At 28.2% G+C, this 121,896-nt stretch overlaps 4 protein-coding genes across 7 annotated transcripts; all 4 read right to left on the bottom strand.

The window, feature by feature from the left end:
- Window positions 1–2,017: 2,017 nt before the first annotated feature.
- Window positions 2,018–10,460, bottom strand: LOC136076926 (ATP-dependent DNA helicase PIF1-like). 2 transcript variants are annotated; one of them, XR_010636690.1, is made up of 4 exons: window positions 10,162–10,460; window positions 9,850–9,951; window positions 2,227–2,324; window positions 2,018–2,135 (listed from the first exon to the last, which is right to left on the bottom strand). XR_010636690.1 is itself a non-coding variant. In XM_065790836.1 (2 exons), exon 1 carries the CDS (start codon window positions 4,229–4,231, stop codon window positions 3,290–3,292), a length of 942 nt encoding a protein of 313 aa, XP_065646908.1. In that variant the 5' UTR covers window positions 4,232–7,801; the 3' UTR covers window positions 2,018–2,135; window positions 2,227–3,289. The 2 variants fall into 2 exon arrangements, 1 of the variants encoding a protein (XP_065646908.1); XM_065790836.1 differs by lacking the exons at window positions 9,850–9,951; window positions 10,162–10,460 and having other exon boundaries at window positions 2,227–7,801.
- A 13,153-nt stretch (window positions 10,461–23,613) lies between these two features.
- Window positions 23,614–38,190, bottom strand: LOC100207514 (transmembrane protein 237A). 3 transcript variants are annotated; one of them, XM_065790839.1, is made up of 12 exons: window positions 38,021–38,190; window positions 31,224–31,409; window positions 30,317–30,365; window positions 27,621–27,673; window positions 27,184–27,324; window positions 26,881–26,993; window positions 25,302–25,356; window positions 25,075–25,156; window positions 24,922–25,001; window positions 24,433–24,517; window positions 24,064–24,179; window positions 23,614–23,938 (listed from the first exon to the last, which is right to left on the bottom strand). In XM_065790839.1, exons 1-12 carry the CDS (start codon window positions 38,034–38,036, stop codon window positions 23,886–23,888), a joined length of 1,029 nt encoding a protein of 342 aa, XP_065646911.1. In that variant the 5' UTR covers window positions 38,037–38,190; the 3' UTR covers window positions 23,614–23,885. The 3 variants fall into 3 exon arrangements, with proteins under 3 accessions (XP_065646911.1, XP_065646909.1, XP_065646910.1); XM_065790837.1 differs by having other exon boundaries at window positions 25,075–25,222; window positions 38,021–38,184; XM_065790838.1 differs by having other exon boundaries at window positions 25,075–25,222; window positions 31,224–31,403; window positions 38,021–38,176.
- An 8,219-nt stretch (window positions 38,191–46,409) lies between these two features.
- LOC100213150 (cyclic AMP-dependent transcription factor ATF-6 beta) lies at window positions 46,410–91,201 on the bottom strand. The gene is made up of 14 exons (XM_065790835.1): window positions 91,052–91,201; window positions 85,707–85,771; window positions 85,059–85,437; window positions 83,564–83,637; window positions 69,023–69,100; window positions 65,920–66,027; window positions 65,739–65,836; window positions 65,162–65,530; window positions 65,006–65,093; window positions 64,792–64,895; window positions 64,655–64,708; window positions 64,362–64,428; window positions 58,630–58,726; window positions 46,410–46,873 (listed from the first exon to the last, which is right to left on the bottom strand). Exons 1-14 carry the CDS (start codon window positions 91,137–91,139, stop codon window positions 46,749–46,751), a joined length of 1,794 nt encoding a protein of 597 aa, XP_065646907.1. The 5' UTR covers window positions 91,140–91,201; the 3' UTR covers window positions 46,410–46,748.
- Window positions 91,202–106,289: 15,088 nt separating this feature from the next.
- LOC101236446 (zinc finger protein ZIC 1-like) lies at window positions 106,290–109,055 on the bottom strand. Its single transcript, NM_001309777.1, is given in 4 exon segments — window positions 106,290–106,907; window positions 107,057–107,403; window positions 107,518–108,188; window positions 108,872–109,055. Coding segments are annotated over 3 exon segments (1,419 nt in total). The 5' UTR covers window positions 108,180–108,188; window positions 108,872–109,055; the 3' UTR covers window positions 106,290–106,497.
- Between the last annotated feature and the right edge of the window lie 12,841 nt (window positions 109,056–121,896).

The following is a 121,896-nucleotide window of genomic DNA, read 5'->3' as shown; positions in this document are numbered from 1 at the left end:
GCGCTTTATAGTTTCCCTTTTTCCATAAAAATTTTTTCTTCCTTATGGTTTATTGTGATATTATTAAGTTAGACCTATTTTCATATCCAAATCTAAATTTCAAAATATGATGACCATGATCGATGCCACCTAACGGTGAAAAATGCTCCAGAATATAAACTCTGCTGCTATTATCAGTTAAAATGAGGTCTAAAATGTTAGTATCTATACCAAACTTTACTTGAAAACTAGGATTGATAACATTTTGGTGCAGGTAACAGTCATTTAACGACTCAATAAACATACTTGATGTTGTATCGCTCTCATTTATAATTTCACTCAAGTTTTCGTCATTCCACTTGATGTTTGCATAGCTAAAATCACCACAGATTAAAATACCAGAGCATTTGTTATTTTGTTTGAGTATATATGCCTGCTTTAATGATTGTATCATGTCGACACACTTATTATTATTACTAAGACCTGCCCGGTAAATACAACCACATAAAATTTTCTCTTTGCCAAATTCAATCTAACACCATACTTGCTAAATATTTTCATTTATAAGAGATTTAATATTCTCTTGTATATAATGTATTTATTTATTTCATAAGATTTAATATTCTCTTGTATATAAATATATACTCCACCACCATGACTAAATTGACGATCCTTTTTAAACAGATTATAACCCGGAGTATTAGTAGTAGACATTACTGACCACCAAGTCTCGTAGACAAATATAACTTGAGCCTTAGATCTGGATATATCATCAATGAATTCATCAAATTTATTATTTAAAGAAGTTGCATTTGTATACCAACCTGTTAAATAATTAATTTTTTTTGTTTTTAAATCTTTTTTAAGATTTTTAATACATTTCGTTTACCAGCAGTGTAAACGAAATGTATTAAAAATCTTAAAAAAGATTTAAAAACAAAAAAAATTAATTATTTAACAGGTTGGTATAAAAATGCAACTTTTTAAAATAATAATTAGCACTTGAATCCAAATGCTTTCCTCTTCCAGTGACTGTATCAGGGTCACTTAATTGGTTATATAAATATTGACAAGGAATATGCATAGAATCTCTATAATTATTTGTGTCAGTGTTACTCTGTGAAGACTTGAACAATAATTGCAATTTGTTTATTAACACCACTTGTTTATCAGGTTAATCAGGATTTACATAAACTAGCAGAAAGCAACCCGTAATACGGGTTACGGTCGGTCTATTACTTAATTTACAGTGGCTGTTTTCCACAATTTAAAGTTGCGAAACTTTAACTAATACTATGTAAGAAAAATGCCTTCAAATTAAAAAATTAAGCCATCTGCAAAATTAAAATAAATTAATTTACCAATTATTTAACGTTATTTGAGTAATTTAAAACTGACATAGGTCATATCAGTGTATGGCAGAACCATTTTCCTAGACATTACAAAGCTCAACACAGTACGTTTTTAGTTACTGACACAAAATAATAACACTTCATCATGCTTTAAATTGACGAAAAAGTAAAGCTAAATTCTTATTATATTTTTCATATCATGAACTTTAATTAATAAGATTAATATAAAGTATACTTTGACACTAATAAAAGACAGTATATTGACAGTATATTTGAAGTATATTTTCTCATATATTTTGAAACAAATAAAGGACCTCCCTTCCTCGTTTTTGCCTTAATGGTGGCCAGGAGAATAAAGTTATTTTTATTAAGAGTAATCAAGTTTTTGATGAAGACTTTCTACCAAAATAATAAAATGTAAAACAATGATTTACATTTTTAAGAATATTTTCTTTTTAATATATATAAGAATTTTTTCTTTCCTCAAAAGTGTTGCAAATGCAAACTAAGCTAATTAATTAGTTCAACCCGTTATCAAATTTAAGTAACTTCGTATTTGACAAATGCGCGAAACTACAATAATCTCCATGTATTTAAAGGTTTTTAGTTTGTTTTTAGTTGCGACCCCTCTTTAAAAACATCTCTTAAGTTACGTACAACAAATTATTAGGCATAAAAAAGAGAAATTTAAAAAAAAATTGAACTAATTGCATATATTTATATCATTTTAACTGACAAAAAATTTACAATAAAAGGAAATCAGGGTATTTTTTTAAAAATCGTATAAATGCGTCAATCGTAAACCTTAAAGAAAAAAAAAATGGAATTATGATACCGTAATTACAAAAAAATAAATAAAAATAAAAAACCACATAAAAACTCAAAATCGATTTACCTATTTATAGTAACCTATGTTGACATGGCAGTTAATATAAACATTTATCGAAAATGTAACTATAAAATCTGTTTCCAAGTACAAAAGGATTAACAATACTAAAAAAAAAATCAAATTAAGATATAAATTGCATTTTTAGCAAAATGTTGTCTTGGCTTTTAGTAAATAAATAAAAGCAGTAAGTTCCAATAATGAAACTACCAATTATTCATTTTTAACAATAGACACCAACGTGAAGGTAAGCCAAGCAGTCTATCAACACAAAACATCACAACAATAAAACATAACAATAGAATATTTACACCACACCCTTGATCCTAAAATGCAGCGAAAATAACAAACCAAATTAAAATATGAAAGACAAAATTAGAAAACCAATTTTAAGTTAACTATATTTATCTTTTTACTAAACATATAAATACATAAAAGTATATTTGCTTTTATATTCAATATTAGTTATTCAATTACTTCAAATTTAGGACATTAAAACGCCCTAGATTTAAAGATCAAGGTTGCATACTCTCTCATACACATTACGCTAAATATTAACAGATATTGTGTTTCCAGAATAATTAAAAAAAGGCTAGACAACACAACCTAGCTCTAAAGCAGTAACACCGCCTGGCACTAAATACTGCCAAGTCACACCTCTGTTATAAGTACACCGCTTGGATGGCAAGGTTATCAATCTTGCTCAACATAATGCCAAGTCACACCACTTTGAAAACATGGAAACAACATAATTTTAACATATATACAACTATAAACAAATATGGTTTTATATAACAAATATAAACACATTTTATAACAATATTAAATGACAGATATATTTATCAAAAACTATGAAAAAAAAAATTAAAATAATAAATAAAGTTATACATACAAAATGTGCTCACAACCTACAAACAGTAAATTTTCGAAATGAAAATCTATAGTGAATGAAAATGAAAAAGACTATAAATTAAGAACATTAGAAAATATAACATCATTTGTGTAACACTTTCCACCTACCATACCTTGAATGAGATGTTTATCAATTTTAAAAAACAAACTATTAAATGCTCTAGTTCTTGAACATGCAACATATAGTTGACCGTGGGGGAAATGCGGTTTTTAGATATACCCCAACTCTATCAAATGTTTGACCTTGACTTTTATTAATTGTCATTGAATAAGCCAATCTGACAGGAAACTGACGATGCTTCAGAACAAAAGGTAAACTAGAATCTGATGGAGCCAACTGAATTCGAGGAACAAAAACCCGTTTACCACCAGAAACACCTGTCAAAACCTCTGCATCAATATAATTATTTTGAAGAGCAGTAACTTTCATTCGAGTACCATTGCATAGCCCAGCTTTGAGATCTAAATTCCTAAGTAGCATAATTACACAACCAATTTTTAATTTTAAACAATGAGGTGGCATACCTGAAGGAGTTAAGCTGTTCAAAAACTCAACAGGAAAGTTATTTCTTTCATTAAGGTCATCAGTATCAATTTGATCAGCACTTAAATAAATTTTGACCTCACTCGGCAGACATTCAAGCACTTCTTCATTGATTGATAATGAATAAACATTAGTTGGTGTTAAAATCACGCGCTTAGAATAATCATTTTGATCAGCATCTTCAAAAATCTTTTCAACAATCGATTCATTTTCTCTAATAATGCACTGATTTGGTATTTTAATGCATCCTTTAAAAGGATCCTCCTCTTTGACAGGCATTGTTCCACTACCAAGTTTTAATAGCCATTGGGAAAATTCTCTTTCCCCATCATGTACTCTCATATTTTCAGTTAATGTAAATTTCTGCACCCATCGCCGCTGTAAGGAACATTTTATACTCGATTCTACAATTTCAGCTGGTTGTCCTCTTTTTACAACAGGCAGTATTTGCCTGAAGTCACCACCAAAAAAAATGACTTTTCCTCCAAACGGAAAGTTGTTGTTGCAAACATCTTTTAACAACCTATCAATTGCATTTAAGGCATGTTTAGGTATCATGGATGTTTCATCAAGCAAAAACAAACTAACTTGTTTTAAAAAATGTCATGTATAGAGTTAGGGGTTACATTACATGTGGTGTTATCCAATATTGGGACAGGAATTTTGAATAAACAATGCAATGTAGATCCATTTGTAAAAAGAGTTGCTGCTATGCCAGTCCATGCAGCTGTAGCAGATTTAAAACCCCTACTTATGGTTTCAGCAACCAAATAGTTATACGTAAACGTTTTTCCACTACCAGCTGGTCCATCCATAAAAAACAATCTGGAATGTTGATTTTCTACACTTGGTTGCTCGTTCAATGCAGCAAGGACAGCATTACTTACATTTAACTGATTGACATTAAGAAGCTGTCTCATTCTATTAGCTTCGTCAATTGATTTCTGAACATTATCATTTAATTTTTCTAGATTAAAATCTATGAATTCATCAAAAACAGGCAAATTATAATCAGATAGCGTTTTACCACGTTGATTAATAATCTTTTCAATTTGACGAAGAGTAGCATGTTCAGCTAATATAAATGAAATTTGGCGATGAATGAAATCCTCCATCATAAAAGCTTTGTATATATTCCAAAGATGCAAAGAGTTGTTGGCTTCACAAAAGGTTAAAATAACTGAAAACAGCTGTCTAATTTGCTTAGGCTTTGGCTTTAAAACTGCCTCAGAAAGAGTATTCTGCCATTCAGTGTCATCTTGCAACAAACCTTTTAAAACACATTAAAACACATGCTTCAAAAGGTTTCAAGAACTATTCCATTAACAGTATGCAAATCTTCCCAAGATGTTGCTCCTTTTGCCTGCAAAAGTAACAATCTAAGAAAAAATAATTCTCCTGTTGGACTAACTTTATGCATTCTTACTATCACCTTATTTCCACCTCTTTGTCTAACCTACCATTTACAATGTTTATCATCAAATACAAAGTGATATGGAATGTCTACATTTGAATAGCGATGCGCTCCTTCATTTTCAGAATTTAATTTAAACCATGCCGTAAGGTGTAGATCGCGTTGGGCAGCACGATCTAAAGCCACTTGTTCTTCTCCTTCTCTAAAATACACAATCTGATTCTCAGGAAGATGAACCTTAAGACGGATAATAGTGTGTGACATATGACTTATAGGATACTCAAATATTCGCCACAGTGCCTCAGGTGCACTAACATAACGACAATCTAAAAAAGTATTTACTTTATTGTGATTAACCTGTTCATTTATCAAAACATTCACACAATCATGCCCTTTGTATATGTATTTGTACAAATATTTAACAGCCTTTACAGATATGCAAGCTTCAACATTAATGTGGGCTTGATATTTCTTAGATAACCAAGGATTGTAAGGTACCACCCAACGGTTATCTACATTGTTGCCTTTAATATTGATAACCAACCCATCATCACGACGTCTATATTGTGGATAACCATTGTGAACAGCTACTGTGTTGGCATTAAACTCTTTAGGATAATTTTTGCTGCACACTCCATCTTTTATGCAAGGAGAATTAGGATTCAGTATCCCACATGGGCCGTGAATCATGCAAGTTTAATTAATAGTATCATAAAGTTCACGATTAACAACCGGATCTGGAATTTCAAGCTTATCATCATTGGCTAAATGAAGTAAAATGTGGGCATGCGGCAAACCACACTTTTGAAACTCAATAACCTGAACATGCGTTACAACTTTGCCTAATACACCATTTTTGAATATATCATTGAGGAGGTTATTTAACTTGAGTTTAAATACTCGAGTGACCAAATCAGGTCTATCATTTGCAGTCTGACCTGGATATAAATTTTCTGTTATTTCACGTCATTTTGGGTTGCAAGTAAAAGTAATAAAAAGATCTGGTTTACCATACTTTTTAATAATTGCCATAGCATCTTCAAAATTTTCTTTTAAAGCTCTAGGACTTCCTACATAAGATGATGGCAAAATAACTACTCGCCCTGGTCTAACATTACGTTCGTTCGCAATGTTGTTAACATATTCAGGTAAGGCATCATACTGCTCGCTTCTCAATTTATTTTGATTATTTCTGATAAAAGCAAGACGATGGCCTTCAATTTTTACATATGCATCTACAGCATATTGCTGAAATAGTTTCTTGCCATAAAATAATGAAAAGAAAAATTGCCGAACGGAAAGTCTATAATTGTAGAACTGAGATAGTGTAACATGATTTCTAACCAGTGTGGCACGCTCAGGGCTATGCACTAACTGATTATGCCAACCAGCATCACCTCTTGGGAAAAAGAGAGGATAAATCATAGGATCTAAGTTGGCTGACATACTTGATACAATTTTTAAAGGATGACCTCTTGGGTAAATAACAACTTCCCTGCAAGTTGGGAGAGCACCATCTTCACCAACAAATACAACTGCAACTTCATCGTGTGAAGGTAGATTATAGCAACGCCTATCACCCCCTTCAAGTAAAAACATTTTTACAACAGAAGCTTGGCGACCTTCTATAGCCGCTTGACGAATTTCTTCATCTTATACTTCAGCCATATTTTTAAATGCAAGAGCAAATGGACTTAGTTCAGTAATTATAGTTTGCAATTGAAACATTAAACTATGTAAACAAAGATAATTGCCACGTTGTTGCATTCTAAAATATACTGTTGCAAGTGGATCATATATATATAGTTGAGAATATATTGGTAGAATATCTTGATCTGGCCTAAGATTACCTACACGATGATAAATCTGGCCATATACTTCAAAACATGGAGGCCCATGATTTATTGGTTTAACTACAGTTGCTTTAAAAGAAGCGAAAGAAAGAAAGGCATTATAATTTCAAATATGTTTTAAAAAATTAACATTAGCATTACGATCTACATAACTCCCTACAAATAAATCCTGTAAAACTTGTGTAAATGGTGAAAGTGGAGGTAAAGCTACCTTACCATTATGGCAACATAGAAAATGTGTTTCATCTGGAAATTTCTTAGCACCACAGTGCTGACAAATTTGATTCATTTCTCCTAAATAATTATAATCTGGAATAGCATTGCTTCTTGCTATAGAATACATTCGTCCTTGTCCAACAGATCATCTTACATTTTGGCGATGATTAACCTCGCCTCAATAGCCTATTTCTTTCATTTTGTAAATGATTAATTTCATCTCGCCTAAGTCTATTTCTTTCATTTCGTCTACGATTATTTTCAACTTGCCTTATAGCACTTACATCGTCTTGTAAATACATAACTTCATCTAGCCTATCATCCATTTCAATGTCATAATTATCATTAAACATATTTATCAAAGCAACACTAACTATTTCTTTGTTTTACTACTCTAAAGTTAACAATAAAATAAAAAAAATTAATAAGTAACTAAAAAAATCTTATTCGAAAAATTATAAAATAAAGAAACCAAATAAATGCAAAATAAAATTAATTTGCCATCATCAAAAGTAATACACCTGTATTACTTAAGTTTATTTATTTAAAGTTAAGAAAAACCTGCAACCATATTAGCAAAGACTTATATAAAAAAGTTAAAATTTATTTTGTTTCTAATTAAAAAAATTAGAAAATAAACAAATATCCTTTTTTACTAGAAACAGTTAAGTGTTTCTAATAATATATATATATATATATATATATATATATATATATATATATATATATATATATATATATATATATATATACATACATACATATATATACATACATATATCCTTGGAGTCGCGGACAGTGTCATAGTTCATGTGTTGGGAGAAAACATTGAACAAAATGTTTACCCCCCCCCCCCCCAACACACAAAATATGACGCTGCTGCAACTCCAAGGATATATATATATATATATATATATATATATATATATATATATATATATATATATATATATATATATATATATATATATATATTGAACTATTTATTAGTGAAAACATATGAAATCCAAAATCTTTTTTATAACATATATAGTACATTTTATAAATAAACCACTACAATTTCCTTGGTACAACAACTCGATCATGATTAATAACAACTCTGTAAACATGAATTTTCAAATAATCTATATCTTAATAAATTATAAACAATTAAACTTAAATAAAAATGTATGAAAATGATTAATGGTATATTAAATATGGAAAAACAAACATATAATAACTATAAGAATTATAGTAACTTATATTTTCAATATTAACATCTATAACACATTTAAAAGTACAATTTAAAAAAAGATTACAATAAACTAATTACTTAATAAAATTTTAAAAAGATTTTCTATTACCTATCAATTTAAGCTACTAAACATTATCTACCTAATGTCAACTTAAACATTTTCGTAACCAAGTGTTTTCTTAAAGGTCATGACTTCTTTAAGAAAACAATTCGTTAAGAAAAGTCTGGAAACTACTTAAAAACTAAGAAATAGTGTATTTTACAGAATACAGAATTGTAACTAACATCGAACAATAGGTATAACTATGCGCACTAATAATAATATTCACTGTGCTATTTCAGATAAAAGTCACTAATTTATGCTTCTGCTTGAAGAAATTATATTAATGTATTTATATTAAGAAACAAAAGCAGCGAGTTCTAGTAATGCAACTACCTATTAATCATTTTTAACAACAGACACAAACATAAAGATAAGTCAAAGGTAACAACATTACACAAAAAATAATTAAAGATGTTATGTATTTTCAGAATAGTTATATTGAAGGCTAGACTACACTTAGACCTAAAGCAGTAACACCACTTGACTGGTAAGGTTGACGAATCTTGCTCTAGATCTATATCTCAAATATATTGTGTGTTATAGTTATACTAACTATAAAACACAATATTTTTTTAAATGTTATATAACATATAAAAACACCTCATTTAACAATCATGTACACATTAGATAAAATCAGGGATGCAGAGTACCAAAAAGGACTCCGGATTTAAAAAAAATATAAATAAGTTTATGGACTACTAATAGGAAAAAAATACTAATAGGAAAAATAGGAAATACTACTAATAGGAAATACTACTAATAGGAAATACTACTAATAGGAAATAAAATAGGAAATACTACTAACAGGAAAAAAGACTTTTAGGTTAGAGGAACAATCGTTTTTTTAGCCCAGAATTCTTAGGTATTATGGCGGCAAGGACTCCTGGCTTATAAACAATAAGTTTCAAGTCATTAAATCTCATGAAATTATTATAGCAGATAATAAGTCAATAAACATGTTTAGAGCTTCTGGACACTACAGACTTGGAAAAAGTAGATACAAAAAGCTGGAGTCCTTTTGGGACTTTGCATCCCTATATAAAATACATTTCATACTATTATAAAAACACATTTATATAAACACATTTATAAAACAACTATATATATATCACTACATACACGTATTTATCAAACTACATATATCATCTCATACACATATTTATCAAAAACTTTTTAACTTTGAGCATAAGATAAACATATAAGCAAACCTTTAACAGCTATAAAACAACATTTATTAGCATTAATTCTTTTTAATGTAACAAAGAATGCAGACTACAATTTACAACATTGTAATGAAAAAGATGAAACCATTAAAGAACAAAATTATAAATTTCAAATAAATACATATTCAGATACCTTAAATCAAATCAAATCAAATCAAAATGAAGCATAACACAACATTCTTTTGACAAATTCCAGAAGAATTTTTTTTTATTTTTCTATTCCTTATTATTTTTCCTAAGAATATAAAATATACATATAGATATAGAGCAATATAAAATAGATTGAAATGAACGCAAACTTATGTATATAAACTTACATGAACACAAACAACAATCTTATTCTATTTAACTTTTCATATTAAACACATAAATAAAATTTTATACTCATTATTCTTTCTACAAAAAATAATCTTAATCTATAAATAAGAAAATGAATTGAACTTACTAAAAAAGCCATCAGCTCCTCTTAATTGCTCCAGAAAATAAAACAATACTTGCTTAAAATGTTCTAAAAAGACTAACGACAAAACTGTAGGTACGTGTGTAAAAATTTCAAACTATTTATTTATTCAAGTTTTATATATGGTTCGAAAGAGCTTTGAATTTGTAATAAAATGGTGAAAAATTTATGAAAAAAGAATCATGACAAAAAAAGTTATGCTCTTTTAAGTAACATTATTTTTTATGATGCATTGCTTAAGAAAAATGCAACTTACGTATAAAACTCGCGTTCGGCTAACGGCAGCTTTGTAATAGAATCATTGTTAATTTGCGCTTGATTTTGCATAGTAAAATGTGCAAAACGATTAAAAAACGTAATTGAAAAAGTTTCGAACTAAGTAACAAAATATTTTTAATGATTAAAACGTAGTAGTAAAATTTATAACAAAATTTTATAAAATATGCATAAAAAAATATCGCGTTTTTTTGCAATATATATATATATATATATATATATATATATATATATATATATATATATATATATATATATATATATATATATATATATATATATATATATATATATATATATATATATATATATGTAAATTATGTTAGTATTCAAATTTTTCTTGCAAACATAGCATACATTTTTTGGAAATAATTACTCATTTAAATCAAGAAAATTTATTAAATAAAAAATCTGAATTAATTTCTAAATGTAGGCACGAAAATAAATACCTCTTAAAAAATTATAAAAACAAATGACCAAATTAAACTATCCCCATTCCAAAGAAAATTATTTCATAATTACTTTCTGTAACTTCCCGTTAACAAAAAAATATAGTAATTAAAAATATTTTATAATAATTTATAACTTCCTGTAAAATATTTTTTTTTATAAATTGAATTTTTTTTTGAGATTTAGTAACGGTTAGTTATTTCGTGCGGCCGTGGCGCAGTGGTTAGAGCGCTTGCTTTATAAGCAAGAGATCCAGGTTTCCAAACGACCTCTGGACACATTTTCGCGTCACGGTAAGGAAGGAGGCGTGAACTTCCTGGTTAAATGCACTTCCGCGGTGCTCTGTGACAAGACCGTTAGGACTTCTTGGGGCACCTAAAAAAAAAAAAACTCTTCCTGATGATCCAGCAATGGTGAAACGTCAAGTAGAAGATAAAAGTTAGATAAGTGTTTTTTACTAATTAATTATATATATATATATATATATATATATATATATATATATATATATATATATATATATATATATATATATATATATATATATATATTTATGGTTAAGGTTATATATATTTATGCATATATATATATATATATATATATATATATATATATATATATATATATATATATATATATATATATATATATATATATATATATATATATATATATATATATATATATTTATGGTTAAGGGTATATATATTTATGCATATATATATTATATATATATATGCATATATAACATCGGAAATGGCGTGATATTTCAGTGGGGGCCGGAGTACAAAAAAATAATCATAAAACACCATATAGTTCAACTAAAAACCTACAAAAAAATATCCATCTAAACAATGGGGGAGGGGGGACACGTCCACCACGGCTCTCCTTCATTTTCTCTTCAGTAGTCCTTATATCTATCAAACTATATATAAATTCCAAGAAACCGCAAAAAATAAAAATAATTTTTTTAAAAACATACTTCTTTAACAAAAAATTTAGACTATAATAATTATTTTCTTTTTTGCTTAATAATGTTTTTAACAGAATTGTGGCTTTGAAGAAAGCCTAGTTTTTGAAGCAAACAAAACTGTGACATCCATAGCCAGAAAGAGTCGATTCTTTAGTACGCAAAGGAAACCACATCCGATGATATCTAAAATAAAGTAAACCCCTAAATTAATATCGCCATACCTATTTATGATGCCTTATGTCGCGGATAATAAATAAGGATGCCTTATGGCGCGGATAATAAATAAATATATAACTGTTATTATTGCATTAATAAACATAATCAATCTCTAAAAAAATATGAACCGGTTTAATCTTGATATGAAAAAGATCAACATCCATCGAAGCAATCGTGTGGTTTTCATCATGTTGCGTAACCTTGCAATGATAGATAAGATAAAATATCAGATATATAAAATTAAAAAAAAAATTAAGGCGAACAATTAACTAATGTATAATAAATTAACATGTAACTGTTATTACTGAATTAATAAATATAATCTTGAGGTCTTTAAGATAAACATCTACAGTAGCAAGCTGCCATCATAGTTAAAACCTTGCAATAAAAGATAACTGAAATTATATTAGATATTTAGCACAATAACTGAAAAACCCATTATAAATTAGAGAAGATAAGAATGATTTCCTAACTTAAAAAAAAATTCAAAATCACTTAACTCCTGATACACAACACATTTCCCATTACCAAACAAAAAAATCGATAGAAGTAGACCCTTCAATACTTTTTAACCTGAAATATAATAGATTTGATTATAAGTTATAATGAAAAGAAAGTTATATTGTGTTAGCGTAACTATCTGGTAATGGCATATGCCATTTGCCTAGAATGTACTGATTTATTGTAACTAAACACTTACATCTCTCAATCCATGCAAGCAAAAGTCTGTCTTTCTGGGTAGAAACAATGTATAGCCATCATTATGATTGACATTAATTGTCATGAGCCAGGCAATTTGCTTATGTCAAATAGTAAATGAGCTTTGGTTTTCCATAGCTCGTTGCAACCAGGTCAACCCTGGTTGTTGGATATCGGTAACTAACCGACTACCTAAAATTACATTTCTATATACATATATGTATATACATATATGTATACATAAAAAGAAATTAAATAATAATAAATCTTTTCATTATCTTAAAAAAAGGGGAGGGTAGAGAATATGATATACATTAGGCACTGTAAAATTTATTATAAAAAACAAAGATTAACCTACTATCTGTAAATAATATCTGTTAATGCAAGTTTATCAGACATACTATTATTTAAAATAACATATACCTTATTACACATTTCTATTATGTTATCACCATATCACCACTTATTATGTCTGCAAAAAGTTGATATTTGCTCACATCATACTCAACACCATCATCATCTTTATTCTCTTTTGGTTTCCAATAAAAAACTATATATACATCACTTTTTTTCTTTTTAATGCCAACAATTCTGTCGTAATATACATCCTGGGTGTTAGTGGCATTATCGAACCACATGTGGCAAATACTTCTTCCAATAGAAGCTCCAATAAGAATTTCTTCAATATCTGAGGCCTCATTATTTTCTAGGTCAGGAAACATTTCTTTTACCTGATCAGGCATGCAATTTTTTAATATTTTTTCTACATTTCTGCGTTCTTTGTTTTCTTTTTTCTGAATTTTATCTGCTATTCGTTTTATCAATTCTAACTTCAGGTCATTATGACATTGCATATTTGTAAACCGCTTTTTTCTGGCATTAGAGATAGCCCATAATATCAACTTGTTTTGAATATCATTTGGCTTTTTGCATAGCAGTGCAGTTGTTTTATTTTTGCAAGCACAAAGTTTTGAAAAAAGAAAACAAAGAGTGGCATTTGGAGCTTTGTGCTTTGCAGCGCTAAACATACCCATAAGTTCTTCTGAATCAATGTTGTGAAGCCTAGCTGACTTAGTCTGGTCTTTAAGGAGATCATTAGAACTCATTTCAAATTGCCGCTTGTACTGTCTGTCAGTGACGCTAATAACTGCATTAAGGCAGTCAGCTAATGCTTTACTCATTTCATCAGTTACTGAGCAAAAGCTGATTATTGAATCAAAAACTACATCTTCAATATCATTACCAAAGAAATCAGTTTTTCGTTTAAGTAGAGATAAAGGATTCTTACTGCTCTCAATAAGAGTGTTCCGAACATCTTTTACTACCTGAATGCCAGATATGTAGTCAAGTCCCGTACCTGGTGCAATATAAAATTTTGTCATCCAAGGACCAGAAAGTAGCTTTCCAATTAAAGCTAAAACACACAACTCACGGATACCTAAGGTGAAAAAGTTAATTAGTAACTAAGAATAATCTTTGTTTATAATAGTCTTTACTCCCCGTTAATCTTGCAAGTGTCTATTTGTAATTTGTATTTGTAACTATATTTGTAGTTAATTCTATAGCCTATAATATTGTGTAGCACTTTATCAAATGAACTGAACAGGTATAAAAAAGAAAAAAGATACCTGTTTCAGATGTAAAGTCTTGAAATAAAATATTTCGCAGACCTCCGCATAACGCCAAGCCAGAACACAGAAATATCTTCAATATGGCATAATGATGGATCAAAATACCACACGTGTGAAAAAGCATATGTAGTCTGTTGCCTCTATAGCGTGGTAGCAATCCTCTGGGCAACTCGTGTTGGTCCAAAAAGGTTACAAAACCTTTTGGATCACCTATGAATATCATAAAAAAGCTTATTTTGGCAATTGCAAGAAGAATGTGAAATAAAAACATGCACTAGTTATAATATCTTATTTTAACTCGAAATTTTATTCAGAAAACTAAATATATTTAAGTAAAAGAATGGTTTAGATTAGTTAGAGTACCTTTTGCATCCTTGTAGCGAAGTTTGTTCAGCTGTATAACAATGTTTGCTGCAATACAGTCTCTTCCAAAAATTTTCCCTTTTGAAGTCACTAATGCTTTAAGTGAAGACTTACAAGAGCTGGTCATTGTTTCTAAGGGGTGAAGGTGACAGTTTAGTTCATTTAATGATTTCTGCCAAACAAGGTTTAACTTTGCGATTGTTGCATGGTTTGTTGCAACTCTGTCACTCATTGTATTTGTTATGTTCCCAATAATAGTGCTTCTTACGTCAGTATATTTGAGCTGATAGAAATCACTATATAACTTAGCGAGATTTTCAATAGACTTTGTAATATGACTCTGATAGTCATAAGCTGTACCGCCAGGAAGTTGATCAATAGCTACAACCATACATACTGATTCTGTTGTCAAGTGCACAGCATTTACATGAACACCCTCCTGGGTTGTTGCATCAAAGCCAAGTGTCAGATCCTTTGTTGTAAATGCTATCTCAGCAGCCTGTAAGTCTGAAAGCACACCAAGCTCACGCATCATTTGTTCTACAGTTGTACGATGTGGAATTTGACTAAATCGATAGCCAGGATGTCCCCAATTTTACGGAGCAGAGATGGCACACTTTGTGTAGGAACTTGGCACACAAGCATGTCATATATAAGTCTCCTAATATCTGCTGAGTAGCATTTTTTCATTTTTGGTGTTTTGTGTTACTTGCTGAATTTCCTCCAACTCTTCTTGTAAATTCAGAATGTCATTTTGCAGTACAAGAATTGCAGAATTTTTTTCAGCAAGTTGATGGCTTAACATTGCTTTTTGATAAGAAAATTATCTTTGCGTGGATGTCAACTGTTGTTTCAAACAAAAAATATGATTTTGAAGTTTTTTCAACAGTAAATTTAAAAACTTTTCTTTTAATTTTTTTCTAAGTTGAGAAATTAACTTTTCCTTACGAGTAATAACTTGATTTAGATATTTAAATCTGTATGCTCTAGCCTTTGTCTTATCTTTTAAACCTTTAATATCCTCTTTATGCTTTCTCTTCTTAATTGCCATTTCGTTTGCCAAAATGGTTAATTTCTTTCTCATAACCTATTTTCTGGGACTCAACTGGTCAGCTCTCAAACTGGATAGTGGTTCATGAGAAGAGGTTTTTAAAGTAGGACGAGATAAAGGAGATAAGTGATCACTATTTGATACAGATGAAACACTGATTTGTTGAGAAGAAAATGAAGAACATGTAGGAAAGTCAATTGAGGTTGCATTCGATTGCGATGTTTGTGCCACAGCAGATGTTGTTATTTGGTATGCAAAGAGCATGTTGCAGATGTCAACAAATGGTTTCGAATTTCGTGAAAAATGGTTTACAAAGACTTTCGATGTTCTAACTAGTTGCTGAATCTGACTTATACAAATTTTGATGTTAAAATACTTACCGATTAGTTCTACAGTTACTTTATATGAATCGTTGTTAGTTGCAAATATATTCAGTACATGTCCATTTCTACAGCCATATTTTAAATGAGCTGGTATTTAAAAATTACAAGCTAAATAAGTTTTAGCTTTACCATAAAAAAGATTTGTTTTCTTGTTAGGTCCCATGATGCACTAAATTAAATTCAACAATCATAATATTACTATTTTATTGGGTTGGCTATTAATCATAATTAAATGATTTAAAAAATCGCCATTAATCTATCAAAAATTTTTTAAATATACGTATAATTTTTACATATCATATATAGCTTAAGGTGGCTATATGGTAAATTATGGGTATGGAAAAAGCTGAGAAAATGCTGTTTTATGTTTTTAATGAATTTTATGCAGAATCGTCGTAAAATAGTATTATACAATTTTAATTTTAGCATTTTAAATTTTATTTGGCAGGATTTTGCCTTTGCACTAATTTTGGTGGGTGAAAAGAGTTAGCTATCAAAAAAAAAATTAATATATAACCACCTTAATTATACTTGTTAGTTTTTGTGTACATCATTTAACAATTTTAAAAAGAGAAAACCCAAATATCCTTAGTAGTAAAAGTAGTTAAAAATAAAGTTTGTATAACAGTTCTAATAAAATATATCATTATAATGAATAAAAAAATCAAAAATACTGAATTCTCCACTGTCAAAAACCGCCCCTCCCCCTAACACCATGTAACGGAAGTGGAAATACATACCTCCACTGCGCGGAACAATAGGGCATGTGGTCATGAATATTTTTTGATGAAATTTGGCAGGCACATAGAAAATAGATGTATACAGTTGCCTTAAAAATTTTAAATATGTACCAACATGCCTTCAATATTAATGCACCTTCGGAACAGAAACAAAATTTTAAAAACGAATGAAAACCACTGGTAACTGTAAAAAAAACTACAGAATTTATAACAAAAAGCAAGAGTAACAATAGCAGAAACAGTTTCATAAAGTGTAACAGTAACAGTAACACTAAAAGAGGTGGAAATGGTACCTACACTGGGTCGAAAAATACGGTATTTGGTCATGAATATTTTTTAATGAAATTTGGCAGGCACATAGAAAATAGATTTATACAGTTGACTGGAAAATTTCAAATATGTACCAACATGCCTTCGATATCAATGCAGTGCCAGAACAGGAACGAAATTTTAAATAGCAATAAAAAAACTGAAAAATTTATTACACGTAAAAAAAAACCATAATTTATTCAAGATAAAACATTCTACTTTTTAATAAAGTCTAAGCTGATATAAAATTCTAAAAAAAAAGACAAATAAATACATCTTTACCACACCGACTTCGAGCACGCTGTGAAAAAAAAGGTCACAAATTTTTACTTTGAAATCGGTGCCGTAAAAAGCCAGATACGCACGTACCTAAAAACTAAAACAGTTTACTAAAACAGAAATTTTAGTTATAAACTTCTTCTAAAAATGAAAACAGGCTATAAAATTAGAAAAATAAAAACAACCAACAACAAACAAACGATTATTTAAATTTTCTATTTTAAACAATGAACAACATTAATTCTTTTCGAAAATAATAATATATCAGCTCTAATTTGCTTGCTTGCTTGCTTGCGAAAGACCGCATGGAATATATAACCGCGCATTCAAAAGTCTAGATACTACTTAAAAACTAAGAAATGGTGTATTTTACAGAATAAAGAACCGTCATTAACAACACGAACATTAGACGTAACTATGCGCACTACTCATTACCGTATTAATATATAGATTGAATTGTATAGTGTGAAGGAAGTGAATTTATAACAGTGTATCAATAACAGCTTGTTATGATTATTTTATTGAATTTATTGCATTTATTTTTCACATTTTACTGCTTTATTCTTAGATGGGAAATAAAAAAAAATAGCAAAAGAATAAAAATAAATTTTTTTCATGGAAATCAACATAAAATGTCTGATCAACAAAACATTTCACCTGAAAGTGCTTCTTATTCAAATATGTTTAGTAGTACTAATAGTACAAGTGCTAAAAAGTTGAACAAAGCAGTTAATTGTATTGGCATTTCAGCTAAAAACAAACAGACATGTAATGACCTTAATTTTTTTATATTTATACATTTTGGCATTATGAAAGATTTATTTGAGGAGTTCTGACGCTGTTCTGAGTGTAGCTCACCTGTTAAGCTTACACATAATAAAAATGAACACAAAGGGTTTTCACTTAAATTATGTATAAAATGTAGTGTTTGTTCAGCATGCAGATTTCCTTATACTTCTCCTCAATATATACCTTTACAAAAAAGTAAAACTGTAAAAAAAGCACATGAAATTAACTATCGCACAGTTATGGCTTTTCACGAGATAAGCAAAGGTCATGCTGGAATTGAAACATTTACAACAATGATGAATATGCCATTTTCTATTGCATTTACTACTTATAAAAAAAAATTAATAAGACTCTTTATTGTGCATATCAAAAATCTGCTGAAAAAAGTACCCAAAAAGCTGCTCATGAAGTGCGTCAAATGATTAACATCAATGCGTGTAGCAATGATATTGTTGACTGTCATATTTCTATTGATGGAACATGGCAAAAAAGGGGTTATTCATCCCTGAATGGCGTGGCATCTGCAATTTCAAAGGATAATAAAAAGGTCTTAGACTATTACACTATGTCAAAATTTTGTAAATCTTGTGAGATTTGGTCAAAAAAAAAAGGATCAGCTGGTTATGAACTATGGAAAACAAGACATAAGTGTGCAATTAATCATCACGAATCATCTGGTGCTATGGAGTCCGCTGGTGCTATTTCAATTTTTTGTTCTTCATTAAGTAAGTTTAACTAAGGTACAGTCATTACATAGGAGATGGGGACACTAAAGCATACAGCAAAGTAAGGGAATCAAGACCTTATGGAGAAACGTTGATACCAGAAAAACTAGAGTGTCATGTTCAAAAGAGACTTGGAACAAAACTTCGGAATTTACGTGCAATATAAAAAAAAAAGAAGTTGAATGACAGTAAAACTCTCTCAGGTAAAGGAAGACTAACTGATGCAAGTATTAACTTAATGCAGAATTACTTTGGTATGGCTATTCGTCAGAATGATAAACTCTACCCTATGAAAAAAGCTGTACTTGCAGTTTTATGACACTGCTGTGAAGGTGATGCAGCTACGCGTCATCAATTTTGTCCCAGAACCAATACTAGCTGGTGCAAATGGCAAAAGGATAAGATTACAGGACAATGCACTTATAAAAACAAGTTAAACTTACTAGTTGCTATAAAAGACCTATTACACCCAGTATTTATGGAACTTAGTTCGGACAATCTTTTGTCAAAATGTTTACACAGCTATACCCAAAATCCTAATGAGTCTTTTAATCAAATAATCTAGGAAAAATGCGCCAAAACATATTTTGTTTCAAAAAATGTTTTAGAGTTAGCTGTTTTCTCTGCAGTTATATCTTTTAATGGAGGTTACGTTTCCCATAAAGAAACATTTAAGCAACTTGGATTTCATTGTGGAAAATATTTCCTTCTCGGTGCAATTAAAAAAGACAAAAATCGCGTCATTCATATGGAAAGGAAGGAAAAAGAAGTGACAAAATCAAGAAGGAAAAAATTGAGAGGTATAAAAAAAGGATTTAGCAAGGATGACTCCTATGTGTCTGGAAATTTTTAAAGATATATATTGTTAAAGTTGTTTTATTCTGTTTTCTTGCGTTTTCTCTATTAACAGATTTTTAAACTTTGAACAAGAATATCTTTTGAACTACTCGGAGATTATGGCTAAAATTTTCACAGATTGTTCATCAGGTTACTGTGAAGGGATTTGACCAAAAAGAGACTTTTATAGTTAGCTGTTGTCGAGATATTAACATTAGCAGCACAAATTTTACATAAAAATTAAAAATTATTTTTTAAAGTGCAGCCATTTTGATTCTGTAAAAGTTCTGATGGTGATTCTGGTCAAATCCCTCAATCAACATGTTGTTAACCTTTTTGCAAAATTTTAGCTTCACACACTAACTATTTCATAAGAAATTCTTGTTTAAAAATGTAGTTAAAATTGTATATTTTTTGCTGACTCAGCATGTTTTCGAGTGTACTAATACTTTTTATTATATTTACTCAAAATAATTTTTTAATGCACATAGTTTAAAAAAAAAATTGCATCAAAATTAAATAAATTGACTGTTTTAATTTTTATGGGCTAGTACCACCTTTAAAAAAATTATGTTCCGGGATATAAGAGTGATATCCCGGGAAATCCCGCTGCCACTTTTATCCCCGGGATTCCCGGAAAATGGGATCCCGTTTGAGAAACCCTAACATTCACTTTACCAAAATCATTCATGTAAGTTAACTGTTTCCAAAAAAAGGTCTGGGTGCTAAGCCTTTTCGGGGCTATTTTTTAGGTCATAAACCGGTTTTCTTACAAAAGCCTGAATAATTTGTTAAACTATTTAATTTTAACAAGGTGAGTGTAATCATCTGATAATAAAAAGCTGTGTAAAATTTCATAATCATTATTAGTTCACAGGCTGTTTATCGCAGCACGTAGTCCATATTTAGGGTCTATGAACCTAAAATCTAGACCCCCCCCCCTCCTCAAAAATTTTTTATTTCTTTACTGTACTTTAAATATGAAATGCTATATTTTTTATATAAATCATAAAAAATGAATGCATTTTTTAAATTTTGATTTTATTAGTATAGGACCATCTTTAAAAAATTTTCTCAATGGCTTTAAAAATCTCAGCTTTTTAAGGTGAGTGTATGTGTAATGCAATCATAAAATTTATAACAAAATAGAGCAAAAAATGACTTATCATCTCCCATAACAATATGTACCATATATATAACCACTCTGTACCCAAACCATGATCAACCCTAAACTTAAGTCCCCAGAAAACCCTTTGGAGGATGATAGCCTAACAAAGCCAAAGACCACGAAGAGAATAGAAAAGCTGTTTCTTTTTTGTGCTTTCAGAAGGGAAATCGTGAGCTAAAAACTTCAGAAGGGAAATCGAGAGTTAACAACTATTTTGATTGAGAAAGCACAAAAAGTTCTCAAAGTTGAGCTGGACTTTTCTGTTAACAGGATTCCTTCAGGTATTTGTGAAAGATGTCGTGTTGCCATCAGAAGAAAAGATGAGGGTGATAATCCTACTCTTCCCAACCTTTATGATTTTAAGAGCATTTCAGTTCGACCAGCTACCAGAGAATTTCCTTAGGATTGCTTGATCTGTCAAATTGCTAGAATCAGGCTGAACATTTCTCATCCACTGTCAGCAAGTAAACCTAAGAACGAAGGAAGCATTGAAAAAAGAGGTTCAGACTGTTTTTCTGTGAGGGAGGGCTACTCCACAATTGTACAAAAGGAGCAATGCGACAAAATTTGATTGCAGTTGCCTCAAAAGATGCAGTGACTGCAGAGATGGTTGCAACTATGGTCATCTCAAACAAACCTCCTTCTCCTCATGGCATTGTCCGTCTCAGTCAAGCAAAGGAAGGCAATAGTTTTCCAGTTGTTCCTGGTATAATACAGTTTCAAACTATCATAAGCATTAATCCCCTGTGTCTAATAGCATAGTCTTTCAGAGGGCTATCCAGGGCAAGAGAACTCTTTCCTCAGGAGAAAAAGCCAACAGCTATAGATATGCTCAAGGTTCAAAATGAAACTGGACTTTCAATCGTGGTATGAAAAAATTTGCATCATCACTAAATCAAGCCACTCCTCATAAGATTGTTGAAAAAAAACTTCGTGACAAGTTTGAGTCACTTGGAAAGACTCTTGCAGAATAGTTCACTTTAAACCACATTCAAGACTCATCAAAGAAAGATTAAACCAGAGTTGTTGTTCACTGCAAAGATGTGTCTGATATATTCAACCATGTTTCAAAAGTCAAATATTCCTGGAAAACCATTGATCAAAGTGGGATTGATGGTGGGTGTGGCTTTTTTAAAATTATCCTTGGGAGTTATTGAAGCAAACAGACAGGATTCTTCTCCACCCTTAAAGCGTGTTGCAAAAGACACAGGTGTGAAGCGCCAGTTATTAATTGCTGTTTCTGAAAACCTACCAGAGAAATATACAAACTTGAAAAGGGTTTTGAATTTGCTCCAGTTGCAGAAAATTTCTTTTGTTTCATGTGACGTGAAAGTAGCGAATCTCATAACTGGACTTCAGTCTCATGCCAGTGCTTACCCTTGTACATGGTGTGATGTAGATTCAAAAAATCTTCACATCTGCGGGAAACCCAGAACATTGGGTTCCGTTCAAGCTGACTTTGATGCATTTCAAAGGAGTGGGTCAACTTTGAGAAGAGCAAAAGAGTTCAACAATGTTGTTCACAAACCAATTATTTGCTTGGACAATCAAACACTCTTATTGGACTTAATCCCTCCAATGGAGCTACATTTTCTTCTTGGAGTAGTAAATCGTTTCTACAAAAACTTGTGTCAAACATAGCCTGATGCTCTTCATATTCGGGAACAGCCTTTTTATGGGGGCCAATTTGCTTGATATGATTGTCAAAAGCTATTGAAGCATACGGATGTTCTACAAAATCTGGCTGAACAAAGCTATTCATTCAATTCATGCCTTTTGTTATAACTTTCAGATGTTTAGAAAAGGTTGTGAATTTTTGCTTTGGAAATAATTATTCTCCCAACTTTGCAGACAAGATCAAGGAATTTCAGAGTTCCTTCTTAAAGTTGCCAAACACCTCCATCACTCTAATGGTGCATGCAGTCTTTTTTCATGTGAAGCATTTTATTGACCCCCACAAGTCAAGCATTGGAGTATTTTTTGAACAGGTCATAGAATCTTTGCATCACAACTTCAATGTACATTGGCAACGATACAAACGTGATCCCAGTCATCCAGAATATGAAAAGAAGCTTTTGAATTGTGTTGTAGACCTCAACAGCAAGCATTCATTTTAGTTGAAAGAGTTTTTTTCAAACCAAAATTAAGAACACTGTAATCTCAAAGAATTATTTCCTAATGTAATATTTTCATTCAGAAATGTTGTTTTATATACATAAAAATGTTTCTTTTGTTGACACAACTATGAAACGAATTTTAAAAAAGAATTTAAAATGCAAAATTCCCTGTCATTTCACTATTTTTTAGGCCTATTACCTTCAAAATTTAAAATCAAAATATCTTTCTCGGACGTAATAATTTGATTTCCAAATTTATATCTAAATGTTCTACTATATATGGGCAATCATCCCTCAAAAGGGTTTTCTAGTGACATGAGTTTAGGGTTGATCATGGTTTGGGTACACAGTGTACTATAAATACCGTAACAACATCCAAACCAGATAAATATGCTCCTTAAAAGTTTTGAGGTCCAAGCGAAGACAAAAAATCAGCTCAATAAAATAATCTTCTAGTCCAAAACTACAATTTTTTGATTGTTCAATCAAATAATTTTAACAATGCAGGACCATCTCAAAACAAATTAGTATTTTTACGGAAACCTTGAAAATTTTCCAAATAAATAACAATTTAACAATTAATCACAGCATAAAAAATTACCGTATTTACATAAATTAAACTATTTACAATAACAATAGATAAAATATATACACTTATACTATATCAAAAAATATTACTTTATTATTTTAAAAAAGTTTATTTTTAAATGGAATTCTGGTAAGCAGATTCTTCATTGATTGCTTTTGTTAAAGTTTCTAAAAATATAAAACAAAAATATAAGTTCATTGTAATAACAACCCTGAAATAACTCACGATTTCCATTAAAATAATTTTATGACAATTAAAGAATACTCTCCAAAACATAATAAAATATAGCCACCTTTAGTTTCATCGTCGACAAGATTTACGCACACAACAATCCAACCTAAAACTGAACCAATAACTCTGAGCAAATTTATCACTTTCCATGTTTCCAAACGGTTTCCAATATCTGACCTAAATGTACATACATTTTAGTTACGAGTAATATGAAATTATATTAGAAATGAAAGATAAAAATGAGCAAATAAATTAAGTTTAGCAAATTTTGAAAAGTTGTATCAACGAAAACATCATATTTAAAGGAGTTTGAATCATATTGAAGGTTTGAGTGAAAAAGCATTAGAAAAATGATCCAAACGAAGGCACTTTTTCATTTCCCTCTATCCCATCCGCCTCCCTTGCATTGAGAACAATCATAGATCATTACCAAAGTGTTGGAATATCAGAATATAAATCAATTCGATCATCAAGCTGAGCGAGGCTAACGGAGAATGCCATCGAAAAAAAGTAAACTAAAAAAAGTTAAATACTACTTTTAAATATTTTTTTTAAAACAATCGATAAATAATATTCAGGGCCATGTATTGCCTTAGTTGCCTCATTTAAATCTTATTTAAAGTAATGAATGTTTTAGATTTAACTGTACTTATTTTTAACAGAATCATTATATAAATCATCTTAGTATAAAATTTTATTAATATATATATATATATATATATATATATATATATATATATATATATTATTAAAATATATATATATATAAGCTATATACTAACATGTGATATATAGAGATTATAGTGGCCATAACAAAGCCATGCTACATTTATATATAATATGCTTAAAACAGACATTATTTAATTACGGACAGTCATTCTCTGTAAATTAGACTTTTTAAAGCAAAAAAAAGAAATACCAACTAAAGCAACAGCTCTTGAAGGTTTCGATAGTAAACCCAGAAAAAATTGGTGCCAACCATTGCTTATATTAACATATCTAAACATTATAGTTTTATTTAAAATAAACTTACAATTAATTAAAAAAATAAAAATTGATTATTCACAAATACCTGTCAAGCACAGAAACTGCACATACAGCAAACAAAAAATAAAAAACTGACTGAAAAGGCGAGGCAAGATTATGGTAGTAATCTAAAATGAATTTTTCATCAATTTTTGATAACGTATAGATAAATACACATTGCGAAGAAGCAATACCTATAAAATAAAAAACAAATATGGAAAAAAAAAATTATTTCTAACAAAAATCAAAAACAAAATAATAACATCAGAGTACCTGCTAACAATCCATGACATATAAGAGCAAAGCTTGTAAATGCTTGATGAAATTTCTACAAGCAAAAAAAAAATGTTATCATAAATAAAAAAATGAAAAAAAATACATTTTTTGGACAGTCAGGTATGTATCCACCGGTTTTTTTCCTGGTCGCCCTGCGGGCGACTGAAATAGTTTTTACTTCTTATTTAAGTTGTCCGCTATGATAATCAGTTGTTCGGTATAATAGCTTTTTTTTGGTATTTTTTCTCGGGTGATAATAGCTTTTTTTTGGTATTTTTTCTCGGGTGAAAATACTTAAGACAACGGGTGAAAATACTGATAAAAAAAAAATTTAATCGTATGACTATTAAATTACATCTAATTAGAAAGGGTTTAATTGAAAATAAATTAATTAATAAAAAAAGTGAAACGTTATAACCTGTTTAAAAATATTAACTAATTTTAAGTTACAAAAAAATATTGGTAAAGAGATAACTATAAATACAACTTTAAAAGATCGTCATTGTTGTTGTAGTCAATATCTGTTTCGTATCGTTTCTTTTTGTCAATAATCTTAACAAAGGTTATGAGACAAAAAAAGTAAACGCCAAAACCGCTAAGAAACGTTTTAGAAAAAGAAAAATACTCTATTATTCTCTCTCAATCTTTAATCAAATTTAATTTAGTTGAATGTTTAAAACATTGTTTTTTGTTTTTAACATTTTTCATTTACTTCTTTTTTTTTAGAAAAAAATAATTTTCTATTAATTGATTCTAATAATGATTTTTCACGTGCATCTTACTGTTTTTTATTTTGTTAATTTTGTTTGACAAATTAAAATTTATTTTAAATGAAAAACAAGAGATTCAGTGATATTAATGAATCAACTGCCCATTTGTGTGATTCAAAACGTGAATATAATGTTTAAAAAATGATACATTAGCATTTAGAATTGAAAGAAAATGTAATTTTAAAACTCATTTTAAATTGAGAAGAAAAGTGCTTCAAAATGCAGCATCAATGTTTAAAAAACAGTATAGTCGTATTTCGAAATATTAAATCGCGTGTCGGCTTCTGTATATCAATTATATGAAAATTATATAATGCACCGTAGTGTTCTCATTATTAAACGAAATGTAAACTACTTTAAAGGCTTTTTAAAGTTTTCTTTTAAATAATCGCAAGGAATAAAATCTTCATAGATCAAAATATGGTTTTATTAATAGGCACACTTTTGTAAGTAAAAAACTGTCTGGTCGTCCTGCCGGGCTACTGACAGACATTCTTTTTAAATTTCAGTCGTCCTTGGTTATCGGGTAGCACGAGACGACTAAAACGAGTCGTCTCGTGCTACCGGACAACCATGAGGGTATGCCGCTGTCAATTATTTAAAAAAAAAAAAAATTGAAAAGTAAAATCAAGAAAAAACTAAAAAGTAAAATCAAGAAAAAACTAAAAAGTAAAATTAAGAAAATATTAAAAAAAAGATAATGTAAAAAAAGATATATAAAATACCCAATGAAATACCCAAAAAAGAAAAAAGAGAACCTATTAAACTATCATAAAAAAAAGGATTAGAACTATTAAGCTTCTGACCAATACAAACTGTAAAGGCGTAGATTTTCTACTATCTTCAAAAACGTCCTCTGCAAAATTAAGTTGATGAAGTTTTGAAACACGTTTGTACTCTTTTGCAAAACCTTGGCCATCTAAAACAAAGAAAAAATGAAATTTTATTCAACATGTCACAAACTTCAGAACTATGCTCACATAATATATAACACATACTCGCACAAACACACATCGCACTCACATAACATACAACACATACTCGCACAAGCACATTTCACACTCACATACACTATATTCCACATAAAAACAAAGCAAAATTTAAACTACCTTTTTTTTCTATGTAAAAAATATCTCTGCGTTGACTTGGTTGCGATGGAGGAATAATAACATTTGATAAAATCTTTACACTTGGATCCATATCTCTTGCTTTTATAATATCATCATTGTCAATATGAAAAATGTCAGGTACTAATAATACAATAAGAAAAGAAGAATGTATAACATTTAAAAAATGTGAAAGAAGAATGTATAACATTAAAAAAATGTGTAAGATATTAAGCACAAATTTTAAATAGAATTAAAAAGAATGCATAACATTTAAAAAATCTGTAAAATATTAAGATATAAAAAATTAAATTAAATTAAATCAAAAAAATTATTAAAATAAGATATTATGAAGAGCGCAATAACAATAAAATAACTTTACCTTTTCCAACAAAATAAACAAACAGCAAATAAAATAAACATATCTTATAAAAAATTACATTCTGCATCCTCATTGTAACTATCTTCCAAATCAGGAGAAAGACTGATTGGTCTTAAAAAAAAAGGAATGCAATAAAAAAAAAAATTATAATAAATTCTTTTTGTTAGAGACAAAATATACTACATATTTTTATCTTCTAATTGAGAACAAAAAAGTTGTAACTGAGAATATACAAGAAATAACAACTATAAAATGCTATTAAGAATTAGTAGTAATAGTTAAAAAAAGATAGCTTGTAGATAATAAATAAAAAATAAAAAATGAAACTTTTAAAAAGGCAGTAAAATAGCTTTATTTACGACTGCAACAGCCAAAGACAAGGTTAACAGTTTAAAAAAAAGGGCAGAGATAAAGAGTTGAATAACTTTTTCTTTTTATATTCACTTGTAAAAATAATAAAACTGAAAGGCAATATGCCATTAGTTTATAACCCAAAAGTCTGTAATAAGCCAATACCCAATCATATATAACTAATTTAGACATTTTATTTTATTTCAGTCTGCAATAAAATCAAATGTCTAAATTAGATGTTAACATCTACTTTACTTTTTTACATTCAATGCCAGAAAGATTCTGAATGATACTGGAAATCATCTGAAGGATTTAGATAGTAGACAATACTTATTGCTGCTGATTATGAAAGAATAAAAATCTGTCTTAATTGTTGTGTTTATGACTCTACTGCATGTTTAACCAAAATTATTCAGGTCTAAATTTATGACTTTGCTGTATGATGTTTAATCCAAATCATTCAGGTTTAAATTTATGTTAACTAAGATTTTAAGATGATACAGAAAGAAAAAAACTTTGTTTCTAAAATAACGGGAAAAAAAATTATATATATACAGCCCTCGGAATTAGAAAAAATGAGGACCTCAAACTGTGTGAGGTCATCATCAGGTCCACGAAAAAAATTTGACACAAATAGGTTACCATAAAACATAGAAAAAACACTTTAACCCTTCAACTACTGAAAGCGGGCGAAAGTAAAAAATTATTTATACCATTAAAATTTTCTGGTTATATCTTCCGTAAAATTAGTATAATTTTTCACCCAAATTCTTATTTATAATTTTATTATTTTAATAACTATTATTATTAATTTTAATGCAAAAAAATCATTTTAAAAACCATTTAAAAATCAGTTCAGTTTACGTAGTTAAAAAATACACTGTTTTTAAATCTTCTTTTTTTAGGAAAATAGCATGACTGTTTTAATTTTATGTCAAAAAAGGTTTCAGTCGCTGTAATAGAATAAAATAATATAAAACATTTAGTATTTAGTATCAAAATTATATCATAAAGTTTGAACTTAATCAACAAAATAATAATAACTTAAAATATTTTATTTCATAAACTTTTACAGTTTTTAGTTTAAGATACAGCAACATCATGTTGAAACTTTAAGAATTTAGTGTTGGGAAGTTTTTCTTGTATAAGATGTTACTATTTAACAAGGCAATATGCAGCAAATAAAATGTTAATTTTTTATACCATTTCATACTTTTATTAGCAATTGAATAAGGTTTTAACATTTGATCATGTTTATCAACTGAACCCATATTATAGTTGTACTCTACAATACATCTTGGTTTTGTGTTTACTGAGAGAGAAGGTCTTCCTCTACATTTTTTTGCTGGAGATACAGTTTCATCATGTTGACTACTAAGCATATAAATATCTTTTTTATCTTTGTACTTTAAACATAGAAGTGAGCCAAAGCGAAATGCAGCAGTTTCATTAGTCAGAACATTTGCATTTTTTACAACTAGTGAAACTCAATTTGATTGAATTGTTCCAAATGCTGTTGTTTCATAGTGGTGCAGAAAGTGGAAAAGCCTACATGAGGAATACCAATTATCCATCCGAATAGTATACCATAGTATACCATATATATTAGAACACCAATTATCCATCCAAATAGTAACCTTTATTCAGAAGTGACAACATCATATACAACAATTACAACAATTATACAACAATTGTTTTAGTATTATTAAAATGAACATTCTTCTGGTAGTTGGACTTTTTTTTCCGGTATAAATTCTGAAGGGATATATCCAGAATCTTCACGTAGACAAAATAGTTTTATTAAAAAACTGGCTCTTTTAAGAGGAAGATATTGTTTAAAGAGTAGTGTACTTTTCCATAGTAACAATGACTCATCTACTGCAATAGATGAGTCATTGTTACTATGGAAAAGTAACAATGCAGTAACATTGCAGTAAAGTAATTTATCACCTCTTGCAAAGAGTAAACTTTTTTATTGAACACCATTTTTGAAATCAAAATAAAATAAAGCTGTTACAGTTCTGTAATATAAATCTGTATTATATATATACAGCTAAGTGGTATAAAAATAATATGAACATAATTAGTCAGACTTTAATAAATAAATTTATGTAAAAGTATGTGAAAACATATGAACATTAGTCAGGCCTTCATTAATATAAATAGCCCCCTACCACATAACTTTAAGAAATATTTCTAAACTAATCAATCTCCTGTTTTTCTTATGGTTTGCATTGGTAATAGGTCTGCATTTTAAATAGCCATGTAACAATGTTGAATAACAAAAATAATAATAACAATAGTAATAACATTAAATAGTAATAATAACGCCAAATAAAATATAAATATTAAACTATATTAATGTTAACATAAACTTATAAAATTAGTAAGTCTATAATAAACCTTGATTTTTTCTTTTTGGAAACACTTTGTCCTTTTTTGCCATTTATATCTACAACAAAGAAATTTTAAAACAAAAAATGTAACAATTTTTCCCACATAAGGGCAAATAAGTAAAGTTATTAATTTCAAGTTTATCAAAGATCAAAGTTAATTAAACAAACATCAAAGTTAATTAAACAGATTTCAAGATGATATAAACAGAATGAAAGTTAAAAATTTTAATATTGATTTAAAATACAACTTCAAATACTTGGAGTTGTATTTTAAATCATCATATAATAATTTAGTTTTAAGCAACTTATAAATATTTGGTGACAAATGTAATTAAAATCAATTATATTTTATTATCTAAATCAAGATATTTTTTACTTTATTAAAATTATTATATTAAATAAGTAAAAAAAAAATAAGTTGGGATAAAGAAACCAAAGATTATGTTAAGAATAAGATTGTTTTAAGAAATAAATTATAAGGAAATATAAACTTTTTCAAATATCATATTTAGATTTCATCAGTAATTTTTGCTACATTATTTTAAATGATATTCAACGCAGTTTAAAATTTAATTTAATTACAATGTGGTACTTTTAATTATGCTCATTTAATTTAAATTTTAAAGATGTAAACATGAGAATAGGTATGATAAGTTACATTAAGTATATTCTTTATGCAATAAAATCTTATAACAAGGGCTAAAGTAGTATACATTTTACATTTAAAATTAATTTTGATTTATTTTATAAGTAAATGTGTATATTACTTTTTAGTTTCAGTAAATATTGATTATTTATTAATCCCTAAAAATAATTAAATTCTTAATAAGTGCTTGACAAAAAAAACTTTATTTATTCATTAAATCTTTCTGAAAAAAATTTTCATAAATAAAAATAAATGTTAGTTTGCTTACTTGACTGTACTTTTTTTCTATGCTTTGTAATCTCCACTTCGTTAATACCCTGAGAGTCTAAGTTCATAGATAAGCGTTTTCTTGTTGAACGAACACCATTTCTAATACTTATTGCTTGTTTATGATCGTTGTTTATTGTAGAGTCATTGGAGTTTCTAGGCTTTTTTCTTCTCTTTTCATCTAAACCTTATAGTTAAATTTTTTATTTATTTAAATATATAATATTAAAAATACTATAAACTGGAGTGGTGTGGCTTTGGTTCATTTTGCACCTTAATGTCTAGTGCATGAAAACCACAAAAGTTATTTCTTGAAAAGTGCATAGGAATGACAGTTAAAACTATTTGTCTCACAATTGAAAATAAATCAATTAAAGCATTCTTTTAGAGGTTTTAAATTGTGGGCTAACTTTGGCCCAACCCATTCAAAAGTGATTAAAAGATGAATTGAATTGATAAAAACAGCAATGTTAAGGTGCAAAAAACATAAAGTTTCAAAAATAACATTTTAAAAAAGGTTTTGTGACAAACCTTACATAAAAAGTATAAAAAATGTAGGTACAAAGTCAACAAGTTATGATTTCGTCTAAATACTACTTTTCAATATGCCTAAAGTCATATATATATATATTTTTTTGTTTTTTTGTTAATTCACCTCCCCAAGGCCCGAAGGCCACTAAAGACGAGGAGGCTACTTAATTATAACCCTCTCTCAACTCTATAACTCCGAAACACGAACCTTGACGAACAAGGCCGCTGCGCAGAGAAACAAGTTGAGCGCGGTACTACCAGGGACGTGGTGGGGATCGAACTTGGAACCTCTCGCTTATGAAGCGAGCGCTCTACCACTACCGCATATAATTCCACAGGAAAGCCATGGAATTATTTATATCTACAGAAAAAATTTTTTTTATAGATATAAGTTATGGCTAGCCATCATGCTTTTTGAGATATGCCCATTTAATCTTATCTTTAATACTGATCCGGATATTTTGTATTTTGAAGCTGGTTATCTTTGAGCTAATAAACCATTTTTAAAACTTTTAATGTGTTATGATGTAACTGTTCTTAAATAGAGGTAATAGGCTTTCTTCTTACATGGTTTGTTTATAATTTCTAGGAATATTTAAACTAAGAACTGAAATAGTTTTACAATTATACTGATTTAATAGCATATTACAAACATTTATACAAATTTAGTATTGTACTACTACATTGGTCGGCCATCACATTAGGACTACACATTTTTTTTACAATTTATTTCAAATAGATGGCTCAAACCCACATATTATAAAATAACAATGATATTATTTTTTGTTACATGCCAAATTATTTTTACTCTTTGTAATATTTGATAAAAAATTTATCAATTGGCAATTCTGGCTGTTAGCAACCTGTCATAATCAAATAGGTGCATATTGGACAATTTAAGGTTAGTTGTTAGTTTGATTGATGTTTTAATGTGATTTGTTTTAATTTAAAGCATTTGTGCTTTATTTAATTAATTTTTAATTTTAACTTAATAATAATCATTAAGTCATTATCTTTAAATAAAGGATTTTATGTTTTTTTTTCTGTTTAAAGACACCAAAGTCTAGTCATTTTTTTAAGTTCTTTATTTAAATTTTCAGCTATGGGAAAACAATGTGATACGAAACCAACATAAATTAGCCAAATCAGATGTCTTTTACAAAAAACAAAATATTTTTAGTGAAAAATTGCACAAATTGTAAAGGTTTATCATTAAACCGTAATGCAAGTGAAAAAAAAATTGATACAGAGGAAGTGTTTGGTCCAAGGAGACCACCTTCTAAACGCAAAACAACACCAAGAGCTGACTTTATAATCCAAAATATCTGCCTTAAAAACAGAAAAAAGCCACAAAACGTATTGACTAAGCCTATCCATGAAGTTGGTATTGTTGTGTCAGACCAGACCATTCGCAGAAGGCTGAAAGAAGAGGGATTGATGCCCAACCAAGAAACCAAAACTAACTTCACTCATGGAAAAAAAAAGACTGGAGTGGGTTTGAAACTATTGTCACTGGTCTTTTGAGGATTGGGAAAAAATATTTTTATCCACATTCATATTCATAAACTATTTTAAAATATTTTATAAATAATATAACTCAAAATAAGCATAATTTTAGATTTGTTTCTCAGACTATGTTAACCTTTCAAGTAATGATAGACAAAACAGCTTTTGTTCGTCGCAGAACAAATGAAAAGTTTCATCCTAACTGCATTGTGGAAACAGTCAAGCATCCAGCTTCAGCAATGATCTGGTCTGTCATTTGTGGGCTTAGAGCAGGGCGTCTCTACAAAGTGGTTGGGACAATGAGGCAGGACCAGTATAAAGAAGTTATGGAGAATTAGTTACTTCACCAAATAGCAGACTTGTCTAAAAATGTCAAAAAAAATCAAAAAATGTCAAAAATCTTACATTAATGCAAGATGGTGCAACTTGCCACATACCATAAATGTTATGGCACATTTAAAACAGAAAAAAGTTGATGTATTGCCATGGCCAGACAACTCACCTGATTTTAACCCCATAGAAAACATTAAGGAAATAGTAAAGCGAGAGGTTGGAAAAAAAAACTCTTACTAACAAGCAAGATGTTATGGAAGAGATTATAAGGACCTGGCACAATAAACCAGATTTGACAGAAACTATAAAAAATCAATTACAAGCATGCCACAACATATCGAAGCAGTTATTGCAAATAAAGGCAGTTTTAGAAAAAATTATTACTTTATATATATTTTATATAATTCATCGTATTAACCAATAAATATTCAAAATGTTTAATTTTATTTGTTTATTTTTTACAAGTATAACTTTATAAATAAAAGAACAGGCTTTAAATTGCACCATTATTTTTCTTTTTGCCTAAAAATTCATTTTTACACGATATTTACAAAAACATACAGCTGGTCCTAATGTGATGGCCGACCACTGTATTAAAAAACCCTAATTTTTATCATTACAACGCATAAACTATTCTAATACTTATAAATAATCACTAAAATTATTTCATAGTTTTTTTACTACATATAGTGTTTTTAGCCTGGGCCAAAGTCACCCTAAGTAGTGGGCCAAAGGCACCCCATTTTTTTTGAGCCCCGTTACAAAAAAGTTATAAACTATAAGCTTCAAAAACAAGATATCATCAAACACTGACAATTTAAAATTAATTTAGTGCTAATTTCAGTGAAATACTTTTACTAAGTACTGCTCGGGATGTTAAAGTTTGCACGACTAAAATAATACAGATTTTAGGTTCTCATACCAAAGTGCTGTTTATAAGAATTTCATAAAGAGTTATAAATTATAAATAAATTAGACAAAATCACAAATAAATTTCCCACCATTTGCCATAAAAAATATACCGGCATACCTTAGGGTACTAAATATAAACCATTTTGAAACAAAAAAATTAGGGTGGGGTCAAAGTCACCCTATTTTATGGTACAGCAATTTAAAGCATCATAGTTGCTTGTAAATATTCTTTAATGGGCAACATTATCACACTTTTTAACACAACACTTAAAGTCACACTAACATAATAAATTAGTAATGGAACATTTCTTAACATTTAGGAAAAAACTCACATAAAACTAGAAATGTTATTAATCTAAAATCAATGTTAATTTTTATTAGGCTAACTTTATTAATTAAAATATTTAACAACAGAAAAATTTTTTGTAGATTTAATTAATATGAAGTTTATGATTGATATGATTGTACTTTATATGTAATTACATTACTGTAATTTTAATTGTATATAAAGAACAATAATATAGTAATATTCTTTTTATTATATGATTGTACTTTATATGTAATTACATTACTGTAATTTTAATTGTATATAAAAAACAATAATATAGTAATAATCTTTTTATTATATGATTGTACTTTAGATGTAATTATATAACTGTACTTTAGATGTAATTATATAACTGTACTTTAGATACAACTATATAACTGTACTTTAGATGTAACTATATAACTGTACTTTAGATGTAATTATATAATTGTACTTCAGATGCAATTATATAAGTGTACTTTAGATGTAATTATATAACTGTACTTTAGATGTAATTATATAATTGTACTTCAGATGTAATTATATAACTGTAATTCAGATGTAATTATATAACTGTACTTTAGACATTATTATGAAAACTAAAAAAAATGTTAATAAATATTGCAAAGATGTTATAATAAAATTAATGTTTACTACTAATAAAATATGCCAGTTACATTGGAGAAACTTCCAGACATTAAATAACTAGAATTAATGAGCATCTTAAGACTGATAAAAAAATCCCATATATATAAATACTTAATTACATCCCTTAATTGTAAAAACTTGTCTAGATACCGCTTCAACTAACATTTATACTCCACATAAAATGGGAAAATCCCTCACTTAACAAACAAACTTTCCATTAAACATTAACCTATCTGTTTAATTAAAATGAAAGTTTATTTTATATTGATTGTTTATACTGATTGGTTATTTACTGAGTCATTTTGTAATTATTTTGTTGGGTTATTATAATTTTTGTTCATCAATATTTCTCTGTAAAGTCTTCTAAATTTTAATATTGATTCCAGAGTTTTTTTTATTGTAAAACAACTCTTTTGAAAATGTAATGCGAAACTATGAAATATGTCAAGATTAATAAATATTGTGTTTTTTTAAAGATGTAATTATATAATTGTACTTTATATGTAATTATATAATTGTACTTTATATGTATTATTGTAATACTAAGTTAATCAATAAAATGTAAAAAAGAAATCAATTTTATTTAGCTAAATAATAGGTGCATTATTATTAATTTTTACATAAATTTTTTTAATAGTTTAATTGTTGTTTCAATACATCTAGATTGTTAGTATTACTATAATTTAATATAATATTTCAAAGAAGCTAGGCTATACAGAACTTGCAATGTTTGAATTTACAAGATTGATTCTAATTTAATTGTTTTTTATATACCTTATACATTAAATAACTTTATTTATTCATAAAATAACATATAGTTAACATTTAAGTCAATAAAGACATTCTCATTTTAAATTCTTTTTGAATTTAACTGTGGAAATTATCTCCTCTACACTTCCTATACAAGCTAAAAAAAATTTTCAGATTTATTGTAAAAGGACCTTTTATATTGTTTTTTTATTAAATTTTTTTTGGTAAACCCAAACACACTGCTAACTAATTTACTTGATTTACAAAGTTAAATGATCTTTTAATCGACCAAATAAATTTATTATATACATTATTAGCAATTTATTATTAGATTATCATTGAATAGAGAGAAATTTAAATTACAAACAACAAAGATACCAAGAGCTTTTTCAAATGGAGCTTTATCTAGAAAATTTTGACCGTTAGAGCTAAGAATGACTTTACTTTTCAAATTTTAAAACTCAATTTTTAGTCTAAAACCCAGTTTATTAAAACTTCAACATCACACTCAATATTATGTCAGGACCAACAAGAAGTAGTTTAGAACATTCTATCATCATTTAAGAAAATTATAAACATAAATTAGAAGCAAACAACAATAAAGGCTATGAATGGAAACCTGTGAAACTCTAATAGAGACATTTTTACAATCAAAATTAAGTTTTTTAATCTTATATTGTTATTAAAAACTATTACTAGAATTGCAAAGTTTCTCAGTAGTTGATTTTTATGCAAAAAAATATCCATGCATTAAAAAATAACAATAACAACAACAAAAATACATCCTAACAAATATGAAGAAGGAAAAAAAAAAGATTCTTGACTCAATACTTAAGTTATTTTAACTGAAATTTCAGTATACATTACAATGATATACTACATTTCACAAGAACCAAACCACTTTACAAAAAATCAAAAACTGAACTATTGTAAAAAAAAAAACAGCTTTTTATCTGCATAAAAATAGGCCGAAAATTATTCAATCCAAAACAAAACTTTGAATGTTTATGTGTTAATAATGCTGTATATGATCTTAAGCAGGGATGTGGAATCCTAAAAGGACTCCGGCTTTATATCTCTATTTTCAGGTCTGTAGTGTCCAGCTATTGAGTGGCCAGATTAAAACTCATAATTCAGGCAATGCTATATATGATTTTTAATGCTATCCATTTTTTACAATATATAGAAGTTGCAATACAGAACATTTAATCAGCCTGATTGGGAGTTTTAAATCTTATATATAAAATAAAATCACAGAAAATTCTTGAAGATTCCAGAACTTTCAGAAAACTTATAGAAAAATTGCTAACTATTCTTTAGCCAACCCATGATTATAAATGAACAATTTATATAAAAATAAAATAAAATAGGAACAATATTCTTAGTGTGTTTATTAAATCTTTTGGAAGAAATAAAGTACACTACACATGATAGTTCACTTTGCATAATTTTTTCATTTAATACAAAATTATGCTAAGTGAGTTTACTCTCTATTTTAAACTGTTGCTTCAGTTAATTCTTATTTTGAATTCATGTCAGAATATTTTAATACATTTGTTAACCTAGAAAATGCAAAGAAAAATGTTACTTAAGACAGGTACTAAAACGTTACTAAGTAACATTTTAACAACAAAACTCCTTGATTGATTATAGTATAGTATCTAAAAATTTATCAAAAATGTTGGCTTAGAATCAATTCATTTCTAGAATTTCAATCAATACAATATTTTCGTAATCTGCAATAATTATTTTAGCTTAAAAATAGCTTAAAACTTTAATTTAATTAATTTAAACGTAATAAAACTATCTACCTTTCTTTGATTCCATCAACAATCGAACTTTTCATATACAACTTATAAATACAATACGTGTTTTTAAAAAGATTTTTGTTTTCACTATGTAAATCTTCTGCTATTTATTACTATTTTTAACATACAAATTATTAGTTAGAGCTTAAGAACCCTCGGCATTTTTTGATTTCATCCAAATTATTACATAAATAAATTAACGCTGAAAAATTAGAAGCACTAATAAACATCTAATAAACGAAACACTAATAAACACTAATAAACATATAAATAAATAAAAGAAACACTAATAAACAGTTTTAATTTTCTTTTCAGTTAAAACCTTCTCTATGATTTTTTCTAATCGAGGATAGTTTTTCATTTATTTTACAATTGTCATGCGATTATTTAAGAACCCGGTAATAAAAAATGAAAACAAAAATAATGTAACAATAAATGTATACATAATGTTTGTATTTTTCACAAATTTAGTTGTTTATTACTGGTAAGCAGAAGCAGTGACAGATCCAGGGGAGGGTTATGCATCCCCCGCCCCCACTAAAATCTGAAAGTCCTAAAATATCTTAGAAAAATTGAGGACATAAAATACAAAAATATTTCAACATCCAATCCCTCCGCCCGTCTTTCCTCTTCCTCCCCATCCTCCCCCACCCCCCTGTACTACCTCAAAAAAAAAAAAGATTTCTTAATCCGTCACTGGGCAGAAGTTAGTATGACTTAAAACAAGGTTTTGAGTTTTAAAAAAAACGCAGACCAGATATCATTCTGTTTTTGTGAAATGTGTAAGAGTGCTGCAACATTGAGTGATTTATACGGGTCTTTTAAGTTAATTTTTAAGTTAAGCCAATATTTATGAATTCAAAGCATCATTATGTTAAATTTGAGACGGTGAAAGGTCTAAGATTATGTAAAGAAACTGACAAATGTTATTTTTTTTTTAGTTTGTAGGGTTTTCTATACCCTAAATTTAAATGACTCCAATCGAGGAAACGTGACACCATTCTGACTCTCACCGGCTCATATATCCTAGCGGATATATGAGCCATTGAGAATCACATATAGAGAATATATCCTATTTTATTTTATTTTTTTGTTATTTTTAATACATTTTAAATAAGCAATTCGTTACAACTTTAAAAATAAAAATATATAACACTAAAAATATATAACACTAAAAATATATATATATATATATATATATATATATATATATATATATATATATATATATATATATATATATATATATATATATATATATATATATAATGATCGTTGTTAAAAAATAAAAGACCGCGGGGACTCGTAGAAGCCCATACGGTCTTGTCGTCAAATACCGCTAAGAAATGATCGTGTTAAAATTTATAAGATATTTATTAGATAAAAAGTAAGTTAACGAAGTAAGAAACTTAAAATATACCGTTTTAAATACAAGATGCGTTATATCTATTATACATGTAGATTACAGTTGTTAATGATACCAATCAATTTTATAAATTCATGGTAAAATAGAGGGTAAAAAGGAAGATCTGATGTTAAAAATATCAGAAGCATATAGTTAAATCTTCAATTGTAAAAATGAGTTCTTTAAATTTTTGTTTAAATGAAAAGTAGTTACTTTGATAAATAAAATCCTCAGTAAAACTTTTTAAAACTGTTATATTCCATAAGAATGGTTTGCAATAATCAATAAAAAATTTAAAAAGATTTGTTTGAAATTGGCTGCTTAATAAAACTCTCATGTAAGAGGTATTTATATTTATTTTTTGATGAATACAAATTATGAATAGGAATCAGGGATGAATTGGTTTTACACATAAACATAAAACAAAGAATATTAAAAATATTAAGCTCATATATATTAAAAACTTTCATTTCAAATAGTATAGGCTTGGGATGAGTATAACGGTCTTTAAAGTATATGAGACGTGCTACATGCTTCTGCTGACAATAAAGAGGTTTAAGTTTACTTTTTTTTGCACTACCCCAAGCAATGTTTGCATAGTTTATGTGACAATGAATAAATGAGTGATATAATTGTACTAAAGTACGTTTATTTAAAACATTTCTTGCTTTGTACAATATTCCTATACTTTTTGAAATTTTACTTGATAAGTTTTTAATGTGACTTTTCCATGTAAGATTTTCATCTATACAAACACCTAGAAAGTTGGTTACTGTTACTTGTTTAATTTGTATATTGTCAATAACAAGATGGGGCATGTTAATTGGCAGTTTATGTTTTTTGATGAAAGGATGGAAAAGAATTCAGTTTTATCAATGTTAAGAGATAATTTGTTAGTCTTAAACCAGTCAGATATTTTGATTAACTCGATGTTCACATAATGAAATAGAGTAGGAATGCTTTTGTAAGACATAAATAAATTAGTTTCATCAGCAAACATAGTTGTTATTAAGTTCGAGGCTTTGTATAGATCAATAATATAAATAAGAAAAAGAAGAGGTCCTTATATGGACCTTGAGGAACTTCACGTGTAATATTTAACAAATTTGATGATAATGTTTCATCGGTGTAAACTAATCGTTTATAATTAGTTAAATAACTTTTCAACCATCTTAAAATATTTTAATTTTTTAGCAAGAATTTTATGTTCTCAATGTGAATTTAGAATAAATAGTCCCAATGTGAATTTAGAATTGTTAAATGAGTCTGATATACTTCATGTAAGCTGAATAATAGCATGCTCTGTTGAATTATTTTTTTGGATCTATTTTGCATGTTATATAATAATTTGTTTGCTAAAAGGTGGTTGTATATTCTGTGGTATAAAATTCTTTTTAATATTTTAAAAAAAATTAGGAGGATTGAAATTGAACGATAGTGTTTTACATTAGTTTTTTTTTTAAATCATCAGGAAAAACTCCCTGATTAATAGAGCATTTTAAAATTTGGAAAAGTATGTCTTTTAAAACGTCAAATCAGCTTATAATAATTAGGGCTTCCGGTTGGAACTTTTTTTTAAAAGTTTGAACCTGAAAATGTTCGAACTATTACCGAAAAAAGTTCCAACTCTTTCGAACTTTATTTTAGGTATGTTAAAACACACAAAAGTAATACAAAGTATGCTTAAAAGTATTTATTTATCATCATCAATTAGGACAAAAGTAAATAACATCAATGAGTACTCTTCATAGTTTGCTTTAAAAAAGTTAGTGCATCTAAAGTTTTGCCATTCAAAGAACTTCTTATTTTAGTAGCAAAAAGTTCAAGACTAGAAAATGCTCTCTCAGCTTCTATGGATGGAGAAGGAATTGTTTGAAGAGCTTTGATAAGTACTTGAAGAGCTTTGATAAGTAAATCTTAATACTCGGGTCTAGCTTTGCTCGCTTCAAAAGCAGCCATTTTCTTTTGAACAAGTTTTCTTCCAATTTCCTGATAGTCAAGTTTTATTTCAGTGTCTGGTTGTTCAATGAAAAGTTTGGGTTGTTGAGCTAAATTCGGTTCATTTTTAATACTTTTTATGTTATCAGTTATACTATAAGTATTTACTTTCTTGTCATCATCAGAGCTATCGTCAGATGGCTGAAATAATTGCCGGATGAAATTAGTAGCAAGATTAGTTATCGCCTTTTTTTTTAATCTTGTTGTCAAGTTGGTCATCTTTATTTAAAACATTCGGATTTGACTTCATGAGATGAACTAAATGACTGTTTCTTCTTTCAATTATTCTGTATTCAAATATCAACACGTTGATTTATGGGTGTATTAGCTTCATGAAGTTTTTTATTGTATATTCAATCATAATTTTAAAATGCAAAAGATCAACAACTCCTTTTGAAAGAGTATTAATGGACAATTTTAGTGGTTTTAAAACAATACAAAGTTCATTAATGACATCAAGCTCATTTTTAGTTTAGAGGAAAACCTATATTCATACCAATCAGAGCTATTTTTACTTCTGTTTGCACTCCAAAAAACGATCAAGCATATCAATAGTGCTGCTCTATTTTGTCCTTGAATCACAAATCAAAGTATTTTCTTTTCCAAACATTTCAATTATATATGCATGGGCGCCGGCAGGATTTTTTACAAGGGGGGCAAAATAAAATTTAACAGTGATATTTCAAAAACTACATAAATGCATCAATTAATCAAGTCATTTTATTAGACCAGTGACAACAGAAAATTAAAGAAAATGTCAAAATAAAAACACAAGAATTAAATCATTGTTATCCAGTAAATAGAAATTGTAGCCGTCTGCGTTCACTGCCAAACTAATTTACAATTTGTTGCATAAATTCAGATTTTCTAGAGCGTATTTTTTCACGATGAACGCTCAGCATGCAAAGCCTAGGCAAATGCTCATTGGACATGGTTGATTGTAGCCAAGTCTTCACGCGCCGCAATGTACTAAATGATCTTTCTACAGTACATGTTGTTGTTGGCAGTGTTATTAAAATGAGCAACACTTCACGAACTGCATTGTAGAACACAGTCCTTGGTAGTAAATCTGTGAATTCGTTTATTGTGTTTTGAAAAAATTGAATGGCCTAAAAGCCACACCAAGTTACACTACCGAGTTTAAAGTTATCATTTTATATACTTCATTAACAGTTAATATTTTCTCGATGAATTTTTCACGAGTTAAAGTTCTCATCTTTGCAGGATGAAGTAAACAAAGGTTAAATTGAGAAATATTATCTTCTGAGAACCGCGTTTCAAGCGAATTGATTAATGAATCGAGATAAGGGATGTACATAGCCTAGCGAAAGTATTCCTCGACATTTGTATCCATTGCTTTACAATTGTTTCGGTATGACTGCCTTGAACATTGCTTTGGTGGTGTTAGTTAAATGTTCAACTTTCCAGACAACTGGATCACTCTCTTGTAGATATCTGCACTGAAATGCGATCTGCCTTGTTACGGTGTAGATTTATAGCCAAGAGCAATTCGTGAATGTGCTTCTGTACTTGTAGAAGGTCTAGTTGAATGGCTTGAAGTGCTTGAGTACAGGGTTCCAAGAGAGTTGAGTCAAATGAAATGATAATTAGTCCAAATAAAAAAGTTGTTGAGCTGGATGCTAACAACAACTGATGTGCTGATTGACGTGTGTTTCCATTTGCTTCGTTAGATAACACATCCAACTGGGTAAATATTTGGTCAACATTATCACAAAACACTCGTATGCTCTTATACTTTGTATTCCATCGATTCTTGCAGAGAAGAGGAACGGTGTGTATCATTGACCTTCTTTTAGGACTTCTCACGGAAAAACGCAATAATTGACTTGATAGTACCAATTGTATTGCGAATTTGCGGAAGTGCACTCAGATCATTTACAACGAAGTTCAGTCTATGTGATGAGCAATGAACAAAAGCCGCTTTTGGATATTTCATTCTGATTCTTGATTGGACGCCGTTATCCTTTCCTGCCATGGTTGAGCAACCATCGTATTCCTGACGATCTAACAGACGATCGTATCCCTAACAAACGATCTAAATTGAGACCTAATAATAAACACTTGCTTAATATGGCGTCGGAAATTGAAACTGCAGACATGTCGTTCAGTGGAACAAATCCAAGGAATTCTTCCCGAATCATTTGCTTTTTTTTGGGTCAACAAAGTGTATTCCAATGGGTAATTGTTCTGTCCCTGAAATATCGGCTGTTTCATCAGCTAATACTGAGAATCCAATGGAGTTATTTGCAGCTGACACAATATCATTTACCAGAACCTGTTCAGATATTTTGATCAATTCTTTTTCGGTTTGATGTGATGTATATTTAGCATTCTTTGCAGCAGTATCGAGGTGATTTTTTATAATCTTATCACCAGCCTCAATTCGAAAGAAATTCCTTCCCTCGCAGAGCCATATCATTTGTTCCACACAACAAAATTGTTGAAAGGATAGAAAAGAGCTTCTGTCTGTTTGCTTCAACAATGCGTTTTATAGAATCATCAAGCTGACATTTCTTCTCACTGCCATGAAGTTTTCAGCCTCTTATTGAGAACACATATGGGGGCGACTGAATAAGTGCGAACTTCATAACTGCGAATCTGCATAAGTGCGACTGGCATAAGTGCGAACTGGCATAAGTGCGAACTGGCACAAGCGCGAACTGGCATAAGTGCGAATCACTTGCAAAAACTGGCATAAGTGCGAACTAGCACAAGCGCAAACTGGCATAAGTGCGCCAAAAGAACTTGCAAACATTGGCATAAGTGCGAACTGGCATAAGTGCGAACTGGCATAAGTGCGAATCACTTGCAAAAACTGGCATAAGTGCGAACTAGCACAAGCGCGAACTGGCATAAGTGCGCCAAAAGAATTTGCAAACATTGGCATAAGTGTGAAAAATTTGGTTGCAAAGACAGAAATTGTTCACGATTAAAAAATGCAAGTCGAAAAAATGGTGAGAAGTATAGGATGCGTCACAAGTTTCTGCGTGGAGCGAAAAAGAGTAAGGGAAGTGAAAATAAAAATAATGAGGGTTTGTCATATGGAGCAGGAAGTTTTTAATGTTTATATCAAATTAGTTTTATCATACTTGTTTTGTAATACTTGCAGTTTATATGAACATGGCATTTAACAGGGAAAAGTAAATTTTTTTTACCATTTTAGCTTTTTATTCATTCGCAAGTAGAAAAGGGTTATTAAATAAGACTTTTGATAAATAAAGTACATCTATTGTTTGAATATAGTCTACAGTGCAATACTTAATAGATAAAAAGGCTCCAGATAAATATAATTATTATGTTAACAATAGAGTTAACATTTTTTTTTTTAAACCTTTTTTTCTAAGATTTCTACATTTTCCTAACTTTGCCTGACTGTGGCAAAGATATTTCAAAAACGGTTTGATTAAAACTTCTCATATTTTGACAGGTTGTTTATTATGTACAAGGTTGTGCAATAAACTTCAAAATTATAAGAATATATGTGTTAAAAATAAAATATAACGATTTTTCGGTCATTATGGGGGATAAAAATATGATTTTTTTTGTATCCTTCAAACAAATAAAGCACGACCCCAAGGAATAAGTAAGCTGTTAAGTTTTTGAGGTTCATTGCATACCTCTAACATCAAGCTAGTTAAATGCCAAATTTTATTCTATGTGACCTTCTGTATTTTGAAATATTTTTGCCACAAAATGGTCAATTTTTAAGTTTTTGCCCCCTAAAAATTGGCCCACAGGGCAACCCTTTCTTTTTTTCTTTTTTAATCTTAGTTTTATTATGAATTTACTTAATAAATAGAAAAAATTATTTAAATATCAAAATTAAAGATTTTTTTATTTATGGGGTTGTGCCCCCTTAATTATAGTGCACTTTAGAGAGATAAATACTTGAAAAAATAGCTTCCATTTATCAAAAGATATTTTTTTAGAAGATGTTTTCTTATTGAAAATGCAAGAAGAAAGAAAATATGACAAAATTTTTTAAATTTTTCTATTGTAAAATGGACGCCCCCAAACTTCACAAGTTTTACACTTATGAAGTTTGGGGGCGTTTTTATAATGCCACTTTCATACTGACATTATGAAAGAGTTCAATCAACTTTTTACGACTGGATTCTTTTCTTGGCTAACCAGTTTGCAGATCAGATTTTAGACAAATTGAAAATAGTTGAATAGTCATTTTATAATAAGAATTTGGCTTTTAGTTTATCAGAAAATATTCTCAAATGAAGATGTCATTTAAAAAAACCATGGTAAAAAACATTAATAGTAAGTTTGTTCATAAGATAAGCAGCTACATTTTTAGTAATGTCGGCATACCCACATAAATAACAATGTATTAATTTAGTGTTTTGTTAAACTCATGCAAATGAGTTATTGTGGGTTTTTACTCCCAGAATTTTAATATACGATTTAACTGGCAGTGCTATACTAAATGGAAACTAGAATAACAATATATTTTCCACAATATTTGTTTTACCACCAAATTAAAAAAGAAAATAATAACTTTGTTTACCAAGTTATTGGCGGTAAAAGAAAGGTAAGCTAATATATCTTTCCTTTCGTTACTGAGTTTATAACATATGACAACCATTCAGACATCATTATCTATTTAAGGCATTTTTCAAGACACCACAACTTTATTTTTAAAATTTTAAAACTCTAAAAATTGGTAAAAGCTTGCTTTTAAAAGACTATGTTAATTTACGAAGTTTATATCACTTATTTTGGCTAAGGGTTGCTGGTACACCGCTTTGAATTTGCAATGTAGTAATGCACTTATTAATAAGTCATTTAATGATAGACATCTGATTACCTATTAAGGTAGCAATTTATACACATCTGATTACCTATGAAGGTAGCTGAAATTATCGAATAATCAATTTTCGTGTCAATATCGAATAGAAAAACACCTAAAAATAATTTACCAAATAGATTCAGTTAAGTGAAAGAAAAAAAGAAAACAGATAAAAAACAACATTTGTCATTTATTGAATAAATAATTAAAAATATATACACGTTAAATTTAAAGAAACTATTTCAACGATATTGAATAGTATATAAATAAAATTATTGGAATTACGTAATTGCAAACTTCTATCATACATTGTTGTTTTGTTTACCATTCATTGATGTTTTTGAACCATACATTGTCGCTTTTTTTGTTGAGAAAATTTATACTTTAGTAAATCATTTAAAAAAATATTATTTGAAAATCCAAGAATTTGTAAAAAATTCTTGCCAGAAGACTAATTTGTTTTACAAAGTCCATTAAAAATATGGATAAATCGGTGAGTAATAAGGATATCAAGAATTAAGCTTAGGTATAAGATCCTTCGGTAACAAATCTTGACCGACATCTATAAGTTTGGTATCAATAACATGACAATCGATTTGCAGCATTTTTACAACTGTGTTGTTTTTATTTGAAGCTAAAAATAAAGCATAACTTATAGGTAATCTAAATGAATTTTAAACTTCATGTGATTTATAACAGTAACAACAAAAGCAAGAAGTATATAACAATAATAAGGTTATTAACAATAATAAGGTTATTAACAATAATAAGATATACCGATATACCAAGAAAGAAAAATTAAAAAAAATTATTAAGAACAAAACATAAATTAAAATATATTAAAAGCAAACAAGCAACCATTAACACCACTAGAGCTCTTGACGACAGTGATTCGGGAAGGGAAAAAATATATTATCAGATTTAACAGGTGAAAAATTACTACTATAATATATATTTATTTAATACATATATAACAATAATATATTTAATACTAGCGTATTAATTATATTATTATATAATTAGGGGGTCAGAAAATGCAAACTTATTATTAAAAATAAAATTTGTGAGAACATAATGACACGTAAAGTACACTAACACGCGTACGCACGCGCATACGCGTGTTAGTGTCATTTACGCGCCCAACCAATGCTTTAAGTAAGATTCCTCGATCCAAAAAACTACATAATTTAATACCTCGTATTATATAAATAAATTTTACTATTTCGTTAAGAAATATTTTGTATATTCAATTACCCTTGAATAACTCTTGTATAACCACATAATAAAAAGTTTTTCAATTACATTATTATATTAAAAATTATATAACTATTCTAGAACTCTACTTGCAAAAAAAGATTCGATTTCCGTCAAGTTTAAATATTTAAGAGATTAGTAAAATCTAATTGAAGATTTTTCAGATTACTAGATTTGTTGACAGCGATTGTCAACAAAATCTAGTTCAATCTATAAATGTTATATGAAATGACCTACAACACGTAGAGATTTTTGACGTCAAAGTTTTTTTACAAATAAGTTATTATTAAACAAAGCTTACATATCAATCAAATTTTTTCAAATACATGAGACAATTACATAAAATACATTTATATTTCCCAAAAGTTAGTGTTTTATGAGTAATACAGTGGTTTTCATAAATTTAGACGCACTTATTTTTTTTACATATATGTAAGAAAATACTTAAAAAAAAAATAAAAAGTGCTACCGCTATGTTTGATATATAATTTTATAGAGGAAGTGAAACTCTATTATAGAGTATTTTAGTTTTTTTTACAGGATGTTTATTACTCATTCTATACCAATTAACACAAAAAAGTTAATTGATAAGCTTGATTTTATTTTATTCATAAATTTAGACGCACAATTAAAAAAGTCTTATATCTTGTTAATTGATAGTTATTTAGTAGTTTTTTCCCCATATTTCTCATTAATAGGCCTAAAATAATTGATTTTGTCAAAAAATGGTGGTGCCTGCGAGAAAATGAGGCCAGGTAGACCCTTGTCAACCACCAGGAAGAACGATAGTGCCCTTTTTAGAGCTGTCGGAGCTAATCCAAGAATTAGTTACAAAGAATTGACCACAGAATTCAATACAACGCAAAATATATCTATTTGTCAAAGCACAGTTCGCTGAAAACTTATCAAATACAAGATTGGAGTCTACTCTCCTTTGAAGAAACCGCTCCTGCATCCATTTGATAAACAAAGGAGACTAAAATGGTGTCATGAAAGATGGTATTGGACAATAGAACAATAGAAAAACATTATGTGGAGTGATGAGAGTAACTTTGAGTTTATCAACCGCAAATCAAACATATCAGTCAAAAGAATGGCTCATGAAAAGTATTATGCCAGGTACATTAGACCGACTGTACAAAGTGGAGGAAGCTCAATAGGAATCTGGTCATGCTTCAATTAAAAAGGTGTTGGTATGTGCCAAACATGCACCAGAAGAATCAACTCCAGAATATACATAGAAGTACTGGAAAACAACCTAATTCCATCAATTGACCTTATGCTCAATGATAAACCATGGAAACTTCAACAAGATGGCGCTACTGCATATACTGCATACTATACAAAGGAGTGTTTCAACGATAATAATATCAAGACAATACCGTGGCCTCCATACTCACCTGATTTGAACCCGATTGAAAACATTTGGGCTTGGATTGACCGTGAATTGGCAAAGGTTCAAATTTCCACACTTGGCTAGCTGAAGGATGTCCTTAAGGAGACCTGGTATAGGGTCCCAGAAGTGATGTGCAAAAATCTTGTTGAGTCTATGCCTAGAAGAGTTCTTAGTTGTATTAAAGCAAAAGGCGGATACACAAAATATTGATTGGTTCATAAATTACGCCTCCTAATGTATCTTGCGCCTAAATTTATGAATAGCTTTTTGTCTTATTTTTTTAATACCATGTAGTTGTACCTAATTATTACTTAGTGTTTGTATTTTTTTTTGTAAATATATTTTAAAACTTTGTATTCTGTATGTATTTATCTAATAAATAGAAAAAAAACTAAACCGAAATCTTTTTTCATTACTGTTTTATCGTTAAAAAACTAAAAAAATTTATTTTCAAATATGAGTGCGTCTAAATTTATGAAAACCACTGTTAAATGCTTACTAAAAACAGTTGGCAAAGCAAATATATCGGATTATTTTGTAAACTATTGACTATTTCAAAAAATGACGCTAAAAATTATAACCCGAATAGAATTTCAAAAATTGGCAGCAACTTCGATCTTTAAAAATGCATTAAATGGCCATCTATTTGTACATCCTTGCTCAAATCAAACCAAACCATTTTATATATATATATATATATTTTTTTTTTGTTATTTCACCTCCCCAAGGCCCAGAAGGCCACAACAGATGAGGAGGCTACTTAATTGTGGTTATAACCCTCTCTCAACTCTATAACTCCGAAACACGAACCTTGACGAACAAGGCCGCTGCGTGGAGAAACAAGTTGAGCGCGGTACTACCAGGGACATGGTGGGGATCGAACTCGGAACCTCTCGCTTATGAAGCGAGCGCTCTACCACTACACCACTACCGCATGAGATATAAGATAAAAACTTTGTATTCAAAAACAGAAATGAAGTATTATCTTATCGAACTTTTTTATGACTATAACAAAAAAAGAAAAAAGCTATGATTACCAAACACTTTACTTTGTCATTGAAAAAGACAAGTTTTGTATAAAACTGCTGTTCTACACAAAAGAGTTATATTGTCCAAGAGCCACATAGCATTGATACTTTTATAGTATAAGAGTTGTAGTTTTTTTATAGTATAAGAGCTGTAGTTTCATAGCAAATACTGAGTAATCTTTCAGAGTTTAACTCATAACAGGACCATACGATCTTAGGACTGTCTCAATTTAATAATTACATCTACCACTATTACTGTTATATCAGATAATATCTTAGCATTTTCATATGCCCTTCTGTCAGTGTTTCCATCATTAGTGTTGCAGAAACCCTGTTTAGGCATATCAACCAAAAGGATTAGTTCCTCTTTAAACTAAGTTTAGATCTGATCAAGCTGGACTATTAAGTTCACTGGGGTTAGCTCCACAAATATTATATGATTGGGAGGATAGAGTGTTACCAAAAGCATTTACTAATTTACAATCAAACATATTAAATTTAATTTGAACTTAAAAGTGATGGTTGCATCAGGTTTATCTGTGTATCAGGTTCTGATATATATATCAAGATCTATATATCAATATATCAGGATAAAATCTTTGTTTTATTTTTTAAGAGGGCATCCATTAATTTTTTTTTTGTGTGTGTCAATTCACCTCCTCAAGGCCCAGAAGGCCACTACAGACGAGGGGGCTAGAGTAATTCCATGTCAATTGAGCCAGGCCATGTCACCATACATCTCAGATTTTGCTGAATTTTATACAGTTGAGAGTACTTAGTAAAACAAGAAATTCTTGAAAATTTTAGCCTCTAGCTCCAAGAGGATCCTGAAGTATGATCATTTTACTTTCAACTGATCTTGGCCAGGCCCCTCTTGTCCTCTCAGAACTGAGACCTTTGTTTAAAGGTTCCAAGTCACATAGCTTAAAAAATATTTGATATTTTGATTTAAAAATTTGTACCTGACTATTTTCAAGGTTGAAGAATTCAATGAAATAATCAAAAATATAAAAAAATATTTTTAAGTACCTGTAATTATCAATTTAAATCAATTTAGGCAATTTTTTATATACCTGATTTTGATGCTCAAGAAACCCACGTGGCCTTGATGATATTAAAAAAAAATATTTTACACATTATTCTAAATTTTATGATCTTTCAGAAAACATAAGAATTTTGATCTGCAAGTATATGGATTTCCATATATGGATAAGGGGGCACAGGCCCCACTTTTTTGTAGCGGAATCTTGCAATACATTTTCCACTACCTTTCAGACTAACTAGAGCTATGAAAATTTCTGTATTTTTTTAGTGTCAATAAACGAGAGAAAGAATTAAAAAAGAGCCCAAGAAACTAGGGGAGGGGGCTGGGGGCATGTGCCCCACTTTTTTGAGCAGAATCTTGAGATGAATTTTTCACTATCTTCCAGACAAGCTGCAGCTCTGAAACTTTCAGCATTTGTGTAGTCCTGATGAACATGCGTTAAAATTATTTCAGGTCAGATGACCAAATAGTCCATAGGGCTGGGGCACCTAGGACCATGCCCCACTTTTTTTCTCTAAAAAAAAATTTTTTTTTCTTTAAAACTTATTTAAGATAACTTTAAAACTATTGTCTTCAAATTTTTTTTTAGATTTTCATTTTTAACAACGTTAAACATTTCATATGTTTAACAATGTTATCAATGTTTCCCAAAAATTTGGGAAACATTGATAAACATTGCTTCCCAAATTTTTGTGATTTATATTTGTTCCATTTGGTTTTGATCATTCTATGTTCAATAATCTTTTAAAAATGTTTTAAGAAGCTTAATGTTTATAAGAATTTTGATTTGCATGTATAAGATTAAAAACAGTCTAAAGTAATGATTTTAACAGTATTTTATTTTGTATAATTTAAAATTTGAATTAAAAAAAATATATATATTTTGCTAATTCTAAAATGGTAACAGCAAGTTGTTAACAGAAACAAAAAACATCCTGTCATTACACTAGTATAGAAGAAATTTGTTACCTATTAAAGTCATCATTAACATTTTTAACATTAACAAATTGAGTATAATTAAACTTTATGAAATAGAAACTTTTTTTTTGTCAAAGTAAGATAAAAGAAATCAATCACTGTTTAGTTTTGTATTACCATGGTGATTGCTTAAGTTGCTTTCATTAAATTAATTACTATTGGTTTCTCATTTTTAAATTAATCTCAAATTGTTTTTAGTGTTACAGTAAGAATGGATTCATGTGATTTTGGAAAAAAGGTAAATGATACTTGTCATAAACTAAGTTATTGTAGAAAGATTGATTTAAAGAAATTTGATTGCTATAGAGAAGATGCCAGAGAAAACAGTAGGTAGAAAACAACACATGCAAAAGCGCTTTATTTTATGTAATCTTAAAGAACTTTATGTTTCTTTTAAAACTAAATATCCTCAAGAAGTTATTGGATTTTCTAAGTTTTGCAGTTTAAGGCCAAAATGGTGTATAACTGTTGGAGCATCAGGCACTCATTCTGTTTGTGTATGTACCCTCCACCAAAATGCAATACTCTTGACCAATGCTATACAAATAAAATGTACTTACAAAGATCTTATGACAAAAGTTGTTTGTGATGTTACAAGTAATGAGTGTATGGTTCATCGATGTCCGAACTGTCCAGGTATAGTTTCTTTAAAGAAGTTTCTGGATGCACAACTAATTGACAATGACGAGGAGGTGTCATTCAATCAGTGGCAGAAAACAGACAGAACAACATTGATCTATCAGACAACAACAATGGAAGAATACAAATTGATGTTATCAAAGGCAATAAACAAGTTAACAGCTCATTCCTACATTGCAAAATGTCAAGCAAGATATCTAAAGCAACAAAAGGAAAATTTAGCAAAAGACTGCTGTATTGTCTTAGGTGACTTTGCAGAAAACTTTACTTTTGTGATTCAAGATGAAATCCAAAGTTACCATTGGTGCAAAAGTCAATGCACATTGCATCCCGTTGCCCTCTATTTATTAAACGAAAATGACCAACTTGAAGAAAAATCGTTTTGCTTCATGTCAAAAGATAATGAGCATGACACTGGTTTTGTGTATGAAGTTCAAACACAAATAGTTAACTATTTAAAAGAATATCATCCTAAAATTTCAAAGATTCTTTATTTTTCTGATGGTTGTGCTGCACAGTATAAAAATCAAAAACCTTTACAATATATGTCTCCATAAAAATGATTTTGACATTGATGCAGAGTGGACATTTTTTGCTACAAGCCATGGTAAGTCACTATGTGATGGTATTGGTGGCACTGTAAAACGATTAACTACAAATGCAAGTCTACAAAGGCCCATAAATGACCAGATATTGAATTGTAACAAAATGTTTGACTACTGTACTAACAATATTAAATGGATTATTTTTTTTTAAGATTGAAAAAGAAAGACTGACAGAATTGCGCACCACTTTGAAAACACATTTTGAGCTAAGTAAAACAATTCCTGGAACTAGGAGCTATCATCAATTTAAACCAGAATCTATAGATACTATTAGCTTTAAACGAACAAGTGAAGATGTTCATATAACAGGCATTTTTTTTCTTTCTGGAATTCAAAGTTCTTAAAATGATCAGCAAAATAACATTGATGCCTTGAAATTGGGTGAATTCATTATGTGTAAATATGATGCGTTTGATTGTATTGGTATGATCAATGAAATTGATAATATAGAGCAAGATGTTATGGTAACGCTCATGCACCCGCACGGTCCTTTTAATAAACTTTTCTGGCCATCTAGAGTAGATGAGTGTTGGGTGAAAACTACCAACATAACTTGTATAATTGATGCACCTGTAACAACAAATGGACATTTTTATACTTTGACCGTCGATGCATCTAAGCTAATCTTAACATTATCTTGACTTTCTTTTTTTTGTATTTTATTTTGTAAATAATGAAGTAAAACAGAACAAGTATAAAGCAATAACAATTTTTGAATACAATATTTTCAAAGTTATCTTAAATTTAAGACACATTTATGTGTTTTAAAAAAAAAAAATTTTTTTGAGAAAAAAAGTGGGGATGGTCCCAGGTGCCCCAGCCCCATGGACCATCTGGTCGTCTGACCTGAAACAATTTTAACACATGTTCATCAGGGCTACACAAATGCTGAAAGTTTCAGAGCTGCAGCTTATCTGAAAGATAGTGAAAAATCCATCTCAAGATTCTGCTCAAAAAAGTGGGGCACATGCCCCCAGCCCCCTCCCCTAGTTTCTTGGGCTCTTTTTTAATTCTTTCTCTCGTTTATTGACACTAAAAAAATACAGAAATTTTCATAGCTCTAGTTAGTCTGAAAGGTAGTGGAAAATGTATTGCAAGATTCCGCTACAAAAAAGTGGGGCCTGTGCCCCCTTATCCATATATGGAAATCCATATACTTGCAGATCAAAATTCTTATGTTTTCTGAAAGATCATAAAATTTAGAATAATGTGTAAAATATTTTTTTTTAATATCATCAAGGCCACGTGGGTTTCTTGAGCATCAAAATCAGGTATATAAAAAATTGCCTAAATTGATTTAAATTGATAATTACAGGTACTTAAAAATATTTTTTTATATTTTTGATTATTTCATTGAATTCTTCAACCTTGAAAATAGTCAGGTACAAATTTTTAAATCAAAATATCAAATATTTTTTAAGCTATGTGACTTGGAACCTTTAAACAAAGGTCTCAGTTCTGAGAGGACAAGAGGGGCCTGGCCAAGATCAGTTGAAAGTAAAATGATCATACTTCAGGATCCTCTTGGAGCTAGAAGCTAAAATTTTCAAGAATTTCTTGTTTTACTAAGTACTCTCAACTGTATAAAAATCAGCAAAATCTGAGACGTATGGTGACATTTTTGAAATTTTCTGGCTCAATTGACATGGAATTACCCGCTACTTAATTGTAGTTATAACCCTCTCTCAACTCTATAACTCCAAATCACGAAACTTGACGAACAAGGCCGCTGCCTAGAGAAACAAGTTAAGCGCGGTACTACCAGGGACGTGGTGGGGATCGAATACATACACAGTAAAATAACTAATTTAGGACCTCCTTCCCTCTTGTACGCACATGTATGCTTACAATGACCCTCCCCCTACACTTTTTTTTTTGTTGAATACAACATTTATAATTCGACATTTCTCAGTTACATAACATTATATTGATTTTTTAAACTCGTGAAATTCAATTCTTTTGTAAAAAAATAAATAAAGTTTAAGAACAGATAGAACATAAACTTCCTTGGAATGATTTAAAATGAAAATATGTATCAGAAATTTCATATTAAATATATTGAAGATCTCACAAAATATTTCCATGTTATATAAAACAAAACTTTTTCTTAATAAAACATCTGTAAAAAAATGTTATTTTTTGTAACTTTTAAAATCCAGTCAAAAATACTTATTCATATTTCATAATTTATAATAAAACATAATGAAATTTTGGTGGATAACTTTCCTGGTTATCTCTCTTTTATTTTATTTTGTTTCTTAAATTATTCAATTGAAATATTGTTAGTAAAGTTTTTTTTCTTTCTAAAATTTTGTATGTATTTACTGTTTTGTATGTGTTGTTTTGTGTCTTTGATTGTATGTCTATTTTGTGTATTCACTATTTATTAAATATGTTAATTTTTAAATAAAAACACCAATATATTTACCATTTCTAAAATTTTATAATAACATGTAGCTGACCCAGAGAAACGGCATAGTGGGCATGAAAGCCCATGATTCAGAATCACAAAAATCTAAACTAAAATATTTATCAAAATTTAACTATTTTATCTTGAAAAACACATTTTACTTTTTATTCTACAGCAGCAACAAGGTAAATCTTACATGTTACTAAGGCTTCTCATTTTTGTAAATCATAAAACCATGGTGAGCTTCTCATTTTTGTTGCATTTTTACAGCATTCAAACAACAAAAATTTTCTTAAGTGTAATAAATATTCTGCAACAGGTTTCCTTTAGAGAAAATTTCAATTTTATTCTTATTTTGAGCCTCTGCCATAACTGTTTAAAATGCTTCACTTGAAAGAGCAATTCCGCTTACTCAAGGTAAAGGTGGACCAACTTTTCAAATCACTTTAGATAAAAAAAGTGCTGAAAATTTTCTAAGTATTGTTTAATTTCAGGTTTACCATTATTAATCATATAATTAAAAACATAATTTTTAATGGTTGCAAAATTATTCAAACATGAATTAAGAAATATTTCCTCATACTTTTCTTTCTCAGGGCCCTCCAGTGCAAAACAAAAAAGGATCTCATACAAATTTAAACTAATACTAGATTTTTTAACTTTGAGAATGAGAAAGCTAGCCTCAAGTTTGAACCAAGTATCAGCTATTAAAATTACTGAACCAAACATTAATTCCAACTTTCATGCAATTGGAAAGTCTCTAGCTAATTTCTTCATTCAAACTGAGCAAGGATCGCAGAATAGTTACAAAATAGTGGTTTATTAAAAAAATTTTAATAAACCACTATTTTGACCTGATTAATGAAGTTATTTTATCAAGAAAAATATTTAGCACTAGCACTATCCTTTGATCAAAGTCAGAATTAATGGTGGAGGAGGGTTTCTGAAATTTTTATTAAGAGCTATTGAGGAAAAGCAATGTCAAGATGACAGCAGTTATCCTCCACTAAAGAAAAACTTGACAGTGAATACATCCAGAGACAGTGGTTGCAATCGCCAGCTAATTATTGCCAGAGCAAACGATTTGCTTGAAAGCTATTCAAATATCTAAAAATATCTTTTTTTGATCATTCCAAATCTCAATGATTTTGTCATCTCTTGTGACATGAAGTGAGCCAACATTTTATGTGAACTCATCATTACATCCCTGCATCAAGTAACCTTGCTAAATCAGGAAGACTTCATTCATTTGGGTCTCTTAAAGCATCCTATTAAGCTTTTGAAGCTGTTAAAAGTGAATTGAAGACAACAAAAGAATATGGAAATGTTGTTCATTGCCCTATACTTGAGCACCTGGTTTTGGAACTGACAATTTTTCAGGAAAAAACATGTTCAAAGATTTGTTTTTGGTCTAAAAGCGTCACAGCAAAACAGTTTGCTGTATTTTTCCATGCCAGAGACTTCATTCAAAGGAAAAAAGCATCATTGGGAGTCTACAGTGAACTAACAACAAAGGCTGTTCATCACCACTATTACCAAAAATGGTAAAGATACAAGAGACCCACAACACATCCAGAATATTGAAAACAACTGCAAATGTGTGTGGTCAACTTCAATAGCAAGCACATGTAATATCAGTTGCTCAACAGAAGACTAAAAATTTTTTCTCTCTCTAGAATTTGATATTATTTATTGTTAATATCTTGCTTTGTAGAATTTCTTTGTTTTAGAATAAAAAGTAAAATGTGATTTATTTTCCGAGAAAAAATAGTTAGATTTTAAAACTTACATTTTTGCGATCCTGACATCATGGGTTTTCATGCCTACCATGTTGCTTCTCTGTTTAAGCAACTGATTTTTGTTTTTTTCTGCTTTCATATATACAATAGGAAATATAAGTATATACTTATCAATAGGAAAATTTCATATATATCAATAGGAAATATAAGTATATACTTATCAATAGGAAAATTTTAAAATTACCATGAAACCTAGTGAAATTTCTTAGTTTTTCAACTGAACTCATAATAAAACAAATTTTAAAAAATTAATCCAGGGCACTTTTTTTAAGATCTTAGAAATGACTAAGATCTAAAATCTAAATGCAGTTTCAAAAATATTCTTCATATCAATTATTTTGTACATAACTATAACGCACATAGTTATCTTAAACGCTAAAGTAAATTTTGAGTTTTTAACCATATCATTTTTTCATATCACACATTTTGTGTGAATTTCGCGATTGAAAAAATTTCAGAAAAAAGATGTAAAAGTTGACAAACCTTTGAAAAAACAACAAAAAAGCGATTAATTCCTCTGGTGGTATTAGCTGCATTATAATTCATTTTATTAGTTTCTAGATATTGTCCTTTTTTTTTGGTAGTTTTTTGCCAGTTTTTTTTGGACTTTTTGATACACTGTGCCAATTATAAAGATGTGAAAGATTACTTTATATAACAATTCTTGGAATTTCAATATATATGTATTTACATAAAACCTGTACTGTAAAGATCATTTATTAAACTTACATTGATTTACCAATATTTATGACCTTTGAAATTTCCTTTAGCAAATCTCACTATAAGTTTATATTGCCGCCACCTCCTTGCTTATAAGTTTATATTGCTGTCACCTCATTGCTCATAAATTTATATTGCTATCACCTTGCTTATTTTATAACTGCTAACATTTTTTTTTTTGCTTTAATCAAAAGCCTCTTGACCATCTTAAATAAAACAAGATTCAATCTCAATAAATACAAATAATAAATACAGTTCCATTTTCATTTTCCTGCTACCAATTTGTAATCAGTAATTAAAAGATTTTTGTACATCACATTAGATGCAATGAAGATTCATTACTATGACAACAGGACTCTATACATGGACACGTTATTTATTACCACTAAGTTAAACCCATAATTATTTTTTTTTAAATACTATTTTTGTTGGCTTATTAAAATGTAATTTTTTGACATTTAACATAAAATGTGCTTGTAAACAATTTTATTTAATCAATTGAAAAGTAACACTTACCACTTATATTACTGTAAGCCATGTAAGCTGGTAACATAAATGTTACTTTTGGCCTTTGTATAGAACTATAATTGGTTGCAGGCAACATCATGTAGTCCTAAAAAATATAAACGAAGGATGATTTAATATACCTAAAAATACTATAAAAAACCTAGTCCTTAACATAAAAGTCTAATAAAAAGTTTATTTAGAACTTTTGCAATATATAAAAAGGAATTAAATTAAAAAAAAAAAAGATTTAAATAATCTTTTCATAGTAGATAAAAAATTGTTTTAGTTAAACTGCTTTTTTTCTTAAATAAAAAAATCAACATTTTCATTTTCATTGAATTAGGATTTTCCCACTTGAGGGATGGATTTTTCTGAAAAAACACAGTTTCTTTTAAGAATAAATTGCAGGTTCCAATTTTTATTTAAAATAAATAAATTTTAATTATGTTGTTAATGCTTTCACTTGTTATCACTTGTATAATAACGGAATAAAACTAATAAAAATGTAGTATACCAAACATATTGTGACCGATCGTTACAGAAGTATTATTAACATTACATTAGAGTATGTAAAAAGGAACTATAATTGTAACTTTATAAGTTATGTCACCAATTACGTCACTTATTACCATCACAACTTCAGATCAGATCATTTATTTACTAAATATTAGGATAAATAGCAGAAAACCATCTTTATTATTCAATTATTCTATAATACTATATTTTGACATTATAGCATAAAAGTGCCTCAATTTTTCTAAATATATCTGTGAAAAAGTAAAAAAAGTTCCAGAGAGAGAACATGATTTTCTCAAAGATGTTCGAGTAAAAAGTCCCTTACCATTGACACAGTGTTGTACTATTACAGGCACTGAAGGTCAAGCAATATCAATAAGCGCCTTTCAGAATTCAAGTTTTCATTCTCCATCTCCACATTCTGATGACTCTCTTATTTAAAATCTCATGATTATTGACTATTTAGACACAGAAAACGAAAACGAAACAGATAAGATGAAACTGAACAAATGAACAGATTACCATTACTATCATTATCACAAGCTTACGATAGAGTAGGTGTTTCAAGCATAGAGTGCTGCATTTATAGCGTGTGCAGTGCTTAAAGATATGAACATAATTTCAAAAGAAGACCTATTGATTCAAAGAAAATGAAAGAAAAACAGACTCAAAATGCAACATTTAGATAAAGAAAAATATTTAAATGTTAAAAGATTTGTATTTCGATGGAAGAACAGATACAACATTGATACTAACAAAGAGAAAATTATACGAAAAGCTACCAAAAAAGAACTTTTAGTTTTAGTACAGGAACTAGGGTCGAAATATCTGGGGCATGTAGTGACAGCATCAGGACACGGATACAGCAATCAAACAAGTATAAGCACATTTGTAACTCAAAACAACATTGATACATCCAAAATAGTTATCATGGGTTGTGATGAAACAGTTATCAAAACCAGGTTTCTAAATAGTGTTATGACTTTATTCGAATTAGAACTAAAAAGACATGTCCACTGGTTTATCTGTCAAATACATGCAAATTAACTGCTTTGATGCATCTAATTCAAAAACTCAATAGACCTACGTCAGTACCTAACAGATGGTCTAGATCAATCAGAAGATAAATTAGATTTTGTGATACCTTCCCAATAGTTAATTACATTCCTGTCAGAGTCACATTGCCAGGAATAGACAAAAAACCTCTTAGTTCTGACCAAAAATGTTTACTTGATATATGCATGGCAATATCTACAGGTTATTGCCTGTCTGGTTTGGCTAACAAAAATCCTAGAAACCATGTCAGGTGGGTGACCACTGCAAACAGAATATTGTGGTATTATGTGGGATGCAGCAAACCAACACAGACTGAAAGAAATCATGGAATTCGTTATTAAAGTTTATTGCCAAATGATGTTCTACATAGACATTTATGGCTAACCATTAATTTATCTAGGTATGGCAGTAGAGACATAAAAACTATCATCAATCCAGTGATACAAAGGAATGCTTTTTTGTGCATCAATACATATACATAAACATGGTTCTTGCTATGATATCAGATACTCTCCCACATGTGAGAAAATTGGAGTTACAACAAATAATGAAAGCAAGGTTTATGAAAGCAAAGTTCGAAAGATCTCCAAACCAGAAATTAATTTTAAAGCAAAAGATTACATTGACCTAAATGATTAAGAAAAATATGAACTCAATGAATCTCCAATTACTGCTCACATCTCAGAAATCTAATAGAGATGTTGACAAAATGTTTACGTTCCAGTTGTGCAGCATTTTGTATGCCATACTCAAGCAGTAGAGAGATGCATCAAACTAGTAACAGATGAAGTTTGCAGTTTGGTTAGTAGAGATGGCTTAATTTGTGCAAGACTTGCATCATGAAAAATAATACCTGTATTAAATACAAAAAGATGGTTTTAGACAGAGAAAAATGAATTAGATTATTTAACATTGTTATAGCTGAAGTCTAAACATAGAGAAACTTTTCCTCTCAATGAAAACTCTCAAAACAGTGTTTTTTCCTAAAAACCCAGGCTTCCATGAGCAACTGAAGACACTAAAATATATTTTTAAAAACTGTAAACATTTCAAACTGAGTCATTGTGTAAACATTTAAACTCTATTAAAAATCTAGTATATACGTAGAATTTGTTATTAATAATATTTTTTTTTTTAAAAAAAACTCGGCACAATTACTATTTATGTTATCATGCAACTTTTCTGCTTTATTATATTTTGATAATAGGGTCAAACTATTATATTTCAACCAATTTTAAGAAAACTTTGTGGGGCACCATCTCTTATTTTCCTAATTTTTACATATTGTTATGTGCATCATGTAGATAGGTTAAATTTGAAATTTCAGACTTCCAAGTACAACAGTTCAGAAATTATAGCCTTACAAACATGACACAGTGGCCCCCCTCAATTTACACATGGTCAAAACAGACTACTTTAGAGCTGTATAACTTTTTTCTCACTTTCAACAAGTGTCTCATTTTTTCTAGAACTATTTTCTGGATAGTTCTCTCTTTAAAAAAGTGTTTTTTAATAACTTGTGTTAAATTAGAAAAAAATTATGACCTCCTCAACTATGGAAAAAATCCTTAAATTGCTAAAATATGCCAAAATGAAACTAACTGTAGCATTACTCTATTCATCCACAAGTCTTTACAGATAAGTTTTCTGATTAGCTACTACTATCTGCAATAAATCGGCACCTTGTTGCAGTTTAGAACTCAAATATATCTAAAAGCAAAATGTCCACTTGCCTAAAAAGTCCAATTTTCAGCCATTTTGAGATGCTTGTAAATTTTTCTAACACTTTGTTTTGATCTAAGATTAACAGCATGTAAGAACATTAGACTTAACTATCTGAAAATGCAAACATTAAAAACTTGTCAAATCCACACCAAAAACGCCGGCATTTTTAAATTACACTATTTTTCAATCATCAAAGGTTGTATATGTTACTAGAAACCAGTGCCCCTCTAATCTGCCAACTGGCCTATGTAAAGGGTGCAACTAATTATAAGTCATTTTTTAATAAAAGGAAAGATATGGTTGGTTGTCCTCTCCTTGATCTGGTCTTTATAGTAGATAAGGGCACAAATAAAGGTCTCTAAATTAATTTAGATATTTAGGTACTTAATATCTAAATATCTGAATTAATTTCAAAATGAAACCATTATTTCTTTAAATTCTATTTTATTAGAGGTAATTGGTGGTGTTATGTGGTCTGGACCCCTTCCCCTAAGGTAAGGGGGAGGGGTTTTAACGTGGAACCAATCAAAGGGGGAAGTAGGGCAACCAACTTACAAAGATATAAGCATTCATTTTCTAGCATGAAACATACATAATTCATTTTCTAATGAATATAAAGTTAAGGCCATTAGATCTTTATTGCATTTTTTTATGCTTTTACCATGAGATTCAAATTTTGATAGTAACTATCAAAAATATGTGTGAGATTTTCCAGCAAATATACAATGTAATGGTCTTAAAAGGGAATTAACAAAAGTCAATTAAAGTACTTAAAGTTAGTTGAATTTGATTGGTGCCACCCCAAAACCCCTCCCCCTTACCTTATTGAGAAGGGGGGGGGGGTCCAGACCACATAACACCACCAATTACCTCTAATAAAATAGAATTTAAAGAAATAATGGTTTCATTTTGAAATTAATTCAGATATTTAGAGTGGACATTTTGCTTTTAGATATATTTGAGTTCTAAACTGCAACAAGGTGCCGATTTATTGCAGATAGTAGTAGCTAATCAGAAAACTTATCTGTAAAGACTTGTGGATGAATAGAGTAATGCTACAGTTAGTTTCATTTTGGCATATTTTAGCAATTTAAGGATTTTTTCCATAGTTGAGGAGGTCATAATTTTTTTCTAATTTAACACAAGTTATTAAAAAACACTTTTTTAAAGAGAGAACTATCCAGAAAATAGTTCTAGAAAAAATGAGACACTTGTTGAAAGTGAGAAAAAAGTTATACAGCTCTAAAGTAGTCTGTTTTGACCATGTGTAAATTGAGGGGGGCCACTGTGTCATGTTTGTAAGGCTATAATTTCTGAACTGTTGTACTTGGAAGTCTGAAATTTCAAATTTAACCTATCTACATGATGCACATAACAATATGTAAAAATTAGGAAAATAAGAGATGGTGCCCCACAAAGTTTTCTTAAAATTGGTTGAAATATAATGACTTGACCCAATAGCAACAAAAAAAAAAATGGATACATCTTGATACTATGCATTTCTAAAAAACATCTAAGTAATTCTACAATGTGAGCATTTTTTCAATAACTTTTAAATACGGTAATTATTATTCTAAATCAAAAATTACAGAATTGTACATTTCTTTATCATGTCTAAAAAAAAATAATTACTTTGTTTATCATTATGCAAAAGCTAAGAAGTTAAAAGTATCATTATCATAATTGTTAATTGTATAAAGCATATTATGATAATAATTAAGAGAGAGGTGCACAGAGAAGATCTCCGAAGGTATCTTGGAGTTTTCCTATTGGTGTCAACAAAAAAACGTCATTAATTTGACATTTTGATGCTCCATTTGTTTTATTAATACTTGGCAAGTTTAAAAACAAAACTATATGAAAGTGATAAAAAAACAACTGTATATGCAAATAATTTGTGTATTTGTATTAACAAAAACATTATTTCTACAAAATTTTTTAATAATGACTACTCAAATACAAAGTTTTAAATACTATTCACTGTTTCTATTATTTTGTTGATGCCTCCGTTTGAATCATGTCCATATATTGTATATTGCCTATATCAGTGTCATTTGGCTAGCTTTAGCTAGAAAAACTCATAATTTTTCATTCACATGTATAAAAAATTATTTACAAGTGATAAACTGCCTGGCCATGGAAAAATGAAAATATTGTTGACCATTCACATTCAAATTTCCATTCATAATGAATAATATTAAACAAAGGTTTCCTCTTGTTTTAACACAAAGCATCTTCTTTAATAATAAATTGCATCATTTTTCTTGATTAATGTATCATAGAAAATTTAGTTTAGTTTATAAACTGTTCTTAATTGAATTTGATAATATCATCATTTAAGCCAATGAGTATATAAAATATCAAGCTGTTTCATAAGTTGATTTTCCCAACTTATTCTCTGTGCACCCCTGGATATAGATAATTATACAGAAAATATTTTTTACCTTCAAAGTAAAAAGATAAAAAGTATCAGCTTTTCTAATGATAGTTTTCTGTATAGCATTTACGAGTCTGTTAAAAAAAAATTTTAATACTATAAAAAGTCAATAACAGATATAATATAGATACAAAAAAAGAATATATAAATATAATAAATAATAAAAGAATATACAAATATAATAAAAAACATAACTCAGTATATACTATACTAAAAATCTATGTAACTGCTAATAAATTTTGAAACTATGGAGCATACAACACACTACATAACATGTAACACCACATTCTATAAACTTACTCTTGGGAGGAGTTATTCATAACATATTCATCTCTTCTCTTTTTTTCTTTTTCTCTATAAGATAAATTACATGTGACAATGACAAACAATGCAATAACTTTTAAAAATTTACCAATTACTCTAATAAAGTTAAAAACCTCAGCAGCTTTAAATATGAAGATTGTGTCAATGGGGAGGTCTGATTGCAACTCATTCCTGTATTATTTATCAAGTTTTTACCTCTGGCTGCTACATTTGTAGACTAAAAATCAAACTTAAAAATTAAAAAATCAAAAATTTTAGTTAAAATACATACATATTACATATAATTCAATTTTGCACAATTTTTTTTTAAAGTAGAAACAATCATACATAACATGGATAACGTCTTGCATTCTTTATTTTATTTGATTTTTTGATTGTGGAACTGTGAACTAACTGTTCTAAAGACTCTGTAATTCTAAAACATACATTTTATTAAAAAGAGTGAGAACTTGCAGTTTTAATTACCATAAATGAAATTCTCACCTGTTTACATCTGTTTCATTAAAATGCTCGCCACAGTCAGCTTCAGTTTCATGTAAAGTTACTGACGGGTTTTTTTTTACAGTCTGATTTTTTTTTAGTAGCTTATTTGTAATTTCTTTTTTATTTACCATAGAAAACGAAAGTTGCGTTTTGAATTCCTCATCAACATTTTTTGCATTGTGAAATATATTTTCATTAAGCTGGATAATCTTTGAATTTCTAGCTTTCTCTTTTTCATCATAACTTTCAAGAGGGGGAAAGAAATTTAATGTGTTTGAGTTGTCAAATTGTAGTAATGTCCTACTTCGATGCATTGGTAACAATGATTGAACTGGCTGTCCAGGTAATACTTGGTTCACATTAAATAACCTAAACAATAAATAGTTATATTAAACAATTAATAATGACAAGAACTTTATGTTTAACAGATTATAGATAGCAGACTAAGAATATCAAACCAACTAAGAATACTGATATATTTACTGTTTACAAAATATTAAAAATACAAAACAATGCAAACTTTTGAATACTTTATAAACTTAAAAATAAATTTTATTTTTACAAGACATCTGCTTACCCAAGTGGATTAAAATAATAAAAAAGTAAAAGAGAGAGCATTGCAGACGATCGCTTTACTCCACTTTTCAACATTCCTCTATTACGAAGCAATTCATTCTAAACAATAAAATAAACAAATTAAAAAACAAATCATTTATCATATTTGACTCAAAAAAATTCTTCACATTTAAAATGTATACTTCATTTTCTAGTTCTTGAACCCTTTGTTTTAGAATACAGTTTTCTTCTTTTAATTGTTGGTTTACTTCAGTAATAGCAGAAACACGCGATTCAAGAGTTTTTATATGCTGAAAAATTTGTTTGAAATATATAATTATTTAATTCAACTGTGAAAGTTAAAATACACTTATAACAATGATCATTTTTTTATGAGCTTTTTATAAAATAAAAAAAAAATACAGTAAAGTACAAATTTGTAAATACACACAATTAAATAATTAAAATTTAATTAAAATAATCAAAACCAATTGTGTGCAAAAATAATAATAATAATAATAAAAAACTATTAGGTTATTTGAAAATTTTGTCTAACCCATATGAAAATATAATAAAATGAAACTTTTATTATAATCATAAAGTGTCCAGAAAAACAGCACTCAACATGTTGCTCTGAGCACTGCATGTCACTCAACATGTTGTGCAATGGCCTTGTTTAACAATCTTTGTTTTCTGGAGTTTAAAGTTTCAAATAAAATAAAAAAATTAACGAATAAAAAGTATAATAACAAAATATGTAGCCTCCTTGACTAGTAGTACACCCACCTCCTTTTCTGCAACTTATAGGAAATGAATTTAATCAAAAATAATAAAGTTAATAATGAAAAAATATTCTAAAATTTTCAAAAGTTGTTACAATGTTATAAAATTGATGCAATGATTAACTTGATACAATGCAGTGGGCCATGCAGTGGACAAAAGTAAAAAAAAATACATTCTCAAAAATTACATTATTATATACCATTTTATAGCTTAAACATTCAGCTTTTATAAAATGTATATATTTTTGTATAATTATCATGCTGTATGCTTTTAAGGATGCATGCTAGTTATACAAAAATATTAGACAATACTAGATTTTATTAAATTATGCAAAATATTTGAAAATTCAATAAAAAAAAATTTTTTTTATTAATTTTAAAATATATTGCATAATTTAATAAAATCCAGTATTGTCTTTCAAATGAGCTATTGTAATACTATTTTGCACTTAAGTTATGTCAAAAAAAAAAAGATTTCAGATGATGGCATATTTTTGAAGTACTTTTTACAGTTAAAATTGCACTTATATAATCAAATACTTTTACGGTCCAAGGTGGTCCAGTAATTTGACACTTGAAATAGATTGTTCAATATGCATGTTATCAATATAAATTTGGTTTATAACCCGTGGATGTCCGCCTGATCGATAATAATAATTTTTACAAGTTAACTGTTGTACCCGATTTTATGTGGCGAAAACATATGTATTTTATTTTAAATGGTTATGTAATAATTGGGTTTCAGCAAGTCTAGATACAAACTTATTTTAGTATTAATACATCTTAAAATATTTATTGATTTTGTCTAATTCATGTTTATATATATTTAAAACATGAAAAATATTGATATTTATTCATATATAATACAAGAAAACTTGAAGTTAGCTAATCCTTATATTTTGAATGCAGTTGTAAATGGCACAAACTTTACTGCAAAAATAACTTATCTAATTTCATAAAGCATCTTTGACAAAGATATACATGCAAATACTCTAAAACTCATTTTGAAGAGAATAACAAACAAAGGCTACAAAATGAACCAATATCAGTTCAATTTATAATTGATAATAAGCATATTCTTCTAACTGCCTCCATTGATAAAGATAACTCTGCTCTAATTCAACTGTAGTGTTTGGCAGACCCCAAGTGAATTATGATACTTCAAGTAATGAAACAAAAGAAAAAAGATTGGTGCCATTAGTTGCATCTTTTTCATCTTCTGAACTATTGTTTGCATGGGATTGTAGTTTGCGCCAAGATGGTAAAGAAAAAGAAGCTAAAGCTGTTTTACAATTACCAGTATACATGAGTTTTGGTATGAAAAATAATTTTAAACAAAATATTTTATATTATATACACAAAACGGTTTAAGCTTAAGGTTCTTTTTTATATGGACTATGTAGTAGTTTCATGAAATATAAAAAACCGCTCTAGAACTGCATAAAAATACCTAAAATTAGTAATTGGATATGCAATTAATTTTTTTAAATACATAAAATAATTTTCAATCAAAATGTCACATTAATTTTGGTCTTGTTTATAACTTTGATGTTTTAAGAAATTTAAAGTAGTATCTATATAAAATGAACTGATGCCAGGTATTTCAGGTATCACAATCAACCAGATAAAAAATCTTTAGTTCCACTACATTTGTAGTATAATACTGTATGTGGTAATTATGGGAATAATCTGATGAAGTTATTACTTTAGTCCAGTTTATCTTTATTATGGTTAATAAAATATGTGGATGCTAAGCAATTTAGGAATCCATAGCAACCCAAAATTAAAACTAATGTCACCATTGAAACCGCAATCCCCAAATTAGTAAACAGTGCAATAATAGTTCTTTTATCTTTTTTATATGAAGAGTTACTAGTTTTGTCCAGTAAAAGCGAATTCTGGCCCACTGTGCAATGAAGAACAATGGACTCAATATTTTTAAATTAACCACATTAATATATATATTTTTAAACTTTAATTTTTTTTAAACTATATTTTGTTTGAAAAATATTTAAAAATTATAATTTACAAAAATAATGAACTTTGTAAATAAAATAACATATTATTCCCAAAACCCTGAAAAAACTTACATAACCTAGTATTATGTATGCAACTAAAATCTAAATTTCTATTGAACTGTAACTAATTTAAATTGTAAAAACAATTAACTTCTGGCGAAAAATTTAATCAAAAAATCATTTATTTACAAAGCAAGCTGTGAAATAAAAACAACCTTTTCTTTTAATTTGAAATTGTATTATAATTCTAAATATAAAACAACTAAGTAAACTCTGTAACTTGAAACCCCTATGTAGCCCTTATTAAAATTCTGTTGCTCCCTTTTTAACAAAAAATAATTCAAAATTCAAAATTCAGAAAAAAAAGTATTAAACAAAAATAAAAAATTAAAACTTAAAATAATAAAAATTAAAACATTTAATAAACCATTAAAAACAAATTAAAAAATCAAGTTACATAAACAAATAAAAATGAAAATTAAAAGTGCATCCAATAAACAATTTACCTCTTTTTTTCGCTGACGTGATAAACATGCAGATTCTCGATTTTTTATCATTCTCATCTGTCTTTTAAAATCTTTAAACTAAAATTTTTATAATAACTGTTGTCAAAACAAAAATAAAAAAATAAAACAGAGGAAACTATGTGTTGTGTTCATTAAAATTATCAATCAAAAAACATATTGAGATCTATGTTTGGGTCAAATGGTCCTATGGTTTGTTTTAATAAAATAAATCATTACAATGCAAAATTAAAAAAAACAACAAGATTTTTTGCTTTGAACTACTTTGTTAACAGACAGCATAGCAAGACTTATTTTAGTTAAGACTTTGGTATTGACAAAATTTTATTATTTTAGTTTAAAAGCTAACCTGATTCTCAAATTGGTAACTATGTCAGCCAAGAACCAAGAGGCCGTATGTGCATTTTTTGTGTTACCTAGAAAATCGAGTTATAGATTTTAGTATGTAAAAACTTTCGGCCAGAAAGCCCTACTGATTATTTAAATATTTCCTAAAGTTCCATTATTTTTGAGACTAAATTTATTGTTCCACTGGTTGAAAAATATTTATTGATATTTATTGAAATAGAAAAAACGCAAAATGTAGACATGCAACACCTTGGCTCTAAGCTGATGACTAGTCAAATTCAATAAGTTTCAAATTTTATAATGAAAACTCAATAATAACTATAATCATTAGGGTGGGTTGAAAACAAAAAAAGTGTGAACTTCATCACAATACTCTGTACTTTTTTGCCATTCCATGTATGAAACCAAAAGCAGCTGTAAAAAATAAAAATGCTTTACAGGAAGTGCCCAATTTTTGGGCCCAAAAGTTCGCATGCAATTAACACGAGGCTACTAAAAATTTGCACAAAAAAGAATTGCTTATAATTGTCATTCAAAATATATTACTGTTTCACAACTGATCAAATAAGTAAGGAAAGTAATAACAGATCATCTTATAACTGAAAGTGTCCCATGATCAACAGTGTAGCAAATTTTAGTCCTAAGCGAGCAAAGAAGGTTTCAAAGTATTCTGGACTGAAATCTCGTAACTTAAGTTGAATTCTCTTTTTCAGGTGATTAAGATTTTTTGCTTTGAAATCATTGGAATAGACTCTCTGTTTTAGGTGAGCCCAAAATGTCTCAATGGGCCTTAATTGCGGTACATCTGGTGGATTATCATCCTTAGAAATATATTAAACTTCTTATAAGTTTCAATTGTTAGCTTTGCATAATGACAGCTTGCACCATCAGGCCAAAATATATATTTTAGATTTTTGTGATGCAAATTGATAAAGGGAACAAGTTTCTTTTCAATGCATTCTTGGAAATATATTTTTGCATCAATGGCATTATTCTTAATTGCAAAGAAAGGCTTTGATTTACCAAATCTACTGATTGCAATCCATACTAAAACTTTCGCTTGAAACTTTGATTTAAACTTATATTAAATATTAGTTTCAGTTTTTTCTTTATCTTGACAATAAAAGCCATTATTTCCTGGTGTGTTTTGGCTGCTCAATGTAAAATAGGACTCATCATCCATGATAATTTCAAACTCATTTGACGGTTGGAAAAAAGTTTTAAAAGTTTTAACAGTCGTTGATTTTGTTTAATTATTTGAATTACAGAGCTTTCTGGTGCTTTCTTTCTTTTGAAATATTCAAGTCCATGCATGTTAAAAATTTTATAAACATAACTACTATGAATTCCATATATAATGCAAGTTTTATCTGGGAGATTCCAACTTTATTTTCAGCCTTGTTAATGAGTGAAGTAATTTTTCTTTTGTTTTGTATGGTTTTCTGCTGCTCCTGACTTTCTTTTAAGGTCAATATTGTTGTCAACTTTTTAAATAATATTATAAATTGTTCACCTTGCAACTTTCATTTGCATAAAATGATGCACTGTAAATGCTTCCTCTTTGTCTATGTTATCTAAATAGAAGTTTCCAATAAGCTTTCATTTGTCATTTTCTTTAATTCCATCCATTTTGTTTAAATATTTTAACTGCTAAAATCAATATCAGATTATGAAATAAAAATGTCTAGTGAATATACTATACTTAAACATTCAAATTTTGTGCAAACTTTTAGTAGCCTTGTGTTACTGTTTTGCATAAACAATAATATTACTGCGCTGAATTGTCTTAACTTTGTCTAAATTAACTAATTTTATGCTAGCTTTTAGTAGTTTGCAAAAAGAAATGTTGTTAAATGACCTGTTGTTGTTTTGTTTTAGTTACTGAAAGAATTGATCTGATTATTTGAAATTATGGCTACAAGACAGCTGACAAGACATGCAATATTTAGTGAAGCTGTGATCGGCCACAAAATGTTCAACCAACTAACATTTAAGCTATAAGGAGATTTTTACAACTAAAAAAAATGATTGTAATAAAGACAAATACAAAATTGTTGCTTAAAATGTTGTGGGACAAGGCTTCAATTCCATTTTGCGTGTTGATGCTTTAATTACTACCAGAGCAGAATTGTGTTGATCAAAATCTAGTTGTAAACGATTTCCAGAAGAGCTTGGATCCCTAGTTTGATATTGTGTCATGTAAATGCTTGATGTTATAAAATGAATCTATTAACCAAGTGACTGTTTTCTGCAAGTGTCCTAGAAAATCCAAGTTTCACCGATGGAAGAATTATACTTATTGTATCAAAGAAATTCTTGTTGTAAATTTATTGATGATGTTAATATAGTAATAACGACCCGATTGCAGAATCGCCTAAAAAGGAAGCCTGGTAATAAAGAACAACTTTCAACAAACAGATCAGATGAAGCTGAGTTGAACTTTTAAAAGGTGGATGATACTAATACGGATTCAAGTGAAGAGGATAATGATAGTGAAGTGTATCTCAGCGACTGTGTTACTACTACCAAGCAGGGCAATCAGAACGTCCCTTCCAAATCTAGACAAGGAAGCAGATAGATATGTTATATCAGATCAAGTTACAGCATCCCTGGCAACTGCAGTCCTTATTGATGTTGGCATGATTACTAAGGATGATCAGAGTTTGATGGTTGGCAAGTGCAAGGTATGAGGAAAACAACTGAAAGCATCACAGGCATTTAATTTGATGGCAGAAAAAATAAAACTTTAACTAAAGTTATCAAAGACAATCTCACTCATATCACACCAACATCAAAAAAAGTATCAACATCAGCAGCATTATCTCAGCCATTTCAGAACAAGGTGCTGATCATACTGTGCCATGGAATGTAACAGCACATATGTGAACACAGGTTCCAAAGGTGGAATAATCTGTCAAGCTGAGCCAGCTCTTGGATGTGCTATGAACTGGTTCATTTGTTTGTTGCACACAAATAAGTTGTCCTTGTGTCACCTATTTACACATTTATGTTACATCTGTTGACACCAGTTTTAGTGGCCCCATTGGAAAGGCACTGCAGACCTGTGATTGCCAATTGTATATTGCCACTTAGAACCCTACGGACAAACTTTGTGTGATTACACACTTCATAGTAAGCAACTATATTGCAAACTGATTTGCCATTTAGGGGTCCCTCCTGTGTACGGGTGATGCAAAGCATGTTTACCTGGCAACTCAGCTTTTAAAGGATCTTTTAAGTGATACTGTCGCTATTGTGAAGCCATACATAAGTCAAGGTGCATACTTTGCTTATTGTAAAAATCTATTGCTTGCAATGTTAGCGGACTCAGATAAAGGCAAACACTCCAGGGCAATTGACATAATCCTTCAGTGTAGAAAAAAAGAAGATGGAACTAGTTAATAGCAGGAACTGAGAATTTGCCAATTCTCAGTTCCTGCTATTAACTATGATGCAAATGACTGGGTGGAACTTATTAATTGGGTTAATGCATCTGAGCCACTAGTAACTTTGAGCCTATCAAATGAAGAAATTTACCAGTTCAAAGAAATGCTATTTCCTGTAAAATATCTTAATTACACACATATTGAACACTGAATGAAACAGTTTCAACGCTAGAGACAGTTTCATAAGAGTTCAAATTCACTCTCACAGTCTAATGCCACATTTTGACTCGAAAAAAAATTATGCTGAAAACTTTGTAATAAGTATAGTATACTAATTTACTGATACTCATTTAATTGTGTAACAAGTATGTTCTGTTTAATTAAGGTGAAATACAAATAATACTGCAACTTATAATTCATTCAATTTTAATTTTCATTCATTTACAGGTAAATGCAACAAAATATTTAGTATTAGACCAAACTTTTTTCAAAAATTTTCAACCCACCCTAATAATAATCATGAAATGCTTAGAAAAAAATAAACCATTTTAATTACTTATTACTAATTAATTGAATACTAGTTTTTTTATCTTTTATTCAGCAATACTTTTAGAATGACTTTTTAACTGAAGTTGGAAAACTAATTTCCTGTAAAAATATTATTTTAAACAATATGTTACTTTTGAGACAATTGTCTTTTTTCATTCTTAACTTTTAGTCGCAAATGAAACCAAAGAAAGATTTAAAAGAGAAAATAACTTGGTTATTTTTGGTTTAGAGGAATCAGCATTAAGTGATAAAGTCAAAGCAATTGAAGAAGATAAACAAAATACTGAAACAGTCATGCAAAAGTTGAAGGTCAATGTCAAAATCAAAAATGTTATTAAAGTCAAAAAATGGTTACAAAACTCCATATATTGTTGTTTTAACTGATAAATTGGAACGTAATTCTGTTTTAAAAAATGCCAAGGAATTGAAGAAAGATAAAACCTTTAAAAATGTATTTTTAAATCCTGATTTGACTGAATCTAAACAAACGAAATCTAAAAAAACGAAATAATGACAACATTGACACAGCAAATTATTACTTTGGAATTAGAAATGACAAGGTAGTAAGAATAAAAAAATAGCAACTAAATGCCAATAAACAACATACGATGTTTTAACTATGAAACTAACAATAAATTAAATCAGTTTAGTGGTGGACTTCACAATCTTAATAAGTTGCTGAGCGATAAGAGACTGCTAGATATTGAATTAGTAAACTTTCACGAGCGTAAGAAATGTGATTTAAGTATAAACAAAGAGCACGATAATCATAAAATGCAAAGAACTAATGATTTGGTACACAAATGCAAGGCCTCTAAATAATAAGATCAATGAGTTAAGGTTACAATGTGAAATATATAAACCGGATGTTATTTAAACTTGGTTTAAAGCAGAATCAGATGTAAACATAATTAGTTATAATATTTTCAGAAGCAATAGAAAGACTCATGGAGGAGGTGTTTGTATTTATGTCAAAAAATGTATTAATCAGTTTGAAACAAATAGTTTACAATTAAACGATAATTTTATTAAACAAATATGGACTATGTTTTAAAAATAAAAAAATGCTAATAGGATGCATTTATAGACCACCAGATATATCTCATGAGTACAATAATAGTTTTGCTACCTGTTAATGCTGCTAAAACGAGTATTTATCAGAAAGAATACAGCGATCTTATTATTACAGGCGACATCAACTATAATACAATAGATTGGTCTGATAATAATTATCTTGAAGATCGTTTTCTATTTCAAAGTGTTTGTGAGCAAACATTCCAAATAGCAAACTACAAATTAACTAATATTACAGGCCTTATTATTTCAAACGAAAAAAAAAATTGTTTTTATAACACACTCAGCTTCTTTAGGGAGATAAAAGTAAATTATAAATGAAATGTATGATTTATTTTTGTATCATTACAATTATGCAACTAATCTGTTTATCCCAAGAATTAATTATCAAAATAGAAGAAACAGAAACAAATGGATTACTCCTGAATTGAAACATAAAACAAGAACTAAAAACAATATATGGCTTGCTAATAAACATAATGGCTGGAATGACGAACCATCAAAAACTCAGTATAATAAGTTGAAAATTAGAATAAAAAATGATATCAAGAACAATATAAAACAATTAGAAAGTACTATAGCTAGCAAGTTTAAATCAAATCCTAAATTGCTTTATAAATATCAGTGAAGAACCCAGAGTGCATTTGGGGATACTGCTTTTTTTCCGGCAATGTCAGGGAGATGGGGTTGATGTTTTAGAGTCTCCCTTTCTCCTCCTCCTTCCCTAGTTAAAACTGGTGCGGCAAAAATGATTTTTAATCATCATTTTAATCATTTGTGTTTATCTGCTGCATGTTTAAGGCATTTTTTAAATACATGAATTTACCGGTGGACGATGCTACTTTTGTTACGATAAGAAAACTATTTTACTTAAGACTTTAATAAAGGCTTTTGTAGCAAATACCATGCTATTAGTAAATAATTTTTTAGTTAAAATTATTTAAAGTATTTTAAACATTAACTATATTTTAGTTAATTTAACTTTAGCAGGTGTTAATGTTTTAAATAATTAGTAATTAAATGTATAAAAACTTTAAACAATTTTTAATTAATATTTACATTACATAATATATTTACATATATTAAATTGCGTAATATTTTAAAAATTAACATAATAGTTTTACATCTTGTATTCGAATAAAAAACATGCAATTAATAAACGTATTTTAATTTTAAAATTTTGATCTAAATATTTGCAAATCTGTTCATTTAACTTTTACTCAAGGTTAAGAGTTTTTAAAGTGATTTCGGGGCGCCTTTTAAATTAAAGATAATTAAAGAAGATATAATTATGGTTAACATAATTTTAAAAATGTTATTTTTTTGGTTAAAAAAACATTTATTTTAAAAAATATGTTATATTTTTTAATCATTAAAGTATAATTTAAAAAATTACGTTTAATAAGTTACATTTACTATGGGTTACATTAAACAGATCTTAATAAAACTTTTATCAAGTTATTGTAACCACTATTTTTATTATTCTAAAAGTCAAAAAGAATATGGAAAAGAAACAAAACTTTCTGAAAAAGTTTACATTTGGTTTTTATGTTTTCCTCAAGTAAACTAAAATACAACCTAAAGATCAAAAGTTCATCCATTCAAGTATTAAATTTGCGCGATAACTATTAGGACTAAAATTTTAACTTTTGTTCATTTATTATCATAAGCAGTTTACTCTTAATTGCCAAAAAACAAATGCTAACTTTACTCTGAATGGATTTTTTTTAAATCATTGTATCTTTCAAAAAAAGCAAATTTTTATACATTCCATTGTTATAAAATATCGCAATAAGTTTTTAAAATTGAGTTTCATAACAACATTAATTTTTTTTTTAAACTAACGTTCAGTTAGTAACAGGTTAGGTAATTATGTAAGAACAGTTACATCATTACATAATTACCTAAAAAAGCAATTTCCTTTTAATTCATTTTATTGTCATGAAAAAAATTGAGGTAGCTAAAATAAACTGAAAATTATTTATATACTACTGCATATAAAACTGAATTTTTTTTTAATTTTTTATAAAAAGCAAAAAAAAAAAAAATTAAAAAAATTGGGCGTTTTTTTTTGGCGCCTATACCACTCTAGCGGTACTAAAACAGGTCTGGGTTCGTCCCTGAATATATCAATGAAAAGAAATCAGTAAAAATTCAAATTTGAGCTCTGGAAATTGAAAATGGGGAAATCATAAATGATCAATTCGCTATAGCTACTGAACTAAATAAATATTTTCAATCTGTGTATGTTAATGATAATGGTGCAAGCATTATTGAGTTTTGTAATGTGCCTTCAAATTTATTATTAAACACAGTTTTAATAACACAAAATGATGTTAAAACTAGACTTAAAGCACTTGATAAGTCAAAATTGGTTGGTTTTGATTTTGTTCATCCTAATGTTTTAAAAGAATGCAGCTTGTCAATATCATACCCATTATATTTAGTGTTCAAAAAATCGATGGAAACAGGTACCCTACCAGATATATGGAAGAAGGCAAATGTAATGCCACTTTTTAAAAAGGAAGCAAATTAAAAGCATCTAACTACTGACCAATATTGTTAACTTCAATACCATATAAAATGTTGGAAAGAACAATAGCTGATTTTATCATGCAACACCTCATAAACAATAAATTACTTTCAAAAAAACAACATGGTTTAATGAAAAGCAATAGCTGTACAACAAACCTATTAGAATACCTAGATATTTTAACAAATGCATTCCATAATGGAACACCGGTAGATGTATTGTACACAGACTATAAAAAAGCTTTTGATAGTGTTTCACATAAAAAGTTATTGTCTAAGTTATTGACTTTCGGTATTTCTGGTAAACTTTTTAAGTGGATTCTTAGCTAATAGAAAACAACAAGTGGTTTTAGGTGAAAGTGTGACAAATTGGGTTGATGTACTTAGTGGTGTACCACAAAGGTTTGTTCTAGGTCCTCTCCTTTTTCTGGTATTTATAAATGATTTACTGGAAAACTTTATTAATAAATATTGTTTATATGCTGATGATGATAAGATAATCGTGCCTATTTCTTCTTAAAATGATTCACAATTGTTTCAAAATGATATAAATAAACTTAACGAATGGTCTACAAAATGGAAATTAGGATTAAATTTTGAAAAATGTAATATTATGCACTTTGGCTCAAATAATAAAGAATATTCGTATTTTATGAACAACAATAAATTAATGGAAATTGAAAAGTCAAAACTAGAAAAAGACATTGGTGTTTTTATATCAAGTGATTTGAAATGGGCCAAACAAGTAATATGCAACTAGGAAAACAAATAGTATGCTCTCACTACTAAATAATACATTCAAGTACAAGGATAAAGATATAATAAAAACATTGTATTGTATGTTAGATAAAATTTAGAGTTTTCGATTCAAGCATGGTGTATGTATTATACAAAAGATATTAATGAACTAGAAAAAGTTCAATGAGGAGCAACCAAAATGATACCAAAACTAAGACATCTTGAGTACAAAAAAAGGTTGGAAATTTCGGGTTTGACTACTTTGGAGAATAGAAGGCTCAAAATTTTCTCTGCGCAGCGGCCTTGTTCGTCAAGGTTCGTGTTTCAATGTTATAGAGTTGAGAGAGGGTTGTACTACAAATAAGTAGCCTCCTCGTCTGTAGTGGCCTTTTCGGTCTTGAGGAGGTGAACTAACAAAAAAAAAAAAAAAAAAAAGAGGCGACTTGGTCCAGCAATTCAAAATATTTAAAGGTATTGAAATAATTGATATTAAACAAAATCAAACAATGAACTCTATTTGCTCTACAGGTCCTGCATCTAACATTAAAGGAGCAAAACATCGAATGAAAACTGAATTGGTCAGAAATTGTTTGGAAAGGCAATATTTTTTCAGCAATAGGTTTATCGATGAATGGAATAGTGTACCAGTAGACAGGGCCGGCCTTACGAATTGGGGGGTCCAATTTAATGAATGCTTGCGGGGCCCACCTGATTTTTTTTTTTACAATAACTACTATTAATAAAATTATTGAAACACATTTATTATACAAAAAAACATAACTCCACAAACGAATCAATAAACAATAATAAAAATATTACAATGAATTTAAACAAAACAGTTCTTGTTATTGTCATAATAAACAAATAATCTGTAAGTCAAAGTGGATCTTTCTTGTTTTTTTGCTTGCAAAATCTTTTAGAATTTTTTCATAATTAATTTCTCTACTTAAAGGAGATTCAATTGATATTAGTGCCAAATTGTTTAGTCGTTCTTGGTTAATTACTGACCTAAGGTAGGTTTTAATTAATTTTAGTTTTGAAAAACTTCTTTCACCGGAAGCGACTGTAACTGGAATTGTCATCAGTATTTTTAGGGCTATGAACAAGTTTGGAAATGCAGTCGACCTATCATTACAAGCCAAATATTTAAAGGGTTCTTTGGGTTTTTGTTGTTGAACGGGCAGTATTGGCTTAATTGCCTCCATTTCTTCGGAAAGCATGAACCCTTCTATATCTTTTGTAATGTCTGTCAAAGCAATTTCTAGGTCGGCTGAATGTTTTCTGAGATCTTCTTTAGACATATTTTGAAAATTATATAGAAATCCAAAAAGTTTATGGTGTTCTTTCAGCTGCATAAACCGTGGTTGAAGAGATTGCAATGCTTTGTCTACAACTTGATTGAAAAAATTTACCCAGAATTCTGTCTTGGGGTCTAAAATTGGTTCGTCAGAAGATTCATAAAGAAACATTTTCTTTTTCTTGTAACAGCGCTTCTGTTGAAATATGGGTTCAACTTCTAACTCATTTGCAAGCTCTTTGGCATCAATCAATGCTGCTACAAAGCCTGTCGGTATGTCTTCAACCAATCAAACAATTTTTCAAAAGATGTCAGCTCCGCGGCAATGTCTATGGTATTGCTTTGAAGTTCCTTGCTAGTAAAATTTACTTGAAACAATAAAGAGTGCCAAAAACATAGTGCAACCAGAAACCTATAATTTGTCATTTGGCTTACTAATGATTCAGCCTCACTTTTCCCTTGAGCATCATTTGTGCTTTTTGCTAGTTCTTCTAAAGCATCACACACTTCTGCGGCTTGAAATCGTACAGCTTCAACACTTTCCATTCTACATTCCCATCTTGTTTCTGATAATGGTTTAACAGACAGGCATTTCACATGCTTTTAAAAAACAGTCCATCTTTTTGTAGATAAAGCAAAAAGGGTGTAAATACGCTGCAGGGCTCCAAAAAATGTCATGGCATCTGAACACGTTTTAGCCATATCTCCTAGAACAAGATTATAATTATGGCACACACAAGGAGTATAGAAAGCTCGTGAATTTCTTTCCAAAAGTCGTGCTTGCACTCCAGAATTGTGCCCTTTCATATTAGCTCCATTGCCATACCCTTGTCCTCTGATGTTTTCAACATCTAGTCCTAGCATTTTAATTTCTTTCACAAGAGTGTTAAATAAATTTTCACCAGTGCTGCTCTCAACTATAATAAACTTTATAAAATGTTCATAAATTCCTGCTGGGACATCTGAGTGTGTGCCATCAGCGACATATCTTAGCACCATTGACATCTGTTCCTGATGGCTGATATCAGGAGTGCAGTCAAGAATCACTGCAAAATACTTTGCCGACTTAATTCTAGCAATAATTTCCTGTAGAACAGCTTGGCCTATAGTATCAATAATTTCATCTTGTATGGTCTTGCCTAAATAATGATCATGAATGTCTTTGTTAATAATTTTCTGTATATGATCTTGCATAACTGGATCAAATTTTCCTAGCAATTCAATGACGCCTAGAAAATTGCCATTATGTGGATTTCCAATTTGTTCTTCAGACCCACGAAATGCCAAGTTCCTTTCTGCCAAAAACTGTACAGAAGCAACAAGTCGCTCAAAGACTTGATTCCAGCGTTTTGTTTCCTGTCTTATTAATTTTTCATTTAATGTATCAACAGTTAATCCAGTAGATAACCTTTGCTGCAGTTCATTGCAATTAAGTGTACATTGCAAATGTTTTTTTGATTTTTCATGATCCTCTAATCTTGTATGAATATTTGACCAGCTGTCAAATCCAGAAGTAGCAAGTGCAGAATCAGAATTTGTGTCAAAAAGTTTGCAATAGTAACAGTAAACTTTATCAAATGATTCAGAATATATTAGTCATGGTCGTTCTATAACTTCCCCATTTTTTAATTTTCTTTTACAATGAAATTTCGAAAAATGTAACCCTTTTTCATTTTGGGGAAAATTTTCTACAGTGATCTAAGGGGGTCCTTTGTTCACTAAATAATTTCTGACATTTTGATTAATTTTATTTGGCCATGTAGCAGGGTCATCTTTTATCTTTAAAATATCACATAGTGCTGGGTTTGAATTTTCTTCTCTTGATTCTGAAATATCCTCATTATCCTTGTGTGTGTTAACAGATATATTTATACATAATTCAGATGTATTTTGTTGAGCATTACATCCAGAAAGAAAACTACTACTAGCTTCTGATGTAATTTCTTTAGAAATATTTGTTTCAATGTCGTCTGACTCGACTTGTTTGTCTGATTTTTCAGTTTCAAACAGATCTACTGATTTACTCAAATATTTATTTAACGCACCTTTTTCTTTTTCTGCTTCAGTTTTCTTTACCTTAGCTAAGGTTCTCTTCATGTTACCACTTAGATATTTTCTACTGATGTCCCTTTGTCTTTTACTCATATTTTGGCTTGTGTTCTTCAAAACTAAAAACTTATCTCTTTTTTTACTACTAAATTGCACAATAAAATAAAATAGTTTAATTAAACTAAATTAAATAAAAAATCCCCCTTACAAAATTAAAAGTAAAATTAACAAAACTAATATAAACATTTTCCCTTCAATTAGCTAAAACAATATAGAGATAAAATATAATAAAACATATTGATAAAGAGATAATAAATAAATAAATCCATTAGAATTATAGTAAGATTAAAACATAAAAATAGCTTTTTTTATTTGAAGCATGAAAACAAACTTAAAAGTTCTTTTGTTTTTAGTTAATATAATGTTTACTGAAGCATTGAACTATATAGACTATGCGATTCTAGATACTATAATATAGTATCTAGTCTAGATAAATAAATCTTAAGTATCTAAACAACTCAACAAATTAAAACATAAATAAAAATAAATCTTAAGTATCTTAACAACTCAACAAATTAAAACATAAATAAAAATGTAAGCAATTGATTACTACAAATATCTTAATATAAATAAACAAACATTTAATATTAAGATTATTTATTAGACTTGAAAAAAAGTACTCTTAAAATTATCCAATAAAATTTATATTGTCTTAAATATAAAATATTTACTGAAAAGCGAGAAAAGTTTGCGTTAAACAAAAGTAAATAAAACTAATAGTAAACAAAATGAAAAATAATTATAGCATAAACAAACAAAAAATATATTACAAACATTTCAAAAGTAAATACAGCTTAATCTTTAACAATATAAAAGCTGCCACCATGTTCATTGCTTGCCTCGTAAATTTTCGGAAATAAGTACTTCTGGAACTTTCAAAAGTAGATTGGAAACTAATATATTTTATACCGTATACCGCAATAACTAAGATAAACTAAAAATAACAATAGACGTTACCATGCGCATTAAACGTTCAACGTTAACTGTACGAATTATATTAAGATTGATAGAAATTTATAAAAAAAAATTACTGCCATTTATAATGATATGCTATAAATTGCGGGGGCCCTACCAAGCGCGGGGCCCTATTTGAAGCAATCGGTCAAATCGGCCTAAGACCGGCCCTGCCAGTAGAAGTCATTCAACCTACTACAGTTAAAAGCAATAACCAAGAGAAAAACCAAGAAAGCTCTCAATTTTAAAGTCTGAAATACAGGTTTAGCATGGTATCATCCTTCAAAACTTTCTTGAGAAGAAAAAAACATGGGAGAGATTATAAAAAAAAAAAAAAGTTTATCACCAAATACAATAAGTTTTATACCAATTTCCTAAAACTGAACCTTTTTTTTTAGTTGACTTTTTTGTTAAATTGTATAAATTGATTATAATTTTGATTAAGTTTTAAATTTTTTACTGCAGTTTGAATATGGTTATTTATTCAATAAACCCAGAAGATCCACAACTTAAATATAGTGAAATTTTTAATAAAACACTGTAGACCCAAATCCACCAAAATGGCAACTGAAAATTAATTTATTAAATTTTCATTAAGTTAGTACATAATAAAATAAAATTATTGTAAATTATTGTATGTATTAAAATTACAATATTGAAAACTTAAAATACATACAGTGAGCATACAGTATGTATTTTAAAATACATACAGTGAGCAGGGTTTTTAACCCAATAAGAACAACTAGTTAAAAAATATTTTTTTCAACCAAAGTATTTCTACAGGTTTGCGTTTAAAAACAACCGATTGTTTTTGATTATTTTAACAGTTGCATATGTTTATTACTGTTACAACAGCTTAAGGTTTAATTTGTATCCATTTTAAAAAAAAACCAATACTTTCCAAAATAAGGGTAATCCTTTTTTGCTTGCAGGTATATAGAGCAATGACAAGCATGCCGTTGACTTTACTGCTCTATTGTATGATTCGTTTATGATTATTAAAATATTTATAATTTATTATTTCAGCACAGATTTAGCATACACTGGCAACAAACATACAAGTTAAGTTAAAACCTTGGCTCACTTTGTCTTTCCAAGCAGTAATGCAAGTACAATGGAGTTCATAAACAATAATATATACTACTGAAACACTAATATAAAAAAGTTGGCATGAATATTGCAAATGACCTACATTGTGAGCAATTGGCAATGATGTTTTCAAATATGTTGCAATAAAGACATTACAAGCAACAACAATATAGACACTGCAACTATACTAGGCACTGCATTTATAATATAATATTTATCTATAAACAAAGTCACCATAACAACTGTTACAGCATAACTGTTTCAGAGTTAGAGAGTTAAGAGAGGTTTGTAACAATAAAATAACAAGAAGATAATAAATATCTAAATAATAAAAAAAATAAAAAGATAATAAATATCTAAATAATAAAAAAAATAAAATAATTTATTGCTATTTTATTAAAAACACTATCATTTTTTCAGAAAAAAATTAATAATAAATAACATTACCTCCATGTTAGAATGTGGATGTGTCAGTGTGGTATTAAGCGTATTTTCATTTTGACCAACAAAATTTCCATTTTCTAAAAAAAAAGTTTAGTTTTAAAGGAGCAAGATAAAAAAATGCTTATAATTTGCTTTATTTATAAAATAAAATAAAAACTTAAAAGTAAACACTAAAACTATTTGAAAAGATAATTAAAAAAAAATTTATATACAATATTTTAAATTAATTTATATACAATATTTTAAGTTTCCTGATTTATTGAAATCTGCAACATATATATACAGGGCTTGAAATAACGAATGGTCCATTTTTTGTTAGTAGTATGACCTATTCTTATATGTGGAGGTCCACTTTTTGTTAGTAGAACAAGCTGCAGCGCATTTAAACAACAGTTAAAATAATGCCCTGTGAAAATTTGATGGTTGATCAAGTCAGGTGGATTCTTTAATAATTTGACATCTTTGCCTGATCAGGTCAGTTGTTTCATTAGCAAACAATAGGATTGGTAAAGAAATAATAACAAGATAAAGGTTACTTAAAACTGACATACACCTATTTTCATTAGCCATAATTTCTTTACTGTAGTAAGAACACAGTTATTTAATCAGCAAACCCAGAAGACCCTTAACCTAATTCTTTATAAACTTTAAGTCCAAATTCATAAATTGTCAACTGGAAATTAATTTTTCAGAGTTCTAGGTTTTGGAGAGAAATGAGAATGTTTTGGAGTATAGTGTATTGAAGTGTAAGGGTTTAAAGTTGTAATCTTCTTGATTTAAAAAAAAAATTATGCTATAAATAACAAATGCTTTGGGTTGGAGTTAACTTGAAAACTTGAGTTTTCAGTTTCCTTCTGTTTATTTTTTTAAACCAGAATTTTTTTGAAAAAAAATCTAGTTTCTGTGAACAAAAAAAAATTTGCAAGAAAGATGTATCTGAAAGAAAAAACAAACAAAATGATAAACTTTCAAATGAAAACAAAAACCATCATACTGGTTAAATGATTCTTAATAAATATTGTAATAATAAACAATTAATAAAATATATTATAATGCTTAATAAAACCACCACAGAAAATAAATTTCAGACCAAGGTATGATAATAGAAAAAATAAAGATAAAACATTATCATTATTATTAATTTTATCATATTTGAACTTTTGAATTAAATAGAATTAAAATTTATAACCAGTTCTTAGTTCTTTTTACTAATGTAATATTTAACTATAATAATTATCATAGTTTATAATTTTATTAGAACCTGATGCAAAAAGTCAACAAAATTAACTCAGTTATAAAAGTTGATTTTAGAATTAGTTTCTTAATATTAACGTTGACTCTCGATATCTCAAACTCTCAGAGGACCAGTAAAAAAAGTTTAAAATATTGAGAGTTCAAGATATCAAGAGGATTTTGGCTCAAACAAGTGCACCAGGGACCGGAAATAAGGTTCGAGATATCGAGAGTCAACTGTATAACAATTTATAATTGATCTTACCAATTTTAAAAATTTTTGGTTTTATGATATTATTATGACATAACGGTTTATCTATGACTTTTGTACTTGTTGGATTATACTTTAATTCCAATGAAGAGATATTGTTTGTCTGAATATGTCCATTTTTAGAAACTTGAGAAGCATTAGAACCTAAATTAATAATATTTTCGGAAATTGTTTCCTGTGGCAATGAACAAAATGTTAAAGAAGTTCCTGTATCTGATATATTGGCTATCGAGGAAGTAAAAATTTTATTTGGAGATAATGGCTCTTTTTTTATATTAGCAGAGTCATGTTGATCAAATTTATCCAAATCATCGTTTAGCCAGCAGTCAATATAGTTATTTGTAAAACCAATAGAACAGTAATCTTCAATAGCCTGTTGAGAAAAAAAAAACTTGAATAAAGTACTATAAATATAATAATATAAACTACAATAAAGTTAAAGTAAAAACTTTTCTAAAAATAAAAATGAAATCCATTGACAATTTTTTAAGAGCTATTAAAATTGACAATGGATGAATAATGTAATTTTAACATACAATTTTTTTTAAGATTTTATATGTGAAACAAATGCTCATATAAAACTTTTTAAAAATCCTAGATAGCTAAACTCACATAATAAATAATTAAACATGAAAAAATTACTCTTTCTGAACTAGAAGATGAAGGACTTTCACTGAAATTTCCAATATCACTGACATTGTCTTTAACTGTAAAAAAAAAAAAATAAAAAAAAATATATATATATTTTTTTTAAATTGCTTTTATATCAACAGTAGAGTATTACAGCAAAAAAATTTGACGTGGGCCACATGTGTCATTAAATAAAAGCCACACTAAATCCCATAAATTCAGTATGGCTGTAATTTAATGAAAAAATGTAACTCAATTCAAATTTTCTTGTCAAAAGCACAAAATATGTGACTAAAAAATAACTTATGTCAGGATACTTTAAATTTAGCTACATTTTGTGAGAACTCTATAAATTAATAGCAAAAATATTTAACTTTAAAATATGCAGGTATCATAAAAACATTATATAGTCAGTTTTTGCAACTAACTTTTTTTAACTATATATTTCAAAGTAAACACTTTGAAATACGTTGAAAAGTAATTTTTAAACAACACAGGCTGTTTGCATAAAAGATGTTAGATGCAGACTGCCTTCATAAAAGATGTTTGATCAACGCTAAAAAATAAAAATTAATATCAAATATATATATATATATATATATATATATATATATATATATATATATATATATATATATATATATATATATATATGTATATATATATACACACACAAATATAAATGCGCATTTAGATAACATGTCTGACGTTACATTAAAATAGCTTGTTGCCAGGGACTTCAACTAACTTATAGTCTACTATTACAAAGAGTTCCGCTATATAGACTGAGGGTTTGTGCTGTGGCAGCAATCTTTTCTTTCATAGTTCTTAATATTTTTTCTTCTTTTTCTGAAAAAGTTGTATGCTATAAAGAGTTCCGCTATATAGACTGAGGGTTTGTGCTGTGGCAGCAATCTTTTCTTTCATAGTTCTTAATATTTTTTCTTCTTTCTCTGAAAAAGTTGTATGCTATAAAGATAAGCAAAACTAGTAAGCAACTGCTGATCTATATACGCTATAGTATATAATACATATATATATATATATATATATATATATATATATATATATATATATATATATATATATACACACACACATACACTGCTGCCCAAATTTTTTTCCTAGAATAGGTCCTGATATATATATGTATAAATTTAATAAATACAGCTGCATTTAAACTTTTTGAAAAATATATATTTGTTTTAATTTTAATATACCAATTTGTTTTTCCGCACAGCGGCCTTGTTTGTCAAAGTTCGTGTATTGAAATTATAAAGTTGAGAGGCTTGTTACCACAACTGAAAGTAGCTTCCTCAATTGTATTGGCCTTCATGGCCTTGGGGAGGTGAATTGAAATAAATAATATATATATATATATATATATATATATATATATATATATATATATATATATATATATATATATATATATATATATATATATATATATATTATTTTGATGTATTCTACAAATAGAGTGCTCAATGTTCTTAAAGAACAGAGCTATAATAAATTAGTGAAAATTATGAAAAAGTAACCAAGCAAGACAACAATATTCAACAAATAAATCAATTTTTTTAACGAAAAAGTTTCTTAAAATATTATTTTAAAAAATAGTACTAGAGGCCTATCAGTATTTTCATCAGTAGTACTATTGTAAATGTTATTAGCAATATTTTGATATATCTAAAAAGTTATGTAATAGAAATATTCAATTGCAATATTGTAACTATAAGTTATCATTGTTTACAATGGTAACTCATAGTTACAACATGATTGATGTCATGTTTTTGTTTATGTAAATAACTTTCATAGGTCAAGAAATTTCCTTCATTTTTTTAGTTCAAGAAAAACAAAAAGCTGAAGTAATGACTCCATAGATTAGTTGTGTATTTTCTTGCAATCATATACATGATTGTTGAATCTATCTGTTGAATTACAAGTTATGCAACTGGAAATATGTCCATTTGTGTGATTGCTTAAATTGTTTGTTTTTCCAGTATAAGTAGATAGTTCATTACATAACAAACGCTTTAGATAGTAAATGACATATTTGCTATACAAATGACTTTTAATGTTTCAAAGAGTGTCATTGGATGTCTCAAACTTACCAACTTCTTGTAAATACAACTGGCAGATTTTACATCAACTGTTTTTGCATTTGAATAGTCTCATTTTGATGATAGATGAAATAGAACGAAATTTTGAGCACTTTATTTGAAAAAAAGCTTGTTGACCTATGAAAACTATTTACATAGCAAAACCTTTAATTAATACTTTCTTTTTATAAGATTACAGTGGTAACTCATAGCTACAACAATGCAATTAAATATTTCGACTATATAACTTTTTAGATATAATAAAGTCTTGATAACAACATTGACAATAGTACTACTGATGAAAATACTGAAAGGTTTCTATTTTCTGAAATAAACACGTGGTACCACTTGTTTCACTGTAAAAAAAACCATTATAAAAAATATTTAGGTTGTGATAGTTGTGATAGGGGGTATCCATAAAGTATGTACGCAGTAAAACCTCTGATTTAGGACACCCTCTTACCCCTTGTTACTCGCATGTTTTCAATAACCCCCTCCTCCCTCCTCTGTATACATGCAGATTTTTTTTACAAAATACACCCTTCCTTTTCCCAATGCATAATTTTTTTCAACATTAAATATAAATAAACTTTTACTAACTCTACAATTGTTACATAACAGAATATTGTTTTTTTAAACTTTTAAGATTAAATGTTTTTTTTTAAAAAAGAAATCCAATTTTAGAAAAGATTCAGTATTTAGAGAGAGAACGGGAGACAGTTAAACTGACAATCTCTTGAGATCTTTGAGAGGCTGTAGCGCAGTGGTTAGAGCGCTTGATGATTCAGGGTTTGAAGCGAGCTCTGGGCATACTTCTCGCCATGAGTAAGAAGAAAGGCATTAATTTCCTAGTTAAATGCTCTTCCGTGGTGCTCTGTGACAAGACCATGAGGTCTTCTTGGGGCGCCTAAAACAAAAAAACAAAAAAAACAAAAAAAAGTGCGTATGTACTCACTGTCGATAACCCCCTCTATCTTTGTACGCATTATGGAAGATCCTTATATTTTATATATATATACATATATATTCATATATAAAAATTACCATGATCCACATGATCATTATCATCATTATTATTATGTAGTTGGACCTGCTTTATCTGCCACTTTCTCATTGTTGCCAAATACTATCATGGCGGCTGCTCAAACCAAAACTTGTTCTCGCTTAACTTGTCGTTCAGCAAAGTTGCATCCTTGTATCTGTCCCTCCATGTCATTAAAAATTTTTATTTATCTAGTTTATTTCCTTGCACATCAGCAAAATCTCAAAACTCTCACCCATCTTCATGTTTTCCTGACTTATACAACCAACAACTTTTTAAGTTAACCATTCCCTTTCTCTTTAACCCTATCCTTTGTTTTCTAGTAACTCATAACTTAATAGGGGTTTCTAGCAAACTTATCAGAAGTGAATTAGTTTTAAAAATATATAACTTTGTGAAATACAAAATTATTAAATTTATATTATATATAAATTAAGCAGTCAAACAAGCATTAAGCAAGAACAACTCTAGAACACAAGGAAAAGGAGGAGAAATAGGTTGACGATCTGTTGGACATAGCTTATTTGGATTCACTCACAATAACTATAATACTAGAAGATATTATTTATTACAATGATTAAAATATTACAAGATAATACTTCTCCTATCTCAGAAGCAGAAACATTAACCAAGTTCTATTGGAGCAACAGACAACATGGAAACAGAAAGAAGATAGTGTACAGTGTAGAGAAATAGGTGACAAAAGTTAGCGCAAATAAATTACTAATCCTGATATTACAGGAAATGACAGAGTAATCACTAGCTTGGAAATTAATGTGCTCCAGATGGAGGAAGATAAAAATGCAAATGTGAATATGTAAGAAGATAAAAAGAAATACAGTTGAACTAATGTAATTTGAATCCTCAAGGGGTCTCAAAATATGTTTAAAATATAAAAGTTTTTTATTTATATTATAAATATATAAACTATGAGTTCACTCCAAAATATTGAACCCTAAAGTTGGATTGAAGAATTTGTTTTATTTAAATGATCTGTCAAATTATAGGAGTTCGAATTACCAGAGTTCGACTGATGAGTGATCATTTAAAAAATGGTATTACCCATATAGGTAATAATATGACAATGAAAATGATATTACCTATGACAGAGGTGTTGAGAAAATGGCTGATGAACTTGGCAGTATATCAGAGCTGCAAGTAGTGAAGTAAGCTACCCATAATAATTATCTTACTGTAACATTTGACACTGTACGACAAGGTGTTCACATTAACAACATTAATACTAGATTTTTATCTTTTTACTAAATTTGCTTCAACTTTATCATTTCCAACTGGAATAGATAAATTAATATTAGTACAGTACAATCTCTCTAATGCAAACCTTCTTAATTCGAAAACCTCCATAATTTGATTTAATGCAAAATGTCATTACAAAATGTCACTGTAAAAAATTTTTCTATAATTTGAAAATCTCATTTTGTCAAACTTTAATTTTCCCCTATAAAATACAAATTTAAAAGATTGTACTGTAAATGTTTATTGGAATTCTTTAAAAGTTTTAAAAAGTTGTGTAGACATTATTTTTATGTATATTCCAATACAAAAATGTAACTTTAATATGAAAATCATGACTAGCGCCAAATAGTGCTAACGATAGCATTCAAATGGCAGTTTTGTAATAACTGTTTTTTTTTAACTTCATACTTTCTATTAAAACTCAAATAAAAATGTTAATTTTTACAGAATAAAGAACTGACTGGGTGGCTTTGGCACTGAATTTCTTCATGCATACACTTAAAGGTGTATCTACATAAACTTAAGGGCATGTGTTTATTTTTCTAACGTTTTTAAATTCAGGGTTAATTTTATTTATAGTTATGAGTTTAATTTATATAAACTTGTATATAAAGTTTTTGATAATAAAAAATATTAATATTTGAGTTTTTCCTATCTCAGCTAAAGTCCTTTTAGCGCTCTCTTTACAACCTTAACATATCTTTATTATCCCTAAGATCCTTCCTTTTTTTTTTAAATAAAATGATAAAAAAATATTGTTATTTTGTAAAAAAATGAAAAATAGTAATAACTAAAAGCCTCTCATCCAGCGACCTTTTAATCCGAATTGCAATAATGTTAGATATACCTTTTGGTTAGTGTGCTTGTTTCTAGACTATACTTATAACTGAAAGTAAGGCATAAAGCTTTTTATTATTCAATATAAATTTTTTTACATTATTTAAACGATATTTTACCCCAATCATCTTCATTCAAAAGATTATCTTCAAAGAACTTAATTTCAGAATTTGAATAAATAATCGAATTGCAGCTCATGGCAAACATTTTTACCTTCTAAATTGACGCAACAGATCAAAAGGATGTAGCGGGACGGAATTCATTCAGACAAAGCTAAAACGAAACTAGAATTTTATTTTCCGACAGTATTGGATCGTGGGGAAGAGAGAAAAAGGGAGAAAGAAGTGCTTTGTTTGTTCTTTGAAAACTCTGAGTTTTAAGATTTGCAATTGAGCACTTAAGCAGATTCTTAATCTGTATCAATACAAATCTGTACAAGTGCAAGGTACTTGCAACTTGGCGAAGTGCAAGTCTGCACAAGTATTCTACGCCAAAATGTTCTACTTTTTTTAAAAACAAATTATTATTGATAGTGAAAAAGTATAGCCTTTCCAACCTTTTTAAAGAGTAAGGTTAACGATTGTGTTTTTCAGAAATCGTTAGAGGCATCTACATCCTAATAGCCGAAACCAAAACTTGTTCTCGCTTAGCTTGTCATTCAGCAAAGTTGCATCCTTGTATCTGTCCCTATATTGTATAAAAATTTTTATTCATCTAGTTTATTTCCTCGCACATCAACAAAATCTCAAAACTCTCACGTTTTGATAGCGTTTTAACTCAGTAGGCACAGGACCTTATTAAGACGCCTTTTGAACGTTCAAAAGACGTCAAAACGTTAAAAAAGACGTTTAAAAGACGTCTTTTTTACGTCCTGTGCCCACTGGGAAGTTATTCGATAACGTAGCCTTAATCTGATGTGCAAACATAGTCTTAAAATAACGCGTAAATTATTATTTTGGTGTTTACAATTTTTTTACATCCATGCAAACAAACTTTGTTGTGATCTTTTTTAGTGCGTTTGTAAAGTTTATTTTTTGAGGTAGGTAAGCAGAAACGTTACTTCATTATGCTGAATATTTAGTTTACCTGTTAAAAATTGCGTTTTTTTAATTTAACAGCATGTAATTATAACTACACAGCCGGTATTTGGTCAAAAAAAGACGTCTTTTGAACGTTCAAAAGACGTTTTTTTAAGATCAAATGCCGGCTGGGTCGGCAGTGCCCTAATGTGGAATACCAGGAAGGGAGTTAATGTGGTTATAGTATTCTACATGACAAACTATAGTTATTATTCATCATTTACCACATTGTTTAAAAAGTTATTTTTTTTAATAAAAAACTGAAAAGTAATTAGATTGGAATGGATAAAAATAATAGAATAATAGAATGGATAAAAGTATTTATATGGAGCTCGCAGAAGACTTAATTCCAGTCTTGTCATTGAATTGACCTTTATACTAGACGTGTAATATACACAACAAGTTCGTTTCGTAATTGATACTTATATTTTTCTTTTTTTTTTCTTTTCTTTATTTGAAGCGTTAAGGCCATTCCACGTATTTTTCGCGCGAAGCAAATTTTTTCGTCAATAAGCGCAGATAAAACTTTTCTTGCAATTGAAATTAAATTTGCTGATTAAGCATCTCGCAAAAGATCAGTAAAATTACAAAAAAATTTTTTGTTATGACAAAACAAATATAATATATTTAAGCATTTTTTTCATCGTTGTTGTTTATTGTTGTTGTTTCCATTTAAAAAAAAGTATACAACGGCCTATTTATATGCCATTACCAAAAGCAATTAACTTTCAACAAAAGCAACTAACTTTCAACAAAAGCAATACAAAAACTAAAAATAAGATTCCAAAACAGTCCTCTGAGGTATTCCGCTCTTTACAAAAATTTTGTTTGAATACGAGTTACTTGCAGAAACATTAGGAACGATTTGTTAAAAAATTGGTAATCCAGTTTAGCAGTTCATACTGGATAACGTAACAATGCAGTTTGTACAGTAACTTAGAGTAAGTCATAGAATCAAAGGCTTTCTCAAAGTATATATATAAAATATCAACCATCTTTTTGTTATTAGCAGCAGTGGTCCACTCATTTAAGTTGTTAACATCTGTGTACAGGTGGACCTACGTTTTAAAAAGCCAAATTAATGAGCGGTAATAAGGTTATTGATTAGTAAATAGTGCATTCTATAGCCGGTAGAATTTGTTTAGGGGGTTGTGCTTAAGTGTATATAAAGAATATCATTTATGAAAAAAAGAGCTTGGACAAATAAACTTTCTTTTAGTTTCAGACCATTTATTTTCCCATCTAAAGATGTTTTATAAGAACCTGGTCAAAAAGACATCTTTTAAGCATGAGATTTAATATAATATTTAGAGAAGCCTAAAAGAATGCCTCCAGAGCCAAACGCAAAATGTAAATAAGTGTTCAAACACAATTTTAAGGCACGTTGTTTCAGATCTACTTATTGCAGAAGTTTACAGAAAAGTACCTACAATTGGTGTGCGTTTTGCTATCATAAGTTTCAATAATGATGTTAATGGTCTTGGGAATGTTTTTGGTTGTTTGAATATTTTACGTTAAAGTTTTTTTTTTAATAAAGAGTAAAAAAATGCATTAGAATTAATCATTGAGCTTTAATTTTATTGTAAATAATCATTTTGTGTTTTAAATAGACAGAGAAAGTAAGAAGTGGTTCAAGAAAAAGTTATATAGACAAAAACAAACACATTGAAGGAGGTAAGCTCTATAATTCATGATTTCATTAATTAATTTATTTTTTTTAACTTATTTTTATAAATATTATCTGATTTTTTACTGTATGTTAAATAATTGTACAAACGCGTTAAGTCCCTTTTTGGGACCAAAGTTGGATTTTTATTTGCAAAAGTCTTCTTTTTTTTTTTCTTTCTTCGACCTATATTATAAAAAAAATTTAATGTATACATTTTTAAGAAAAAAGTTGTCTAGTTATATAGATGTAACATAAAAAATAAGTTTCACTTAACACGTAGTAGTTGAACTTGCCGACCATGTATCTAACGCTATAGGTTTGTAAAAAAAATGAATTGAAAAATGAAGTGAAAATGAAAAATAAAAACTTACTTTGGTTCAAAGGGTATCAGAATAATAAAAAACGATTTCTATAGAATGTTCAAAAAGTACAATTTTATATCAGGTGCGGGGTTTTTAGGTACTTTAGGACCGTTTTTATTTTGTTATTTTTTTTATTTGTTTATTTATCTAGAGGTTCCAATAATATTAACAAGTTTCGTGTATTTAAATATATAAAAATGACAAGAACAAGACATGTTTTTCTTATCACATATGGTAATATAGCATGGGCAAGTACCAATAAATCCAATTTGAAATCACTTTATTGACGTTAAAAGCATGCCGTTAGAATTGTCTATAAAAAAAGATAAATTCACTCACGCTGAACCTTTGTTAAAATTCCTTAATGCACTAAACGTCTATAGAATAAACATTTATCAAAACTTATTGTTTATGCTGAAATATAAACTCGGGCTTGTCCCATCACATTTCTCAAGTAATTTCTTTAAAAGCAATAGAAATAGATATGACACTCGAGAAGTAGGAAACTTTAATATACCGTTTAGAAATCAAAACTATCGCGTTTCACAACTTCATATCGCGGTCCCTATCTCTATAATAAACTGATACCCAGAAATGCCATAATTACAAAATTAGATAACCTAAATTGTTTGAAAATCTTACTAATAAAATTCGTTTTAAATATAAATAATTATATGAACTTACACTAAACTAATACTGAAAATAGAACCAAAATTAACGTTGAAACGAAAATCCTAAAAACTTCAATAACAAATATCATTATAAAAAATATATAAATCAATAATAATTTTATTTATGCCTAATCATATATTTATGTGTACAAAATCTAGCATTTATCAATTATTTATTATCTTACTTTTTATTATATGTGAATCCAATATAAAATGAACTACCATTATATTTTGTGAAACTAGAAACACGAAAATACAAAAAATATTACTAGTACAAGCGGTTTCTTGATGACAAGACCATCTGATCTTCTGCAAGTTTCGCGCGTTTTTTTAATATTAATGATACCCTGCAGTTATATTTTTTGTATTCTATAAAATTGTGAGATTTTTTTTTTTCTCTTACCATTATATATTTTATAAACATTGTAAATTTGTATCAGTTATATAGAATCACAACATTGTAAGGATAAAAGAACAAAAATCACCAAGTCCTTTAATTATCTCAACACATTTTTCTTCTGTACATAAACAACTTACATTCAGAAAGAAATCTGTTAAAATTCATTTTGTTTGTTAACGATTTTAATCTTCTTTTTTTCTAACATATATTTTTTCTAACATATATTAAAGGATTTATTTTACAACAATTAACAAACAGTTAATGCAACAAATATTTCAAACATCTTTAAAAAGAATAACTTATAAAAAAGAAATACCTTACATAAATTTTAATTATAAATTCAAAAAAACCAAGAAATACAATGGTTCGTTAGTGAAAAACTTTTACTGAATGCGGATTAATTCAAACATGCACTTTTCCATAAATTTGTAGCCCATGCAATTTCGTTATATCCGATAAGTACTGGTGACATTTTATATCTTGGATATACATCAGAAAAATTTAGATTATATCAAGAAATGCGACAAGAATCCATACCAGTGTCTCTTTTGTACAACATTTACACTAAAAATGTAAATCGCTAAAAAATTATGTGATAATAAATGAAATAACTTCAAAAAGACAAGAGTTGGGGTTTGTTAAACTTGTATAACCAACGCTTCCTGGAATGGCTGTGAATGATTTGACTGATTTTATTTGTGAAGACTCTTTAATATTTTTTACCATGTTAAATATAAACAATAGTTTTTTTAGGGAACAGGTTGCAGAATGGCAAAAACCTGAAAGTTTTCTTGCTTTAAAAAATGAGACTTTTAATATGTTGTAAACGACTCTGCTAAACCAGGAGTAAAGCTTTGTAGTGACTTTGTGAGAACTGGTAAAAAAAGAAAATGCGTTCTAGAACATTATGCAAATTGTAGAAATTATGGAACCATACAAAAAAAAGTAAACAAATCAAATAGTAAATTAAATTCTAACCGGATTGCCTATTTCTTCTAATTTTGATTTAATAGACTTAACTTTTTATATTGTACATACATTAGATTTTCTTAAACTGTACGGATATTTAGTTGTTAATATAACATCAACTTTTATGTCGAAGTTCCTACTCTCTTAATACCAAAAAGCTTCTTCAACTTAGAATTTAGTAAAAAAAAAATCTTAGGTTGTTCCAGAGATTTGTATACTTATAATTGAAAAACTTCAGTTTTGCTATTAAATGGTATACTTTAATTTAAATCTGCTACCACTAAATATTGTCTAAACAAGATCAAATTTGGACCAGTTTTTAGTTAGAAGTAACCTCCTTACCAACAAAAGGCTCGTTTATTCCAAAATTTAAAAATTTTGAGGCGGCAGGACCACCCATATATATAAATATTTATATAAATATTCATGTATAAAAAAATATCCCCTTGTTACGGATTATTTACTGCTCAACAGAATTCAATTTAAAAGTATATTTTTGGAATGTATTTCTTTATAATTTCTCTCTGTACTTAAGTTGCCTCTGATATATAATTTCTTTGACGAACTAGTGGTTTGATTTTTGCTTTATTTATTATTTATATTTATATATTGTATTTATTTATTATTGTGTTATATTGCTACATTTTATATTATTATTATATTTAATTAATATTTATGATATGTACATACAACTTATATTGTATTATAATTATTCTTCATATTATTGATACTTTATTATTATTATTACTATTATTATTATTTCGTATTATTACTATAATTATTACATATATCATTATTATTTGTTTAACAACCTTTTCTTTTTTTTCTCTCTTATTTATATTTGTATGTTTTTTAGTTGTCACTCCATTGACTAGTTTGTAACTATATGAGTGGCACCTAACCAAATTCTATTAATTTACGATTAGCATTTGCAAATTTTTATTGATATGGTTGAATTAAAAAATAAAAATAAATTAAAAAATATATATAATCAATAAGCATTGCAACGACAATATCAAATTAGCACCAAAAGAATTTAGTGATCTATATTTACTGAACAACATTAACTCAATTAAAACACATACAACTATCAACAACATTAGGTTTGATGTCAATATAAACATATAAAAAACATATAATACAAAAAAAAAAGAAAGACTAGACATTATTAAAATTTTTTAGCATATTTTATTTTGTATTTACAATAATTTACTATACTACTTGTATCTTATATTAAAAACACTTCTATTCACCAGCAATGATAAAAGACATTTAGTCTATAGAATAGAAGTTAAGAAATATATATAAAAAATGTAACTAATAACGTATTAAAAGATCAATTTTTGTGTATTAGCTTCGTTTTCCTTTTAAACTTTGTTTACATACGTGAATCAAGTACACCTTCGCCAATACTTTTGTGCGTTTGTAAGTTTTTGACTTGCTTGCATTTTGTTCCGACAATATTTTGACAACGAAGTAAACAAAGAAATAATTTATCTTCAGTGGATATTTTAATTGTAAGTACTGACTTTTGCTCTGCGATTAATAACACAAAGTAATTATAATTTTTTTAAAATTTAAAAACTTAGAATATTTTGCATTGTCATAAGCTTAAGTATTAATAATCAAAGACCTCCACGATTGAACCAGTTGTCTGGAGCTGCTGGGAGAAAAAGAGCAATTATTCGGAACAAAAACTAAAGCAAAAACAAACGAACGCTTTTAGATTTTCTTGCCGATGACATCAACAACATCGATAAACTTAGTTTTAAAGCTGAGAATCTGGCTAAACTTTTTTTTTTTTTTTTTTTGTTCTTTTTTTTTTATTATTTAACTATTTCGCTGATTAAACAATATTACAATTTTTCATATAAAATGAATAACATCGTAAACATAAAAAACCTTTATAAAAAACGTTTTTAATCTTTTTAACTTATAATATATACTGTTATAATCAGTCAGGGACTCAAAGAAGGTAAAGATGATGCGTTTATCATCACAACCTTTTCAAATAGCCCCTTTAGTCACTCATTAAAATAAAAATAAATAAACACTTTAATTTTTTAAAGTAAAATAAAAATTTAATAAAGCAAAACTCATTTTTTTTTTTTGTGTAAAAAATTGAAAACAAAAAAATATTAAAACACATAAGAAGAAGAAAAAAATAAAAAATGAATAAAAATAAAAAAATAAAAAAAATTTTATTACATTATAAATAAGCATTTCGTTACAATACTTAAAATACAAATATATAATAATAAAAACATATATATATATATACATATATATATATATATATATATATATATATATATATATATATATATATATATATATATATATATATATATATATATATATATATATATATATATATATATATATATAATGATCGTTATTAAATAATAAAAGAACGCGGGAACTCGCAGAAAACCATACGGTTTTGTCGTCGAGTACCCCTAAGAAATGATCGTGTTAAAATGTATAAGATATTTACAAGATAAAAAATAAGTTAACGAAGTAAGAAACTTAAAACATTCCGTTACAAATACAAGATACACTATTATATATTACAGCTGTTAATGATGCATATATAATTTTTTATAAATCAATAGTTAAATAGGGGGTAAAAAGGAAGATCAATAAAAAAAATATCCAAAGTATATTGTTACATCTTCGATTGTAAAAATGAGTTCTTTAAGCTTTCGTTTAAAAGAAAAGTAGTTACTTTGATGAATAAAATCCTTAGTAAAATTTTTAAAATCTATTTTATTCCATAAGAATGGTCCGCGATAATCAATACAAAATTTTAAAAGATTTGTTTGAAAAATGGGCTGCCTAATAAAATTACCATTCCGTAAAATGAATTTATTTTTATCTTTCGATGAATACAAATGAGATGAATTGATTATACATTTAAACATAAAACAAAGAGTATTAAAAATGTTAAGCTCATGTATATTAAAAATTTTCATTTCAAATAATAGAGGCTTGGCATGAGTATAACGCTCTTTAAAATATATGAGACATGCTACATGCTTCTGCTGACAATAAAGAGGTTTAAGTTTAATTTTCTTTGCACTACCCCAAGCAATGTTTGCATAGTTTATGTGACAATGAATAAATGAGTGATATAATTGTACTAAAGTACGTTTATTTAAAACATTTCTTGCTTTGTACAATATTCCTTTACTTTTTGAAATTTTACTTGATAAGTTTTTAATGTGACTTTTCCATGTAAGATTTTCATCTATACAAACAGCTAGAAAGTTGGTTACTGTTACTTGTTTAATTTGTATATTGTCAATAACAAGATGGGGCATGTTAAATGGCAGTTTATGTTTTTTGATAAGAGGATGGAAAAGAACCCATTTAGCTTTATTAATGTTAAGAGATAACTTGTTAGTCTTAAACCAGTCAGATATTTTGATTAACTTGATGTTCACGTAATGAAATAAAGTATCAAATAGAGTATATAGGAATGCTTTTGTAAGACATAAATAAATTAGTGTCATCAGCAAACATAATTGTTATTAAATCCGTGGCTTTGTATAGATCATTAATACAAATAATGAAAAGAAGAGGTCCTAATATAGATCCTTGAGGAACTCCACATGTAATATTTAACAAATTTGATGATAATGTTTCATCGACGTGAACAAATTTTTTACGATTAGTTAAATATCTTTTTAACCATTTTAAAACATTGCCTGTTATACCATATACCAATGGTATCAAACGCTTTCGCTAAATAATAAATATTCCCAATGTGAATTTTGAATTATTAAATGTCTGATATACTTTTTGTAAGCTGAATAATAGCATGCTTTGTTGAATTATTTTAAATCCATATTGCATGTTATATAATAGTTTGTTTGATAAAAGGTGATTGTATATTCTGTTGTTCAAAATTCTTTCTAAAATTTTAGAAAAAACAGAGAGGATAGAAATTGAATGATAGTGTTTTACATTAGTTTTTTTCTCCTTCTTTAAATATAGGAATAATTTTTGCTATTTTTAAATCATCAGGAAAAACTCCCTTAATAATAGAGCATTTAAAAATTTGAAAAAGTATTTCTTTTAAAACGTCAAAACAGTTTATAATAACATTACCATTGTCATCTGGACCAACTGCTTTATTTGACTTTAACAATTTATAAGCACTTTTAAACTCTTCAAAAAACGAATCAAAAAAATTTAAATACGAGTTTAGATTAGAGTTTTTTTAATTTAAATACGAGTTTTTTTAATTTAAATACGAGTTTAGTTTAGAGTCATATGTTGCCTTTATTAATTTTTTAGGGTTTGGAATTTTTTCGGCAAGGTTTTGTCTTACAGATACAAAATATTTATTAAATTCGGAAGCAATTGTTTTTTGATCAAGAAAAAAATAATCATCTACTTTAATAACTGAGGGCAAATATTGCAATGTTTTTTTAGTGCTACCCGTAACTTCGTTTATAAGTTGCCAAGTGCGTTTTGAGTTTAATTTGTATTTTTTAAGTAAATTTTTCCTAAGGCGTTTAAATAGTCTTACATAATTTTTATAAATGGTCTTACTCTCAATTGTTTTTGATTTTAAATATTTAGTATAAAATTTTTGTTTAATTTTAGAAGATTTTAGAATACTTTTAGTAATCCATGACGATTTAATTTTTATATGTTTGTAATTTATTTCTACTTTGGGAAAATTGATGTCATAAATTTCATAAAAAATTTTAAAAAAAGATTGGTATATTAAATTATTGTCTTCAGAAAAGTTAATAATACCCCAATTAACTAAAGAAAGTTGATATTTAAAAGGTTCTAGGTTTTTATTATGAAAAAGTCGTTTTTTAAATGATTTTTTTTCATTTAAAAAAATTTACCCAGAAGACTTATGTAAAAATAAATTTTCTGATAAAGTTTGGCATTTTTTTTCCTAAGAAGAAATATACTAGCCAGCGAAAAGCCTGTCGAACTTCTAAATGAAGTTTATGCAAAGGAGCTGCATTCCGGTTGGTCACAAACTTTGCAAGATATTTGATTGAAATACTATTAAAATAAGCTACTCATCTATGCTAAACATCAAGTCCATCATTAAATCTCACAATCACAGGATATTATACAACCAAGATACAACTAACGAAAAACATGTAACTCTATCAACAAAGTCATCTGCCCTATGATCAATCAGCGCTTGATAAAGAACATCGTTTATCATGCCACCGTGTCGCAAAAAAAATATGACTACAAAAAAAAAGTATGTTTTGGCTTATGTGAAACTCCATTTAAATCTCGATATGCTAATTACCTAAAATCTTCTAGCATTAATAAATATAAAAACGATAGTGAGTTGTCTGAAGGAATTTGGGACATAAAAGACAAAATGTTTACACCCTCAATTAAGTAGAAAATTGTGAAACGTTGCAATCCTTCTTCTTATCTTTTTTGACACCGGTGATTAGTTAATCTATTATTTTTCTTTGAATGCCACCATGTATGTCTTTTAGCGACGTAAAGATCCCACTACGCAGCATTTTTTAACTTTTAGCAGGATTTTCGTTTTTGATTTTGCATTCAATGGCTGATGATTGCTGTATAGGCATAAAACTTAAAGTACCATAGAAAAAGTTGTTTTATCTTCGTCAATATATAAGTGTATCACTTTATTTGAAATATTTATTTGATATTGGGCACTCTTTTACAATTATGGGTTTTGTTTTATTATTATAATGCAAAATAGCCTTAATAAAGTGTGTGTGTGTGTGTGTGTGTGTGTGTGTGTGTGTGTATGTGTGTGGCTACAACAAGTTAAAAAGGCAGAATAAAATCCATTTCTCAAAATAAAATAAATAGTTACCTATATACATTTAAGTTATAATATGTAAAGTTTATTATCAATCTTTATAAGACTGTGGTCAAGGCCGGCGCGAAGGAGGAGTGTACCCCACCCACCCTACTCCCCACCCACCCACCCTACTCCCCCACCTACCCTACTCCCCCACCCACCCACCCAACTCCCCCACTCCCCTCCCCCAGTCAATAAATTTTTCGTTCATTTAATCGGTAATTTGACACTTTTAGACAAATTACCGACAAAAAAGTCAGTCGGCAAATGTAAACCCTTTAGATAAGTAAGTCAGCAAATTTAGACAGTCAACAAATTATGAAAAACGAGGACCATTTTTCTTTTTTTCTTTTAGCCAATAAAAATTTTAATGGCACCCCCACGTGACATAAATTAGTTCGCATAATTGAAAGTACATTTGCATGTAAATTAAAATCGTAGCGACTATTCAGTCTCTACTACGTAGTAGAGGCTGAAAAACAAACAACTGAACCAAAAAATATTTAGACGCTTGGTAATGATAAATTTTTCATAAATGGTATAAATAATACATAAGAGATTGATTAAGATTCTAGCGTTTTTAATAATAACAAAGCAGTCGTACATTGCTACACCCAAGGTTTTGCAAAGATTTTAGATGCATAGTTGGTTTCATATGTGAACTTAGAAAGTTCAGATAACGATGAGTTATGTAGTTCTATTATACATTCATCAACCTTGTGGTCTGGGGGAAGTTTGTTGAGTCTACAGGTGGGGCGGTTCATGCTAAATTTAAAGATGCACGTACGCACAAACGAGATTTCTTACCATGGTACAAATATAAAAAAAGGCTCTGTGTCGCTTTGGACTGAAATTGGTTTAATGTTATGTAGTAGTATTAATAATTATACTTATATTTGACATTATATTTATATTTAATATTACATTTATATTTAACATTATCTTTATATTTATTATTATATTTATATTTAATATTAAATAGTATCAAATACTTTGTTTTTTTAATTTACGCAAAATAACTTAAACTAAACGCTTTTTTTAAATTAAATTTATCCTAATAAAAACATCCATAATACAGCAATTTTTAATTTCATAATTTTTAATATTCATGTACTAAGACATAAACAGCAGTGGGCAAATTATGTGCAAAAAAAGAGTATTTTTTTGTGTTTGCAACACTGCATAGTCACATTTAACGGCATTTGGCGTTTGGCAGCCATCTTTTGTGTGGGTTATTACCTTGCGCTTGGTATTGTTTCGTGCATTTAAAGTGAACTTTGAGTTTTCCTAAAGCAATATTTGATATTGTCTATTTTGTAAAATATTTTCTGCTAAGTTTTTTTTTCATGATGGATTTAATGAAAACGAGAAAAGATTTTTACCATAAGAGAACATACTTGATTGAGTCAAAAGAAGAGTGTGGAGTTTGAGGACTGTAAACAAAATCACCAATCAGAAACAATAAACTGGATCAGTTGCTATACAAAGAATAGAAAATTGTGTCAGAAAAACAAAAACATTGACAATATATGACAATATAAGCGTATTTTATTTGTATATCTAAAATAAATCCAAGAATGACAAGTTTTGACCTGAAAAAAGGTGTGGAAGCCAACGGAGTGAAGATTCATAACTCTATAGTTAGAAAAAGGCTTATTGAATCTGAAAGAAAGGCAGTTAGACCACAGAAGAAACAGTTATTGACAAAAACATGAAAAAAAAAGATATACTTGGGCAAAAAGAATAAGCCAATTAGACAGTACATAAATGGAAAAAAGTTTTGTTTCCTGACGAGACAGACTTTGTAGTCCAAGGACAGAAGTCACAATGTAACAAAGAGATGAAAAGATCTTAAGAGCTGCTCACATTGAACAAATTGTAAAACATCTTCAAAAAGTAATAACTTTGTGCTGTTTTTCACACTATGGCTCGGGATCACTGAAGCTCTTAAAAGAGCAATGAATTATTTAAAAATAAAAAGGATTACTAAACAGAAAACTAAATCTGGAATTAAAAAAATGGATGTTAGTGGTGAGGCGTGGTTCAGATAAGATTCTGCGTCTTAAGGAAGTGATTCAGATGTGGTTTCGAGACAAAAAAAATGAAAGAAAATTGTAAAAAAGTTATAAAATACATGCCATGAAGAATATCTGAAGTAATAAAAAATAAGGGTGGATACATGGAGTAAGTATTTAATAATTTAATAATTATTTAACAAAACTTTTTTTTATAATAAAAGTTGTTTATTTGTTTAAAAGATATTTTTTCTGTTTTGCAAACCCATATTCACATTAATTCTCACATTACTGTAGATCTGACATATTCACATTACTGTAAATCTGACATATTCTCATTAATTCGCACATTACTGTAGATCTGACATATTCACATTAATTCGCAGATTACTGTAGATCTGACATATTCACATTACTGTAGATCTGATATAGCATAAAAGAAAAATTTAATAAAAAATAAAATTAAATTTTAACTTTTTAAATTTTAAAAAACAAAGATTTATTTTTTGTGAAAATGTTTTCTTTCAACATATTAAAAAGAAGATATCTTTGTAGTTAAATATGAATATTATTTTTTGAAACTTTGAATTTTTGATTTCTGAAATAAGTCATACTGTTGCTATAATCTGTATAATTTATGCTGAAATTTTTATTTTAATCTGTATAATTTACTCTAATCTGCACAGCTTATGCTATACTGCAATAATCAACCAAATGTTCAATACTTTGTTGATCAAAGTTATTAAAAAGAGAAAATACATAAACAAAGAATGAATAATGAAAACTTAAGTTCAGTCAGTAAAATAAAAAGTTAATATGGGTACGTGATATGAAACGGATGCTAAAATAAGTTTATAAAAACGATCGTTTTTTAATTTGCTTCATCGCGTTGGGGGATCAAGCAAAACTTTAATGTAATCACTACTGGGAATCTTCCTTTTTTTAATACTTAAAGCAAATAAACTATTTTCATCACATTAGGATAGCTTCCTCTTTAAAATAACTTTATTCCAACATGGTTCAGGAAGTTTGTTCTTGTTTGCAAAACAATTAAGTTTGATTTTATTTTTGTTTTCAAAATATCTAAGGTTAATTCAGGTAATTTAAAATAATTATCGCAAACATATAAATTATAAAAATTTTTAACATAATCGAAAATTTAGCTGGAAAGTGTTGTAAGTATACACAAAAAATATTGTTTGTTTCTATTTGTAAATTTAATCTAGTATTTTTCTAAAAATACTTTTCATAAGTCAAAAAACATACCCTCAACTCATTGTTTTTGCTTTTCTGAAACTTTTTACCTTTTATGGTTTTTAGCTCAAATTTCATTGTTTTATTAAAAAATAATGAAATAATAAATTGCTCGATTAACATTTTAATGGAATTACTTTTTCTCGATATGTCAATAAATTTCTGCATGAGGTTTATTAAGAATTTACTTCTCGAATGACTTAAGAGTTTCTTCGAAGTTTTTTGATAACATTATAAATTATTCAAAGAAATATTGTTTATTATTTTTCAAAAATTTAAAAAATATAAGTTCATTAGTTAAGTCATAATTTTTAGGAAGTCTGAAATAATTTTAGGTCAGAGAGCCATATGTCTTTAGTTTAATTATTTATTACTAAAAATAGAAGAACACATATTTGGCAAGTTGCTTAATTGACAGATCAACATTATGACTGAGAATAATGCATACGTAGACAACTAACTGCTGTAAGATATAGCCGTCATATAGCCGTCATATAGTCGTCATATAGCCGTCATATAGCCGTCTAGTTATATAGGTCTTTTATTCTACTTTTTACTAAAGTTGTTTTATCAGAAAAACGGACTCATTGCGTTGCGCATTTTTTAATGTGTAAAAGCATGTTGTCGCATGATTTGCGGCATGTTGATTACATATTTGAGTAAGTATGTTTACTGACAAAGAATGTTTTTAGGCAGTATTTTCACTAATAGTGGTTAAATTCACTCCATCAATACAAAAATAAGTAGTTAATATAAAAACCGTTAATAAAATACTATAATAAAATAACAAAGTATACATTTTTCAAATTTTTATACCCCCTCTTTTTACTTTAACGTCATGCCACAAGAGGATTAACTATATTCAACAAATAACGCGCCTAAAAACAAATACTTTAAAATATATCAATACTACGTGCCAAAATTTACCGCAAGCAGAGATAAAGATTAAAATAATTAGTACAAAGGTTAATTATAGCCATTTTACCTTATAAGGTATAACTCAAAGAACCAGAGCAGAAAACAGTTATGTCCGCTGTAACTTATAAAAAAAACTATATATTTTGGATTGTACATGGTTTAAAAATTGCGCAATAAATACAAAGTATTTAACAGTATTTATATATATATATTTATAGAAATTTTAAAATTAAATAACTGCAAAACTTACTCTACATAAAAATATATTTCTTTAAAAGCTCATTATTAAGCGAACTGAAATTTAAAAATATTTTTTTAGCACTTAATAGTAGCGTATTTTATAAATCCTAGAACATAACTTAGAAGATTATATATCGAGTAAGACATCAATACTTTCATCAATGTCTTATCATGTTTAAATTTAGTTCTTCTAGTTCTTGTTTGACCATCATGTTTGATAAAATAGATTTTTCTAGGTTGTCTGTATTTTGAATTTTTTCAACTAAACTATCGTAGGTGTAATTAGACATTAAAATTGAGTTATCGTTGTGTCTTACGGGTGTTAACGGAGGGCTATAATCCACCGTTTGTTGTGATTTGCATTGGTCGGAATAAATAGTACCAGAAGACGTTGAAAACTCGTCCGTGATTTTCATTCGTTTTGGCGTTGCGTTAGTTTCTTTTTTATTAGTACGAATTCTATAGCTACACGTTTTTTCCGTATGAACATGCATGTGCTTTTTTCTGTCAGAAGAGTTGGCAAATCTTCTATCGCAGCCGGAATATTCGCACACAAACGGTTTTTCTCCTATAAATATTTTTGTATTTTTAAAAACAAATAAACTAAAATGAAACTAAGCTTAGTATTTTATATGAATTAAATTGTAAACTATATTTTCTTAAGATAGTAAACAATTTTTATAAAAGAGAAAATATATTCATGAGCAGCCATTTTACCTGTTCTTTTACCGGTGTGAGTTCTTTTATGAATTTTAAGATTTTCAGAGCGAGCAAAAAGTTTACCGCATCCCGGAAACGGGCACGGAAATGGTTTTTCTCCAGTGTGAACACGGATATGGTTAACAAGCTTGTATTTAGCTTTGAATGGCAAAAGATTTCGGCTGCAATTCTGCCAATAACAAACGTACTCGTTATTATCCAGTCTAGTGATATGTTCATCATTTATGTGACGCACAATATCTTGCATAACAGAGTACTGCTTGTTGCATGGTTTGGACTTGCTAAACGGTGATTGATCTATCCACATGCATGTAAGAATCTGGTTAGTTGATTGTCTCAAATACCTTCATAAAAATGTAGAACAACATTAAAGTGAAAGATAAAACCAAAATGATAAATGACATAAAAATAAATAAAGTACATTTAAAAACTAAAACTTTTTTTAAAAACAAACTAACCAGTAATTCGGATAACCCGAATAGAGTGGAGTTTGCATGTAAAAGTCCTGTTTAACGTTTGAAAAAATATCGTTTAATTGAGGATATGGCCGGAATTCACCAGGAAAAGATAGGCTTGGTATATTTATGGGCTCTCCAATGTTATGGCGTTGACAATTCGGACTAATTTGTGCGTTTATTAGCGGTGCTGATGCTTGAGGAAAAAACAAGTGAGGTTGTATATCGCCTCGTATTTCTGAGGTTGCTTTCATTTGTGAGTTTCCTGATGGAAAGTGCATAAAACCATTTGAAGCATGCAATGTACCAGACGGCAAAAATGCATCAAAAGCTTGGCAGTTATATTGATGCGAAATAGGGGGCATATTGTGATCAAATAGTGCAGAAGATGGGAAAAATGATGATTCTTCTCTGTTAGGAGAACGCGAATCTTGATATTCTTGAGGAGCCATACTCTCAGAAACACTTGTTCTATGAAACTCATTTAACACGGGTGTCGTTGCATAAAAGTCATTTTTGTCGATAGACTGACTGCGTCTGTTTTCAACATGGTTAGGATTGGAAAATGATTCTATTGATGATCCTTCTGTATTTTCTGAAACGGAACACATGGGTCCATTAAAGTAACCCCATGCTGGTATCGACATTGTTTCTTTGATAACCATTTTTTTTACCTATAAAAAGTAATATTGTAACTCAAACAAACAAACAAAATATTGCGATACCTTTTTAATGAAGGTAAAATAAGTGTGGTAATATGATTTGTTTGCATTAAGATTAGCTTTATTATTGAAGTGGTGATATGAAGTTGACTTAAATTATGACAGAAGTACAAATGCACGCAGAGTGCGTATAAATAATTACATAAATACAAATAAATGCATATAAATATACAGATTTATTGTATGAAATCTAACAAAGAACAAAAATAATAATGGCGACAAAAATATTGTTGACACTATTTAGATTAAAGATGTCATAAATAAAATAATGAACACAATGTTATATTCTTTATATAAAAAAGGTGTTGATTGTTTGTATAGATTTTTTTTAGAACATCGAGACAAAAGCTAATTCTAAATAAAGCCTTTATTTAAGTTAGCAAAAACGCATTTTATAATTGTTGGAACTTTAGTAATTTTAGCAAATAAAAGTAACTTTAAATGTTTTTAACTTACAACCTTTTAAACTATATTCTCAAACTAAAAGCCGATGAGGATTATTAAAAAAATATAAAATTATTGTAATCAAATATAAATTGTAGAATTTTTATTTTGATCTCTTTTTATTTAATTTATAGAGTTTAAATTTAAAAAGTTCATTAAAAAAACTTTACCAACAAAAATAAACTACTCACTGTTATTTATAGTGTTCTTGCAATTCGAAAAGAAGTTATAAAAATTTCCAATTCCCAAAGTAGGTAATATATTATTCTGCAACGGGTTTTATCAAATATTTTTTAAAGACCTAAAATATTTTCCTAATTCACTGATATTCACCAAATATTAATTGAAATGATGATATGTTTGGAGAGCTCATTTATTTTATTTGCATATCATGGACTTAAGTAGCAAATCTTGATTGACGTTTCTTAAGCAGAAAAAACTTTCCAAACAGCGCTGTTTTTTCTGTTTTTCATTACCCCCGACTAGAGTACAAATGTTGGAGTTTTAAAAAGTAATTTTTTAGAAAAACTGAATTTAAAAATCACAAATCGTTTGTGTATTTTTACTTCCGGCAAGTTTTCATTCAGAAACAATTTAAATTAAATTAAAAAAAAATAATAATAAACTAACATTAGACAATGCTGCGTCACGTTATAAAGCAAAATTGTTGACCTGTTTGCACGTAGCTCAGCAATAACAATTTTGATTTTAAATACTTTTCAAAACAAAAATAGATTTTTTACTGCGAACTTAGATTATCGTTGATAATTTTAAGTTCAGGTAGTTTTTAAATGTCTCATATCACGTTATATGTATAAAAAAGTGCTTAAAGAAATATATTATTTCACGGGGGTCATAAAAGCACGTGCACATCATACTTTGAAGTTATCATAAATAACTTTTATTAAAAATTTTTTAGTTCTTAAATTTTTATTTAAAAAAATCACTTTTTATTAAATTAAAAATAAAAATCACTAAATAACAATGAATACTTTTTAAGTTTCAAAATATGATTTCCGTTGTGTTACACCTATTATAATAAATATAGGATGTTTGCGAACTTTAGTCAATATTTTCATGAGATACTTGTAATACTCATATTATGGAAAGCCATATGAACATTTCCGGACGCTAGTGCATTTAAATTATATTGTCTGGAAATTTATGTAAAAAACAACATCAACAAATAATAACATAAACCTCATCATATTATTCTCTCTTTAGATAATCACTTTATAATATATGTATGTGCCTCTCTCCCCTTTTCTCTCTCCCATTCTCTCACATATATATATATATATATATATATATATATATATATATATATATATATATATATATATATATATATATATATATATATGTATGTATGTATGTATGTATGTATATACACATACATTCACATGCAATTTTATGTTTCTTATAACAAAACTAATCGTGCCAAACTTTTATAGCTACGCAAACAAAAGGAATTTAACGCTCAAATAAAGATATATTCTAGTCTGCATTTGCCTAAAAAATTTTTTTCAAAATCAATATAACTTTAGAGTTTCGCGTCACCAAAATTAGTATGACGTTTAAATTCTATATTGACGCATTTATTACTTTTCAAAATTTATTTCTTAAGATAATTTTAATTAAAATAAAACTATTAAAAGTATTTATTACATTTTCAAAATGTTCAAAAAATTATGAAAAATACAAAATTTGAAAATTAAAGCATAAATATTATATACTTATTATTTCTTAATGACTTCTTGTTATTGCTTATAAATAAACAATTTTTAAAATTCAAAAAATGAAAAAAAAAGTCACTACTAATGTAAAATCACAATAAACAAAAACAATAAAAAGCTTCAGAATTTAGTAATCGCATTTTTATTATGGTTTAAAATTATTTCATTTAAATTAAAATGTAAGAAGACTTCGTAAAAAAATTTACCTTTCTATTCTACCATTTCAAGGCATGATGGATATATATATATATATATATATATATATATATATATATATATATATATATATATATATATATATATATATATATATATATATATATATATATATATATATATATATATATATATACTAACACACACACGAATATATATAGCTTTTTGACTCCTTACAAGTTAGTAGAAATGTATTGCTAGATGCAATTTTTGACTATCCGTAATTTTTTAACTTAATGTTCGAAACATATTATTTTTTATATAATCAATTTATTTGTATTTTTGCATCAGTATAAATTAATTAAATAACTCTAATGGATAAAGCAATAGTTTTAGTCAATTAAATAATAATTTCTCGTAAACTTAATGACAATTTTTGCTAAATTTAAAAATAGATTTTTAAGTTACATTTTCAAATAAGAGATATTGGCATGAAATCTAACAAGTTTTACACCTCATTTAATTGGTAACAATTGTAACAATGCACTGCGGGCATATTCTTGCTGCCCGGCTATTTTTTTAATTCGAATTTGTCACTTGTGCTTTTCATTAAAATTAGATTTAAGATGAAAAAAAAATATATAGAAAACTTTCAAATTCAAAAATGAATTTAAAAGGTACATTTCGTTTTTTTAATACGTTTTGCCCTTCCTTAATTCTATTTCCTCTTTTCAATTTCTTAAATTCCTCTATTACAGATTTTTTTCTTTTTTAGTTTGAAAAAAGAAAAGAAGTACAGTTCTATATTTGTTGTGAAAATTAGTTTATATTCATGAAATATGTTGAAAATGCTGAAATTTTAAAAATTTGACAACGTCATATTGATGTAGAAAATTTTTTATTTAGAAAACTTTTAATGTCTCACTGCGATGCTAGCGTGGACCATTTTAGAATATCCTGAAAGATTAATAAAAAAAACTTATTAAAACAACTTTAAGTTTATTAATTAAACTTATTCTTATTTTGAAAGTGTATTTTATTCAGAATGAAGAGAATAAACTAATGGCTTTCAAAAACTAAAGAATTTTGTAATGTCTTTCAAAAATTAAAGAATTCTGTACTTAAAATCGTATAGCCAAAACCACAATAATAACTTTACTTTCTGTTTATATTTAAATGAAGCGTTATTTCAAATACATTACTTTAACACTTCAATGATTTAAGTAGTCTTAAAGTATCATTTATATCATGTTACAATTAAAGCATTTATTTATTTTTTCTCATATCCTCATTTGTGTGAGTAATTTGTTTGACCAATTGGTAACTACGACGGTGTTAACTTAATTATCTTCTATCCGTGTAATATATTACGAAACCTGCCTACAAAACAATATAAACATGATAACGTGTCTATTAGTTGTAATTATTTGTTTATTATTTTTAAAGTTACTCATTTCTCTAATTATATTTAGTTAAAATTGAACATTTTTTTAAAAAAGTGAAATAGTTTTTTACAATTAATTACTTTGACGAATCAAATAGCACGGTTTTAAAAAGCATGATTATGTTACGGTAAGACGTAATTATGGCTGGGTGTGGCTAGCTGAGGATTTGAACAAACAATTAAATTAAAATATTTCAATGAATGCGCATCTTACAAAAACACTTCATGCAACGTAATAATGGTTACTTAAAAGGAAAGCGCGGTGCATTAAAACCGCGCTAAAGTTGGTTATCACTAGCAAGATTGCGTGTCGGTTATTGCACAACCCATTCGATTTGTTTCAGTTAAACTTGAGCTTGCAAAGTAAAAAAAAAATTAGATGTTTTTTTTTTTTTTTTTTACGTTGACTTTGTAAAAAAAAACCAAAATGACACAATGTTTTTAGAAAGACCCAAATGTTGAAGAACCAAAAACCTTTTATCTTAATTTTATTTATATGTTATTTACATAGTTTTTACAAGCTGTTTATTGCCAGATTTCATAATCTAACTTAACTTGTCTTGATCTTTTCTAATCCATTAGAGGATGACTTAAGCGTTTAATTTAACATAAATTTTCTTTATAAGCTTTACGCTTAAAGCATATATTTTAAGGTAATATTATTTTTGCTATATTAACATCAAATTGTCAAATAGTTACCAATGATATTACAAATACACGATTTAAAACTTACACCAAGTTTTAATGTTCGTGTTTAAAAAACTGGAATTGTTTCCAAATACATTCTAATCTTTTCTTGAGACATTCTTCATAAACACTCCAAAATGTTTTCAGACAACTTTTGTTGTCCAATAATAGAACTTCTTACTCAATTAAGTACTGCGGGACTTTTTTTTTTATTTGTCGAAAATATTTCTAGATATAATTAACAAAAAGAAGACTACACTAAGTCAGTTTAAAAATGAATTAGAACGATTATTATTTATCGATTTGAATATATCCGGTTTAAACTTTTTTAAAGCTCAACCGTATAAAAGTAAATTTGGTTACATCAATAGTACTCGCAAAAGATTTTTAATCTATCATGTAATCTTATGATTGACGAAGTTAACTTATGAAATTTTCTTATTTTTCTTGAATAAAAAAATTTCGCTTGTTTTCAAGAATGTTTTAAAAATTGTAAAAAATCGAGACCTATTATTTAGTTGTTATTTTTTCCCTACTTTTTTATAATTTATATATATATATATATAAACACGTTTTAAATACATTTTAATATATCTGTAAAATACGTTTTAAATGGCGATAAAAGTATGTTATAGGCTCGATAATTAAATTTGAGTTCTTCTCGCTCTTCTTCGCTATCAGAAACGACATTTTTTGGTGTTTTAGATAACTTTTTCAGACATAAAGCAAATTTCAAATTTGAATATGCCTATGCTCAAATGAAGGTGCTTTGCAAAAAAATATCTGGGAACGAAAATACTCCAAAACTTGTGCTCCTATCTACTGTATCCTATATCTATTATGCGGTCTTGTGCATACCGCATTCTGGTTAAAGCGTTTACTTTAGAATCAAGAAATCCAGTGTTCAAAGCGAGCTCTAGGCATACTTTGCGCCATCGGTAATGAAAGAGGCGTGAACTTTCTAGTTAAATAATCTTTCGCGGTGCTCTTTGGCAAGAGTGTTAGATCTTCTTGGGGCACCTAAAACAAAAATTAAAAAATAAAAATAAATAAATTCCACACATACAATGTGAATTATATAACTCTTTCCAAATCATTAAAATTGCGTGTTTTTGAGTAAAATAAATAAAAAGATAACAAGATCAAGCTGGAGTCTATATAACAAAATTTTTTTTTTAATGTAAGTTTTTTGAGAAAAAAAAGTTGAGTTTTCCTTAACTTTTGCCATTTGACTTATAATTTTACTCGATACTTTTTGCTTAAAACTAGCATTTGCTATTATTGTTTTATTATTAAACCCGTCAACCACACCCATGGGCGATACTTATATGCACCCATGGACGATATCTATATGGACAATAAAAACATATATATTTATTTATTGTTTTGGTATTTCTTATGAAATGTTGAGAAAAAAGTTAAAGTCTGGTTTTACTAGAAAGTTTATTTATTAAAAACAAAAATTTACGTATAAGCGGCATTTTTCTTTAATTTACTTCAACACTCACTAAACAAACAGTTAACTTTATTTATTTATTATACGGAACTTTATTTTTGGTTTATCACTCAAAAAGAGTGTTTGTTGGGAAGTACTTAGATGAGGGATATAATCTTTTGTTAATAAACCTAAAAATTGTTAGTATTTCGGCACTCTAAAAACTATTTGACTAAGTAAAGGAAACAAATATAAAAACTTGATTAGAAATAACGTTTAAAAATAACTTTTTATCACCTTTGAAGAAGCAATTTTGTGTAGCTTTTAAAAAAAGGGTTTATGTTTTGGATAATGAAAAGAGTTTTTTATTATAAGTCAATTGAGTGTTCCAAGAAGTCCGAACGGTCTTATCACAGAGCACTGCGGAATAGTATTTAATTAGGAAGTTCACGCCTCCTTTTTTACCAATGATATCAGAGCTAGCTTCGAGCCACATACCTCCAGTTTTGAAGCCAGTATTCTAACCACTACACCATAGTTTGTGGAAAGATTAAAAGAAGCGTTTACAGGAGAGACAGTATATATAAAAAATTTACGAGGGAGGATATAAAAAAAAAAGATTATGGGGTATAAGAAGTAAATATAAATGGTTAAAAGATGAATTTCTGGGCTACTGAAGGTTTATAAATAGATTAAATGAAGAACTTGAGTAGTTTAAGATAAGGGTTTGTAGAGAAAGCATTATAAACAACAAAAATATTTCAACAAACTAAATTTAAGTTAAAAAAATGATTTTTAACTTGAAGTGTGTTTATGATATTTTGTGCCAACAATGAAATAGAGTGCATGTTTAAATTTCTTTAATCTAATTACTTAATCTGGGCCACTTAACGCTACTTAATGATATATTGTATAATAAATAAGTGTTGTGTGTCAACTTTGTTGCGCTCAAACTCCTCCCAAACAACAAGTGATTGTGGGAAATTTATAAAACTATATTCTTTCGATCATGTTAAAAATAATTTTTCAAACTTTTATGTCAAAAGTGTAGCTCTACAACGAAATGAAAATCCACGAAAAAGTTTACATTTAAAACTTTCGAAGCTTATCAAAACAATTATACCACTTCAAGTCGGGTTTCTTTGAGCTTTATTTTTGTTTTTTTGTTAAAAAAAATTATTTTAAAAATAGTAAAAAAAATAAAAATAATAATAATAAATTCACAAATGGGTTATTACTTTACGTCATAAAAAACTTAAAAAGATCAAATAATTATTTGCGGAAGGGTTTAGTATTAATTGGGAAGATCATCTGCAAAACACAAAAATTGAAAATTTTAAGTTTTTATTTCCACTTTCTATACGCTAAAATCTATCATCTATTTAAATATTACATCAAATGAAAGTTTTTTTTGTCCTAAAAATAGACAACGAAAATGTCAAAAATATGAGTAGTTCGTTTTCTCAATCAATTTACTTGGACTTTGCGCGTTTTGCAAATGGGTTTCTTAATTATTTATTATGTTGATTATTCGATATATACGATAAATTACGGGGTTTAAAAAAGATATTATATATATATATATATATACATATATATATATATATATATATATATATATATATATATATATATATATCACAATTCACGAGGATTTCGGTGTTTTTTTTCTACTTTTAAAGGTAAACGTTTAAATAGTAATAAATTTAAATGGGTTAATTTAAAAAAAATGCATATGCCGTTTTAATATTTGCAACAAACATTTTATTTATAGTTTAAGTTATTTTATGACGAAAGAACAAGAAAAAATAATAATAGTTGCCGCGACCGCAAAATTATTTAACTGGGAAATATAACTTTATAAAAGCGCGCTTGGTTTGTCTAAAGTTTAATATTTAAACGAGCATTTAAAAACTAATAGCTTTAATTAATTACTTTTATTATCGTTGCTATCGTACTCTTGACGCTATGTTAATTGTTTATTTTTTACATAAGTACTCTCTGCACGCAATTAAAAATGAGCAACAAGATGCTCACCGCAATATGTAATATTTCTTTGTGTTTTTTTCTTTTACAAAGCATAAACATTTATATTGAAACCACCTTAAATTTTTTATTTTTCTCTTGCGTACATCATAAAATTCTTTTTCCTTTACTTCAAATGTTTACTTAATAAGACGCCAACAGGATCACAAATAATCGAGTATCTATTAATTAACATTTATCAAAAATGATTGTTGCAATATTATCACATGCCATAATATCATCTTGACAAGAGGTATTTAGATCTTTTTAGACAAAAATGTAAACAATATTTTAAGTGGTTTTAAAAACACTTTAACATATCAAAATATAGATTACATTTAAGCTTTATTAATGTGCACATCAGTATCCAAGATATGCGGGTTTAAAAGGGTTGAGGTGATGAGTACAATAAAAATTATTTTAAACTTTTTTAAAAGAAAATCACCGAGATTATTCTTTACAACGTTAATGCAAAATTATAATTAAGCTTATTTTGTAATAAAAAGAGTAAAACCTAAATAAAAGGGTTTACAGTATTAAAAGAAAAAATGATAATACAATGAAAAAAAAAAATTAGGCACGGGACCGGTCGTTTTGACCGGCAATCTCCGGGCTCAAGGGAGCCATAAAAGTACAAAAAAAAATTAATATTATACTTTGACGGCACCAAAAAATAAAATCAAAAACAAAAAAAATTTAAGTTAATAAATTATTCATAAATTTTTTTTTTAATACCTTTATACTTCATTTTTTAAATTTATACGTTTTTATGGTCGTAATGTTTAATAACCGTTGTTTTTTCATTAACAAAAATTCATTGACAAAAATTGTTAAAAACTTATGCGTTTGATGTGCGAATATAATTCATTCCCGAGACTTAATACGATGGCTTTATTGCTCCGTTCTCTAGACTTAATCGTATAAGTTTATATTAGTGGGATTTATAGTTTAATATTTTTCAACACGTTTAGATTTTTTTTTTTTGTTACTCAATTTTTTTTTCTATTTTTCATTTATATTAAAGACCTTAATAAAGATAATGACAGCTATCTACACAAATCTTTTTATAAACTGAATGTTAAATAATGTTTTTGGTTAAAATCATATAAACTAACAATAGAAAAAACAAAAATAGTTTTAATTTATCTGAAACAACGAATTGCAATTTGTTATGACGTGAAGTCTCCTATTATAGATAATATTTAAATAAAAGAAAAACAGTTACATATTTTTTAAATATTCATCAATGAAAATCTTTTTGAAAAACCTTTGGCATCAAAGTTTTGAAAGATAAATAAAATATCAGGTAAATTAAAGAACTGTGTTTAACTTCAGTGCCTTCCATCAGAAAATGCCAGAAACCTTATGGAACAATCCCAATTGACTATTGATTATTATAGGGATTGAAGTTATCTCAGTTAATATGATTTTTGAACAAAAACAAAAATTTTGGAACTTTTCTTTCTTTTTCTTTTTCCAAAGAAAATAATAGTTCTTATATAAAAAAAAAAAAATTATAAAGGTTTCAGTCACAAACGTTTTACAATTTACTGCAAGTTTTTTTTACCTTTTCAGGATGTGTGGGCTGTATATTTAAAAAAAGGCAATCAAGGTTAGTTGGCAAATATTTGAAGAGGGTTTGTTGGCTCATAATAATTACTATGAAAAAAGGAACAATTTTTTATATAAATTTGGCACTCTATAACAACGAAAAAATATTTTTATAGTTTGCACCAGTTACCCCACCCATGGGTAAGTTGGTGCATTTATTATTATTATTTTTTTTTTTTTTGACGCCTCTATTGGGTCCCAAAAATTATTTTTACAATGAAAGCAACTTTAGCATGTTACCCAAATTTATATTCTTCAAGGCTAATATGGAATGTCCCCCAAAATGTTTGAAACTTATTTTAAAGAAATACACCATAAATATGCTACAAGATTGTGTGATACCAAAATCTTTTTCTAAACAAAATTCTTATTCAACTCAGAATTGCGGACCACTTTTGTGGAAAAGATTCTATTTGTGGAAAAGATTCTATATGTGGAAAAGATTCTACGGTTTTTATTAAATACAGTCTTTCTTTTAAAAATAGATCAGATATATAATTTAAAAACTGAAAAACAAGGTAATTATTCCTTGTAATCATTAAAAAAAGGTCAAAATTTTTTGACAATTTCCATTATCAAAAATCACATTTTCTCGCTTTTTATTTTTTGTGTGTATATTTGTATATAAAGTTGTTATATATTCACTTTTACTTTTACCCAATCTATTTATGATATTATGTATTAAACGATATCTTACTTTATCTTTTATATATTTTTATATAAAGTTTATATTAAACTTATATAAAGTTTTATATATTCACTCTTACTTTTACCCAATCTATTTATGATATTATGTATTAAACGATATCTTACTTTATTTTTTATATATTTTTTGTAAACATTCATTAAATTTTTCTTTATACTATATATTCTTGAAACGACTTTGTAAAAATTATAAATTGTAACACGGTACTCGGCGATAAGGCAAATCAATGCCTTCTTCTTGCTCCGGCCATTAACTTAATTGTAAATTTATGGAAACTGTTATATTTTTTAAATGGTAAAATATAATGATAAAAATAAAAAAGGTTACATTTTAATTTTAACACACAAAAAAATCCATAAGGGTTACAGTGCTTAAAAAGTAAAAACAGAGGCAGCTAGTTCCAGTTCCCCTAAGTAAAGTTTTTCAATTTTTGTACATCAAAAAATCAAACACCACAAATAAATTCAAAACTGTCTAATTTTGATGCGATTGATTCAGCTATTGTGCGTGTAAGTGCATCTTTTCCCCATTGAACGACTTCTTTTAACGCTGAATAAATGCCTTTCAATCCGCTTTTCAAAGCACTAACGGCATTAACATCCCATTGTGTATCACTTAATGATTTCACTGTCAATTTACAACACATGGATATGAAAATATGCCAACGCTTTGGCGATCTCGAGAAAAAATTGTAAATTGTTTGGATGGTTGAAAAAAAAAAAAAAATTTCAATAGCTCTTTTTACTGCATCAACAACGACTAAATTTAAGGAGTGGCAGACACATGCAATGAAGAAAGCCCTTGAATTTATGTTTGTAATATGAGCCTGAACACTGTTTATTTTTCCACGCATATTGACTCCATTATCGTAGCCTTGACCACGAAGGTTCATAATTGATAAGCCATTTTGTGTCAAAAAAGTTATTTCTTCGGTCATCTTCGCTCCGGTTGAATCCAAAATGTTAATAAATTCCAAAAAACTTTCTTTAACTTCCACACTAGCATTATTACCTTCGGTTGATTTTGTTATGTGGACGTAACACAGAACAATTGACATTTGTTCTTTTTGGCTGGCATCAGGTGTACAGTCTACAATAACGGAAAAATACATTGCATTTTTTACCATTTCCAAAATATTATCCTTTGTAGCTTTAGCGATCAATAAAATAATTTCTTGCTGGATATTTTTTCCCAAGTAATAAGGCTTTTATGGATTTTCTACTGCTCGTTTAACATGTTTCACTAACACCGGATCAAACTTTGAAAACAACTCAACAATTTTAAAAAATTTACCATTATTTTCGGTGAATATTCTGTCTGAAGATCCTCTAAATCCAATATTTTCTGAGGCCATCATTAAAATAATTGAGATTATTCGCTTGAGCACTTCATACCAATGTTCTAATTTATTAGCTAGATAATCAACGGCTTGACCACAAGAAAACCGTTTTTTAAGCTCAATCCACTTTCCGTAGCAGTGAAAATGCTCAGTACTTTGCTCATGTCTTTTTAAAATTATTGTTATGTGGCCCCAATCATTTGTTCCTCCTTTAGGCTAAGGCAAATTCATCGCTACTAAATATTTTACAACAAAAACAGAATACCCGATCTACTTTGGATGAATATACAAGCCAGGTTCTTTTAAATAATTCACCATTTGCTGTTTTTCGATGAAAATGTATTTTGTTAAATGATCAACCCAAACTGTCTTTTGGGTACTGGGTATTTGTTTGTATTGGACCTTTGGAAACTATTATATTACAAAAATCATTACAGCAAGATATATTCTCAGCACTTTTTTTCTACCTCATTATTTAAACATTCATCTTGATTAGCTGTACTAGTGCTAGCATTTAATTCAACATTAACGTTAGTTTCGTCAGTTTCAGATACAGACTTCTCACCAGTTACAATATATTCATCATACTCACGCTCATGTGTATCGATTTCTTCAACTATCTTATCAGAAGTGTCTTCATTTTGCCTAACTTGCAGAAAGCTGTTCAACGTTTTTTGATTTTTAAATTGCTCTTTCTGCCTGTTTTCCCTATTTTGTTTGTTTTGCCAACCAGACAATTTCCGTTTCCAATCCATGTTACAGCAAATAATTTTTAATATTTAATTTTTCAGTATTATAATTCAAATTCACTTACAGTGAGTTTATGATTCAAATTCACTTATAACGTTTAAGTTCCTTTTCAAAGTGTGAAAATGAAAATTAACTGACAACATTTTTACATGGCGCTGAAAATACAATACTTATCTAAATTTTGAAAAAATAGAAATTAAGATACCTTTGGTAATAAAAATTCATTTGGAGGCGCCTTATAATATGAAAAATTTATATATGTATTTATATACATATTATATAAAAAAGTTTAGTATGTTGCTATCTGTATTTTATAAAATTTTGTAGTTTTATTTGTTAAATACATACCATTAAAATCAGTATTTTCAAACAATAAGGATAAAACCGTTTTAATAAATTTTTTTTTTTTAATAATTTTTATTACTGGCAACAAGATTTCCTATTTTTAGTTTCGTTCAAGTCCTAGCTAACTATTTTGATTTTACTTTACTCTCAATTTTCAAAAACATTATTGATTTGAACCTTCTAATCACATGATCATGTCCATTATGTCCAAAAGAAACTTAAGCTATACAAAAAAATATGTGGTTATGATGCATAAAAAAGATGTAAAAGCAACCAGAGCATGTAAAGGATAACATTGATATTATCACTCTCTAAAGCTGCATAAATCCCTTAATTACAAGCAACCAATTCGCCCATTTATTATGTTGAACGCACTAAACAGTTATTTTGTTTTAAAAATGGTGACTTCTTGAATATTGGCGATTTGGAATTATGAATAAAAAAATTAAATAGTTTAACTGTATTAAAAACATAAAATGTAATTATCTAAGAAATAAACTCTTTCTTGACAATGTTACTAAACAATAACGAACTTCAAACAAATCTGAAGTATGCTACATACTTAAATCATAATTAAAAGCTTACTGAGAAAAGGATGGGTTTGCCTTATTTCATGATGAGCTTTGAAATGTTTTTAAAACATTACAATCCAAAAAAAATCCAGGTCTTACACTCTTAAGCCGAATGGTTCTCGGAAGAACTTTTAAAGGTTCTTAGCGGTTATGCCAATGGAGCACCGTTTTAGGTTCCTTAAAGAACCTTATAAATTGGTTCTTCGTAAGAACCCTCCGATAAGGTTCCTTAAAGAACTACTTAGGGATCTTCGAAGAACTCTATCACGGGTGCTATATTTGAGCAACCGTTGAGGTTCTTCAAAGAACCTTTCACACAGTTTCGCATAAATTGCCTTCATAATGTTATCTTTTGTGGCATTTTAAATGTATTATATGAAATAATTATTATTTTTGCCGAGAGACACAGG

Source organism: Hydra vulgaris, chromosome 02 (genome assembly GCF_038396675.1).
Source record: "Hydra vulgaris chromosome 02, alternate assembly HydraT2T_AEP".
NCBI classification, from domain to species: domain Eukaryota; kingdom Metazoa; phylum Cnidaria; class Hydrozoa; order Anthoathecata; family Hydridae; genus Hydra; species Hydra vulgaris.
Note: the sequence above shows the minus strand (reverse complement) of the source record. Positions and strands in the feature narration are given on the sequence as shown.

What these genes read in the sequence shown, in the direction of transcription:
- LOC100207514 (XM_065790837.1), bottom strand. An exon ending in TTTTTACATAGAAAAAAAAG is followed by an intron (nt 26,994 to 27,183) that starts GTAGTTTAAATT and finishes TCTTTGTTTTAG; the next exon opens with ATGGCCAAGGTTTTGCAAAA. An exon ending in TGTCGACGATGAAACTAAAG is followed by an intron (nt 23,939 to 24,063) that starts GTGGCTATATTT and finishes TTATATTTTTAG; the next exon opens with AAACTTTAACAAAAGCAATC.
- LOC100213150 (XM_065790835.1), bottom strand. Translation starts at nt 91,139, where the DNA reads ATGTTTGCCATGAGCTGCAATTCGATTATTTATTCAAATTCTGAAATT. An exon ending in TCATATTTAAAGCTGCTGAG is followed by an intron (nt 64,709 to 64,791) that starts GTTTTTAACTTT and finishes TTTATCTTATAG; the next exon opens with AGAAAAAGAAAAAAAGAGAA. An exon ending in ATGAATAACTCCTCCCAAGA is followed by an intron (nt 64,429 to 64,654) that starts GTAAGTTTATAG and finishes TTTTTTTAACAG; the next exon opens with ACTCGTAAATGCTATACAGA.
- LOC136076926 (XM_065790836.1), bottom strand. Translation starts at nt 4,231, where the DNA reads ATGATACCTAAACATGCCTTAAATGCAATTGATAGGTTGTTAAAAGAT.